The following is a 141886-nucleotide window of genomic DNA, read 5'->3' as shown; positions in this document are numbered from 1 at the left end:
ACCAACTAAGCCACCTGCCTTCTCTCTGCACCTGGCTCTGCTCCTTTTGGTTTCACAGAGTCCAGGCCAGCCCAGGGCTCTGGGATCAAAGAAATGTCGACCATGGAGAGGAGGGAACAATCACGGAACTCTGGAAGCAGATCCTCAGATGACTGTGAGAGCAAGGAGCAGGCTGGACCTGCCTGGGAAGATGCTTTCCAGCTGCCCAGGCCCAAAGGGAACACCACCAGGCACAGCTGTGGCCTCAGCTTCCCAGAGACAGAGGTGTGAAGCTCAGAGCTGGCTTGGCAACCTGACCAGCCATGGGATGCAACTTCAATGAGAGGGGCGGGATGCTGAGAGCCGAGAGTCAAGAGCATCTGTGGGCCACCAGCTGTCCAGGTTCGTGCTTCTATGGGGTGATGCAGAGGAGAGGACAGTATTACACCCTGGGACTCTGACAAGTCACCCTTCTTGGCAGCAGCTTTACTGAGGAGTATCTGGGGATGGGAGTAGATTCTCTGATGCCTACAGACCAGCATCAATAAAGTCAGCACCTCTTGTCAGCCCTTGAGTTTGCGGTAGAGAAGAGGGGTTCTGTCAGTTGTGAGGAGCAGTCTGTGTCATTGCAGAGGACCCCCATACCCGACGCAGTCCCCCTGTGAATTCTGGCTTCAGCTGTCCCCTAGAACCTGCCCTAAGCCCTATTTCATACAAGCTGTCTGGAACTTTCCAATCCTTATGTAATTAACTCTGTATATTTTGGGTTCATTATGGATGGCGACTCTCTCGAAGAGGCCCTGTCTTGTCCCTCCTGGCACCTTCTTTCTCTTTCCCTAAGCTTCAGCTGGGACACATTCTGAGCAGGAGGTGAACTCACATCTTTGTCCCACCTTGTCGCACTTGGGCGACCTTGGAAGACGCAGTGTAGGCTCTGGCAGCAGCTGGGTCACTCTACACCTTGAGGTACCCCTTTGAGTGGAACAGGGCAAAGCCCTGCCATACACCCTCATTCCCCACCTCTCTGCCAGGGACACCCCGAAGCCCAGCCTGGGGTTCCGACTACCCCTCCCTTAGCCATGAGCCAGCATCAGTCCTCTTCATGTCACGCTCAGATCACAGCCATGGGGCCACACCTTCCAGTCTTTCACTGAACAGCCTTGAACTTGCCGCCCACACACATCCATCCCAGAAGCTGGAAAAGGTGTCAATCTTGTTTATTAGTGAGCTCACAGTCAGGCTTTCAGCGGTGATGGCAAAGGAGAGAGAAGAGGGCAGGAGGGAGCTGCAGGAGGAATACTCCAGAGCTGAGAGGGACCAGCCTAGTAAAGCTGGACGAAAAGGCAGATGGACCCCTGCAGGCCACCTCCAGAATGGCAGCTCCTCTTTGTGCCACCTTTTGGGGGCCTTCTGAGGAGGGGCCAGGCCATTTGCATTCCTGGGGTGGGGCACAGCTTCAGGGAGGCTTCTACACCCGGTGACTGTGTTTCTCAAGCTGAGTTCAGGGACCGGGTGCAGAGCTTGCCAGGCTCCAGAGAGGAGTCTGGCTGGCTTCTCTCTCCAGACTTTAAAAGAAGGTCCTGTGGGGGAGAGGAAACAGGCAGAGTAGACAAACGTTATAAATGACCCTCTGTCCCCACCGTGACGGCACACAGCCCTGCCAGTCTTCAGGGGCCCCTCTCAGTTGGGCTCACACCAGACACAGCACCCAGGAAGCCAGTGAGAAGGCAGAAGGGCTATCAGGATGAGGTGGGATGGGAGCATCAGGAAGGACAGGAGTCACTTGGCAAGAGCAAGAGACAAATGGCCATCAAGAACATGGTAGGCCGGGGCCACTGTCTTGGCACATGAAACACGAGTGTGAGCATGAGCAATATTTTGAGAAAACTGCAACAGAAGCAGCTAACATGTCCATGCTTGCAGCTGCTCTGCCGTGGGCCTCAGATCACAATCAATTCCAGCGTCACAGCCAAAAAACACAGGACACAGATAGAGAAGCATACTCCAGAGTTTGTCTCCATGGTGGGCCAGAGAGGCTCCAGATAATGGTGGGAAGGAGATCAATGAGAATGTCCCAAAGTAGGGCTTGGGACATGACAGGGCACATCAAAGGAACCCACCAACCCTGGTTCTTTGGACCAGCTTAAAGAACCCGAATGGCCTGACTCTGTCTGAGCAGGGTACAGGGCTCCTGCAGGGGTTCTCATGGGAGAGAGAGGACCCTGCGGAGAGATTCAGTGGCCGCCAATCTTCTCCAGCCTAGTCTAATAGGTGGGAGGTACCACTATGCTTAGTGCTGCCTGCCACTCTGCTCCACTAGACTCTGAGTGTAACCCAAAGCAGGTCCCAAGGGCTGTGGGCACCAGCGCTCCCAAGTTCCAAGCCAGTGCCCCCAGCTGGGCCTTGTGCACCCCCTTAAGCTCTCGTGTCCCAGCCATTGGCAGCAGCCCCAAGGGAGACATTTCTGCAGGCTGTCTCCATCTCCCTTCAGATACCAGTCCAAAGAACCTGCCAGGATCATGGGCAACACATGGCATGCAGCATGGGCAGACAGAGCCCTGCAGCTGCCTGCCTAGTCACCGTGGGCTCCAGCCGCAGGAAGAACCCGTGTCTACACACGGCCTCATGGGCTTCAAGCTGCTCTGGGACCAGCTGGGGGCTTTCGGCTGCAGAAGAGGGAAGAGAAGAGCTACACATGCAGGGTGGAGCGGGAGACAAGAGGCTCAGTTACTGCAGGGCAAGGCTCTGCAGGGCCTCTCCTTGTACTGCTTTCTGCCTCTCCAGTCATGCCATGGCCCTGGGCTCCAACAGGAACTATAGATTCTTCAAGGCATGTGGAATGGAGGCTATGCTGGGCAGGACGGTGGGTCAATGAATGCAAGCCAACACTAGCTACTAAGGACCGGGACTCTGTTCCAGGGCATCTCTAGCCCAGGGTGTTCTAGGCCCCATGACTGCCAGCAGATGGGTGCACAGGGCAATCCCTTTCACTGGGTGAGTCTGGAGGAAGGTGGGCAGAATTCTGAAAGGGCAGGGAGTGCAAGGGCAGAAGGCCAGCACACACTTACAGCTCATCATCGTACTCCTTGGGGGGACAAACGGCAACCACAAGGTCTATCCAGTCCTGTGGAGAGAAACCATGTGACCACAGTGCACAAAGAGGGGTGGAGGGATGAAGGGGTGGGTGATGCATCTGTCTGGTGTTCCGTTCCACTCCTGGGCTTCATAGACCAGGGTCATTTAGGGCACAGTAAATGCTGGGGTTCCTTTCTGGAGGCCCATACCCTAGGAAAGCTCTTCCCCAGAATCAGGGCTACAAGACCCTCACTTGTCACCAAATTCCCATGTTAATCTCTGGACCAGGGCTAGGCAGTCACTTCAGAATCATATATGGACTCATAGAGGTGACCCCTCAAAGTCTGGGGTACATCCTAGGAAAGTGTACCACTATAACCCTGAGTCATAGCAAACACAGGCTCTTTGGGTCTCGGTCTCCGATCCTGACACTCGGTCCCCTCAATAGCATCATCACCATCGTTAGCTTGTTCATCACTGTCCTCCCTGGCCTTGGGCACGCCCACTGGCAAGTCCTGAAACAGCACTGCCCCTCCCCCCCACGCCAAAGTTCCTAAGATTGAACCCCGCGGCCTCCCTCCGGAGCACGAGCAGGGCACTGCTCCTCTGTCCTAGCACATCCCTTCAGATCACCACAGACGGTCATCATGTTACCCGCTGGTCTTCTCTTCTCCACATCCTTTCATGTGGGTCCCAGGCCCATCTGGTCAGCTTCCTCGGCACTGAACTTAATACCTCAGGCTCAGCTGCCTGCACACAGTGGCACACGTCGTGCACTGCACAGGGTGAGTGGGCACCATTTACACTGGTCTGTCGGCGGGCACCCCTCAGACTGTGCAGCACACCTCCTGGGAAACTTTATGTGGTAGTCCTGATCCGTGTAGCATATCTGCTGAGCACGGAACAGACCACCAGCCCTCTTCCATCTGCTCTCCGGTCTGGTCACTCTCTGCAGCTCCCCGCCCCGCCCCATTCCCTTGGTTCCTACTTAGCACACACTTAGAGATGACCTTGGAGGATTTTCTTTGGGGGGTAGGGAGGTTTAGATGGTCATGTCCAGTCTTCTGGACTCTGTGCCACTGTCTGTTGGGACTCAAGACTGAGTAAGAAGTGGCAATTCTCAGAGATGTAGCCTTTCAGGTCCAATCCACTGTCTAGACCTCGGGTACTGGCCCTGGACTGGGCCATTGCCATTGTAAGGCTAGGTTTCAGACAACAGGGGCTGGGCTAGGGAGGGAGGAGGGAAGGGGAGGGGCTCTTTCTTACCCCGCCCTGATTCCAGGCCTTCTGCAGGGCAGCCTCAGCCTCAGCCAGGGTGTAGTCCGTCACAATCTTGCCATTGATGGCCATGATTTCGTCCCCTTTCACAACACCACCTTCAGGAAGAGGCAGATTGGCACCTGGGCTACTTGTGACAGGTGCTTAATTCAGGACTTTGTGTGGTTCATTACTGTGAGACAGTGGGAGATTCCCCACCCTGGGCCCCGAAAGCTCTTGAAAGACAACGCAGACTCAGTTTCTCAAGGCCCCTCTCATGGGGGCTCTCTAGTCTCTGCAGAGCCCCTAGACGACAGTGGAGCCCTTGGCATCGTACTCTGCAGCAGGATGGGTCTGCATTTCTGGGGCAGTTCAGAGAGCCGGAGTAATCAAGGACAGATAAGCCCCTCAAATGCCCTCCATCAGAAACAAGTCCCTTAGAGTCCCTGCAGCTCAGTGTTTTTCACAGTGTGACCACAACCACTCACTTGCTGACAACCCCTCCCATCTCTTCCTGGCTCACTGCTCCCCTGTGAGCACATCTCGCAGCACTTAACACAAACAGGGACTCAACAGGGGCGCTAAAACAAAGACCGCCATTGACCATTGACGCTGCTACTGGGATCGCGTGACTTTTAGGAAGGCAAGAAGTATAGACTGAACAAGCTCCCCACTGCAAGACCTGTCAGAGTTTCAGATAGGAAAATCCGCACCATGGCTCTGTAAAGAAGCAGATTTACCACACCTCCCTTTTGGACAGAATTCTGGTTGACGTGCACAAAACTCTGGGCTACGTGGAAATCAGTCACTTGGGAGTGATGAAGTGTGGAGACCACAGGAATGTGGTGTGTGTCAGTCAGCGAGGTGGCAGCCATAGTTTGGACCTTGTGTTCCTGGGAATGTCCTGGGATGTCTAAACCTGCGTGCCACCAAACCTCAGACAGCAGATTTCCCTGTGCAGAGGGACTGTGAGGATAATGACTCTCCGTAAGGGCATGAGGGAACCAGGCAGTAGCACAGGTCTTCTTCCGTCCTTCCATGACAGACACAGGGGAGGAGAGGAAAGGGTGGCAACAGGAAGCTCTGAACAATTGTCTTGCTGAGCAGAAGTGAGATGAAGGCTCCTAGTGGGAAGGCTCTCTAAGGCCATCCTTAGCAGGGCTGGACAGCACCCAGGCTGCCAGGGTGCTTTCCTGGCTTCAGTAACTGCAGAAGCTCAGCTGCCAGCCAGCAAGGGCCTTTGATTCCAGACTCCTGTCTGTCTCAGGCTCTGGTCTTCTACCCCTCCACCCTAACCCCTCTAGCCATGGGAGGGTCTTGTTGTAGCATGAAGGGATCTGGTCCTAGGATTTCCTGTGCTAGCCTAGGACTGAAGGGGCATCTGGACTCTAGAAGTGTTTCTGGGGTACAGAAGCCCCTCCTGCTGTGACAGAAGCATCAGTAACAATGAGTCTGAGACACAGGGTTTCAAAGGCGAATAGGTGAGTGAGTTGATAGTTTGAAGCCTGGGTCATAAGCCAATGGTGGGTTCTGGGGTTTTGTTTATTTTCTGAAACAGAGTCTTATGTAGCCCAGGTTGGCCTCAAACTCACTATGTTGCCTTGAACTTTTGATCCACATGCTCCCAGCTCCCAAGTGCTGGGATTACAGGCATCTGCCACCAATCCTGATTTATACAGTGCTGGTGATGGAACTCAGGGCTCCACACACGCTAGGCAAACGCTACCTGCTGTGCTACATCCCCAGCCGAGCATGTTTTTGTTGAAAGGGAAGACTGTGGCTGGGGGGGGGGGGCGCTAAGCTGGGGAAGACCTCCCTAGAGGCACCACTTATACTGGGCACTAAACCAATGTTCAGCTGTCTACGTCTTTTTCTGGCTGGGAATCCTTGAAGAGGTGGCTTGATCTCAGCACGCCACAGTTTCTAAGTTGTAAAATTAAAATCACTATGGTGCATACCTACGGGCTGTGAATGGATTCAGTGCGTAAATGTCGTGGGATTCTTAGGCCCAGGTCTGTGGACCAAGTCCTGAAACTAATGCCTGATGTGTGTCTCATTCCACAGACCCCTCCTCGGCCAGGATGCTTCTCCTGCTCTCTGCATGCGTTTTTCTGTTCACAGGCTGCAGCACACAGCGCTGTAGGCTCCACTGCACCCCATACCCGAGTTCTCACAGCTTCCGCCCCACCGTCACTCCCCAGCAGTCCTTGGCTGATGATCCTGCTACTATAAAAAGCTGTGATTCTGAGCCCATTTCTGCCACTAGCCTTGGAGTCCCTAGAGGACCTGGGCATTCCCTCCTCAGGTCCTGGCACCATGGCACTCAGGCAGTGTCTGAGACTAGCTAGATGGTTTGCTGGATGGGCCTGACATTCTTGAATAAGGGTGAGATGTTTACTCTTCTGGGGCATCTGGTCTGGCCCCACACCATCCCTCAAATAGGCAAAGTTGGTCCATACTCACCATGTCGTTCAGCAGCTCCCCCTTCATAAACAGCAGAGACGACCACCTTCCCCACGGGGGAGTCCACGCCACCTTCCAGAGCCAAGTCTAAAGACCCCTCCTGGGTGGAAGAAAGCAGGTCTTAGGTGGCCACAGAGACAGCAGCCTATGGAGCACCAGGAAGTCTCCCGCAGGGTTACAGTGTGTAGGAGACATGGAAAATGCAGTTCAGAGGCCATGGCAGAACCATGGCAGAAAGCAGGACTGTCTTGAGTGTGTATCCCCACGAGGAATAGGGAGAGGACCAGAAGTCTGCTGAGTCACCTAGAAGCAGAATAAGTAGGGACCAAGATGGCAAGGGTAAAGAAGGTTGATGACCAGCCTCCATCCCGTGACCAGGTACCTTTTTGATGCGCAGAAGTCGGACGTCCTTCCCTGCAATCTGCTCTGGTGAGAACTAGAAGCAGAAAACCAGGGTGGGGACAGCTGTGAGCTTGCTGAAGGGTATGAGAACCCCTGGCCTTGATTGACAGCAAACACACACATGCGCGCGCACATACACTCGTGCCCCACTGTTCTAGGCTTACTAGGGTGACGGAAGAAAGAGCCTTGTGAACACACGGCTGGTGCCTGGCACAAAGCTAATGCTCACTCAGCAAGTGTAGCTGCCATGATAACTCCACACCACGCGTACACTTGCATTCATGCAACACATTCTTGTACATATATTACACACATGTATGTGCATATGTATACATATATGCACAGCACACACACCACGGTTCTCACTAAAAGGCTGTCTAAATGAAGCCTTTGCAGGAAAGGGCCTCTGGGGCACTATTGGGACTCTTTGTATGCCCCACAGTCCAGAATAAAGCTCCAGTTCCTCTCATTTGGGAGACTGTTTCCCCTGAGCTGGAGAGCTCCCTCTTACCATGGAGTAGGGGTCAAAGCCTTCTTCATATTTTCTGAAATCCTGGAAGCAAAAGAAGGGCTTTAGGATGGAAAGGAGGGGCCACGGAGGCACACTACTGGCAAACTCAGGCAAGGAAGAGGGCAAGGGGCAAGCGGGCCAGATTCCAGGCAGAAGTGAGTAGGGGATGGGGAGTGGCTGTGATCAGGTGGGGTAGAGGGAGGAGGCTGGCAGTGACAACAGAGAAAGCACCCCGCTTAGGGGCCAGCAGGAAGCTGCAGGAAGCTGCAGGAAGCATTTGGAAGAGCATGGCCCTGTCTCTGCTCTGGTCAATGGGTGGCCAATTGTGGCTTCAGGGACACCACTGGGATCTGGACATCTGAGCAGTTGGACCTTGCCTCACAGAAAGTCCCACTCTGGCCTTTGGGGCCCAGGCTGGCCTTCTCCGTCCACTGGAGGATGTGACCAGGCCATACGTGTGAAGCCATGCTTCTCTACCCAGCGCTCTGACCTCAGAGAGGTCGAGGAGGAGGCTGCTTGGCCTGGAGAACACGGCCACAAGTGCCTGGGAAGACAAGTGGCACTCTATAAGGGGAGAAGAGAGGCCGTGGTGAGATTGGGGGTGGGTGTCTGGAGGAAAGAGGCCTCCCTCCCCAAGGGAGATGAAAGGGATACACAGCTCAGGGGCCCTGGCTCAGTGGGGCTGCTGTGGTGAAATGGCCAGGAATCAGAAACAACATGCTGAGAAGTCAGAGCAAGTGGGCCAGGAGTCACAAACAGTAAGCCAAGGGAGGGCAATCACGGCCTCAGAAGCCCGGGTGCGATTCCTGAGTTAGGACCACAAAAAGCCACAGCCAGTCCCTACTGGAAAGGTGGGCACACAGTTTCCTAGGCTTCGCCAAGTCCCGTGAGCAGGCCAGAGATCCTGCCCCTCCCAGATTGCAGCTATGGAACTCTGGGTACAAGATGAGGGCCCAACTTCAGCAGATGGGTCCCTGTATGTCTGTCTGCACCCTTTTCCCCTGGCCTTTTATTTTCCAGGCTGAACCCCAATGAGTCATTGGATCTGTCTGGCCAGTCTCTGTACGTCAAACAACACACAGAACGAGGAATACAACACATCTAAGCTGTAGGAAGGTTACTAGGCAGAACTGGGACCCGCACCCTTGCCACCAAGAGAGACACCATCTATCCCTGGCTGTTCCTTCCGGAACGTTGGGCCATTCTGGCCACAGCCCCCATTGTGGGACTTTGAGCACTGTGCTTAGGTCTTGTGTGAATTCTGAGATTTACAAATATTACTGCTGGTTTGCCGTAAGAGAGCTACACCCTTGGTTCCGCAGATGGAGAAACCGAGGCCAGAGAGGTGACACTGATGCCTAAGGTCACAAGACAGAGGAGAAGGTCAAGGGTTTAACTGCTTGAAGCCTCTTGCCCCTGAGTTGCTGTCTTTGTCCTTTTGAGGGTTGTTTTGTCTCTAGCTGTGGGCCCTGCAGTGCCTACCGGGCAAGGGAGTAGATCACAATGTCCTGGTCTAAATCCAGGGTCTGACACCAGTAGGGACACTCCCTGTTCTGCTTCACGTCTGTGGCACAGGGAAGACAATAACGCTCCTCCATCCCCGGATGCTGTGAAGATCGAGTTAAAACGCTTGGTGAATTTAGAACTAGGGCTTGGCACGGCACGGCTCGCCTTCTAAGGTTTAGCTGTCTGCTGTCCATCACGGGTCCCCGGGCTGTCAGCAGTCGCCTACGGACACGCTGCCTGTGGCTCCTCCCCCACCACGTCTATGCTCTGCCTATCAAATAAGCTTCTGGGTGGGGGAGTAGAGAGACTGCTAGCCAGGTCACTTCTGATTTGAGACTATCAGTCCAGTCGGTGGTTCTAGATGGAAGTCCCAGGATGCAGGGTAGCTAAATGGCTATCCTGCCTGACCCAACTCAGATGCCAGTAAAGACTTCCAAGTCCTTGGGGACCGCAGACAAACTGAGGAGCCAAGCTGCCACCATCTCCTGTGGCTCGGTAAAACTGCGATCTGCTAGGAACAAGTGCAAGCTAAAGGAGCAAGGAGGATCCAGCTGGCCCTCTTCCACCCCTTCCTTTCTCCTAATCTTGGCCTCCAGGGTCCCCTTTGTCCCACTTCCTCTTTGGAGCACTAGGGAGTAAGGATGGTGTTCCTGCTGGTAGCCTTCTTTTGTCAGTGCTTAACTTTGAAAAGCCACGGGTCCCCTTTGCTGGGGGTGAGGGGTAAAGACAGTGCTGGCCTGAGGCTTCCCAGCAGGTGGTACTTGGGGGAACCTTGAAACTGCCAGGCACTGGCGTGGAGAAGGAGGAGTCAGGCTCAGTGAGACAGTGGGGGAGGACCAGACACACAGGACTACCATGGGTGTCATTTTACTTGTCTGAATGCTGTCTGATACACCACCATCCTCTTCAGCATCTCCTGCGGCTGCCAGGAATAAAAAAACAATTCCCCACAGCGTGTTAAAAATAGGTATCGTCTGCCCCCTGGTGCCAGGCCCCGGGGCTGCCAGCCTGAGGCTACCCTGCCGCCGCCCCCCCCCCCCACAGACTTAAGTTAGGGGAGCACGCCAGGCCTCCCGTGCAGCAGCTGCCAGGAAGTGGAGCAGACACCACCCATTATGAACCAGAGAAGACAAGTGGACTCAGCAGGCTGGCCCTGAGCATGACCTTTGCCCTCTGGGGGAGCCGACAAGACAGCTAAAGCTCAAAATTAGATCTGGAGTGCACCACGCTGGCATTTGGGTAGGGTTTCCTAGAAGGGAATAAGGTTCTGCCATGGCTGTGCCCCACTGTGGGAGGCCAGCCAGAGGTTGGATCCCTGTGGGGTGTCTGTGAACCCCAGCTCCCTTAGCTGTGGGGAATGGACCTGATCCTAGTGAAGACTGAGAAGCAAAATGGGGACAGCACGGAATCTGCTTTGGTCATTTTCCACACGGAGGGTGCCCCACACCTGGCCAGACCCAACACAATCTCTTGCTCTGGTAGTAAGGGTAAGATCACGGCTCTGGAGTTCCAGAGATGTGCCATGGACGAACATTACCTCACCGCACAGCTTCCTCGGCTGTGAACAAGGATGATGGCAGCCATCTTCCGAGGTCACACTGAGCTGGACACATGGCAGCCCCTCTTTGGTATTAACACCGTGATTTGTACTCACTATGGTTTGTGTGTATGTACACATATGTACACGTACACATGTGTGCACATGCATGTACACGTACGTGGGGGCCAAAGGACAACCTCAGGTGTCATTCTGCAGGTGCTGCCAACCTTATCTTTTGAGACAGGTCTCTCAGTGACCTGGAACCCACAAAGTGGGTTAGGCTGGCCCACCAGGAAGCAAGCCCCAACAAGCTGCCTGCCTCTGTCTCCTCTGTACTGGGATTATGTCACTATGCCCAACTTTGTAAAAAATGTGGGTCCTGGGGTTTGAACTCAGGTCCTTGTGCTCACACAGCAAACACTCCAGCCACTCAGCCATCCCCCAGACTCAGCACCGTCATCTGTAGGTCGAGCTTCAGCCTATGCAGTCAGTCAGATAACAGGAATTCTACTGGGTAGGTCTATGTGGATTCATCTTCTGACAATGTAAGATGATAAGATGACAGCTGATCTGACTTTGTGTCGTGTCCCACTTCCCCTCTGAAGGTGTGAGAACCCAAGGCACAGAATCCTGGCTTGCTGTTCTAGAAACACCCCAGAGGGGAACAAGGGCTTACCAGGACCTCGGATTTCACAGCTGGCCTGTAGATGAAGTTGGGTTCCTGGTGGACCATGACAGGTTTGGAGATGGTGGACACGCCAGGGCCTCTTGGAGGCTGTGGGCTTGGGCAAAATGTCTACAGGGGTTAGTTTAAGAGAAACCCATGTGATGTCTTGGTAAATGCGGCCAGGGATAGCCATGGTACTTCTACAGACATGCAAATCACTCCATGCAAAGAGCCAGCCCTATTCGGCTGCCCTGACAGAGGTCTGGGTAGGCTCTTTTCACAAACAGAACTCCACTGCCTCAGTGTGGCTGAGCCGCTCTGAGTGCCAGCCACTGTCTTTCAGAGCTCACATTTTCAAGTTCCCTCATGTTAGTCACCCAATGTCCCCTTCCTTAAAAGGCTCTCTCCTCTGGCAGTATTCATGTCCCTGTGGGGTGACATGAGGCGTCTGGGGTTCCCGGTGTGTAGGCAAAGTGTCTAGAAGCCTTGGGGTGAGGACAGATCCAAGACCAGACCATTCTGGAGCTGACAATACTTGTTCTAACCACATGATCACTCGGTAAAAATATCTCTTATCATGGCACAGCCCTGCCCCAAACACTTTGACGGGTCCCCAGAGAGTGCCAACACCTCACGGCCTGACTCCCAAAGCCTTCCTTTCCCAGGCTTCTCACACTGTCCAACTTCAGCCTCGAAGACATCAGGCTCTGCCACCTCTAAGCCTTTGTTCCGCTTTGCCAGGCCAGGTTGTAACTTGGAAATTGTTGCTCTTCCCCTTTCCCACACTTCCCCCCAGACACCTGTGGGTAGCCTCCCTTTACCCTGTTTCCTACTAGACTGACTGTCTTGGGCAGGGACTATGGCCGCCAGTCTAAGGGTGGGTCACAGTGCCTAGGAGAGAGTCTAGCCTATGGTAGGTACTTCACAAGTATGTGCTGGCTGAGTATATGAATAACTCGAAAGTATGGTGGGCATACCATGCGGTGCCTGATCGTACACACAGGGTTCTGAAACCTTCCTCAGGCAGAAGCTGCAATGCCAGGCACACACAGTGAGGCCTGCTAACTGCAGGATGACCATGCAAACATGCTGCTACCCACACACTGCAAACTTCTAAGGGGCACACAGGTGGAGGACTGGGTAGATGAGATGAAGGCCAGCGTGATGGCACAGCTTTGAGTAGAGGACAGCTCTGCATTTTCTGTCACTTGAGATATTTACAGTCCAGTCCTTTAAGGTTCATGGCTTGGGGACCTTAACCTACCCTTTGCTCTGAGCAGTGGAGAGCTAGACAGTGGAGTCTGTCTTGAATCTCATATGGTGTTTGCTGAGAGGATGTCCCATGTACGGTTTTGTTCTAAATCACTCCATTCTTAATACTTGGACTAGGAACGCCTAACAGCAATACTTATTGTCTCTTGAGTACCTGCCACTCTTTTAAGTATTAACTCAGAATGTGTTGTACAGGGTAGCGATGTTGCTCAGCTGGTAGAATGCTTTCTTGGCACGCACAAAGCCCTAGGATCGATTCCCCAGCAGGCAAGTGCCACATGCCTGGAAATCCAGCACTCGAGAGGCAGAAGCAGACATAATAGCTGTTTAAAGTCATCTTTGGCTACTTAATGGGTTCAAGGCCAGCCTGGGCAACATGAGACCCTGTTTATTTTTATGGTTATTTGTGGGAGTTTTTGTTTTGTTTTGGTGTCTCACTCTGTAGCCCAGGCTGTTCTGAAATTCATGTGTACTTCAGGTTGAGCTCAAATTCAGTGGTCCTCCTGTCTCAGTCTCTGAAGTGTTGAGATTATAGCTCTAGCCCATCATTCTGAGCCCCCCTTTCACGCATTAACTTGTCTGGTTCTCACAGTAACTGGGGCCACTTGCATTTCTGTTTTACAGACCAGAATGTCCAGGCTCACATATACGGAGTAACAGGTGCCCAAAGTCATTTAGCCAGGGAATGACAGAACACGATTCCAGACTACTAGGTCTGTCTCATTATGTCCCTCCTGCTATCATTATGTTTCTTGCTGCTCTGATGACCTTCCTCTGCCCCCTACTGTGCTGTATCCCTCAAGGCTCAGCTCCAAGCCCCAACAAGGCAGAGGTATCCACAGATGGAGACTTAGCTGTGCTAGCTTATAGATGAGCTCTGTATCTGTATTGTTCTCCCTTCAGGTGGCAAATTCCTGGAAAGCAGGTATGCCAGCCTCATGGGACCTTCTTCAGCTCTGTCCTTATCTGCTTCTTATATCAAGAGGTGCAAGGCATGAGCCCAGTGCCTCATCTCAGAGTCAGACTTGTTGAGGAAAGGCTACTGCCCCACTCTGTGGTCACTTCAGAGAAAGATGGGACCTTCTCGCCAGGCTAACACAGTCTCTTAAACCTGATGGCTGGTTTGGCTCTGCAGAGATGTTCCTGAAGCGAGGAAACGTCTCTCTCTCTCTGAGCTGCAGGAATCAAGTCCCCACCAGAGGTCCACCGGATTCCAGTCCCTCTTTGATCCTCCAGCCGGGAACTGTCAGCCACGTCAGGAACCTGGCATGGCATGGCCAACCTCCCTGCATGATTGGAGTTACTGAATCCACTCTCCCGTCAGAAACGAGTAGGAGGCTGATGACAGCTGTTGGTGGGGTGCTGCCGACCACCTCTACCACCTCACCCCCAGTGGACGGGAACCTCTTCAGCTGAGTCACAAGCCTGGCCATGAGCTACTAGGATCAAAGTCTCACATGGCCCTCAGGGACTGACTCTTCCAAAGAAGTCTTTGGCTAAAGATCAATCGATGGGAAATATGTCTTTCTGAAAATACTACCGCTTAGTCTCTCAACATCCAAGAAAAACATTTCTCATCTTTTAATAGTAAACTTGAGAATGTCTAAGAACCTCTCATCTTCAATATTTCTTGGGTGGTGGCCAGAAGTGTCTGCGTATTACATACCAAGTCAGTGTGGCTGGCTAGTGCTATGGAAAAGAGTGCTATAATGTCCCGTGATTACCCTGGATCGCCATCCTTTGATTTTCAGAACTAGGCACTCCCCCTAAGTTTCCCCCATGTCCCCTTTCTGCAGTTAAATCAGGGGTTCACTTCCCACTTAGGAGACTTTCTCAGTTACTTCAAAGACACAGTTGGCTATTCATTTCCACAACCAGAAAGGCCCACACTGCAGGTCACCAGCCTTCACTAGCTCAGGAGCTAAGAGGACAATGACACTGACCCAACCCATTGTTGATCATTTCACAGCAATTCACCATGTAAACACAGACTTCAAAACCAGCAAAAAGCACACCCATGCAGGACAGGACATCACACCTGGGAAGAGGCAGAGATGATGTTTCCTCCTGTCTCCACTCACTGGAGCGGTGGAGGGCAGAGGAAACAGCACCCGCACCCCACTTTGTTTGCAAGCACAACATGCAGAATAAATAAGGTGGTACCTTTGGGGTATGTGGGAAGGTCCGTTCAGGGGTAGGGGAGCTGGTGGGTTTCCCACTGTGGGTATTTGCCTCCCAGTCATCGGCTGGATGGCCTGGGTCCCCAGTGCGGAAGGGGTGGTTGCCCAGGGCCTCTTCAAGGGCTGAGGGCAGTGGGCGGGTAGGAGTGAGGTCTTGCGTGGGAATGGATGGAGGGGGAGGAATGGGAATCGGGGGCGGGGTGCGCTGCACCCAAGGTGAGGACGAGGCACTCATGTGGCCTGATGAAGGCAATACGGGAGGGGCGGGGACCTTGGAGGGTGGGCTGACGGTTGGAGGGTGGGGCATCACAGGCAATGCCGAGGGAGTCTTGGGGGGATAGTAGAACATGTCCAGGGGGATGTCATCCAGGTCAGTGGTGTGGAGGTGGAGCCCACCGGCGAAGCGTCTCAAGGGTGGGGCCAGAGGAGACACAGAAGGTGGGGGAGGTGGGGGCCCTGTGGTCATCTGGGGGTGGAGAAGTCCTGTCATTATCTATTCCACAACATGTCAACAATGTTCTTATCTGTTTCTTTTACTGCTGGAGCCCCAGCACTCAGATCAGAACCGTGGATGCTGCCACCCAGCTCCCCAGCCGAGGAGAGGCCCCAGGAGTGCCACCTGGGCACCATCAGACAGTTACCCTCTAGAGCAAGACACACTCGAACACTTAGGGGGAGCCTAAGTGCTCAAGCAGGTACTAGAACAGGGACAACGGACTCAGTGGGGACTGTCTCAGGGTAGAAGGGATTTGTGGGCACCCAGAAGATAAATTCATAAATACAGACATGTCTCCCCTCCCCAAGACGGGACATGATGAGAACTGTCAGGGCGGGGCTGTAGACAATGAGATGGATACTGGCGTGGCTGGCAGTGATGATGAGCAACAGCCATCTTGCTGCGCTCAGGGTGCTTTGTTCTAAAGTGGTCAGGGTGGTCCAGGTGCAAAGAAGATTCTGTTACCTCAGCAATCTCATTCTCGGAAGAGGAAATCTGCTGGAGGCGGGTCTGACAGAGCCTCTCCACCCAATACTGAGTCTTTTCCGATTCCTCAAGGTCTTCCCGCTCAGTCTCAGACACCTGGGACCCAGGACCCGTGTCCAAAGAAGAGGACAAAGGGCAAGCTGAGTCAGGTAGGCAGCAACACACAGAGGGGCGGCTCTAACCCTTCAGTACAGGCTGGCATGCCAGCATCTAGACAAAAAAATCCACTTGGGCCTGAGAACAGAGTAGAGGCTGTGATGTCAGGGTGACAGCAAACCCTGCAGGGGCTCATGCATTGCCTGACGGTGCTGGCTCCCAAGAGCCACAAAACTCTGAGGCTCTTGGAGTTCCATTGTGACCTCTTCGCCCCCAATATGGATTTAAGTTTACTCTTGCTTCCCTGCAGGGCTGCCCTGTCCTCAGAAATGCAAGTTCAATCTTATTCTTCATTTTGAAGCTAATCTATTCTTAGTGCCAGACCTAATACACTTCACATTTCCCAGGACTTCTCTGGTTTTATAATCTAATCAGCCTGGCATTGTGATTCATGGGAGCATTAAAGAGAAGCAGAAAGAATATTGCCTGCAGCCAGGAAGCTCAGGCCAACCACCTCACTCAAGACAGAAACCTCTCGTGCTGTAAGAGTACTATTGGTGCGGTTTGCCTTAGGAATATTCTCAGGTTCTAGACACAGAGACAGAGTTAGCAGCCTCAGATTCTAAGCCTGATTTTCTGGAGATAGTTTCAGACTTGAAATCTACATTAAATGTTGAACCCATATACCGAGCTTGGTGAGACTTGGTAGTGAGAGTGGACTGAATAACACAGGTGAGTGGAAGGTGAACCAGACTTTCAAAAGAGGCAGAGGGGTTAATCTCAGCCAGACTCTGAGCCTGAAGATCAACTATAAGGAGAAGAGGCCTTTTCATAGAGTTAACCTTGGAGGGATAAAGTAAAAGGGGCAGACTTATGTGTCAGTGACAAGCCTGAGACTCAGTCTGGGCAGGGAGGTTAGCCTCAGATCCAGACCCTAAGCCAGGAGACTAGCTTTAGTCTCAAACATACACCTAACATGCATCTAGAGCTGGCCTCAGATGGCCCTGGGTAGGTGGAGCTGTTGTAATCTCTGGACTGGGAAAGATGAGCCTGTCTTTACACTCTCTGTGGAGAAAGATCCTAACTGGCCCTTGGAAGTAGTGAGACAATACACACCCCCCTGCGACTGTGCACACACCTCCTGGGCCAGCCGGTTGATCTTCAGCTGCTTCTCCTTCTCCAGCATCTCTTCCTTCTCTTTGTAGAGCTTTTGCTCAAATTCCAGCTCCTTCTTATTCTTTCGCAAGTCCTGCAGGCTGTCATACTTGGCTTTCTTCTTCTCTTTTTCTTTCTGGGCAGATGGAGCGTTGTGTGTGTGATAAGGGTGACAAGGTGCTGTGGGCACTAGCGTAGGACAGCAAGCAGGGCATCCAGCTTGTAGACAAGACAAGGCAGACTGCCTCAGTGAGCCCCACTCCCAGGTCTGTCCTGTCACACTGGGCATTGGACCTCAGGTTGAGGTCAGGGAGGGCATTGCTACCCATTGTAGAGTGGGAGACATACTCCTCCATCAGCCAGAGCTGGCTTGTGTTCACTAACTAGCTGTGTGACCTTTTGGCTAAGTTCTGTAATCTCTGTGGGCCTGAACTCATCACATCTCTAAAAGAGGGAAAACAGCTGCCACACAGGCTTCTAGCCAGTGCCCATGAAATACCATCTATGAAAGGGCTTTGTAAATCTCAAAGGACTACTCAATGAAGGCATCGTATTTACTTCCCAGGACCTGAGCGCTTGCCTTCCCAGCATCAGAGGAGAAAGGTGACTCCTGTTCAGATGCTAGAGATGCATTCTGGGAGATTCTAGAAAATCTGAGCGAGCTAGTCAATCTGCTGTGCAAATGTCATCTGTCCTGGTCTGGATGTGGGGCCTTAAGCCAGGGACACTGGATTGAGTCTTGATCTGTAAGCTCTACACTGTATCACTAAGAGCGTCCAAAGCTGGGGTTCTCTCTAAACTGTGTCTTCAACTGAAAACTGCAGGATTTGGGGGTGCAGGGTCAGGAGGAAGCCACAAGCTCAGACAGGTCAAGTTGCTTGCCCAAAGTCAGGCATCTAAAAAGAGATGGAGCCAGGCTCGGGCCTGAGTCCTCCAGGTCCCAGTCTTCCACTGTGCTCAGATAATCTGGGGGGGGGGGGGGGGGGGAGATTGCTCCCATAACCCAGCAGAGAGCACAGAGCCAGCGCTCAGAAGAGGATGCAGAGAAAACCAGACAAAATCAGGGCAATTTCCAGAACAACTGTGCCTCTGTCTATCAGGGCTTCCTGTGTTTCTGCTCTGGATGTGCTCAGAGTTCAAGACCCAGAACGAGGGATTGCAACAGTGGAAGCGAACCTTTCATGTTAACTGATTTAGGGGTGTCTCTAGACATCTGAAGGGCTCATCTTGCCCCCACTAAAGACAACCCTATCACCACGAACAGCTGATATGCTTTGAAAATGCTTGCCTCTGGGATCTGCCTCCAGAGCAGTCCACAGCATCCAAAGAAGATGTTTCTCTTGGCTTCAATTCTGCTTGCTTCATGGCTACCCTGCTCATCAGGGCCCCAGCTCAGCTCGGAGATGAATTCCCACATCACATTGTAGGTCCAGACAGCAATCCTCAGCAGGAGCCAGAAATGGTCTCCTAAGTGGCAGCTAGCTAGAGTAAGGTCATGGTCTCCTCTGGGGCCACCATGATAGGAATGGCCATTCTATCAGTTAAGAAACAAAACCTACCGCGATTTCACAGCTAAAGTGGGCTCCTGAGAAGGGAAGTGACAGGAGACAGCTCCTGTCCCAATTTCAGTAAAAGCATCCACTATCAGATGTAGATGGATAAACTCCTCTGTCCCTATACAGGTAACTTAGGTGCCCACAATTCTGCCTTCCCTGCCAGGCTGGGAGCTCCTGCAAATTAGACCATGCATGATTTCCTGAAACAGTTCCTTGTGTAGTGTGTGTGTTTGTGTGTGTGTGTGTGTGCAGGAAGTGCACATGTTGCTGTAGGTTCTTGTGCAGAGAGCAGAGGATAGCCTTAGGTAGAGGGCATAGCCTTAGGTAGAGGGCATAGCCTTAGGTAGAGGTCCTTGGGAGCCTTCCACCTTTTGTCTAAGAAAGGCTCTATTGTTGGAATGGAATTTCCCAACAAAGGTCTGGGGATCTCCAATCTGACTGACTCTGCCCCCATCTGGTCATCTCTGAGATTACAGGCATGCTACCACAGCCAGGTTTTCCTATGGGTTCTGGGATCTGAACTCAGGTCCTTACACTTGGGAAGCAAGCACTTTACCTACTGAGCCATCTCCCCAGCCTCAAGTCACTCCAGCAGCTCTTGTGAAGGGTCCTGGACAAAACCGTAACTCCTCCAGGCCCTGCACAGACTGGGACCAATGAACTAGTGGCCTTGGACTGAGAGGACTCGTGGCCAGCGTAAGAGACCTGAATCTCTTCTTTCAGGTTTGACTACTGATACTCATGGCTGTGGATGCATTCCTTAGCTCCAGCTGCTGAGAAACAAACAATGTCTGGTGATTCTGGACCAAGGGAAGATGGGTTTCCAGAGCTGGTGTGAGGGCCATTCTTGTGTTGTGCCCTTAATTGTCAGTTACATTCATGGCAAACATCCATTTCCATTTATCTACCAACAACTGTTCTCTTTGGGAAACAGAAACCAATGAAACAGAAGCCAAAATACCAGCTGTTCTAGAACGACAATCATGGGGAATCTAGACCGACCCCTTTACTACGAGCAACTTCCAAGGAACATAATTCACATGTGCAGAACATTCCAGCTCACTGACATTTCCACAGCTATTAGTGTTTGGAGAACCCATGCCCTATCAGTTTGTTTTGATTATTTTTCCTGTAAAATGTAGGGGTATGTGTGTATATGTGTAGTGTCTGTATCTGTGTGCGCACACACATGTGTAATCTATATACATACGTGTATATGTATATTATACATGAGTATGTGCACACATATGTGTACTGTATCTGCCGTTCTCTCTTTAGCCACGTTCTAATAGAGACTATAAAGGGAAGAATCAGCAGGCTAACTCAATGAGACTCCCCCAGACATGCCCAGCCTCAAGCCTGCAGCGAGGATAGCGACAAACGTAGCCCAATACAAAAACATACTTACTTAAAATATGAGACTATTCTTCCAAGGCCTGTAGGTGAATTTTATAGATGACAGTACCATGTCACAATGTCAGAGAGGACAGTAGGACTTCAAGCCATGGATTTAGCCTGTGACATGGAGAGCACAATCCTAGGAGATCACACACTTTCTGAGACTATAACAGGGTGGGAAGGAGTCCTGCAGCAGCTGTAGCCTAAGCCTGTTCACTGCCGTGCAAAGCTGGTATCACAGGTAAGAACTCACACGTGTCAGGAATACTGCTGCTGTGTAACAGGCATGTGCTGCCCAGTGCCCCAAGCTCATGTGCTGCCATTGCTTTGTTTCTAAGGGACCTTGCTAGAGTAAGCTGAGCTGGTTGAGTGATGTCATATAGCTGAGTTCACTCAGATTGATGCCAGCAGCCTGATATCTAAATACCAAGCCATCTTGAATGTCTAATATACAGTACAGATATTAACTGTGGCATTTTCATAATCAAATGTTGATGAAATTTAGTAAGACAAAAGATGAGAGTTTTATGGGGCCTGGAGATAGTATAATAAGATTTAGATAGAAAATTAAAGGTCTCAGAGAATGGAAAGATACATAATCCTAGACCCAGGCAGAGATAGGTCTAGGGAATAGTTGGAAAATTAATGTGGCTGTTTTCCCAAACTCGGGTGCCAAATTTCACACAAGCTGCATCTGGCAGGGTCGTCATGAACTGCTTTATGCCACCCACCCTGGCATTTTTACTTTGCATAGCCCAGGCTTCTGGTCAAGGCTCTGGTCTTGCTTGGCATACCAAGTCTGAAGTTGCTTGCCCCCAGCTAATCCCATCAGAGCCACCCAGGGCTTAGACAAGTCTCATGCTAGGAATGCTTGCTCTCCCTTCCATGATATCTCTACCACAGCGCCCCTGCCAGATCTCAGACAGACAGGGTCAAAGAGTCTCCTTGCAAGTGAACGAGGAGAAGAAATGTTTGGGAAAGACCACAGCTCACATAAAACTCAGGAGAGCACGGCACCTTGCTCAGGCCTCTCCTACCTTCCGGATGGTTGGGAATTTGCCATCGTAACGGTAAAACCACCCAAAGGCTACAAGGACAGAGAAAAATGGTGAGACACAGCATCCATGAGCAACATTTGGGAGCTGGGCTCCCAAGGAACATGTGGCTTTCTGAAATCCAACAGCAAAATCTGCTCTCTGGCCCACTTTCCCTGACCCGACGAGGGATCTAGGCAAAGCAGGCTGAAGACCGCCTGAGCACTGCCCTGATGCCCAGACTCCAGGTCACCATGCCTGTCGAAAGACACGCTTTTCCAAATCACAGAACGGCTGCAAACACAAACCACGCGGAAAGAGAGAAAAGTACTCCCCAAGCAGATGCTAGGTTTCCACAGCTAAGAAATGGCTTCAAACAAGAGGCAGCTGAGCTTCTTCCTGGAACTGCTCCAGACAGAGCCCAACTGTCTCACAGCACAGCTTGCAGCCCCTCTTTAAACACCAGAGAAAGGCAATCATTTTAGAAGGTTCTGGAAGGGCAGTGTGTTAACAGCAAGCAGGAGATAAGTTTCCAGAAAGGAGATTCCCTGCCCAGATCAGATAAACAAGGCTTGGTCTCCTTGCCTAGGCAACACCACAGTGGGACAGTACCTCAGACCTGAGCCCTCAAGGCTAGTGCTGATAGCCCATGCTTGGCTCTCAGTGCTGGCCTGGGTATTGAGCTCAGGATTAGATCGGGCACACCAGCCCAGTGTCTAATGTGGGAGGGGTCTATGGAGTCTTGTGGGAAAGGCCAGAGAAGTGGGGATACTTGGGGAGGCAGTATTTAAGTATTTGAGCCAGTGGCTTGGCTGTCCTGCCAAGTGGCAGGTAAGTTTTTAGCCTAGCCATGAATCTTGTCCCTACAGTTTGGCACTCTGTGCACAGGCCAAGCAGAGGCCAGGCGCATCCTCACAGACCCCAGTGGTTCCCATCATGCCTGCTCTTTCGAGCTGGTGTCTCCACTATGTCTGAAGGAGGTGGGCAGAGCAAGCAGGGCAGCCAAGCCAGGGAGTGGAGCATGGGTGCCAACCTGCTGTCCCTGCTCCGTGATTCCATCCAGGTGGTCTGCAGGCTCCAGTTTGGCCTCCGCTCCCTGATCATCTACCCAAGGGATGAGAGGGACAAGCTGATGATCCAAGAGGATTCCCAAGAGGGGTGTGAAGGAGCCCAGGAGGCTGTGGAGCCAAGGGCAGCAGCAGGGCTCGAGAGCCTCCCGCTAGGCTCTGTGGCTGTGGCAGGTGCACACAGTGCTTTGAACCTCAGTAGTATGGACTCCTCTGTCTGTTAAATGGGTTCACAGGAGGGACCTCTGACCTGACATCAGCATGAGGATCATTTTGCAGCACACTGAGCTGAAAGCTGGAAGAAGCTGGCAGTATTGGAATATTATGTAGGACCAAGGAGAGGAGCTTTCCATGGGATACTGGATCTTACTTCTCTGCCCTTGTCTTAGGGCTCTGCCTCTCCTGGGGGTGATCTGAGCTATGTGGGCAGTAGATGAAGGCTGGGCCTCCCAAGGAAGCTGCATACACAGGCCGTATGTCGTTAGTACAATAGGAGTCTCAACATGGTGTGGAAACAACTATCCATTAGCCTGGATCCTGACCTCCCTGGAACCCCAGCAGGAGGTACTGTGTTTCATCATTTCCTAAGTCTCTGCTCTCAGGGGCTGTGCTCAGTTGCTCTGCTTTCAGCTCCACCTCCGAGTACCAGACAGAGGAACACTGGTGCTCAGGGAAGACACAAAAAACTACTTAGTTTAACAGAAAACCTCCACCAACTTTCAAAACACGGGTCTATAGTGTGGACAACAATTAAAGGGTATCCTGGAGGGAGAGGGGTCTCCCTTAGTGATGTCTCATTTAAGCCCATCATCTTCCAGCTAAGGGAAGGGGTCCTTGGTAAAGAACTCTTCTCTCTCACAATCTGCTCCTAAGCTAAGAAAGGGTCTTTTGGAGTCTCTGTGACAGTGTGTCCTAGCTCTGAGAGCTTGGCAGTGTTGGGCATGGCTGATAGGCCATGGGTAAGTGGCAGAGGCAGCTGTCCGGCTCCCACAGGAGCCAGGGTTGCAAGAACTGCCAATGCAGGCGTCCCAGGCTCTTCTCTGGTTGCTAAGCAGAGCCCACCCCTCACGGGCACAGAAACCTGAGTCAGGTCTAAGTGTTGACTAACTGGATCCAGAGCTGAAGGTGGTCAAAGAGGAGCTACTTAGATGAGTTTCTGCAGCCTTCCCTTACCTCTGCGGCCTCTATGGAGGAGGAAGGGGAGAAGCAGTCTGGAGTCTCTCAGAGGCCTGGTTGCATCTGTAGACCAGCCCTGAATGCAAGTTACAGCCATAAATGCTGGCAATTGACAAGATCTAGACCCCCCGCCAGGCAAAGCCCTGGGTGAGGGAGTTTCTAGATTGGGTTAACTGAGGTGGGAACACCAGCTCATGGGCTGGGGTACCAGGCTGAATAAAAAGAAACAAGTTAGCTGAGTACCAGCTCCTACACCTACTCGTGTATTGGTGTATCGGTGTGTGTTATGGGTGGTTGTGTGTGTGACGTGTGTGTGTGCATCGTGTGTATGTGTGATGTGTGGTGTGTGCAAGGTGTGGTATGTGTGTGCAGTATATGTGAGGTGTGTGTATGTGTGTGTGGTGTGTGTGGTTTGTGTGATCTCTGTGTGTGTGGTGTGTGTGTGAGGTATGTGTATGTGTGTGAGGTGTGTGTATGTGTGTGCAGTTTGTGTGATCTCTGTGTGTGTGTGATCTCTGTGTGTGTGGTGTGTGGGCGTTTCTTAGACTATGGACATGAAGTGATCAGCTACCTCATATGCCGGTTGCTCTGACTTCCCTGCCATGATGGACTGTATCTTCAAATTGTGAGCCTAAGCAAACCGCTCCTTCCTTAAATTGTTTTGGTCTCAGCAGCAAGAGAAGGATCAAACACGGGGCTAATGGCTGTAAGGTGAAGCCGGATGGCTGCAACCGCTTCCCCAGGGGGAGCCAGGACTCAGTCATCCATCTGAGCACGTGTACTGCCTCAGGATACTGTAGCCTGAGCAAGGGAAAACTCTTGTCCGTTTTACTCAGGAAACTCAATTTGGTTAGGAAGCATTAAATAAATACCTAGCCTGTGAAAGGCCTTTTATTTTTCATAATCCCTGAGAGGGTGTGCTCTCTGCGAAGCGGAGACCCAGTTTCTAGAAGGTACCACACTGGCTTGGATTACTTTCACAGAAGCAATTAAAATCGATTTCTCCCCTTCTGAAGCTCCTATTTCACTCACAAGGGCAAATTAGCTCCTGTCTAACATACGGATCATTCACTGAAAATTTATCTCAGGCCAGATCCTCAACAAATACGAACTACCTTGGAGGAGGGTGGTGAGTGTGCTTTGTCATCTTTGAAGATGACACCAGTGCCCCGCTGCCAAGAAGGGACGCCCCAGGGAAGAGTAAAATGGAAGAATCTCGACAGACACCCTACTCCACTGTTCTGGTGTTGGCAAGGGTGTAGAGCTCAGGTGGGATCTCAAATTGGCTGAGTTAACAACACCCCATGGCAATGAGGAACCTTGGTTCTCGGGTCCAGGGATACACCCACCTGGAGGTTCCCACAATCTGGGCCTTGTGCTCTTGTGAGCGCAGTAAGGTGAGGAGAACCTGTCTGTGTCAATCACAACTAGAAAGGGACAGTGGATGGGACTGAACATCCATCCAGGAACGAGGGACTTGTGATGGGCATGGCCCCACACTGCTTGGAGGCCCTCTCCTCCACTAGCTCCTGAGACATCCTGGAAGATGGGACTGAGAGCAGGGAACTGCGGAGCTTCTGATGGAGGCCTGGGCAGAAACCAGTGGAAGAACACACAACTGCTAAAGAGGAGATGGGAAGGGCAGGGAGAGCTTAGGCCCAATGTGGCACCCCCAGACTCCAGAGAGTACATGGAGGGGGGTCTCATGCTCCTCTCTCTGCCTCCATCCTCAGCGTGCTAATGGCAGGAGTGTGGGGTGATGGGGCAACCTTAGACCACCAGAGATCTACCCTTTCTTTCTCCGTGCTGGTTTCAACACAGTCCTAGTCAGACCCAGGCCAGAAGACAGCATGCCATTCAGCAAGCTCAGGGAGTCACCCTATAAGCCAGTCCATACCTGCCAAGCTCTCTGTACCCTCTACAGCATACCAAACATCTGCTGCATCTGTACCATGGGGTATGATGTGGGAGCTGGTGCATGAACCACACCCCGACAAGGAGGGTGAGCAGATTCCTCCTATGGAGGCTACAGCTGATGGTCCCGAACACTGCCTCTCCCTGAGTGAAATACAATGCAGATATCCCTGGAGTAGTCACCTGGGGAGGTGCTGATGAGGGTGGAAGGCCATAGTTCTGTCTAGCCCCCTTGGCACTACCCCATCCCAGACCGGTTGTACATACACTTGGGCTTGCGAAGGGGCGCCGGGTGCACCTCTGCAGTGATGGTTTTAGGCAGGATGAGCTGTTCCTTTGATCCCCAGTCTTCTTCCCACTGCTTCTTAAACTTCTCTTCCTCCTCCACGATCCTGAAATGAGACCGCCACCCCTGTGATCAGAGGCAGAACCTTCAGAGGCTCACTTGTGGCTACCAGAGGACCCTGACTGTCTTGGGAAGGGAGGCTGCACAGCTCTAGCCCAAGCTAGGATCAGCGCTGCAGAGGGAGGTCTAAGCTCAGCAATGCACTCTGGCTGGTCTCACTCCTGTGAACATATGGGGGACCAGTGCTGGGAGCAGGCCGAGCCCTGTTCTGTTATTCTGCCTTCTATGGAACGATAGCTTCAGGCTGTGCCTTGCCCCGAGTGACTCCATCATAAAGCAGCATCTGCCTCTGGTTTGAGTGAAAATGCCGAGGTGGGTGACTCTACAACGTGTTTGTACATGTACACACTACCATGTGTCCAGGTCCACCCATGATAGCTCACTCCCAAGTAAGCTGGGAACATACGGGTACATGGGTGTACGACAACTGTATCGGAAAAGCAAACCCTGAATCTTACCCAACACACTAGACTAGTGAAGGCCCCCAACCTGGACCCCATAAAGAGAAGGACACCTGACATTGTAATGGTGACAATCCCATTGGCTGGTCAGCTGACTATCCAGGGTATGTTAAATGACTGACACACACATCCGGGGACTGACAACAGGCAATTCCCACCTGTCCCTGATGCTTGTGCTCCTGGAACACCGTGTAGTATGTTATGTGGGTGTTATGACAGTAATTAAGACTGGAAAAAGAGAGGTAAATTGGAACTGTTTGGTGCATTTGAGTTGACGACGTCAATGCAGCTTGCGACTTTCTTGTGAGTCAATAAATTCTACTGTTGTGGAATGTCACAGGGGAGTCTGTGTTTCTGACTAGCTGAGCTCAGGACATGCAGCCACGGGCGCTCGCGATGGACCCCAATCCACTCACTCCTCCATCTCCTTCCGGTATCTCTCGTTCTCCTCAGCGGCCTTCTGGGCGATTTCCTTTCTCCTCCTAAAACAAAGAGAGGTTGGCCTGTGTGAGTGTACACCCAGAGTGGTTCTGCAAAGTCTACTCTGAGGGAATTTCATCTGTGCTGCTGGGCAGAGAGTCTGTGCCGTGGGAGCAGGTAGCAGGTCCACAGGCGTGTCGGCTCCCATCCAAAGATGAAGCAGGCACCATGCACCAGGCTGATTCCATGATAGAGGAGATGGAGTGGCACCCTCTTCCCTTTCCCAAACACTTAGTACCCGAAATGTATCAGAGTTGGCATTTTGGCAACGGTTTTGATTTGAGTTGCTTGTGCTATCGATTTTCTCAGCCCGCTATTTCAAACATGCAGAAGTGGGCTTATCACCACAGGTGGGTGTCGCTGTGGGCACTGCCAGACTCCTGACCTAGACTGTATGGATTAGCATCCCAGCCTGGCCACCTATGATTCTGGACATAGGTGGCTTTACCTCACTAAGCCTCAGCCTTCTTGCCTATCCAATGTGTTGACTCTATCTACCTGCCAGGGTTGCCATGGGAGCTAAACTAGGAACATAAACCAAGTCCAGAAATGAACAACACAACACACATGGTGCAAGCTGACTGTGGCCAGCAGGAGCCTCTGTATAGCACCGGTGCCTGAAAATCAGGGCTCATAGCAACAAGTCAGGGTGTCTAGGACCGGAACGGACACTAATCTGCCACTGAGGGCACAACCAAAAGAATGCAGCTGGCCCAGGACAAGCAGGCAGAAGTCAAGTGTTTGGTCTGGGTGTGAGCAGGTCCCCAGTAGGCCACTCACTGGCGCTCCATCTCCTGCTGCTCCTGGAGGATCTTGTTGGACTCCATTGCCAGCCGCTTCTGCATGAGGAGCTCCTGCCTTTGGAGCTCACGTTGCCGTGCCTCCTCCAGCCGTTCCCGGTCTGTCATGAACAGCTCCCGGCCCTGTTGGGGAGTGACTGTGAAAGCTCAGCCCCTGGGCAGAAGGGGCTGCCCCTGACACGGAGTTGGTCAGGAGTCATGGGGGGCCATTGCCTCCTTCCTAACTTACAGCTCCAGCTACAACGGAGATGGTCAGGCTGCGGCTACTCTTCAGGACATTCACGGCCTGTGGACACAGGGACAGTCAGGGACAGTCATTCAGCTGGGGCCTGACCGTCAGACTGGAGCAATGCAGGCTGGGAGCATTAGGGTCTCTCAGCCATCAATCACAGCACTGGCTGGACGAAGTGTATGAAGAGGAGATACAGCAGGTGGGGACCCCACATCTCACCTCCTTGTGGTCCATGTTGGAGAAGTCAATGCCATTGACTTCCACAATCTGGTCCCCTGTCTGGGCAAGAAACAGAAAAGGGTCGGTGTGTGTGCATGCATGCGATTTCTACATTCATCTGCAGAAATGTCTCCTGGCATGACACACATAAAGGCTGCTGGTCAAGCAGCCAAATTCTAGCTCTTTCCAGGGAACAGACCCGGTAGCCTGCTCTGATAGGAATCCGGGAGGGCCTCGAGCTCACCCTGGCACCCCCACCCCGGCCATGATGGTCTTCTTGACTATCAAACACCACACTACTATAAATTAGTATCTTTTGCTAAATAATGACATTTCCTTTACAACGTTTAGTTAATGGACAGAAGGCTCTGGACTTTCCAAACAGCAGAGGCTCTGCTGGTCCCTCATTATAATAACAGTCATGGTTGGCATTTATTGATCAACTTTGATTCCCTGACACAGATCTAGTCTAAATGTTAATTTAATCTGCACAACAACTCTAGAGGGAAGGTTCTAGCATCCTTATCTTGTGGTTAAGAGTGAAGGTTTGACTTCCAGCCCTATGTTGTAGGCACGCAGCCTTTGAAGAGCCAGTGTCTTGGCCTCCTCGGTGTGGGGGTAACATTAGTACCTGACCCTCAGAGTTGTTGTAGGGCTTAGAATGCAGAAAGTCAACTCCCACTATCCACATCTACAGACTTAGGACCAGCAGCTGCCAGAGCTGAAAAAGACGACAGCGGGGTCCAATACTCCTTCTCTGCAATGCCTTCCCCGCTGGAGACCACTAGGGAGTCATCAGCTGGTGCTGGCCAGGAAAAAGCTACGTGGGAAGGTACAACATCTGTTGGTGTGTGGCCCTGTCCCTCTCATCCCGGCACGTACCTCCAACCCCACCTCTGCAGACAGGGAGCCAGGCTTCACATGGCTGATGAAGATGCCAGGCTTCTGGATGGGGCCACTGGAGATGCTGTGGGAAACAGAGATGTGGGTGAGGCTCGTCCCCTGTAGCTCAGATCATTCTTAATGACGAGCCTGTGGCCCTCTGTCTACGTGGCCAGCATGCAGGATGTAGGCCGTCCATGAATGCAAGGCCTGAGTTCCTCTGGTGCTATCTCCCTTTCAGCCAAGGCAGGAGTCACAGAAAACTCACTGAGATTTCATCTCCTCAGCCCTTTACACAATATACCACACATGCTACCTTCGTTTGTCTTTCTAGAACTTTCCTGTTCATTCCTTATGGCGATAAGATTTTCACCAGATCCTGATTAAGCAAATTGCTCCAGAGTTATTAGTGCTTCTAACTTATAAACAGGATGGCACTTGTACTATTAATTCCTCTCCCAGGTCTGTGGCAGACATCACTAATCAATCACAACACTCTTTCCCAACCAGTCACACACAGACTCGGAACCTTCCACAGAAAGACACCACTGTCAATCAATGGGATGACACAGGTGGAAAACTTACTTGCCATTCCTGACTAAGGGGCAGCTTCACCAGCATCTTTACTGTGCAATATTGTAACCATCTGTGTGGTTATCTAGTTTCTATATTAATTAGACTACCGTCTCCCAGAAAGGAGGGACTTTTTTTTTTTTTTTGGTTTTTTTGAGACAGGGTTTCTCTGTGGTTTTGGAGCCTGTCCTGGAACTAGCTCTTGGAAAGGAGGGACTTTTAATTTTATTTTTATTTTTTAAGACAGGTCTTGCCTCACCTAGACTAATGTCAAACTCACTGTGTAGCTGAGGATACCCTTGGTTTAGAGTTTTCCTGCCTCCATTTTTCCAGAGCTAGATTTAGAGGTGTGCACTGCCATGCTCAGTGTTTACAGTGCTGAGGTTTGTAACAGGCCTTTCTACCTGTTTGACAAGCATCCTACCAGCTAAGCTACATCCTCACGCTCCAGGACAGACATTAAAAATCATCTGTGGAGCTGGGCATAATGGTGCGCTCCTTTAATTTCAACACTTAGGACGCAAATGCAGGCAGATCTACGTGAGTTCAAGGCCAGCCAGGCCTACACAATGAGACCCTGTCTCAAAAACAAAACAATTTCTGGGGCTGGAAAGATGGAGACTGCGGCTCTATCTCTGTGTTTCAAGTTCCTTATCATACCCAGTGCGCAAACCCCATTGCTGGTGAATAAGAATCCTCAGGAGCAGGAGTGAGAAAAGCGAGAGAAAGTGTTGGGGCTTCTGAGGTCTACTAGCTGTCACTGTGTCCTGGGCATGCCTGCTACCCACCTAAAAACTGCTGACAACTCAGGCATGCCCGCTACCCACCTGCAGCCCAGGCCCCGGGAGCCTACTAGACTGATGAACACCTTCTTCTCCTTGGTTGTCCGGTTGCTGGGAGAGCCTGAGCCACCTCGCACACCCTGAAGAAGGGACAGAGGCAGGTTACCGGGTCTACACGCATAAAAATAGCCTCCTAAACTTGAGACTTTGTGATTAAATCTCCAAATTCACAGAGACCAAATAGCCATCACATCCTTGGGATATGGGTCTGGAAGCCCGCTACACCATAAGGGTGTACAAGGTGCCCTAAGGGCCTATGTGAAGCCCAGACGATACATTCCCCAGAACCATCCCTCCTTCAGGGCCAGCTGCCCAACCTTCATCAAAGGTAGTCCTAGCCTCTTACCCCAGACTCCGACACAAACTGATCCACATACTGCCATTTGAGGGGTTCCTCAGGAGAGCTAAGGAGAAGGGGACACAGAATTTGAGCTAGAAAGCACATTTGAGGGGCCTGGGACATGTGAAGCTGCCACCAGCACCCCTCCCCACCCAGTCCAGGAGCAGTGCGAGTCAGGGCATGCGGGACTCACTCAGACGAGCCTGCTTACCTCTTCACAGGGATCAGGCCAATGTCTGTGGGAAACACAGCATGTTAGGGTCCGTGGAGTTGGGGCCGCAATCCCCACATCCCACCTGTAACAAAGCTCCCTTCTGGCCTCACTCACGTCTCACTTTGATGGACACGGTCTTCTTGGTGCGGATCAGGTTGATGACTTCTTCGTGGGTACAGGAGGAGATGGAGTAGCCATTGATCCGGACGATCTCGTCCCCTACCTTGGCACAAGAAATGGGACAAATATGGGGGAGAGTGTCAAACAGAGCAGAAGGCCCACTACCAGTTGCCCACAGACCCAGAAGGGGCTGACAACCAGCAAAAGCTTCTATCTGTGCTGCAGTACCAGGTCACAACCAAGCACCCCTCTGACAGCTGAGGGATCCAAGGCAGGAAACATTTTCAGTTCCCGGATGGGGAAACCAAGATCTGGGCTGGGAAAAGCAGGCAGTGGGCGGGTAGTGGAGCTGAGGCAGGAGTCAGACTCTGTCCCCTCCCTCATCTTGGTGCTTCTGTCACTGAGGTACCATCAGGTTCTGAGATCCAGCATCCCACATGGCCTTTGTCCCTTCCTGCCCTCAGAAGTGGGCTCTTGTCTCTGTCAATTACTAACACACACACTGTGAGCCAGAACAGGGACCTAGGACTCTTTCCCCAACTCTAATGCCAACGTGCAATCTCTTTTGTTCCCTCCAGTGCAGTTAAACAGACTGCTAAATCTTGATTCTGGGAGCAAGCAAAAGAACAGAATGAACTTAGGGCTCTGTGCTCTGTGGGTTCAAATCCTTCCTTCTTAATTCCTATTAGGTATATGACTTGAGCCAAATCTCTTGAATTCCCTGAAACATAGTTTCTCTCATATTTAAAACAGGCAACATGACAGAGCTGTTCAGAATTAAGCAAACATATGTGTAAGGTGTGTAAGGCTATCCAGTATTTGCCACCGCAGCTTCTTAATAAACGGTTGTTTTTGAGGAGGCCTGCCTGTGGAGCCAGCTTTAAGAGGCACACCATGATGAGACTGCCCCCTGCTGGCCATCACTGCTCCCTTCTCCTAGCACTTGGGCCTGAGCTCTTCAGTAAGAACTGAAAGATCCCTGGATATCAACATCTCATGAAAGAGAAGCCAGTGGGGTAGGGGTAGGCATCAGGGTGGTAGGGGTCAGGGGTGGTGATGATGTATTGCCCAAGACCATGAAGGCAGCAGCTGCCACACAGGAACAGAACCCGGGTGTCCTTCTGCAGGCTGAGGCTGTGGGCTTCACTGAAACCCCACGCAGGGTCCCCTGGAGACAAGCTGGCACATGTGGATAACTCAGGCTGGACTCTGAGGGAACGCGGTCTCCGGATGGGTTCGCAGACTGCGACACTCCTGTAGTCACCTCTTCTTACCACCTGGAAAGAGTCTGCCCCCTGTCTTGGGCCAACACCCATCTTCTAGGTATCCTGACAGGAGGGCTCACTAAAGAACTTCCTACATTTCTGGGGGCACTGAGCTCAGAGAAGACATTGGCAGACCTCCCTGCACCTACTTTCACAACCCTAAAGGGAGGCACTTGTGTTTCTGCTCTGCGTGGAACCTGCGAAAAGGCCTTTATGTCAGACCACAGTGGCACTATGAAGAAACAGAAGTTCAGGGAGGCGACGTGATTTACTCAAAGTTATCCAGTGAGCTAAGAGTCAAGTCTACCTGACAGACAACACATGTTGGAAAAGAAGGGCCTGTGACCAGCTCTCTGTGTCTTGCCTGCTCTGGGTTCCTGTCACCTGGTCAGAGCCCTGGAGTCCTTTGGGAAGGCAGGGATTCCCTGTCTATTTTATAGCAGGGACAGGAAAGGCATGGAAGATCATTTTCTGTATGAGCAAGCAGCCACTTGCATACTTTTGTGAGTAAAGGAAGTGGTTAAATATAAAATAGGTTTGTAAAAAATCTTAAGTATAGAGGAGGGGACAGGAGCAGCATGGCTGAAGTCGCAGGACGAGGTCCTTTAGAAGGTTCAAGCAATCCCCTGCATGGCACCCTTTTGCCCTCTAGAATCTTCTCTGTGTTGTCTTCTAGCATGAGAAACTTGACCCCTGATTCAGTCAGTGGATAAAAGCAGTTTTGTCCTAGGTCCTCTTGAGTTGAGTCCCCTGTGCTATTACTCCAGGAACTTGCCCAGGACCCTAGGCAGAAAGATTCCCACATGGCCCTTGGATAGGGTTGCAGGATCAACTTCCCTCTCCCCCTTCCTCTACATGGAACCCTGCAAAAGAGTCTTTGTATGTGACAACCTGAGGGACAGTGGGACAAAGAAGAGATGGGCCCAGCAGCCCCAGAAAGGGGGTTGGCATTTCATAAGCCCGAGAAGCAGGTGGGAAGCTGCGTGTCTGGGTTTCAGGAGAGTGCCCTGCTGCCCTCCTTCCTGGGGCTCTGCAGGGAAGCGCTTGTCCTCAGAGAGCTCACTCTGGAAAAAAGGGGGCCCAGCTGATGCCGAGAGGGGAGCTCATTATGTGCTCTCCCCTGGCTGTGTTTCTGGGCTGGAAAATGTGCCACAGAGGAAAGAACAATGAAGGGGCTGAAATTTCAGACGCCACAGAGAGCCCTGAGACAGGGATTGAGAACAAAGCCCGTCTGTCAGTTTACTGTCCCCACCCCCTCCTCCTTCGCGTTTCGCACTATTAGCCCTGGAGCCCCCTGGTGCCCATCTTTGTCCCCTGATGGGGATGTTGATAACAAAATCTCTGGAACTTTCTTTACCTGGATAGTCAAAAACAACTCTGATACCTGGAGGTCTGCCTGTCCCTGCTCAGACACAAAAGTTTGGGGACCACAGCAGAGAAACTTGGGGTGCTGACATGGCTCCAGGAGACCCAAGTTCAAAGCCTGGCTCTGCTGCTTACTGACCACTGAGCCTCTGCGAACCCTATAAAATGATTCATCTGATATGTGCTGACTCGCTGGAGGGGTTCACCTGTGGCCCCTTTACACTGCCTTAGCAGCTCAGAGCCCTGGCGTCTCAGGCAGCTGTGATCATGGTCTCATTTCACTCCTCTGTTTCATGAATAGCCTGAAGAGACAGATGACTTTACAGATGAAGAAAGCCAGGCTCAGGGTGGCGTCACTCCACTAAAGTCACATGACTTTAAGGGGAGACAAGGCCAGGATCTGAATGGGACGGTCCAAAAGCAGTATCTGTGTTCTTAAACATCACACAGCATTAGACTAAAAGGTGGCCTGTACCAAGGTGTAGGTGCCTGCTCTAACCCTGCTCCTCCTTCAGGAATCAGGGGAGTTGGGGAGGGGCTCCATGCCAGTGGCAAGAGGCAGTGATCAGGGTCCCAGCTTTACCTGAGAAAATGGGCATGGTGGGCATAGAGTTTCATGTGGAGTGTTTGCCCAGCATGTGTGAGGACACACACACAAAGAAACACACATACACATAGGGACACATATACAAACACACACAGGCACACACGTGCACACACACAGACACAGTTTTCCTGTGTCCTATGACTTTCACTCACTAAAATACCACTTGGAGGGGCTGGAGAGATGGCTCAGAGGTTAAGAGCATTGCCTGCTCTTCCAAAGGTCCTGAGTTCAATTCCCAGCAACCACATGGTGGCTCACAACCATCTGTAATGAGGTCTGGTGCCCTCTTCTGGCCTACAGACATACACACAGACAGAACATTGTATACATAATTAATAAATAAATATTAAAAAAAAATACCACTTGGACGGTTCCTTCCCCAAAGGCTTAGAAAAATGGGAGTCCACATTGTGCCACAGAGTAGATCAGGAGGAAATAAGGCACCCGAGACCCTGACCCAGTTCTGCTGACTCTGTTGACTCACCTGCAGCCCAACACTGTCTGCCTGCCCACCTTTGATGAGGTGAGAGATGAAGAGTCCACAGCCAAACTCCAGGCCTCCACGCACGCTGAGGCCGAGGCCTTCTGGGTGCAGACGGTCCAGACGTACCTCCTTCAGCTTCCTGTTACAGTGATGGGCATTGGTGATGACCCAGCTCAGGTCTTGTAGTCAGGACTGCACGGGGGGGGGGGACGACCCTCCCAGTTCCTGCCTCTGGCCTGGGGACACACCTGGAGCGTCGGGGTGTCAGCTGGTCATACTCCACCTGGTGCTTCAGTGGGATCAGGGGCCGGATGGCATCAAACAGGGGCAGACGGTTGGGTTCATTGATGACCAGCTTCAGGTCTCCCACAAGCACGGTCACATCCATGGTCCTTTGGACATGGCAGAGGGTGGGCAAGCGTCTGAGGCGTCCATCAGCATGGCTATGGCCTTTGTCCCACCCACTGCACATCTGGGCCCTAACAGAGCTTACAAACACACACTGAGAATCAAAGTGGGTGGGGGACCAGAGACAACAGACGAGGTGCTGGGGGACAGCTGGCTTTCTTGTTCTGTCCTAAAATTCATATTCTACTGAACCTACTTGGGTACAGCTACCCCACCAGATGGGAAGCATCCTGAGGACAGAGGGCAGTCTTTCTTGCTCACAGGACACCTCTGAGCCCTAGACCAGAGCCACGTCAGAAGTGTCCATGTGCACAGACACTGAAGCTGCGAGCACGTAACACACACACACGGGCTCCCAGGAGCACGGAACAGGTGCTGTCTCAGGTCTCCTGGGCTCGGCCATACACACTTACTGGTGGTACATCCGCAGCACATCATAGAGATAGTCCTTCTCTGCATCATTTTCAATGAGGAAATCCACCTGAAAGTCCAAAAAGCAGAATTATAGCTGCAGGTCCCATGAGCACCCAGCATACTCACAGTAGACCTGTGGAGGAGAGGCCACTGTCCAGAGTGCCCACGGCAGTTCCTGAGGCTAAGGATGGAAGAGGAGAAGAAAACCAGGGACGAAATTGCTTGACATGTCCGATCTGTATAGAGCAGCCTGGACTAACCCAGAAGCATCTTATCCCAAGGCAACACGACAGGCACACACACATGAGCACACAAGACCCCCATTCAACAAGGACACACTCCCACGTCACAGCTGCCACACTCACGGCAACGTCACCTGTGTCAGGAAGAAGCCCGGTCTCACCTGATGGTAGCTATAGTGGCGGATAAATGCTTTGAGGAAGGATTTAGGCCACTCACTTGGATAACACATCCTACCCGCCAGAAGCAGCCTACCACCAGATTCCTCGGTGCTGCCTATGTGGGGGCACTTTACCCTAGCCTGGCCTTGACTTCTGTTCACCAGTCAGCCTCCTGGCCTCTCCTTCTCCATTCAGGTGTCCCTCCAGGGGGAGGATTGGGTTACACCATCACAGCTTCTGCTGACGTCAATAGCTGGGCCTCCAAGGTCATGTTCAGGAGCTGTTTTATCAGCACCTCCATCCTTGGGAACCTGGGGGCCCAGGAGCCCCAAATTCTGTACTTCAGCAAAGTTCAGTGTAAATCTCCAAGGATTGCGTCCTGGTTTTCTCTTTAGCCCAAGATTAAGCAACAGGGTGAGGCAGGTGCTTGGGATGGGGGACATTAGGACCTCCTCTCCTTTTGTCTCCAGGACTAGTTAACATTGTGGTCCTGTCTTTGCCCATCATAGAAGCTGCTGCAAAAGCTGTGCTCTCCTGCCTGCCTGGAGCTTGGAGCAGGACCCTGATAACTATGACTTCTCTACAGGTACTTCAAGGACTTCGGAAGATCCGAGAGAGTCTGTCTGCCCCAGTGCAGAGAGGACCCGAGGCCCAGGATTTTGGATCTGAGCAGGAAATGGAGAGTCCCAGTTTCCACCTTTCCTCTCTATCTACATGAGCATTTGACTGAGGCAGGAGGAATCCAGAAGGCTGTGCTCCGGGCTGAGCTCCAAGGGCTCAAAGAGTGTGTGGCACTGACTCAAAGCTCCCCCAGCTGAATCCCACCTCCTTACTGCAGGGATCCCCACCATATAGGAGATGGGGAAGCGGCATCATAGACAGTACTGAATTCCCTAGGACCATAAAAGTCTTCATATGTAAGACCATGTCGCTTGATCGTACTTTCTTGATGCGTGTAAAATCAAAGCCAGGGGGTAAAGATGTACCCCAGTATTGGAGGGCTTGACAGTCACACACAAGGCTCTAGAGTTGATTGCCATCACAGGAAAATAAAAATGAAACCAAACCAAACCAAACCAATCAACCAAACAAAACACATCAAACCCCTTCTCTTGATTTAGCCAAGTCCTTGTCCTAACCTGTCACTCTTCCTGACTATGTGGGTCTCCTTTTAGCTTCATGTATAAGCCAGACCCCACTCCCTCCAGCCACAGGCCTAGGCATATTCTGCCCTCTGCTCTTCACCCTCATGACTGGCTTCTTTCCCACAGAGGTTGTCTCTCCCACCTACTAACCGACCTATCCCCACCTCCAGGAACTATTTCAATTCTGCTGAGACATTACTAGTCATAATATAATAAATTACTTATATTTGTAATTTTTGGAATTTGTCTACTAGAAAAAAATGAGGTCAGCTTCGGTCTGCATTCCTCATGATTAATGCAGATGAAGTACTCAATAAATGAGCTTTGAATGGATTCATTAGTCCCTGGACCTTGGTCTGCCCATTCTCTGCAGGAAGAAGAGCCATGAGGACAAAAGAGAAAGGGAAAGCACTCTTGCAGGGCTCCCAGGAGCTTCCATGGTGACATTTGTTCAATAGTGAGAGAGCCTTAATCTCACACTATTATACAGAGGAGATCACAGCGGTGACCCAAGCCACAGCTAACAAGCAGAGCTGGGATTTGAACCCAGGTCTGATGCCAAGCCCACACTCGTACTGTTCTGCCATGTCTAGTAGGGCTCAGGTCTTTTAGGGCGAAGAGTACCCAAGTTCCCTTCTAGCCCCAACATCCAGACCTTTGCCTTGGGAAGATGTCTAATTCTCATCTCTCTCCTTTCTACTGTTGTTTATCTTGATTGTTGTTAAGACAAGATCTCACTATATAGCCTAGTTGGCCTGAAATTTTTAGATGATTCTTTTATTATTATTAATTATTATTTTCATATGTAGATCGGAATAACCTCAAGCTCAGAAATCTGCCTGCCTGTGTTTTCCAAGTGCTGGGGTTAAAGGCATGCACCACCACACTTGACTCTCTTCACTGTTACGGAAGCTTTCAAGCAGGGTAGGGTGAAGCTCAGTGGTAAAGTGCTTGCCTGGCAGACATGAGACTCTAGGTTTAACACCTACATGCACCTCTTTCACACCCCTACCTCTTCACCTGTCCATAGGAGGAAGAAAATGGAATATTAAGTGACACTTTGAACCCCAGTGATTCTGCTCTTTAGGGGGAGCATAACAGCCCTGTCTGTTGAGTTGGAGATTCTAGCCTTTGGTCGGGACAGGAGGGGCAGACGTCTTGGGACTGAATTTCCCTTCTCTGGAGAGTCTTTGGAGAACTGCATCTGCTGTGTGTTTGGTTTAAGCAGCAGAGGATTGTCCTCATGGAGGACACAAAGTATGCAATAGTCGGGGGAGGAAACTAAAGAGGACTTGGCAATTTAGAGTGCAGGATTCTATTTTAAAAATGGTCTTTCTAGAAAACAACCTGTTCCTGGGGTCCCAGGCCCTGTGCAGCTGATGTGGGAGTCCCCTCTGTGTGCTGTGATTACCATCAATGAACAAAAAAAACTGCCTTGGCCTGTTGATAGGACAGAACTTAGGTAGGGAGGGAGGACTGGACTGGATGCTGGGAGAAAGAAGGGCAGAGTCAGAGAGATGCCATGGATCCGCTGCTAGAGATAGACATGCTGAAACTTTACCGGTAAGCCATTGCCACATGGTGATACACAGATTAATAGAGATGGGTTAATCTAAGATGTAAGAGTTAGCCAATAAGAAGTTAGAGCTAATGGGCCAAGCAGTGATTTAATCAATACAGTTTCTTTGTGGTTATTTCGGGACCAACAAGTGTTACTCCTCCATCAGACAGAGATTAGACACTGGCTGCTGCATTCAGAGCTCCTACTCACAAGCCATACCCTACTGGTCCAGTTCTGAGGCAGCCTGCAGGCCCAATACTGCCTCACCAGTGAGCTCACAACAACCCTATCCAGATTTATCCAGTTCTGCAGAGTCATCTCCATGTTCTGCGTAGGACTCAAGGCCGCAGCCAAACAAGCATTTCGGGGAACCCAACAAGCAATGGAATCTCCCAAGGTTCACCACCCCCCTCGGCTTTATTCTTCGTTTTTATTTTTTTGAGTCAGGGTTTCTCTGTTTAACAGTCCTGGCTGTCCTGGAATTCATTACGTAGCCAGGCTGGCCTGAAACTCACAGAGATCTTCCTGGCTCTGCCTTCTGAGTGCTGGGATCAAAGGCGTGCACCATCACCCAGCTACCCCAGCCTCTCTTATAATTTATAACTCAACCTTTCGGAATCACCCCTTATACCAAGGAGCTAGGAAGGCCGCTCTGTTTAGTGCAGACTGCTCCAGAGGTGGGGGTGGGAAGGTGAATGGCAGGGGGCTCCACAAATAGAGGGACCGTTCCCAGTCCAGAAATACCTCCAAGGACTTGAGGGAACAGTCCGGCTTTGCTCTCTGAAAACACTCTCACACCTCCTTGTTCTACAGACTTTCAAGGACACAAAAGAAAGAGAAAAGAAATATGGAAGTCTCTGGAATCTTGGCTGTGTGGTAAATACCACCATCACTCAAACTGCCCTTTAAAAATACGGCTTTTGTGCTGGAGAGATGGTTGCAGAGAACCAGGGTTCAATTCCCAGCACTTGCATCGTGGCTCACAACCACCTGTGACTGCAGTTCTAGGGGATCTGATGTCCTCTTCTGGCCTCCACAAGCACCAAGCACACATGTGACCAACAGATATACATTCAGTCAGAACAGCCATACGCACGCAAAAATAAATAAATAAAATAAATAGTATGGTTTTCAGGCAGGCAGTGGTGGTGCAAGCCCTTAATCCCAGCTCCTGGGAGGCAGAGGCAGGATGATCTCTGCTGAGTTCGAGGCAAGCCTAGTCTACAAAGCAAGTTCCAGGACAGCCATGGCGGTTACACAGAGAAATCCTGTCTCGAAAAACCAATGTGTGTGTGTGTGTGTGTGTGTGTGTGTGTGTGTGTGTATTAAATAACAAGAGCTGTATTTCTTGTTTTTTAATTAGATAGTACTGCCTGAGGAACACTCCTAAACACCACCAGTCCATAAGTGAGCTTTAGGAGGCCCTGCTCTGGGGCACTGTGTATAAATTTATGCACATAAAAAGTGCCCAGCACACAGCAGGTCTTAACACTTCGTTTCTTCCCTGCTCTGTCTGTGACCTGTTTCCCTGTGGTCCCCAGTGGACACGCCATGCCTATGCTGAATGAGGAATGAACTCTGCTTTCTCAGTTCTGGAACCTTCCTTCCCTCCTGCTGAGCCTTGGGTCATCATTTTGTATCTCCTTGGCACACAGGTCTGCAACCTCCCTGGATCTGTTTTCTCCTCACAGAAGAGCTGGTCCCAGACTCAGCAAGGCAGCTCTGCCTCCTCACGCGCTTGGGAACCCTGCTTTCCTGAAGGTGAAGGCTGAGTCTCCTCCCATGGAGAGTTTCCTGGAGATTCAGCCTAAAACCCCTCCCCAGTCCCTTCATCCTGGCCACACTCTGCTCACTGACTGCAAGCTTACCCTGCCAGCAACCCCAGGAGATAGATTTTATTAGCCCCATTCCACAGATGAGGAAATAGAGGCTGAGAGACAGAACTGAGACTCTAGACTAAGCCTTCTGGCTCTAAAATCCCATCTACCAGATGGTTTCCACTTCCTGTGTATCTCTTTGAGTGTTCTTGCCCAATATGCATTCATCGAGCACCTACTGTGTACAAGGTGCCAATCTTCCTTCACTAACTTTAGTAAGCTTTTCCTTTCCTAGGCTCCTACTTGCAATGGGGAGCAGAATCCTCAGTGGCACTCAGAGTACAGGAACTGTGAGGGGTCTCTACTACACCGTCATCCCCATGTCTACCCAGTACCAATGTTCTCCAGCTGATGTGCAGCCGGTACTGTGTTCTGAGCACCTCTCCCTCTCTGTGCTCAGGCCCTTTGCCTCCATGGGTGAAGTGCTCAGGATGGGAGAAAGGGAGTGAGAATCAACTAAATAATTCATGCTACACTCTGCTTGCTCCTTGAGCTGTGGGGATTAAACAGGCCGCGAGTTAAAGCACTTGGTGTGGCTTCCAACTGCAACGCCCTGCCTTTCCCTTCCTGTGCCCCGCCCAGCCTCCTCCCGGTACTGATCCTAGGGGCTTTGCAGGGCCCCCTGTGCCGCCCTCTGGTTGTGTTCCACTGGAGGAAGACACAGCAGGAGATCAGCAACTCGAGGAGAGAAGAAGCATGTCCTTGTTCCCTGATGGCTTCTTGTTGCCTGTCCAAGCTGCTCAGGTATACCTCCCCTTCCTCAAGGCCTGGGATAAGCTGCCCGTTTCCTGCTGCAGCTCTGGCTGCTGTGAGCTCAGCATTTCCAGGGATGGTCCATGGGCCCTGAACACTTGACTCCAGCATCCAGCATCACCTCTTCATGGCTGTGCTTCTCCTCAGATCCTATGCTCTCTTTGTCCCCACCTCTGGACAGCGTCTGCACCTCTCCCTGCCTCAGTTTCATTTTTGAGGGCAATTGCTTTCATCATTAATATAGTGAGTTAATACAGGAAGAGTCGAGGGCAGTTCCCAGAAAAACAGGCAGTCACGTGTGTTTAGTAAGTAAAGAGAAGATGACCGTTCCGCATCCTCAGCAACTGCCAGTGGTTTGTCCTCCATCAAGGGAGGTGGGGTGAAGGCCCAGCCTTCCTTACACACAATAATACTCCAGCTTTATCTGACCCTGTTTTATTATCTTTTGTTCTAATTTCATTTATGTTGATGTGATGAAAACATCCTAATAACCAAAAGCAACTTAGGTGGGGAAAGGGTTAATCTGGCCCACGATTCCAGGCTATCGTCCATCATAGCTGGGGGTCAAGGCTGGAATCCAAACCACATTCAAATCACATCCACAGTCAAAGGCAGAGAAATGTATCCCTGCTGCTAGCTTTCTTACATTCAGCTGGTGGCTTTGCTTTTACACTGTTCAGAAGTTCCTGCCTAGGGAATGGTGCCACCCACAACGGGCGTCCTCACAGACAAGCCCAGAGGCCAATCCAATCCACTCAGTTCCTCAAGTGAGTCTCTTTTCAGATGATTTCAAGTTGTGGCAGGTTGACATTTAAAATCAAAGAGAACATCTCCCATCTTAAAAAAAAAACAAAAACAGCACTTTATTGAAGTGTGTTTGGCCTGTGAAAAGCTGTTTAATGAATACAACTAGGTAGGTTGGGGTGAAAATACTCCTAAGAGACCTTCATCTTTTCCAGAGTCTCAGTCGGGCCTGGTGGGGCAGTACTATAGTCCCAGATACACAAGGGATTGAGGCCGGAGTGCTGCAAATTCAAGTCCTACCTGGGCTAGAGTGAGTTCAAAGTCAACCTAGGCAAGTCATTGGGGTCCTGTCTCAAAAGAAAAAGTACAAAGAGAGCCTGGCCTCCAGGTGTATGTCTATAGCCTTTGTACCCGGGAGGTGGGAAAAGGAGGATTAGAAGTTCAAGGAGGCCTGGCGGGAGGTGGTGGTGCAGGCCTTTAATCCCAGCACTTGAGAAGCAGAGGTAGCTAGAACTTTGTGACTTCAAGGCCAGCCAGTCTACAAAGCGAGCTCCAGGACAGCCAGGACTGTCACACAGAGAAACCCTGTCTCAACAACAACAACAACAACAACAACAACAACAACAACAAAACAAACAAACAAACAAACAAACAAAAGAAGTTCAAGGTCTGTCCTCCAATATACAGGGAGTTTTAGGCCAAGCTATCTAGGCTACTACATAAGAGCTTTTCTCAAAACAAACCAAAAGTAGTAGGGGGCTGGGAGTGTGGCGCGTGTAACCTCCAACTGCACCTCTAGCTGGTGGTATTCTGGGTCTTCTCCCCATCTTTACTCTTCTGGGTGACCACACCAGCCAACTTTAAATCTTACTCCTACCCACAAGAACTTTAGAACCCTCACCTCCAGCCTCGCACAGTCCTTTCCAACAGACATGGTTACAGGGTGCCTCAAATTTGTGACATCCCAAAGGAACTCAGGTTTGCTCTGTCCCCTCCACCCTGCTCCTCACAGTGTGTGGCCATGCCTCCCTCACTTCACACTTCCTACCTCAATCAACAGGCAGGGGTCAGAATCCTACTGAGTGAAGTCCTCTTTCCACCAGGAGAGCCACAGGGCCAATCATATTTAAATGTAAACCACTCTCAATTAGCCTGACCCATTGAACTCTGTCTATGACCTCCTCTGCCTGACCCCAGCACTCTCCACTCTGCAGATTCTCTCACAGTCCTGCCCGCTATGGCAGCACGCAGCAGCCAGCTTCCCTCTTCATACCGCCACCATTCCCTCAGCCACCATTCCCTCGGCCACCACTCCCTGAGCAACATACACCACATGGTGCCTCCCTCTTCTTCCAGGTTCAAATGTTACCTCTTTAGAGAGACGTTGGGTTGTACACAGCACACTACCTACTTCTTTCTGTCTGTCCCACCCCCCACCAGGGTTACTTTCCCCCCAACAGCCAGCACAGCACCCCATCATAAGATACTGTCAGTTTCCTTGGTAACTAACTGTCTTCCCCACCTGGGCATGCTCCTGATGAGGGCAGGGCTTTTTTCTGCTCTTCAGTGCTTAGACCTCAGCCTGGCATATATTAGGAGACGAGAGAGTGTTTATTGTGCACATGCATGCATGCATGCATGAATGAATGAATGAATGAATGCATAGCACACCCTAGAAGGCAGGGGCTCTTCTGGTCTCATTCATCCCACTCCTCCCTGGCTTGACTGGCCTCTGGTTGCCCAGCCTGGGGCAGGGTACACCCAAGCTGCTCATAAATGTGGTTGACAGAGAGGCAATAAACGTTGTCTGAGCAAATGAGTAACCAGGTCTCTGCCACTCGGGCACTGCTGGGAACAAAGAGGCGGCTGTGAAAAGCTGGTGCTCCACTGGCTCCACTCTGGAGAGACCTTAGTCCCCGGTGACCCTGGCCTAGCTCTTCCCAACCCAAGGCTGTCCCCTCCTGTGGCTGTAAGTGCTGTTGGTTCCTTTTGGACCAGAACCGTGGAAAGCTAGAGAAGCAACACTGGAGTGAACCTTTACAGTGATGCATGCAGACTTTGGCCAAGGACCCCAGCATCCGACACTCAAATTCCTCCCTAACCCTGTCTTATATAGGCACCATATACCCTCACAGCGAAGGAAACAGAAGCTCAGAGATTGAATGGCTTGCTCTAGGTCTCTATGTTAGTGAGTGGCAGGGGTGAGACTTGACCCTAGTCTTGGGATTTTCCAAAAGCCCAATTTACATAAGTCTCCTACACATACATAGGTCTCACTCAGCCATCATTGTAATGTTATTAGTTAAACAGTATGCCCAGTTCACAGGTTTGAGACCTGAGTCACAGAGGACAAGTAACTTAGGTCACCCTAGCGTCATCCATGACGATGCATTACCTTAAACACTGTGTCTACCAACTAAAGATTTCGATTGCAAACTTCTGTTTAGGAGTGAATTTGCCCTAGACACTCAGGAAGGGAGTGTCTAAAACAAGCAACAGGAACTGTGAATTCCACTCGGGTTGCCTGCGTCTCTACCAAATCTCCCCTCTCGGTTTCCAGATGACCCCATCCTAGCAGGAGAAAGCTGTGGCTGTGTCTGAGACAGCAGGGCACAAAGTCCAGCCCCTTGCTCACTAAGACGCCTGCCCTGCCTGGGACATGGGAGCATTAATAGGTAATAACTCAGAGGCGGAGCCTGGATGGAAAATGAAGAGGCTGAGGCCCTGTAGGACCAGGAAAGGAAGACTAGGGGTGTCTGTGGAGCCAAGCCAGGCATCAGAGACCCTGGGAGCGATTGTCTCAAAAGAGGTAAAGGGAAGGAAACTGCACTGAAGGAAAAGAAAAGCTGAAGTTACTCCTAGCCCAAGGCCAGGGAAGGGAAATTCAAGCTCAGACACGGGGCAGGAGCCTTTAAAGTGGGTTGCTGAACCCGACACTGAGCCAACATCAGCTGCAGTTGAGATGGCTCCCCACACGTCCCTGGGCTCACAACGCACTACTGAACACAAACGGATCCCTTGACGTCCACCAGCTCCCCGTTTCTGCTCAACTTTCAGTCACGGGGCAGGGGAGCAGGAATGCCCAAGGTGTCCACCCTTGCTGCCCCTACCAAACCTTGATCCCAATGCTCTGTGCCCAAGGCCTGTCTCCCACCCATACACCAAGCCACGTGAGGGAACAGACTAAGTCTGACACAAATTGGGGGCCCAGAGCATTCTTCAAGGGAATGGTTGACCTCTGCCGTTGGATCTAAGCTCTTGGCCTGTAACCTCTGTAGTCCCACAGTGGCCGGCTTCTGGGCTTCTGGGGTAAGGAAGGAGGGGGCACCTAGTCCTTGCTTCAGACACTCTACCCCTCAGACTGGGAAGGGGTTTGTTCAGCTCAGTGTCAAGCCCCAGTGTACGCAGCAGCTCCCTACTTCTTGGGCAGGGCCTGTGAGTAGCTGTTGACACTGGCTTTCGCAGCATCTGGGGCCTGGGAGGAGGTCCACCAATGGGTCCCTGCCTCTCGGTGGCCTTCTGTAGCCTCCACAGATCCTGCAGTCTGGGAAACACTTTAGGAAGTTCTTGGAGGATTTTAAAGAAGCAGTGTGGCCCCTCACTGGGACATACCCAGGGGAGCAGGATTCTGCTAGCAAGGATCTCTCAGAACAAAGCCAGGCTCTTCCCACCCTCAGCCCCTCCTTGATCCTTCCCCGGAAGCCTGGCTGGTTTAAAACTGTCCCTCCACCTGTAGAACTTTCCGGATGCTGGCAGGGGGCTCCCAGTTATTCTGGAGGTCAAATGGCAAGAACGGGCTCAGTTTCCCTTCTGGCCCAGACACTTACTGGGGTCCAACAGACTCCCCGGCTGAGGAAACCAATAAGGAAGGGACTTGCCCACTAGTTGGGTTCTCTGTCCAGTTCCCAGCCCCTAGAGGGTCAAAGGAGAACCAGCATTTTCTGGAGAGGGTCAGTTTATAAACCCTTATAGAAGGACTCCTAGTGTTTCCTCCTCATTTTGCTGGAGACACCCCACATCCACTTTCAGAAGCTTGCCCAGGGCCCTCAGACAAGGAAGAGGGTTCTTGTCCATCTCGCACCCACCCGACCCCACTTCACAGTTCCCAGCGCTCGCTCGGGGCACCTCTCTGCTCTGACCTTGTGTCGGAATTCCCGGGCCACCTTCCGGTCCATGGCTGATCCCGATCCAGTCGCCCCGCAGCTCAACTCGCTCTTTAGGGTGCCTGTCTGCGGCGCTTGGGTGGATCAGCCGGACCGAGGGCCAGCCTTCTTCGGGGCTGGGGCGGGTCCTGGGAGAAGCAGGGGTGGGACTGAGAGGAGAACGGGTAGCCTGGAGGCGGGGTCACCTGTCCTGGAGTTCTGCACCCAAGCTCTGAAAGGAAGAGGACTCGGCTTTGCGGATGTGCTAACAGTGGCTTGGTTAGTGAGGGTGGTGTTTCTTTGGAGTGGTTCCCCCACACGTGGTTAAGGCAGAAGACTGAGGAGAGGAGACGTCCGGCAGAGGGGGTAGGAGGTAGTTTGGAATTTCTTTTTCTTTTTTGAGAGTGTCTCATGTAACGCAGGCAGGCCTTGAACTCAATGTAGCCACGGATGTTGGCCCTGAAATCCTGATTCTCCTTGCCTCTACCTCCCAAGTGCTGGGATGACAAACCAACGTGTCCAGCTGAGGTTTGGAGCTTTCTGTGGCGGTGCTGTCACAGAGGTTCGGAGACTCTTCGTATAGGTGGGCTCACAGGTAGAAGCCATTGCCCCTCTACCCCCACTCTCACCCCAGCCCCTCCTCCCCGACTCCTTACGCATCTCACAGCTGGCTACGTTTCACCCAGGCCTCTTCCCAGTACAAAACTCCTGGGGGGGGGGGGGCGCTGCAGACTGGGTCTTACTGTGTTCCGTGGGGGCCTGCCACTGTGGAGGAATGCCCCCCGCCACTGACTCCCCTTCCCTCCCAGCTTCCTTAGTAGCTACTCTGTCCCCTACAAAACAGGAAGTAACATTCACTGGTGTGTCCTGGGGCCTGTGATCCTTGTGCCCGACTTTAACAGAGGAGGTGCCCCGCATGGCCCAGAGCAGGTAGGTACTTACAGCTGTAACTTCAGAGACATGAGAAGGCTCTTTAGATCCCTCTGCCATTTGTCAGGGTTTAGCAAGCAGACTGTTTTCATGGGGGCTAAATTACGGCCTAGAATAAGGTATAAATTATGCCTGGGAAAATAACTAGGAAATATGATCTGTATTCTCACCTTCTGATCTAATTTTATTCGGGTGTTGTGAAAAACACTCTGCCCAGAAGCAACATGGGAAAGGGAAAGGTTGTTCCATGTTCTGTTTCCAGGTCATATTGCATTGTTGAGAGAAGCAAAGGCAGGAACCTGAGTAGGCGCTTCACACAGAAACTCTGTACAAACGCTGCTCTGGCTCACTTGCTCCCAGGAGCATACTTAGCCAGCTTGCTTATAAACCAGTTGTCTAGGGATTGTGCTGCCCAAGGTGGGCTGAGCGGTCCTGCATCAGTTAATAACCAAGACAACCCCCATAGACCAGCCCACGGGCTAACCTGACCCGGGCGAGTCCTCAGTCAAGGCTTTCCTCTCAGAGGACTCTAGGTTGTATCAAGTTGACTGTTAATGGAAACTAAGATTCTTTGCTGTTTACTGGGTAAGTCAGAGAGATCTGGGAGGCATTTAGTGGTCCAGAGAAGACTACACAAGATATAGTCTTCTTTTGGTTTATGTCTTTGATTCTCTGCCTTTCTTTTTCTTTTCTTTATTTTTCTTATGAAAGTTTATGTGTATGTGTCTGTGTGTATGAGTGTTCTGCTTGCATATAAGTATGTATACTGTGTGTGTATATGTGTGCCTGGTGTCTTCGAATAATAAAGAGGGTTCCTGGAACTAGAGTTATGGACATTTGTATGCCATGTGGGTGCTGGGAACTGAACCCCAGTCCTGTGCAGGAGGAACAAGTACTCTTAACCACTGAGCCATTTCTCCAGCCTCTTCTGCGTTTCTTAAGTATGTCATGTGGATGTTGATTTTATATTTAGAACCCAGAACAAAGAATGTCCTTACCCAGAAGAACACAGCCACAGCTGCCTGTCCCTTCTTTCTGGTAACCATGGACATCTTTTTTTTTTTTCTTTTTCTTATCTGTATTTGCCTCTTAAATCAGAATGTGATTGGGCACTGTATTTCCACTCACAGGCCTTGCTGAGTTACAAAACCTAGGGAAGCTTAGGATTTTGTTCTTGGTACATTGGAAAACAAGCCACATGGGGAATTCCTGTTGTTTTAGCTTGGGTACTTACTTCTAAGACTAGTACATGCAGAACTATAGGGGATGAAACATTTTAAGATGAAACTTAAGCCATCTTAATTTTTTTTCTTTTAAACATGAAGCTATCTCAGAACAGTTCCAAGTGAAATTATTTGGTCTAATAAGGTCCACCCATATGTGCTTGTGACAACACAGCATGGGGATGTCACCAATCGGTTTGATACAACCACCTTTTTAACCCTTTTCTCCGAAATATCTTTCCTAATTTTGCAGAGGTTTTCAAATTTTGTCTTTTTTTTTTCCTGCTTCTTTTTCTCCTCTTCATCTTCTGGAAGCTCCAGTCCTTCTTTGGTAACTGACACCAAGGTCTTGCCTTCAAATTCCTTCAGCTGTTGCACACAATATTCACCAATGGGCTCAATCATATAGATTACTTCTAAGCCTTGCTTTTGGGGGCATTCCACAAAGGGCGAATTAGCAACTTGGTCCTTGGTCTCACCTGTAATAAAGTAGATGTGCTTCTGATTTTCCTTCATTCTGGTGCAATAATCTTTGAGAGAAACCATCTCATCTCCAGAAGCAGATGTATAGTATCACAACAGCTCTGAAAGCTTCTTCTGATTTTGAGAGTCTTCATTTTAAAAACTACTCTCTCCTTGATTTTTAGTGTGGCATTGAGTCCTGGTTCCCTTTGTACAGTTGCCTCTGTTCCGAGACCACCCTGCATTCTGCAGGACTCTCCTTGACTCTCAGCCAGTGTCTTCAAGGGGCCAGCGTACGCACCATATGTTTAGAGCGGCAAGTGTCACAGAATAGACTCTCAACAAATCTGCTAAATGAATGTCTTCATCCCAAATTATATCCCTACCCAGGGGTTTGTGAGGGGCCAGTTCTTCCTAGACACAAAATACCTCTTGTTCATAAAACCAAAGTTGCTGTCATCACTCTGGTCTTGACTTGGAGCCCCAGATGGAAGCCATCGTGGGGAGCTATGGAAGCCCAGACTTGGACTCTGCAAGCCCGAGCCCTGTCTCTACCACTGACTGCTGAGTTGCACATCCCAGGTCTCAGTGTAACCTTCTGTAAAAGGAGAGAGGTTAGGTAGTTCCGGACTGTACCGGAGTATCTGTTCTCCAGTGGAAGGGGCTTCTAGGCTTTAGGTGAGGGAATTGGAGTTGCAAGGGTTACCTCCTTGCTCCCCGGGAGTCTTCCCTGGGGAGAGGTAGTTACAAAGGCAGTGAAGGACAGGGGCTGGGCTGTAGCCTGGCTCTTAACTTATGGTAATGAGCTGGGCAGTCCTGCCTCTCCTGCCTGGGGAGGAGTCTGGTGCCTGGAAGGAGGGCCTCAGGGAGCTGCGGGGCAGAGAGCTGAGGGGCAGCCGCTGCTAGCGGAGGTGTGACCCACCTAGGAGCAGAGCCCTGCACCAGGCTCTCGGCCCCTGGCACCCTGATGGGAATCCCTGCTACCAGACTGTGGTTGCTTCTCTCTTGCTTCTGTCTGGTCAGGGTTGCGCCTGCTGTGGAGGTCATGCGGGAGCAGCGTCAGGGTGAGAAGAGGGTGTGAACTGGGGAGTCCATCCGGGGCTGGGGGGGATGTGTAGGGGACCAGGTCTGGGCAGCTTTGAGAGAGAGAGAGAGAGAGAGAGAGAGAGAGAGAGAGAGAGAGGTGGTGTGAGGAAAGGCAGACCTGTGAGAGGGGAGGCAGGTATTGAGACAGCCATGCCAGGAACCCAGATGGCTTTAAGTTAGTTGAAAAGAGACCCAGGGAGGAGAACTAGAGAGAACTGAGGTCCAAGGAGTAGAAGGAAAGAGGAAGACCTTCTCTGAAGAATCCTGGGAGCCAGAGAAAGAACTTGAGGAGGCTGGGTGTGGGGCACAGGCAGTGCTGGGTTGAAGGGGTTAGACTTCTCAGGCGGTAGGAAAACACGGAACACAGTGGGAGGCCCCAGCGAAGGGGCCTACCTGCAGTGGAGAACGCGTCTCTTCACAGCATTTACATGGAAAGCCGGTGTAGAGTTGCCACAGGAGCCTGCTCCTGAGCCCAGGTGAGTCTGGCTGTCCCCTGCCTCACCTGCTGTCACAGGGGCTTAGCATAGGGGGAGGGCTGTGCTGTGGGCAGGTGGAAGCAAGTCTGCTCCTAACTCCCCACCTATGGCAAGCTCACTTCTCATCTAGCCACAGCGACCAGGAGATGCCCCTTGCAGAAGATGTCACAACATTGATGGAAGGCCAGGTAAGGGGTGCCTGGGGGGAAAACCTTGTCACTGGGCAAGGGGCTTCTTTCTGAGCCCGAGGTAATCAAAGATCTTTCTTGGGTGTTTTCTGGAGAACAGAAAACACTCCTGGTGTCTTAAAGTGCAAAATCATGAAATCTGTCTGTTTCTGTTTCCCTAGTCTCTTAGGTCCCTAGTGGTTTTTTGTTGTTGTTTTGTTTTGTTTTTTAGATGTGGGCACAAGGCCCGTTTTCAGGAGGCAGCTGACTTCCCTTCCATCGCAGGGGATAGCAAGCAGCTGAGGGTTTAGGAGAGTGGCATTCTTTTCCCTGTCTGGCTCAAAATCCTATCCCAGCCCTACTCCATTCCCTGTGCAGTGCCCCAGGAAGGCAAAACTCTGAGAAGCAAGGCAAAAACTGAGCCACCTGCTGGGGGCTACAAGGAAAGACTGGTTAAGGAGCAAAAGCCAGAAAGTTGTCCTCTGACCTGCACGTTGTCACGTGTACACACACATGTACACGTACATGCACACGCATGCACAGACACACCCTCATAGACACACATGCACACACATACCACACAATCTGCTGGCTCCTGACCATCCCCTGGGACTCACCCTCCAGGGAGCCTCTGCTTTTGAAGGTCTGTTTTCTCCATTTGCCAAACTTTGGTGATCTATGGGTTGGATGACTCGGGCTCTCTTTCTAGTCCTGACTTACATTTCACTTCTTTCTTCTATCACCACAGACAATTTACACATAGCCCACTTATGGTAAAGTTCCCTCAGAAGGCTTCTCCCGCATCTCTGTCCAGCTCAGGGTATCCCTTGGGTCGGTGAGTTAGGGGGAATAATTCATACTATAAAAATTGCCCCTGCTCTCTGCCCTCAGGACCAGGTGCAGAGGCCTAGCATGGGCACAGGCAGCATGCCCCTGTCCAGTGCCTGTTTCTCTTCTCATTGGCCTGCTCTTCCAGGATTCTGGTTTCGGGATCTGAGTCCTTTACAAATTTGACTTGAAAAATAGAAGTCGGAAGGGCTTTCTTTTCATAGATAGGAAAGCTGACTTTCTGGGACCCCACAATGAGCAGGTAGAACCAAGTGTTATTGGGCCCCGGCCTGCACCTCTGCCCATGGGACTCTAGAAATTTGTGCATCTTCGCAGAGATAAAGGACTCCTACATCCAAACACCTCATTTGCAGTGGGTTGTGTGCTTCTCTGCCTGGCTTCCTGGTTAGGCAGCTTCACCCTTTTCCACTAAGAGGGGTCCTGCCCTAGAGTTTCTCTCGCGAGGATAAAATAGTACGACCAAAAGGTTCATTTTCATCTACAGCTCTCAGCCCATCACTGAGAGATGTCAAGCAGGAACTCAAGGCAGGACCAGAAGCAGAGGCCGTGGAGGAGTGCTTTTACTAGTTTGTTCCCCATGGCTTTCTCAGCCTGCTTTCTTATGCCATCAAGACCCCTTCCGCAGGGGTGGCACTGCTGCAGGAGCGGAGAACTCCTGAATCAATTATCAGTCCAGAAATCCCCCACAGAACTGCTCACAGGGAAATCTGATGGAGACATTTTCTCAATCGAGTCTTTCTTCCCAGATGACTCCAGCTAGGGTCAAGCTGACATAAAACTAACCAAAACAGGTCCTGAGCATCTAGCCGAGGTGTCGCAGGCAGATAGTTCCAGTTACTCCACAGAGCTGAAAGGATTGACGGTGGTTTCCCTATACAGTGACAGGATCTGAGGGTACCATTGTGGATGCTTTGGGATTTCTATTCAGAATGCCTGGTCTAAGAAAGTAGGGATGGGTCTCAGGCTAGTAGCCAAGCAAGCTTTTCTTTCTTTCTTTCTTTCTTCCTTCCTTCCTTCCTTCCTTCCCTCCTTCCTTCCTCTTTCTCTTTTTTTTCTTCTTTCATCCCTTCCTTCCTTTCTTCCTTTCTTTTATCCTTTTTGAGACAAAGCTTTACTTTGTAGCTATATCTGGCCTAGAACTTGCTGTGTAGACCAAGCTGGCCTTGAACTCATAAACATCCACCTCCTCTGCAGAACTCAGGTGTTCTCCAAAGGACTAGAGGTGTAACCAGGGGGCCATGAACAGGCTGAGGAAAAAGATATTGTTCTTTCAGACACCAAGTGAGGTTTAGTTTACTATCCATTATTGCCCCTGTGACCACAAGAGTTAGCAGTGCCAGTTACCAGTGGGGACCACAGGTGTTCCCTGGCGTCAGGAGATGGCATTTTGTTATCTGTTCTTAAAGATGTGCAGTTTTACCATAAAACATTTTCATATTTACATTAAAGTGTAATGTTTTCTTCTGTAATCTTGCATTTTCTATAGTTACATGATTTTATGCAAAACTGCGACCACAGGCCTCACTAGATTGTTAAAGGGGCTCATGACATAAGAATGAGCACAAAGCCCTGCTCGGTCCTGAAGATGAATTATTTGGACAGGATTTAAAGAATTCCCCAAGCCAGGGTGGTGGTGTGCACCCATAGTTCCAACACCTGGGAGTGGAGGCTGGAGGGCCAGGATTCCAAGTTATCTCTGGCTAAATATCGATCCAGGAAATAATTTTGGTGCTTTGTAGCTTTGGCTGTCTGCTGTTCAAAGCACGGGCTTAGAAGCTGCATCCGAGGGGGTGTGATGGCTGCGTTTACAAAGGTTATGATTAATTAGAAGCCGTCCAGAGACCATGGGAGGTAGGCAGCAACTGTTCCCCCATTCCCCGTGGTCTCTGAAGGCCCTGAGGATTGCTAGAAAGGTGGGACACCTGGTTCCTGGTGCTACATGGGAATCATGGGTCAAAGTAGGTTGAGAACATGGAAAACTGACAGAGAATTGGTTGAGAACTTCTCAGGCGGTGAGAAGCAGGTGGTTTCAACACCTGCTGTCTAGGAAGTAAGATTTAACCTGCCAAGGTGTGGGGCAGGGGTGGAGAGGGGGCTGCAGAGGCAAGCTTGGCTGGGTTCTAGGCTTCTGAACATTCCTTTTGCTCTGAGTCCTCTGCTGGAAGCTGGGTTTCATCTTGGGCATGTTTAGATGCTGAGAAAGAAGAATGGGACCCCAGTACTCCTGTGCTCAGAACTAATTGTTCTCTGTTCCTCAAAGGAGGCTGAAGCTCTAGACACAGTGGCCATGTCTTCATGGGAAAGGCGACTCCACCGGGCCAAGTGTGCGCCATCATGTAAGTTAAGTCTTCCTGAGGCCCATGCATGCAGGTACCACGTGGGAGCCCCTTTCCATGCTTGGAGTCTCTTCTTGTCTTGCCCAGCTTGGTCTGCAGGGCCTCTCTGTGTCCTGCTCACATCCCTGAGGCCTGGCTCCGCTCACAGTGTCTGTGAGATTGCTCTCTCTTTGATGGTCACCTCACACTCTGGTCTTACTCCCTACTTTCTGTGGGATGGTCCTTCAGTGTGCTACTTCCTGTGGTCTCTCTCCTCAGCTCTCCTGTATCTAAGGCCTTCTCACCCACCCCCTTATGTCTAGTCGCATGTCCTGTGTCTGTACTGCTCCCATCAGAGTCCCATGCTTGTGTCCTGTCTATAACTCCTTCCTCCCCACAGTCTCTCTCCTCCTAATCTGTGGTCCTTTTCTCTCCCATTTTTACATGCTCATCCCAATGCATACTTTGGCATCTTCTCCTCAAACAGTAAATGCACAAGGATCTCAAAGCGGTCTCTCCCTGACTCCCCTCCTCCTGCGAAGCCTTTATCATCTTGGTCTTGCTGTCTTGCCTGTTAGCCAGGAGCTTAACTTAGGGAACTGAAGTCCCAGGTCAAGTGGCGTCAGGGTCACTTTGTGCATACTGAAGGCTGAGGCTCTAAGACTGCACCTTGAATATCCGTCAGAAAGTGCACTGAGCTCTGGCCTACACAGCCCGTGTGACTCCTATCAGGCTGGCTGCCTGGGGCAGGGGCTTCTCTTCTCTGGTGCCTGCTGGGAGGGAGTGTGTGTCTTGGTTCTGCTGGTCTGGTACAGTGGGTAACGCCCCTGTGTCTCTCTTACAGACTTGTTCTCCTGCTTCAATGGCGGCGAGTGTGTTCACCCAGCTTTCTGTGACTGCAGACGCTTCAATGCCACCGGGCCTCGTTGCCAGTTGGGTAGGTCTGATCTCTCCAGCCCCAGGAGAAGCTGTAGGTCCAAGACCCAAGAGCAGTACTGTGGCCACCAGCCTCCAGCACGGTGCTCGTACAGATCTAGGCTCCATTTGCCATTTGCCTTGTCTCAGTGTATAACGCCGGCTCTGAGCGGGACAGCATCTGCCGGTCCTGGGGGCAGTACCATGTGGAGACGTTTGACGGGCTGTACTACTACCTCTCTGGAAAGGGCAGCTACTTGCTGGTGGGACACCATGAACCTGAGAGTCAGAGCTTTTCCATCCAGGTGAGGCCTCTTCTCGCTGTCTGCTTATCCATGCAGGCTCCACCAGGCCCTGGGAGCTGGGGAAGGCTGGGACCTTTCTTCTCCACTTTCCCCGGCTCCTGGGACTGTGCTAAGCCTCTGCTCACCTACTCACCCCTGGCTGCCTCTGGCTGCTTGTTTGTCAGTCAGGCATCCATGGTGCATACTGTACCTTTTTCTGAGTATGAAGTTTCACAGTGGGATGTTTTCAGGACAACAGCACAGATGTGGCCTTTGTTCTTAAGGAACTCCGCTTTAATAGGGAAACCGCCACAAATGATAAATGAGTTTGTTATTTCAAGTGCACTTGGCGCTGAAGTGTCCCGGACACCTGATCTGGACACTGTGAAGAATGGTGATGACAGGTTGCTTATAGGAAGTGACATTTATTGAGATAGAAAAGGAGACTCATTGGAGGTGGCCAAGAGAAGTGGGGATCGGAGTAGCAGAGGGCATTCTAGACAGGGATCTTCATGTTAAGAAAGAAATGGTGGCTCAGAGAGCTTGATGGGAATCTTGGGAGATCTTATGTACACTTCCTACCTCTAAGAGCCTTCCTGTGTCTCCTGACATCCCAAGCAGCAGAGGAGACACACTGGGTAAAAGCACCCACTCCACCCCTCACCCCCACAGGTTTCTTACAAAGACTTTTGTCTGGTGGATCACTTTTCCCACACGGAACGTCCCTGGGCCAGACCATGTCTTTTGGGCTTATTTCCTGAACCTAGATGAGCATCTGAATGCTGTATGAGAGTTGGCTTCTGGCAGACCTGATCGGCACTTCTGACGAGGGATAAGATTAGGGAGTGCTTATTGCTTGTTCAAGGTCATCCCTTCCTGGCTGGCTGTGAGCCTTCTGCCTTGGACATAGACTGAAGGCAGAATGTCCCGCATGTCTAGGTGCCATGACAATTATCACTTCCTACTTCTCCATCTATCATACCTCAGAGTAGTTTGTAATTGGAGCCTTTTCATAACATATATGCTGCAATTACATAGATGTCACATGAGTGAGTTATATAACCAAAGTAGTGAGTTACACCCTGCGTCTGAAAAGGAGAGAATGAAAAGACACACACACACATTAATATGAAGATGTTGAAGAACTTTGTTTTGTGTTTATATCAATACTTCTTTCTGCGAGTCATGGTCAGAAATGCTTGGTCTAGCTATAGTGGCACACACCTTAGCTCTCAGAACAGAGGAATGGAGGGACAGAGGCAGGTGGATCTCTAGAGTCTGAAGCTGGTTTGGTCCCTGGCTGGCCAGGGCTACATTGTAAGACGCTATTCGAACAAAACCAGCAATGCTTGAGAAACATTAACTTAGAACAGGGGTGGCTTTCATAATTCTCCTTGTCAGTAGAAGAGTCTTCAGGCTGGTCCACCATGTCTAAGGGTAATGGAGTGGAACGTTGGCTCCTGGGGAGTGTCTCCACACACACCAGGTCACCTTTGAAAAATCTTTTCCCCAAGCCCTAGAATCCTGTGCTGACCTCTGGATATATGGCCCTTAAAGCATGGGTTCTTGAATGGGGCCCGAGAAGATGCACATGCACTGAGCAGCACAGTAAGGTCTCTACGTGTGCAGGACAGAGCTAGTCTCTGCATGCCAGGAGTGTATGGAGTATAGAGCGTGTGCACCAACAGTGCCAGTGAGCATGTGTGTCTGGGTGTGTGCATCTATGGGAGGCAATGTGAATGCTTATCTTGCCTTTTGATTCAATGGACTTTGGAGATGCTCCAATGATCCAACCCATTCAGATCTAGGTTAGAATTCCATCTTCTCTTTTTCCTAGTCTTGTGTGCATGTGGCCTTCATCCCAAATCTCAGACAATCTTGAAATGCAGGCGGCTAGAGCTTTGCCCCTGTTGTAGTGTTGGAGGGGAGCAGTGGGAAGGGCCATGGAGGAAAAGTGTTCAGCACACAGGGGTCCCAAATCACCCCATATTGGTGGAGTGAAGCTCAGGCTGGCCTGTGGCAGTTGCTGCAGACTGCTCCCTGAATACCTGCCCCCCCATCAGGTACACAATGACCCACAATGTGGTTCTGCCCACTACACCTGCCTGAGGTCTGTCAGCCTCTTCCTTTCGGGTGAACATGAGATCCGCCTGGCCAAGGAGGTCACCCATGGAGGTGTAAGGTAACTATGTCTTTCCACCTCCCTGACGGGCAGAGGATATCTGTCCCTGTTGAGCTGAAGGGAAGTTGGGAACTAGGGACAGACATCATTTCCCACTCTAGGGCAGGGGTGCACACGTGGTCAGTGTGTGTCTAGCCTGGGGCACTGGCAAATGGATAAACACCTCCTGGTTCTCAGCAACTATCAGATGCAGTGGGTTTGCTGACAGATCTTTAGGAAAACAGGAAAGTTTCTAGAGAACTGAGAGTTTCCTACTGGAAATCTTTGTTGAGTTCACATACAGTTCCTCCAAACAGACACTTATACATACTTAGCCTTTTCTGAGGACAGAGGGCCATTTTGAATGAAAGGTATCATGCTGGACCATTGGGGATTCCTAGGGACCACGTGACCCCAAAGTGAGCCCCTGTCTGAATTGTCCTTGTTCTCTTCCTCAATGTTCTTTCCTTCTTTGCTGTCTGATGTCCTCGGTTGCTTCCCCAAACTCCCCCACCCGGGGCCCAGCACCTGCCCCGACCCTCTGGACCTAGAAGCCTAGTGCCAAGCTTCCTGGAGCAGAGAGTGAGCCTGTGGCCAGAGGGGTTTCTCCTGCAAATAAAGTGGTGTTCAGACCTACCCCTGGCTGGATGTCAGCTGGGCGGTAGCTTCCAGATTTCAGACATCCTGGCTGTGAAACTGGGGGGTGGGGCAGACACAGTAGGGCTCCTCTCTGTTCTTCCTCTCTCCCCTTCTCTTGCCACTCTTCCTGTTCTGGACCAACACAGTAAAATGAAAGCCTTCTTCTATGTTATCATCTCTCTCCCTCCCGTCTATGAACAAGGAGCTGGTGGGTTGATTCTCTCAAGATTTATCCCCGCCAACCACACTGTGATTTTGAAAGACCTATGAGAATGAAAGAACCCTGATGCACTTTGATGCACTCAGGAATTCTGGGAACGTGGAGGGTGGGGACCTAAAGAGCTCATATCACTCAGTAGGGGTGGCTGGTCTTGGGGTGAAGAACAGGGCCCGTGGGAGTTGTGTGGACACCCTGCAGCCCTGGGCTTTGCTCTCAGGCTCCAGCTGCCGCAGACGGTGGGGGGTGTGCAGCTGCAGCAGCTGGCTGGTTATGTCATCGCGCGGCATCCACTGGCCTTCACGCTGGCCTGGGATGGTACCTCAGCCGTGTACATCAAGATGAGCCCAGAGTTTCTGGGCTGGACACATGGGCTGTGTGGGAACAACAACGCTGACCCTCAGGATGACCTAGTGACCAGCTATGGTGAGTCCAAGGGAAGGTACCTTGTGGGATATTTTCTGGGGGTGGAGACTGGGTCAAGGTGGAAGCAGCTGCTCTGGTCAGACCTCCGATTCATGGCCATTCATGGTAGGGAAAACCCAGTGGGGGATAGGGCTTGCTTTTAAAGCTGTCGTGTTAGTCATGTTCTCCGCCATGTTCTGGGCCTCAGTCTCCTCAACTGTAAAGGGTTCGTGATAAGAATCCTGTCTGGGAGCCAGACGATGGTGGCGCACGCCTTTAATCCCAGCACTCGGGAGGCAGAGGCAGGCGGATCTCTGTGAGTTCGAGACCAGCCTGGTCTACAGAGCTAGTTCCAGGACAGACTCCAAAGCCACAGAGAAACCCTGTCTCGAAAAAAACCAAAAAAAAAAAAAAAAGAATCCCGTCTGGGGTTGTGTGTAGATCCACTGCACACTTTGCTAGGCGAGTTTGACCTCACAAGGTTTCCAGAGGAAGTGGAATCTGAGGGCCAGACTGAAGCTGAAGTCTCGGATGGACAGGTTGTGAGAGGAGCAGGTGAGGCTCAGGGCACAGCATGGTGTGCCCTTTTGAGTACCCGCCATGTGCTAAGGACTTTGTAGTTGTAGTTCCTGGCAACAGTCTCCCTGGGGATTAGGGCTATGCTCTGCACGTGGGGAAACTGAGGCTAAGATGGGCGTGGGTGCTTGTTCAAGCTTGCATACTGGCCCTTTTGACTAGACCACATTACCTCTGTTGAGTGTGGAGTAACTATGAGACAGTGCAGGTTTTAGGATATCCTCATCTTGTCCGATGAAACAGCTTTCCCGAGAGACTGTCTCAGCTGGGAATCCAGACAGGATGGGAGCACTGGAGGCTGGTCTCTGTCTCAGCTGGGAATCCAGACAGGATGGAGCACTGGAAGCTGGTCTCTGTCTCAGCTGGGAATCCAGACAGGATGGAGCACTGGAGGCTGGTCTCTGTCTCAGCTGGGAATCCAGACAGGATGGGAGCACTGGAGGCTGGTCTCTGTCTCAGCTGGGAATCCAGACAGGATGGGAGCACTGGAGGCTGGTCTCTGTCTCTCCTGCTGGGAATCCAGACAGGATGGGAGCACTGGAGGCTGGTCTCTGTCTCAGCTGGGAATCCAGACAGGATGGAGCACTGGAGGCTGGTCTCTGTCTCAGCTGGGAATCCAGACAGGATGGAGCGCTGGAAGCTGGTCTCTGTCTCTCTTGCTGGAAATCCAGACAGGATGGAGCACTGGAGGCTGGTCTCTGTCTCTCCTGCTGGGAATCCAGACAGGATGGAGCACTGGAAGCTGGTCTCTCCTGCTCACATCCTGCAGTCCAGCCACTTGCCCATTCATCAGAGCACCCATTTCCCTGCAGGGAAGCTGACTGACGATGTGGGGGAGTTTGTGCACAGCTGGCATGAGCAAGCCCCCAGCAGCCCTTCAGGACCTGTGACTTCTTCCTTTCCTCGACCACCATGCCTGCAGCAGAGCCCAGCATCCATGCAGGTCTGTGTCCTGGGGAAGACCCCCCCCCTGCCGCCACCCTCATTAGCAAGCTCTTGTTTGCAAGGGCCCAAGTACCCATTTCTCTCTGTCTTCCTGTTGCTTAAGTTGGGATTGATTCCCTGTGGGGATGGTGAAAGAGAGCCATGTTGTCAGCCCAGCCCAGCTCCTGCCTCTACCCCACCCAGGGTGTGTATGAGCAGTGTGAGGCACTGTTGAGACCTCCATTCGACGCCTGCCATCTCTACGTCAGCCCTCTGCCCTTCACAGCCAGCTGTACCAGTGACCTCTGCCAGTGAGTGGGCAGAGGGTAGGTGGTATTGGGTCTTGGGGAACACCTCCCAGTATTAGGATGAGGCCTCAGGGTGTGGGCCCCTGAGCCTAATAATTCTTGGCCATAACAAAGCAGCTTACCAAAGCTCTGAAATTCACATTTACCAAGATGGGATCCATTTAACTAAAACCCAGAGATGGGGCTCAGCTGGCTCAGGGACACACTGCAAGTTGGCAGCAACGCTGGGACTTGAATCTAGGATGCCTGCTTTGAGTCTGGGGTTTTGTGTAGCTGGATGCTTTCCTAGGTGCGGGTGCCCTGAAGTTCTGAATGTACCTATGGTAGCGGATTGCAACCTGTGGATCATGACCCCCTTGGGGGATTGAACAACCTGTACACAGGGATCACCTAAGACCATCAGAAAACACAGATACTTAACGTTATGATTCATAACAGTAGCAAAATTACAAAGTAGCAACAAAATAATTTTATGGTTGAGTGTCACCACACCACGAGGCACGTTGGACTATGGGATGGTATGAGGCTGGGCTGTCTCAAATTCACTCTCATTGTACAGATCAGGAGGCGATGATGCCACTTGGTGCCGAGCACTGATGGAATATGCCCGGGCATGTGCACAGGCTGGGCGCCCTCTGCAGGGCTGGAGGACCCAACTCCCACAATGCAGTAGGTGCAGGCTGGAGGTGGGAAGGGAAGGGTTCGGATGAGTCCCCATGAGGGCTGTGATGGGCAGCCACGGGCCTCAGCTCAATGCCCTGTCCTGTTGGCCCGCAGCCACAGCTGTCAGAGCCTTAAGCTCTGAGGTTCTGTCCTCGTGACACGCGGGAGATCTGAAGGCTGGGTCTGGGTCTGCAAAGTAAGATGAAGGTGGTTCTCAGAACACCTGGAGTCTCACCAGTCTCTGGGGCACCAAAAATAGTCTACCTGGAATTGGAGGAGCAGGGGCAGGAGCTTCCTCCCATTCCCATGCCAGGACCTGGTGAGGGTGGGTGCTGGCAAATACTCAGACCAGAGTTTTCTTCTGTCCCAAGCTGTACACTGCAAAGAGAAGGCCTTCGTCTACAACGAGTGCATCGCTTGCTGCCCAGCTTCCTGCCAGTCTCGCGCTTCGTGTGTGGACAGTGAGATCGCCTGTGTGGATGGCTGCTACTGCCCCAATGGTTCGCTGGGGGCAGGGCAGTGGGGGCTTGGCAGTGTCTTCCTGGCATGGATCAGTGGGAATCGGGGTCTTGGAGAGAGCCTGTTGTGGAATGAATGAGCAAACAACTAGACCAACAAGTGAATGACTGGAGGGCAGGGGCAGAGCTTCGTTTCTTGACCGTTTGATGGCAAGGATTTTGAGTTCATTTGGACTGAGTTTTTTCAGATGAAGACAAGCAATTCATTCATATGTGCATTTTTTGTTTAAGCATCCATCCATAGTTACTTTTTCCTGTGTTTGATGTCGTGTTTATGACGAATGAGTATCTTGGCTCAGTGGAAGGGTGAGATTAAAAACTGTGCAGCTGGGGCTGGAAATGCAGCTCAGTGGCAGAGTGCTTGTCTAGTATGACAAAGCCCCGGTTCCAGCCCAGCATTGCTTAAGTTGGGTGTGGCAGTGCTCGTAAGCTAGCACTTAGGAGGGGCAAACAGGAGGGTCAGGCAGTCTAGGTCAACCTCAGTGGAGTTCAAGGCCATCTCAATAGGCTTTGATTTTAAAGAACAGAGACTGCTTCCAGGTATGAGAAACTCCTCACTCCAGCCTAAGGTAGCACATGGTGAAGGCTGCCTCACAGGGTCAGAAGAGATCTGGGGATTGGTGGAATGTCGGGGGGGCGGGGGTTGGTAGTAAGAGACTGCTTGGCAGGACTCAAGAGGTGGTGAGAAATGCGGCTGTGTGTAGTTGAGGTGATGCCTGGAAAGACGTCTGCCCAGAAGGGGGTCCGTGTCCTGCCTGAGCCAGGATTTGGAGTGGGCCTGAAAGTGGGCACAGAGGAGAAAGAGCTGTGCCTATGGGTTCCTTACTGAGGCCCTGGGAAGCCACCCAGTGGCTGTGAACAGGGAAGGGGTGAGTGGGTCTTTGCTATCACTCTCTAGGGCTGATCTTTGAGGACACGGGCTGCATGTCACCAGCTGAGTGTCCCTGCGAGTTCCATGGGACCCTGCACCCACCTGGCTCTGTGGTGACAGAAGACTGCAATGCCTGGTCTGTGTTCACCGCCTGGAGGGAGGGGTCTGGGGGGACCAGGGCTTTCTGTTAGACTTCCCTGGGCTTGAGGAGCCCTAAAAAAGCAAGGGATCCTCACTCAGCCTCTTTGAGACCCAAGAGGATGTTATTAGATCCACAGGGAGCGGGGTACTCTGTACCACGCACTTCAGAAATGGGACGCTGTTTACTGAGGCCTGGGACGGCGTCTTGGCACTGAGGAGAGACAGGTCACTTTCATGATCTCTGTTTCAGTACATGCACCACAGGGAAGTGGGTGTGCAGCTCTTCCGTCTGCCCAGGTACATCTGACCCTTCCTTTGGACCCTGCCCTCTTCTACTCGTCTCATAGGTTTGGGACAGGGACACTCTGGGGTCGTGCCTAGTTGGGGGCGTTTGGTTCAACCAGCTAAAGCTGATTCCCTTCATTTCCTCTGTTGCTTTGCCTGCCTTAAGGGTTTCTTCTGGCCCATGCCCAAAGTGTTACTAGGTCCTGCACACCTCTTGCCTGAACTTAGAGGATTGCATTGAGCCTGGGTCCCTTGCCTAGGACCTGGTCTCTCCTCAGCAGGGCTGTCTCGAGCCTGCTCCTGAGCAGATTCTCAGAAAGAAGTTAGCCTAGCCTGTTCAATTCCAGAGGGCAGAGGGCAGATCCTGCCCAGGCTTGGATCCGCAAGGCCGAGACAGACACCAGTCAGGAAGAGGAACAGTTGTAGGCTGACAGCTTCCATGAGTAAGCTGTCCTTCTCCCTCAGCTGAATGCTCGGTGACTGGTGACATCCACTTCACGACCTTCGATGGACGCCGATATACATTCCCTGCCACATGTCAGTACATCCTAGCCAAGAGCCGCTCCTCGGGCACCTTCGCAGTGACATTGCAGAATGCCCCGTGTGGCCTGGTAAGGCTGGGTCTGTGTTCACATAAGACTCCCGCAGGTCTGGGAGCTTGGGGGAGGGCTCTGGGTCTTTCCATGACCCAGCTGTTTGCTGCCCCTGTTCTCTGGGACACAGAACTGGATCCAGAGACAGTTTGAGCTCAGGCCCTCTGCTGGCTGAGAGACCATTCCCCTTCTCGGGGCTCCATTTTAAAGCCCTCTCTAGAGTGGGTCTAACTCTACTTAATCTTCTGTGTGTCGTCGACTTTTACATATTTGTTTGATGAATTAACTCATCAAACACTGAAAACCTGTTGGGGTCCGAAGCTGTGCTGCGGTCTGAAATTGCTCTGTCTTCTGAGTCCAATAGCTTATCAGGCAGATGCACGAACTCAAGTCCTGCTGCCACAGGAACTGCGAGAGTGTGGGGTGGCAGGGTGAGGTCTAGGGTGTCTTCGTCTTTTACTTGGGCATTGAGTAAAAAGGCAAAGGGGACAGGAACCTGTGACCATGGCCACAGCAGGTCGGGGCAGGTGTGCATTTGTCTGTCTTGGTACTTACTGCATTGTTCCTGGGCTGACACTGCTGAGCCAACCCCCAGGTCCTGCTCTGGGCTATGCTTAAGCTCCTGTCTGCACAATAGAACCAGGGCTTCATGCCCAGCCAGGGTGCCCACTCCCACCTGGCGTGCTTGCTGTTCTTGCTCCAGCCCCCAGACCTTGAATGTGAGCAGATCCCAGCTCGGAGTAGTCTAGGGACACAGTCTGGGCACTGTGGATGAGGTGGAGGCTGGCTTTCTTCTTTTGTCCTTAGTGACCTCTTTCTTCTCCACTTTTGACTGTTCTGCATGCAGGAGACTGCTTGTCTTCCAAGGTGGGTCACTTCTGTGGCATCGTGAAGGTGGGAAGTAAGGGAGGACAGAAAGACACAGAGCAGTTCCCACTTCTCCCAGCCATGCTGCTCAGGAGTCTTAGAGCACTGAGGACTTTGAGGACCCAGGGTGCCTTGCCCAGCCCTCTCTCTGCCATGTCCCTGACAGGCAGCTGGCCAGCCTGGGCCCGTCCAGCTGGCCTCATTGCTAGACAGTGCTTCTCGATTGCGAGGTTTTTTTTTTCTTGCCTCCAGACAGGGTCCCTCCTCGTGGTTCTATTCGCCCGATGAACCCATGGGCTCCCTACTCTGAGCACAGCGAGGGCTACATAGAGGAAACACACCCAGCCCGCTTCCGGGTGATCACAGCTTTTAAGGCAGGCCACTTTGGTGCGATACAAGATGATCAGAGGTGTAAAGGCATAGCAGGAGAAATAGTCCTGAACGTTAGCAGAACTAAATACAGACGAGGAGGAAGACACCGAGAGCTGATCATACCAGAAAGGCGGCGGCCCTGGAATGGCCACAATGGAGTGTGCTCCGCACAGTCACGGAGGTGATGGTGGTACCCATGGCACATTTATCCAGTGCTCTGAACTTTGACTAATCCTTTTTTTTTATTGAGCTCTACATTTTTCTCTGCTCCCTTCCCTGCCTCTCCCCTACCCTTCAACCCTCCCACTAGGTCCCCATGCCCCCAATTAACTCAGGAGATCTTGTCTTTTGATGGGCTATCTTAGAGGCTTGGGGGATTTCATGACTAACTCTTTACCTGCCTTCAAGTTTGGATATTATCACAGTCATTACACCCACCTCATTATGCACTGGGGTGTTTACAGTCTTCGAGGGGTTTTAAAAGTCAGCTTTGTATTTTAGAATGGCTTTGGAATATTACAGTGTTCTTGTAAAGATACGACTCATCCCACACACTCTTTTCCCTTGTTAACATCTTGTTACCTAATGCATATTTGGTACTTTCTTTTTTTTTTCTGTGATGGAACACCATGGCCAATAGTAGCTTATGAAAGAATTATTTCGGCTTATAGTTCCAGAGGGAGAGTCCATAATGGTGGGGGGAGCATGACAGCCGGCAGCAGCGTGTGAGTCACGCCGCGTGGGTCACGTGTGGAACGTGCCAAGCAGCAGAGTGTAGGTTGCCCTCCAGAGAACGCTGAGCAGCAGCGTGCTGCTGCGTGCAGCCTCTGAGTGCCCGGCTGGAGCTGTGGACGGGGACAGTCAGTGCCCAACGAAGGACCACGTGACTGGTGAACTGGGAGCGCCCAGGAAGTCCGGAAAAGCGTGGACTGGTCCCACGACGGGGGCGCCAGAGGAAGTTGAACACAAAAAGGGAGTGGGAGGGGGAACGCGAGCCAAATAATCTCAAGCTGACTCTGAAGTGGTGTGTTCTAAGGTCTTTTTTTTATTAAGGGGGAACAGGAAAGGGGTCCAACCTCAAGGCATGGAGCGCTGGAAGGAGGGAGAGCTGGGCAGCCTGATGACTTTCTCTGGGTACCCAAAAGTCACTCCCCAGGCTGGTCCAGCCTCCCAAATGCCATTGGCTGAAAAAGCTTCCCCATCAGAGGCATATGACACTGGCCTTTAAATTTTTTCATTTTGAGACAGGGCTTGCACGTTGACTTAGGCTGGCCTCGGACTGTATCGCTGGCAAGACTTGAACTTGTTACCCTCCTGTGTTAGCTTCCTGAGTAGACTTGTCTTCCCACTTTGCCTTCCAGTGGGGTACAGGATATGACACATAGCAAAATTCCACGTAAGACCTGCAAAAGGATGAAATTAGAGCTCTCGGTTGCAGTCGTGTAAGGGAGCCATGGTTTCCAAGGCTGAACTGTCCGGAAACTGCCCCTGCTCTGTGTGGACAGCTGAGAGTCAACCACCTTCTTCATTATGCTCCTTCTCCACTTCTGCGGCCGACCTTGTCCGTTCTGGGCCTGATGCTCTCCCAGATGAGATTACTTTGTTTGGCAATTTTCACGCCCTTTGGGGCTCTACTTCTCACTCTGAGGAGCCTGCTGCTCAAGTTGAGCTGGGTCTCTGTCATGGAGGGTTCTGTTTGGGCCACCAGGACAGACAGAACCAACTGACATTGCCCGTTGGTCTTTCTTTTCCTTTAGAACCAGGATGGAGCCTGTGTCCAGTCAGTGTCAGTGATCCTGCACCAGGACCCCCGGAGACAGGTGACCCTGACCCAGTCAGGAGATGTCCTTCTGTTTGACCAGTACAAGATCACCCCGCCCTACTCAGATGGTATGGCTCAAGATGGTCCTGAGGGAGCTTGGGAGCTGGGAGGTGGTAGATCAGGCCCCTTCCCCAGCTCTTCTACCCAAGGGAATTGTTACGAGAACAACCCCTCCCAGGGATCAGGTTAGGGGACATTAGATTCAGGAAAGCAGACTCCTAAAATGTGCCTTTGCCCCCCACTCCAACATGCCAGTGCTCTAGCAGTGTCATGGTTCCTCCTGACATCAGCTCATGCGTGGGGCTGATTCCCATATCTACATCCTGTACTTAGTCTCCCCCCTGATTCTTTAATCCAACAATGAGTTGCAGGAAGCCCATAGGAAACATGTTTAACAGAAAAGACAAAACTACCAAGAAGTAAGATCCAGAACCAGAAGGAATTGGGAATGGAGAGAAGAAACAGAGAGGTGAAGAGAGAAGAGCCACTCTTGGGCATTGGGAAAAGCAGGGCTGAGTCAGGGATAAAAAAAAAAAAAAACAAAACAACAACACAGGAATGCAGGCCATCAAAGCTGTGAAGTCTAGGTGCATATGGAGTGGAAACTGGAAGCAGGGAGCTCAGGAATTCAAGGTCACCCTCGTGTCTGTGGTAAGTTCAAAGTAGCCTAGGTTACGTGAGACACCGAGTCAAAAAGCAAAAGATGTGTTGCTGTTGACTCTAATCCATCATGATTGTAGTATGGGCTTCCTGAAGACTGCCTTAAGCCGGGCGGTGGTGGCGCACACCTTTAATCCCAGCACTTGGGAGGCAGAGGCAGGCGGATCTCTGTGAGTTCGAGACCAGCCTAGTCTACAAGAGCTAGTTCCAGGACAGGCTCCAAAACCACAGAGAAACCCTGTCTCAAAAAACCAAAAAAAAAAAAAAAAAAAAAAAAAAAAAAAGACTGCCTTGCAAAAATGAGTCATTACAGAATTCTTCTTGTGTTAGAGCAAGAAATTGCGGGCCCCAGGGAGACCAGGTTGTTATTGGGACCCACTCTGTGACATTTCTCAGTAGTTCCTCCCAGGGTTTGGCAAGCCAGTCCCGAAGCACGGGGTTTCTGCAGGATGAAGCCAGGGTTGGGTGTGGACGTGGGAGTCGGCCGACAGGTGACAGAGAGGGCTGGGCTGTACTAAAAAGACTACTGACATCCTGTTTCCCATTTTGCTGGCAGATGCTTTTGAGATTCGGAGGCTGTCCTCCGTGTTCCTGAGGGTGAGGACCAACGTGGGCGTGCAGGTCCTCTATGACCGGGAAGGGTTGCGGCTCTACCTGCAAGTGGACCGGCGATGGGTGGAGGACACTGTGGGCCTCTGTGGCACCTTCAATGGCAACACGCAGGATGACTTCCTGTATGTGTCCCTGCCCCAGAACAGGACGACTTCCTGTATGTGTCCCTGCCCCAGAACAGGAAGGACAGGGAAACCCGTGGCCCCTTAGGGTCAGGTACCCTGAGGCACTGCCTGGCACACACACTTATTTATTCCTCCACATTTAAATTGAAGTATAATTCTTTAAAATGGTGGTCATAGTCTTCTCTATGTAGAAAAATCACTTGGGGAGTTTGCTTAAATACTGACTCGTGGGTCCCACTCTTTAAGAATCTCATATAAGATACTTAGGGCACGAGACCCTCCTTTTCCACAAGTAGGTCCCACAGCTGTAGCCTCTGAAGTAGGTGGGCTGTGCCCTGAGGAGTGCTGGCTTTGCTTAGTCTCACACTTGGCTGGTTTCACCAGTTGTGAACACCTTTAGGTGAAGATAAGCCCCACAAGCCAGGTATCCCTGCCTTTGGTCCCAGCAGGCCAGTGTACCCTCTTCCTATATGGTGTCCGAGTGCTTTTGAGTTTGTACAATGAAAGCCTCCCAGGATTGAGAAGAAGGCCATTTCCCTTGAGCTGATGACTGAGAGACTTTCCTGGGCGTGGCCACAGTTTAAGAGTTTGGGAGGAGACAGCAGTCGGGCCTTTCAAAGGAGGAAAGGCTTTGGAGGCTGGAGAATCTGACCAGTTCTCCAAGATACATGCAATGGCCGATCCAGAAAGAAACACGGGAGGCATTCTGTAGCCGGAAGAAGGGTTCGTCATCCCAGTGTGTCCGCACGTGCAAGTGAAGCCTCCCTGGTCAGTAGGGCTGGTGACTGGGCAGCTGGCCAGAGCGATGGAGGCAGACACTGGCTTAGTGTATGGGCTGCTCCACGCCCTCCCGGTGTGTGTGAGTCCTGCCTTGTGTCGTAAGATAACTCACAAGCTGGAGCAGTAATGCAGGCAAGGTGGCTGTCAGGCAGAACCGTGCCCTCACACAGACTACAGGTTCTTTCGCTGTAACACTCACTGGGTTTTAGTGATTGTCACCCCTGGCTGTATTGTGGAAGGATGCTTTATCTCAGCTTTCCCTCCCCCTGTCCCATACATGACCCGACTCATTTGCTACTTACCTCCCAGGGGGGACATGGAGAAAGTCAGAGATGGTTGAGGTCTGGTATTCTCATTGCTCTTTCTTACGTGAAGAGCTGGGGGGAGGTGCTGAAAGTCTAAGGCCATTGTGAGCCTTTTGGGTCTTGTTAAGTGTGATTACCTATGTGCACGTCTGATTATGGCTTTGGAGGACCTTGACCATTGGTGCATCAGCCATGCACTTGCATGCTGTGGGCGTGTGCAGACACATGCATGTTTCTGTGTGTTGATGAGTGCTCACCTGAGAGCGGCTCAGAGTACATGCTCACCCCTACCCCGTGCCCCTGTGTTTAGGTGTAAGTGGCTGCTTGTGTGGGTAGATACTTAGTGTATCCCTACACCCCAGTTGACCAGTGCACAACTGTAGCTTTGCCATTGCCACAGGTCTCCAGTGGGTGTGCCTGAGAGCACCCCACAATTGTTCGGCAATTCCTGGAAAACCCTGTCTGCCTGCTCCCCACTGGTCCCTGGCTCCCTGCTGGACCCCTGTGATGTGCATCTGCAGGCTGGTGAGGAATGGGCGGTGGGAGGCTTGGGGAGGGGAGCAGAAGCAGAATGGTTTGCAAGAGGTGAGGTGGCAACTTGATGGGCAGATTCATAGGGGTGGCAGAGGGGAGCCACAGGAGGGGACAGGAGGGAGGGGACAGCCAGGCAGATGGGAATCTTCCTCCTCTATCACCGGCACCTCAGTACTGACACACACCTCAAGACAAAGGCCACATCTTCAGAAGTGTCCCCCAGGCGCCTGTCCATACCCAGCCTCCTGCTTTCTCTTGTGCCCGCACTGCCCTGTAGTCTGCTCCAGCTGTCTGCTGTCTGCTCCAGCTGGCTTCCATGCTGTTCTGACACCCAGGTCTGCCCTCCTCCCAGGCCTCTGTACTCATGTGGCTTCGCCTGCCCCGCCACACTCTTACCTCAGGATGAGATTCACTTCAGCCCTTGTTACCTTCTTATCGAGGTCTTCCTGGCCACTTGAACTAAAATAGCAGTCGTCCTGTCCGCCCTCCTGACGCTGCCTAGCCTTCCCTAGTTTTCTCCTGCCTCGGGTTTATGCTCTACTGACTAGTGAAGTTGTTTACTGACTGTCTCTTCCAACCAGTCTGGCTACCTGAGGGTCTGGAATTTGGTCAGCGATGTTCACTTCTGTGTTTCCTTTACCAGATAGATCCCTGCCTGGCATGAGGTTGAATGAATATCTGTTCGTGGAGTAGGCATAGAAGCACACATATACATGCATACATGTGTGCACACACATAAATGAACATGTGTATGCACATGTGCGCGCGCACACACACACACACACACACACACGTCCATATACCCTGGGGGAGGGAGGCCGAGTCTTGGGGCAGTAGGCAGCCAGGACCTGCTCAGTGACCGTATCTTCGCATCCCAGCCTCCTACGCACTACAGTCCTGCAGCGTGCTCACAGGGGAGCTCTTTGCACCCTGCTCTGCGTATCTGAGCCCGATACCCTACTTCGAGCAGTGCCGCAGGGATGCCTGCCGCTGTGGGCAGCCCTGCCTGTGTGCCACGCTGGCCCACTATGCCCACCTGTGTCAGCGCCATGGGCTCCTGATTGACTTCCGTGCCCATCTGCCAGCCTGTGGTGAGTACCCCACCCCCATACATCCACAGAAGTCTAGGTTCCAGACACAGGTGTCCCTTACCCCCCTATCAGCACTAACACAATATCCTGTCTCCTCCAGCCTGACTTCCTTCCATAGTCCACTTCTCTTGCTGCCACCACGGTCTCTAGACTTGACCTCAGAACACCTTGCTCAGTGTTTCTTCTCCAGTCCATGCCCAGTCCGTGTCCAAGCCCTGTCAGTCTGGCTGAGTCCAATTTAACCCACTTCTCACCTCCTCTTCTGCCATCCCCGTAGGCAGAGCCACCTTCTCACTGCAGAAGAATGGGTTCTCTGAATTGGCTCTAAGGCTGGCTTGAGGTCCCATTAGTGTGTGACCCTCCACTGTTCTCTGGCTCTTAGTCCTTACTGCCCTGAGCCCCATAGAGCCTGGCTCCCTGTGAGCTTTTGCAAAGATAGAGAGAAAAATGAATCATGCCGTTAGCCAAGGGCTCTGAGTTCTACTCCAGCCCCGCGGGCAGCATGTTGTGCAGCCCTGCACAAAGCTCCTCCACTCGGAATCAGTGTCCCCAGAGGTGCTTGGACAGGGCCAGAGGTTCCCAACGCCGGTTGTGCATAGAGGCACAAGGATCTTTTAAAAAAATGCTCACACCTTGTCCATATCTGTGTCAGTGAGAACATCACTCTGGTGAGGGTTCCAGACATCTGCAGCGTTGAGAAACTCATGTTGAATGGCTTTGATGAGCAGCCTAGGGTGGGAATAGCTGATCTTGGCAGTTCAGTTCCAGTGGATTGTTGGCCTTGGTGCTGTGGGAGGTTCCCGGGGAGTGGGATGGTGACCCCATGAGGAGATGGCAGTGAAGGGTGTAAGCCTGTGCGTGTTCACATACCTGTGAGGAGTGTGTGTGTGTGTGTGTGTGTTGTCGGCTTTTCCAGGCTGAGCGTAATAGATGGTGTTTGACATTTTGGTACAATGAGAGGCATCTTTGACCCTGAACTGCTGTGTGACCAGGGTGGGGGCAAATATCTTACCCTCTGATTCTCAGTTTTTCTTGTCAAGATGCTAAGTCTACCCCATACAGTTGTGGGAAGAAGAAAGACCAAACGTAGCCTCTCTCCCACCAGCACTGTCCTGTGAGGCCACTAAGGAGTACAGCCCGTGTGTGGCTCCGTGTGCACAAACTTGCCAGGACCTGGCCAGCCCTGATGTCTGTGGGGCTAACAGTGGTGGGAACTTCAGCAGGAATGAGTGTGTGGAGGGTTGCACTTGCCCACCAGACACGTATCTGGACATACAAGCTGACCTCTGTGTCCCCAGGTGAGTGGCTAGCCTGGTGCCTGGGTGCACTGGGGAGTGAGACTAGGGTCTGCTCTGGACAGCTGGGCCGAGCTTCTCCTGCCCCTACTTCCCATCACCCTCTCCTGGGCCCTGTTGGCAGAGGTGAATCGCTGTTCTCAGGCTTCTCTCTCCTTCCTGTAAACCAGATTAAACCAGAGCACAGCACCTCGCTCTACTCAGCTCCCCTCTTCCATGAACATCTGTGTACTCTTATCATGTTCTGGAAATTTCTAGGCTCTGAGAATCCAATAGTGAACAGGATCTAGCTCCCCAAGTCCACAATGCCAGCTGGAAAGACAGACCCCCCCAAAAACAGGCACTTAGGGGTTGGGGTGGTTAAAAGAGCAGTAAAGCCACACGGAGGGAGGGCCAGGAGTCCTGGGTTGTCACACACAGGTGAGGTAGAAGTGGGGAGGTTCTTGGTGGAAACAGCATCGTAAGCGCCCTCCCCCAACCCGGTACAGGAAGGCAGGAGGAAGCCTGAGGTGAGAAACAGCCTGTATCCTTGCTGGAGGAAGCTAATGCAGTGGGGCTGGAGGCAGAGGGGGAAGAGTGGTTGATGGTGATTCCACAGGCTCCCAGGATGACTGACAAGGCTCCTGGAGTCTCGGCCTCAGTTTCTCTGTCTGTGGAGTGGTCTATTAATTGCTTGGAGGTTTTCTAGTAATGAGGGGAAGGAGTCACCCCCTTTCGGTGGCACAGAGGGCTCACTCAGACTTATCACACTGCAGAATGCTCCTTAGGTCTCAGCTGAGTGCCCACTAACCCTTAATAAAAAGCCTCTGTAAACTACATGAGAAAGACAAGGAGCAATTGGAGAGTACTGAGAAAGAATATTCTGGGGTCCCTTCCATGGGTACCCCCAAACCCTGGCATGTTCTGCTCTAAGACCAGCAGGGCTATGACACCACCCAGAACAATGACTGGGGCTGGGAGGTGGAGCTCTGAGCAGATCACCTCTCTGATCTTGGCTCTGAGTTAGATTATCTCCGGAAGGGACAGTGATTACATACGCTCATATGGCCCCCAACCTGGCACTGAGTCCTGCCTTTGACCTCAGCACCAGGGGGACTTCTGGTCCTCTGGAAGTGTGTCTCATGCCAGGAACTGCAGTCACCTCTCTCCACATCCTCACGCCTGACGCTTCCTGATGGTGGGCTCCTGCCCTGGCTGGCTCCATCCCTGCTCCTGAGCCTGCTCTATTCTCTCCTGATTTCTGTAGGAACCAATGTTCCTGCCACTTTCAAGGAGTGGACTATCCCCCTGGGGACAGCGATATCCCTTCCTTAGGGCACTGGTGAGCTTCCTGGGTATCGGTTGCATGAGAAGTGGCACCCACCCTTTCACTCTGTGTGGGGTGGTGGTGGGGACCAGGGATAGTAAGTAAGTAGCCCACAGGGCCAAGGGCAATAACATGTGCTAGGTGGGCCCTGAATGACTGGCAGGCCTGATATAATCCCCCCAACTTTCTGCAGCCACTGCAGAGATGGAGTCATGAGCTGTGACAGCCAAGTCCCAGGTAAGCAGGGACGAAAGGGGGAGCTTTGGGTGGGTGGGGACTCCAGTTGGTGGGAGGGGGCTGTGGAGAAAAGAGTGGAGAACTGGGGTACTGGTCGCTGGTCGGGAAGGGGCAGGCTACTCTAGCTTGGGTGTTGGTGTTTCTGCACTCTTGGCAAAGGTCCCACCCAGCTTAGAGAGTATCACCCTGAAGCTCCATCCTGGCCTCAAACCTCTGGAGAGCATGTGGGTCTCTGAGTCGCTGCTTGTCTTTGCTGGTTCTGGTCTGAGCTGCTGAGTATCTTCTGAGACTGGTTCTGCCCAAACCACTGGGCACGGGGTCCAGGACTGCCTGGACTTTGAACCTCTCCACAGCACAGAGACAGGACAGGGGTGGAGCAGTGGTGGGCAGCTGGGGTGCCTGGAGGTGGGCAAAGCATGAAGGTTGGAGCGTTCTCAGCAGAGGAGGCATTGAGGACAGGACAGGAGTTGGCACCGAGGGGAGCAACAGTGAACATTTGGCTGGTGGTTAAGAGCAGGCCCTTTGCAGCTGTGCAGCCCTGGGTGACATGCCTCACCTCTCTGAACCTCATCTCCTCTTTCACAGATAATCCGGAATTCTCCATCCTACTCTCACTTCCTGGAGGTTCCTGGGAGTGTCTTTACTTTGGTCCCTTCTGGCTTGGGACTTCTGCCTCTTAGAGATCTGGCTCTTGCTTTCTCTGCTCTGCTCCATCCTGCCCTTGAAACTTAACTGCCTTTTATTGGGTTTCCTAAAACAACCACTCGCACAAAGTGTGACTGTGCATGGCAGACTCCGCTGACAACGAGGATGAGGGGATTATGTTGGAGAAGCAAGAAGGAGGGAGTTGGCTCTCTTCAAAGTCCTCTAGCCACCCTTGTAGACTGCTTGGCTTCCATCTTTGGGTCCTTCTCCTGGTCCTTCTGGGGTCCTTCCTTTCAGTTCCCACTGCCTTAAGATATTATGGCTTTCATAATATTGCGTGAGAAGGCAGGTGGGGACACCTGCACAGCACTTGTAATGGACGAGTGTGCAGGGAGCGCGTGGCAGCCACCAGGACAGAGGTCCTGTTTAATAATGGGTTCTGCAGAGGGTGGCTGTTGCGCACTGGAGCAGCACCTAAATACCTGGTCCCTGTGATGTGGGAACCCACATTGTGCCCAGAAGCTGCCAACTCCTATAGTCACCCACACGGCACCACCCCCAGCCCAAGCCAAGGGTCTGCAGCGTCTACCGCTTTCCTTCTAGCGGCTGTCTGTCCAGCAGGCCAGGTCTTCGTGAACTGCAGCAACCTGCACCCAGACCCTGAGCTCAGTAGGGAGAGGACCTGTGAACAGCAGCTGTTGAACCTGAGCATGGCAGCACATGGGCCCTGCCTGTCGGGCTGTGCCTGTCCCCAGGGGTATGGATCTAAATCACTGCAAACTCTGTACAGTGACAGATCAAGGAAGACCTCACATAGCCTGGGAAGGAGAGGCAGTGTGGCTGTGGTGTCTGTGAGGAGCCCAGGATGGAGGAGGAAGTGTGGCTGTGGTGTCTGAGGAGCCCAGGATGGAGGCAGTGTGGCTGTGGTGTCTGAGGAGCCCAGGATGGAGGAGGCAGTGTGGCTGTGGTGTCTGAGGAGCCCAGGATGGAGGAGGAAGTATGGCTGTGGTGTCTGAGGAGTCCCGGATGGAGGAGGAAGTGTGGCTGTGGTGTCTGAGGAGCCCAGGATGGAGGATGTACAAGTAAACCCATGTCAGCTCTCAGCCTCCATCCCCGATCAGAGCCTTTGGGTAAAGAAAGGTGCCCCTGGAATAGCCAATGTCATTCTCTGGTGTGGGTCAAATTGAGCCCTGTGAACCACTCCATCCCATGACTTGGCAGCACAGGCTTGTTGCTTCAGTCTATGTTGAGATTAGTGACCAGTTGGGGAGCCTAGCACTGAGATTAGTGATCCCCTGGGGGACCAGGCTCTGGTCTGACAACCAAAGGGAATGAAATGAAGGTCAGAGCTTCTGGGTGGGCGAGCCATCCCATTGGAGCTTTACAGTGTGTAAGACTGTAAAGCTTCAGTCTCAAAGCAGGGAGGCTCGTACCCTTACTCCTCAGAAGAAAACAGACCAGGCCAGGGCGGTGAATAGGCTGCTGAAGGAGTCGGACTCAGACCAAGTCTCCTTCATTGGAAGCTCTGCTCCTCGTCCAGAGTGGCAGGGCTCACAGTGTGGAGTGTGGCCTGCTCCTTCCCTAGGATTCACTTGCCTGCACAGGACCCTTGCTTCACCTACAGCCATCTAGACCTCACCTGGAAGTGTGTCAGAAGGTCTCTCGGAATACCGTCCTTTGTGCCCAAGCCTGGCTCTGTCTGAGGTCAGGAATGGCTAGGTCTCTGCACTCAGGAGCAGATTCTTCCATGTCCAGAGTGTGACCACACAGAGATGCTGGGAAAGAGGCCTGGACTGGATCCTGGTTCAGGATTATTTGAGGGTATATAGAAGACTATGTGGGGAAGTCATCTATATTCCCACAGTGCTCACCAAAGGGAAATTATGACAAGGGAGACAGCTCTACCTTCCTGAAAAGTTCTCTTGATGGGCAAGGGCTCCCAAAGATGCTCTGTTTCCACCATAACCAGCCATCTCCAGAACTCACTACGCTCCCCAGTCTCCTTGTCTGTCCAAGTCCATCTAAGAATCTACAGTTGGGCATTGCCTCAAAGGACCCTGGGGACAGCATAGTGGGTGGCGATGTCAGTATCTGTCCTAGTTTGCTTCCTGTTGCTGTGAAAAAACACTCTGATCAAAAGCAACTTGGGAGAGGAAAGCCTTTATTTGACTGTACTTCCAGGTCATAGTCATCACTGAGAGACCCAGGTCACAGTCATCACTAAGAGACCCAGGTCACAGTCATCACTGAGAGACCCAGGTCACAGTCATCACTGAGAGACCCAGGTCACAGTCATCACTGAGACCCAGGTCACAGTCCATCAGTGAGAGACCCAGGTCACAGTCATCACTGAGAGACCCGGGTCACAGTCATCACTGAGACCCGGGTCACAGTCACTGAGAGACCCGGGTCACAGTCACTGAGAGACACAGGTCACAGTCACTGAGAGACACAGGTCACAGTCACTGAGAGACCCAGGTCACAGTCACTGAGAGACACAGGTCATAGTCCATCAGTGAGAGACCCAGGTCATAGTCACTGAGAGACCCAGGTCACAGTCATCACTGAGAGACCCAGGTCACTGTCATCACTGAGAGACCCAGGTCACAGTCATCACTGAGACCTAGGTCACTGTCATCACTGAGAGACCCAGGTCACAGTCATCACTGAGACCCAGGTCACAGTCCATCAGTGAGAGACCCAGGTCACAGTCATCACTGAGAGACCCAGGTCACTGTCATCACTGAGAGACCCAGGTCACAGTCATCACTGAGACCCAGGTCATAGTCCATCAGTGAGAGACCCAGGTCATTGTCATCACTGAGAGACACAGGTCACAGTCATCACTGAGAGACCCAGGTCACAGTCATCACTGAGAGACCCAGGTCACAGTCCTCACTGAGAGACCCAGGTCACAGTCATCACTGAGAGACACAGGTCACAGTCATCACTGAGAGACCCAGGTCACAGTCATCACTGAGAGACCCAGGTCATAGTTCATCACTGAGAGAAGTCAGGACAAGAACTCAGCGGGGACTGGAGCAGAAGTTATGGAGGAGTGCGGCTTACTGGCTTGCTCTCTGGCTCATGCAGAGCTAGCATTCTTATATGCCCAGGCCTACCTGCCTAGGGATGGCACTGCCCACAGTGGGCTGGGCCTTCCTAGATCATTGCAGATCTAGGAGTGCTCTTCTGATCACTTGCTTGCTGTGTCCCTCCAGCCTGCTCAGACACGGGGATGCATGCTTCCCCCCAGAGGAGTGTCCGTGTACCTGGAAGGGGAAGGAGTATTTCCCTGGGGACCAGGTATTATCTGCCTGCCACACTTGGTAAGTCTCCAGAACTGGCTTCATTTTTTTTTCTTTTGCTGGAAAAGATATGATTTTCCCTTCATCTTGTTCATATTCATGGTGACTATTGTACACACAAGTATATGTATGTAAAATAATACTGAGAATATTTGTGACTATTTGATGAATGATCAGACAGGTCTGTGAATATACATACTTGTATGTTTGCAAACATGAGAACATGTTTGCATATTTAGATGAACATATGTATGAATGGGTATGAACAAAGGCGTGTGAGTGAACATATATGGACATACATAAAAAGGCAAGTGCCATAGATCTAAATAAATTCGTTAATATAGAAGTTAGGAATTTACAAATGTATATTGCGTTTATATATATTTACATGCATATGCATCTGTTTAGCACATTTATGTACCAAGTAAGTGACTTGCATTAAATATATATATATTTGCATTTACTTGAATGGATAAGTTTGTGAACATGTGATTTGTGTTTGTCTATGAATGCAGAAATGCTCATATTCAGAATGAATGTGTATGTGGGTGTATTTTCACACTGTTCATTCAGGTAATGTTAGCACACATTTACAGAAGTGTGCACTGGGATTGGATTGGTTTTAGTGGAGACAGACTGGGCAGGAGCCTAGCAGAGACTCCCAGAGAGTCATCCAGCCAGCGGCAGCCGGCTCCTAGCTTCTGTCTTATGTGTGGTGGAAATGCTGCATTTTCAGCCCCAAGGAAGAGTATTCCATGCCCTCTGGTGTCAGTAGCATGGCTACAGTCAAGGCTGAGAAGCCAGATTGTTTTCATATGCACCAGGGTGTGTGTGTGTGTGTGTGTGTGTGTGTGTGTGTGTGTGACCACCAGGACCCGGGCTGTCTGACAGAGTAGACTGTCAGGGCCCAGAGCTGATATTGAATCTCACTGGCTTGAACTTGTCAGGGAGTGAAGTCTTCAGATCTTTTGATTCTGCATTTAAAATACACTTCAAATCTGATCGCCTCCTCATCTCCCGACCACTGTGGCTCTGCACTGAGCACCTGTCCCTCTTGTCTCTAACCCACTGCCATCGTCTCCCCGGTGGAACCATCCCCATCTCGGTCTTCCTGTCATTCCTAGGAAAAAGTCACACCCTCACTGGCGTTCTTGGACCTGCACCACTCAACTCTCCACTGCCCTGTGAACATCTCTACCCTCTTATCCTTGGGCTGTCCGCCTCCACTGTTACCACCTGAATGTTCTTCAAGATCATCATAGACCGCACCCTCTTCCCACAATGCTCTTCTTCCAAATGTTCTGGGCTCCCCGAAGTCTCTGCTCCCACGTCTCTGATAACCTTGATTAAAATGTGACACATTTCTAAACACACCCTGTTTCCCTCCCTCCCTGCCCCACCTCCTGCACTGCCCACCTGCTAAAACAGACAGGGTCCATCCTTCCTCTCTGGGAAAAAAGTTTCACTAAGCCAGTTTCCCTTCTTCTCTGTTCACCCATGTTTCTCAGACTCTTGGGAGAATGCCTGAGACGTGTCCATCATCACCCTGATAAATGGGGGCTGCTATGTTTGCTGAGTTCCTTCTTCAGGAGCGCTTCAGGGGCATTCCAGCATGGGATAAAGTGTGCTCTATGAGCCGTCTCTGTGTTTGTTTCAGTGTGTGCCAGCGGGGTTCGTTCCAGTGCACCCTGCACCCCTGTGCCTCCACCTGCACGGTGTATGGGGACCGACACTACCGTACATTTGACGGTCTTCCGTTTGACTTCGTAGGAGCATGCAAAGTACACCTGATCAAGGTGAGTTCCTGGGCGCGCTTACCCAGCTGCCTCCACAGGCACCCAGAATAGCCAGGGAGCAAGACCTGTCAGATGTGTGCATGATCTGAACACCAGGATGCTGCATAATTGGGTGGGTGGGGCGAGCGAAACCCTGAAGTGCAGCTTCCAGAAACTACTTCCACACACAGGTCAGGGTGCAGGAAACCACTCCACTCTGTATCGCAGCCTTGCCCACTAGTCCCAGTGGGTTTTTTTTTGTTTGTTTGTTTTTGTTCCTGTGGTAGAAAGAGCTCATGCCTTTCAAGTTTCAGTAGCAATGGTGCCTGGTGGTCTACAGATCATCTTTATGGATTCTCTCGCTTAATTTTTACAGCAGTGGACGGATTGTGTTAGTTGTCACCATGGTGACAGGTGTGACACCATGGGCCTGGGGAAGCTAGGGAACTTGCTCGAGGTATCACAGCTAGGCGGCCCAGAACCAGCAAATAGGACTAGAGAAGTGGTAGCCGGCAGGAGTCATGCGTCCATACAGAGGAAGAGTAACGGGGATATGGGCGGCTCAGTGAAGGCAAGCGTTCCCTAGAGGAAGACGGGTACCAGCGGGATGTGGGGCAGGGCCAGTATCCTGGGAACATTGATTTTCTTAGCCCATCACCTCATCGTCTGAGTATCGGCAATGACCACAATGACAGGCCAGACAAGCACTGTGTACTTAGTATTGATTGCTGTGGTCAGGGCTTGCATGTGCTGGGGGACACGGGACCTTTCACGGGGTCCTGTCTCTGGACAAGCACTGCGCTGGAGTCTTTCGTGTCATTTCAGGAACTCCGGCACTTGTGTCATTTCGTTTCAGGCTCTTATTTGTGGTCTATTTGTTTTGAGATGAAGGTCTTGCCATGTTGTCCAAGATGAATTCAGACCCTCAGGTTTGAGTGTCTCCACCTCGACCTCTTGAGCAGAGGGAATACAGACGGGAGCCGTAGGGAGTGACCATATCTCAAAACCAATAGAGTTGCACCGCAAACACACGCACACGAGCACACACACACACACACACACACGCGCGCGCGCGCACACACACGCACACTCTGTTTTGTTTACGTGAATGAGAATAAATAAGACTCCGCAGGTTTGTTTTTTTTTTCATTTTATAGCATGTGTCGGGTATTATCACACACTGTCAGTGTATGCTAGCTGGCTGGAACATTCTACACAGAGAGTATTGTGCCACACAGGGATAGGTGAGCTTTAACTGGTTGCAGTGCTTCAATGCCACAGCAAGCACGTGTGTGACTGTATCTCTTAGGTCCTAGGAGTGGAATTGCTGCCTACAAAGTGACGTGTGTTTAAAGCGCTGTTCAATATGGGCAAGCTTTCTGCACGTAATGCTCACGCTGTCTGTAAGCCGGCGTCCCTCTCCATCCCGGTCACATCCATTCACTCACTCATTCATCCATCAGACCCTTTGGGCATGGTCACATCTGCTAATCACGGCTCTAGGACGCTGTAAATGATTCTGAGCGCCGGAGAACTGAAGGAAGCTGCCCAAAGCCAAACTGGGGACGAGAAGTAGATTCGGGATGGGGAGAATCATCAGCCAGTAGAGTTCTCGTTTTCCAAGTAAAGGCCGCACAGAAGATCTGGGCTGCACTTGTAGTTCAAGTGCTGAGGAGGCAGAGACAGGCATACTCCCGGGGTCCCTGGCCCAGCCTAGCCTCCTTGGTGAATTCCAGGCCAGTGAGAGTTCTTGTTTTACTGTAAAGGTGGACAGAATCCAACAATGACACCCAGGGTTGTCACCCAGTCCCCAGATTGTCTGTGCATAGCTGCCTGTGTTGCCACCACCTCACACACAAGCACTTGCTACCTTCACTCCAACACCCACTAAAGAAATGTAGGGAAAGCCCCTCAGAGTCCACACCCCTTCTCCTCTGTGCTCTTCACCAGATGTGTCCCTCCCCCGGCTTTTCCTCCCCTCAGAGTACCTCAGAGCTCGGCTTCTCTGTGGTGGTGGAAGATGTGAACTGCTACAGCTCTGGCGTCATCTGCAGGAAGTCCATTTCCATCAGTGTGGGCAGCTCACTCGTCATCTTTGACGATGACTCTGGGGATCCTGTAAGGACCTGTCGTGGGGAAGGTGGTACAGACGGTGCACAGATTGGTGGTGAGGAGTCAGGAGAGGGTTGGGATCCATTGTGCCACTGAGGCAGAAGCTCTGGCTGGATTCTTTATAAAGGGAAGCAGAGGGCAGGATCGCCGTGAAAGGAGGGAGGCGTGTCGGTGAGGTGCTGGGGTTGGCAATGATTCGTGACTCCATCTGGTTGAGTTGGTGTTGAGGGACACTCAGGTTCAGGACTGACTTGTTCTGTCTCTCTAGAGTCCCGAGAGCTTCCTGGATGAGAAGCAGGCTGTCCACATCTGGAGAGCAGGCTTCTTCACACTGGTGCATTTCCCACGGGAGCACGTGACCCTCCTCTGGGATCAGAGAACCACCGTTCATGTCCAGGCTGGTCCTCAGTGGCAGGTAGTCATGAGACCTGAGCATCACACCTCTGCCATTGTCCAGGGCTGGGGAGACATCCCTCTCTGAGGGCTGAGAGGATCACAGCACTGTCCTGTCCACTGATGTCCTCATCTGTCATCTTTCTCTGACCTTGTCCCGTCTCTCTTTAAGCCATCCTCTCCACAGTTGCTTCTGGATCAACAGTCTTGGTTCTGCAGTTCAGCCTTGTTATCCTGGCAACTAACATGGTGCCCTCCCTCCTCTCAGGGTCAGTTGGTGGGCCTTTGTGGGAACTTTGACCTGAAAACCGTCAATGAGATGAGGACCCCAGAGAACCTAGAGTTAACGAACCCCCAGGAGTTTGGCAGCAGTTGGGCTGCGGTGGAGGTAAGGCCTTCCAGTTGCCCGGTACCCCTGACTCTCTTAGATGGGCCATGTGCATGCTGGATCCAAGCCAGGGGAGAAAACATTGGTGTGAGGCTCCTCCTGGGAAAGCCCTTTGCCTCTGACTGCCTAAGATTCTGTCCCTGCCCCACAAGGCAGGCAGCCCACCCTGACCTTGGTCAAACATGACTTAGTAATGTTTGGAGAATTGGAGTTGCTATCCTAGACAAGGTGGTCACCTAGTGAGGAAAGTGGGCTGTTGAACCGTGCCAGGCTTGTCTACCCTCCCCACCACCACCACCTCTGGCACTAGTTAGGGCACAGAGAAGAGACTCCCGTAGACTGAGACAACCCTCAGCAAATGCTTCGTGGAGAAGGTGAGACAGAGGGTGGAATTTGGCAGACAGGCTGTGTTTGGAGGGAGACCGTGAGCAGAAGCATAGGGACATCCTTGAGGGTTGCTGCCAAGCTGTGAGCTGTCGGGGACAGCAGTGGACTGAGAGCAGCAGACTCGGCTTCTTGTCTTGGCTTTTCTGGATGAACTGAATCTTCTGTTGGAGAGAGGGGGCTGTGCCAGGGGAGGGCCCATAGCAGTCCCAAAAGGCTGCCTGCAAAGTGTCACTGAGAAATACCTAAGGACTGTGGTTGATTGGTTATGTCTTCCTTGGGTGCAGCAATGGTGACATGACTGTTTCATATGTCACTTGTTTGCCCTGAGTGGACTTTGTTCTTTGCAGAAGGATAGACGGAGAGGGCAGGCAGAGCAGACGGGCATGGCACCCACATTTTAGAAAAGCTGGATGGGTGAAATGGGTGACTGGTTTTGTATTTGTGGACCACCTCCCCACCAGTCAATATTTCTGTATTGCTTATAACTAGGCATGCTGGGGAGGCAGTGCATAAAGCCTGGAGAAGTAGGGCCAGCTCTGGGGAAATCTGTGTTAACCACCCTTTGCTGTGCAATGGTAGTGTTCAGTCCACACCACTACACAAAGCACGTCTTACCTCAGTTCCTGGTGGTTGGGAATCAGAACATGAGGCTAGGTGTTCTTCTCTGTGTCCCACAGGCTGCAGACAAGGTGATGTCCAGGGCATGTGGGTGGCTGTGGGTCATGTCCACTCCTGGACCTGTAGGCCTGACAACTTTAGCTCTCAGTAGCTATTGGTCAGAGAACACCCTCAGCTCTTAGAGACCCCTCACTTCCTGTCATGTTGAGTTCCCATCATAGCTGTCTGCTTCCTCACAGCCAGTGAAGGACAGACTCCAGTGAAGTGGGCTCTGGGACCTCATCTGATGACTCTCAACCTGGTGTGTCCCCAGAACCTTTGGTATTCTGCTTGTTGGAAGCAGGTTGGAGCCTGCTCCTACTCTCCAGGGGAGGTGATTGAACAAGGATGTGGATGCCTACAGGGCAGTCTCAGGGCACTCAGAGAGTGCACTCCCTGTGTGCACAGGAACTGGAGGGATAGGACATCTCTCTGCTTGGTGCCATAGGTGTAGCTCTCCCTTTATCTTTCAGTGCCCAGATACTCCTGACCCCAGGGACACGTGTGCCTTGAATCCTCTCCGAGAACCGTTTGCCAGGAAGGAGTGTGGCATTCTTCTCAGTGAGGTGTTTGAGACGTGCCACCCCGTGGTAAGTGCCTCCCTGTGTTAAGTGGGTGCTCTTTGGCCCCTTCTACGTCCCTCCTACCTTCCAAGGACCCCTCCTTCTCAAAGACTCCTTTAAAGAGGGAGACCCATCTCTCTTCCACCATTCTCCTGCCTCTGCTCTGCTCAGATGGTCCTTCCCCAGGTCCCTGACACCTAGAGATAGCCAGCCAAGCCTCTGTGCTCTCTGCAAGCCCAGCGGGGCCTGGCTCTCCCTGCTCAAGAGGACATTCTGTTGCAGAGTGCACACTGAGCTGCTGCACCCCTGACTTTCCCCTGCTCTCCATGGAGATGACAGGTCGGGGCTCTGCTCTACAGGGCTCCTCTAGGTCTTCGGAGACCATTGCGGCCTAGCCTCTGTGTCTCCAGCCTGGCTGGGCAGGTCGCACATCCTGTCTGGGCTTTAGCAGTTCCCCAGTACCCTGAGTCCAACTTTCTGGGCTCAGGACAAGCTTCTCAGACTGCCTGTGCTTTCTGAGCTGCCTGCCCTGCCGCAGAGCCCTCATCCCATGCAGACAGCTCATCCTACCTGTGAGCATCTTCATGCTGTGCTGACATTCAGAATCCTCTGACCTTCCCTAGGTTGACGTCACTTGGTTTTACTCAAACTGCCTGACAGACACATGTGGCTGCAGCCGGGGTGGTGACTGTGAGTGCTTCTGTGCCAGCGTGTCTGCCTACGCCCATCAGTGCTGCCAGCACGGGGTGGTCATTGATTGGCGGACCCCCCGCCTCTGCCGTGAGTGTTCCAGACTACACCCCATGACTCTATATCCCTGTGTTGCAGTTGGTGAGCTTGTGGCAAAGAGAGGAGAGAGATGTGCGAGCCATGCTCAAGGTCTCTCGGGAGAATAGGGTAGCTGGAGCTCATCTTTGAAGATTTGGTCCTTAACCTCATTGCTAAAAGAGTCCCAAGCCCTGGGATCCAAGGCCAGGCTGGCTTTTGCATGCTGTGTGACTCCAAACAAACTGCCCAACTCCTCTGAGCCTCAGCTTTTATCCCCTGAAAAATGGGAATAGACAGGCCCTTACTGGCTTTCTGTAAGCTCAAACAAGATAATGAACATAAAAACCTTTGACCAGCTGAGCTGTGGAGAGAGGTCCTGTTTACTCAAAACAGTGTGGGCCTATGGATGCTGCTGATTGAGACCTCTGAGACAGAACTATTCCGAGCCCACACATGCACATGTGCACCCCCCACACGCACACACACTTATATACATACTGTAAATAGAAGTTTCTGTCCCACCCGGTCCTGCAGCTGTTTAGTCCCAAAGAAACACACAGAGGCGTATATTAATTATAAATAGTTTGGTCTATGCGCTCAGGCTTATTACTAACTAGCTCTTATAACTTAAATTAACCCATAATTCTTATATCTGTTTAGCCATATGGCTTGGTACCTTTTCTCAGTGAGACATTCTCATCTTGCTTCCCCATTATCTGGCTGGTGGCTGTATGTCTGCTTTTCTTCTTCCCAAAAGTCTCCTACTCTGGTTGCTCTGACCATACTTCTTGCCTGGTTACTGGCCAATCAGTGTTCTATTAAACCAATATGAGTGACAAATATTTGTAGTATACTAGGACATTATCTTACAGCATCTCCCCCTTTTTCATTTCAAAGTAAAATCTCTGAATCTAATCTCCTTTGTTTAGCTTTTTTCCCTGACTATTGTCCATAACTATTTGGAATAAACACACTAAACAAAGATAAGCATCAATAATCCATTCTTTGGGGAATGTGGCGTAGTTTTTTAAGCTACTTCTTGCTGTTTGGTAGTGCTGGTAATCTTTTCTTGCCAAAGAAAATTTAGGATTATGATCAAATACTGACTGGAGTATTCTGTGAGGCTTGATCATCTCAGCCAGCAGTCTTGAGGCTGCTCTGGATGCAGAACCCAGAGGAAACTGCAACAGAGGTGCCCTGAGATGTTGGATCATCTGAGACATCCACTTCCATTGGAGATTTCTCAGGGGGGTCTTCCTTGATCAAACCTTATTTTTCTTAACCCAGAATGAATCCACAGCCTCTCATTACCTGTGAAAACAAAAGCAAAACCTCTTCTCTAAAGTAATGTATCTTTTGACTTCAATTTTGAACTCAAGGCATTTTTCAAAATATATAGGCACTTATAATCAAATGTCTTTTAGCAGCTCGTGTTCCTTCCTCTGCAGTCAAACAATTCAAAGATAATACAAGAATATACATTATCCAGACTTTCTGTGTATTTTCCATCTTTATGTTGCTTTTTTTTTTACTCTATTTCTTTTATTTTTATTTTTAACTTTTGGTTTTTTGAGACAGGGTTTTTCTGTGTATCTTTGACTGTCCTGTATCTCACTCTGTAGACCAGGTTGTCCTTAAACTCACAGAGATCCGCTTGCCTCTGCCTCCCAAGTGCTGCAATTAAAGATGTGTGTCACCATGCCCAGCTACTCTATTTCTTTTTTTTTTGAAGGACTTTCTCTACAATTTTTCTTTTCTCTCCCAAGCCTAGGTGTCTTTTAAACACACTGTAAACCATTTAGAGGTTCCCCGCCCCCCGTTTGAATGTATCATCTTCTCACCATATGAGTCTTTTTTTTTTAAATTTACTTATTTATTAAGGATTTCTGCCTTGTCCCCACAACCGCTTCCCATTTCCCTCCCCCTCCCCCGATCAAGTCCCCCCCCTCATCTGCTCGAAGAGCAATCAGGGTTCCCTGACCATATGAGTCTTTAATCTGCTAAACAGTATGTCTAGAATTAAAGCTGCAACTTTGGTGGTTGGCTCCACCCCATTCCTTAGCTTTTTGAGAGTCTAGCATAATGACAGAAGTGCTGGTGGGAGCCATACTTATTGTCACAACTGTGGAGTTTCTAGGTCCATGCCACCACCAAGAAGCATACCACTGGCTGCTCATGAACACCATTTAAGTGTTTGGTAGCAGAGCCTCTTAAAAGAGCTGTGAGATTATTGTGGCTAAAGCTGAGTCAGGAAGCCTCTCTTAAAGGAGCCGTGACTCTTCTCACCACCAGTAAACAGAGCCTATTGGAGAAAAAAGATGGTTACCAAGAAGCTGCACTTGACTCTGTTCTTGTCTGTCTAAAATGCCCACCCTTTTTTAAAAGCCTTCTTGTCAAATGTTTGGGTGCCATTTGTTGACAGAAGTTTCTGCCCTGCCTGGTCCTGCATCTGTTTAGTCCCAAAGAAACACACAGAGGCTTATATTAATTATCAGTTGTTTGGCCTATTAGCTCAGGATTATTACTAACTAGCTCTTACAACTTAAACTAACCCATAATCCTTATCTATGTTTAGCCATGTGGCTTGATACCTTTTCTCAGTGAGGCATTCTCATCTTGCTTCCTCTGTGTCTGCCTTTTCTCTTACCAGAATTTTTATAGTCTGCTTGCCCCACTATACTTCCTGCCTGGCTATTGGCCAATCAGTGTTTTATTAAACTAATATGAATGGCAAATCTTTACAGTGTACAAGAACATTATCCTATCCATACATACTATTGTGAGTATAAATGTATAGCATAAAACATACAAAATAAGTAAAAGGTAAAATAAAATGCGTAGAAGATTAAATTAATTTCTTAAAATCTAAGGTCATTTCCTTTAGAATTCAATATTCCCCGGTCAGGTTTTCCTGACCTCGTGTTGGGGACAGTGATGAGTACCCAGATTCAACAAGGGAGGATAATCTGTTTCAGACCCCAGTTCCACCAACTGGGGCCTGGATGCATCCCCTCTCCACTGCACAGGAGCAAAACCAAGTCCTCACCTCACAGATGCTGGGAACAAGTGACACAAGCTTACAATGCTGGCTTGGTGCTGTGCAACACTGTTAACAGACACAGGGGTGCTGGCATATCCCCAGCCCCTAGAGCTCCAGGCTGGGGAACTCAGGGAGAAGACGGAGGCACACCGTCCCCTCTCTGGACTTCTTCCTTTTCCCCTGCCTGTTCCGCCACCCACAGATCCGTCAGCATAGGTGCTGGGTCCCTCTCCTTGCTTCTGTAACTGCCCTTCAGGAAGAACGGGACGCACATATTTATAGAGGACCGATCATAACTTGCTACATGCGTGTCGTCTCATGTAATAATCAGGACTAAGGTAAAGCAAATGAAGCACTTTTCCAAGGTTGTGACACTTACAGGGACCCCAGAAAACTCAGGGATCCAGCATAATAACATTTTAGTGTAGGATCTTTGAAAACTAAAACTCACTGCAAAAATGTTGCTGATGAACAAGTATCAAAGGTCGGTATTATCAGTTCCCCCTAGGTCCAGGGTCCACGGTGGCTCTGTGGGACCCTGTTACTGCTTATTTTAATGTTTTGATATTGTGTTTGTTATGAACTTTTTTGTCTTGATTTGGATATGTCATATTAAAATAGAATTAGCTAATGGCCTAAATAAAGCAGCAACCGTTTCTCCAGAGATTGATTAGGCTTTCAGTGAGTATCAGAATGCACAGAGGGACTGCATGGGCCCGACTGGGCTGTTTATGGGATGATGAGGCAAGGAGGGATTTTAAAGGCAAATGAGAAATATTACACAAGATATTTTATAATCAATAATCCTGGGCCAGTGAGATGGCTCCACAGGTAAAGGTGCTTGCTGCCAAGCCTGACAACCCAAGTTCATCCCCAGGACCCACGTGGCGCAACTTGGCACCCTCAAGGTGTTCTCTGACCTCCGCGGGCACGCCACGTCACCTGCATCCCCCCAATAAACAAGTAGCTTAAAGGAAAAGCCTTTGGCTAACACATTAAAATGAATGGTGTTAAGACCAACGGCAAGTCCTGCCAGTCCGAGGTTGGACAGGTGGGTGCACCTGGAATAAAGGCTGGGGTAAAGTCCCTACAAAAGTGTTTTGTACATCCGTGCGTAGCTGTTGGGCTGGGTGGCTAACAAGCCCCAGAGATCCATTTGCCTCTGCATCTCCAGCACTGGGCTGAACTTGATCCTCATGCTAGTAAGGCAGGCGCTTTACCAACTGAGTCACCTCCCCAAACCCCCTCATAATTTCACACTCCATGTCCTCAAATGAGGAAAACAAGTGCATGCCCATAGGCTCATGACAAGCCCGCTCCTCACTCTGTTTTTGTTTTTTTGTGACAGAGTATCTCTATGTAGTCCTGGCTGTTATATAGAATTCCCTCGAATTCACAGAGACCTGTCTGTCTCTGTCCCCCAAGTGCTGGGATTAAAGGTGTGTGCCACCACACCTGACTTCATCTCCTGATGCTTAATGTCCTTGCAAGAGGGCAAAATCAAATGTGTTTATTGTGGGTCTAGGGTGTGCTAGGAGCTGATGACACTCTTCATACCCTCCCTGTGTGTGAGGCAGACACTTCCTCAGCCTTTATCCCAGGGGCACCCAGATAGTTACAGTTTTGTTCTTGGTTGATTGATCTGGCAAGGTCTGCACAGCTCATCCCTTGTGTCTCTCGGTAAGAGAGACACCAGGGAACAGATGCAGATCATCCACTAGAGGGTGCAATGGGCCCGTGCTTTAGGGGCTCCTTACTGCCCAAAAGAACTTCAGTGGAGCCAGACACTACACAGAAGGTTGTGGAGAGCCTGGGATCCCGGAGGCCCTTCATCCCATTCTGTCCAAGGCTGAGAAACTTCTGTTTCATGGTTATAGTCCTTCTTTGGGGCTCTTCTGCAAAATATCCAATCAGATCGTCCACACTTTGGTTCTGTTTATTGTATTTGAGACAGGATCTCTAGTTCAGGCTTATTTCAAACTCCCTGTATAGCCAAGGATGATCTGATACTTCTGCCCTTCCCTCCCGAGTGCTGGGATTAGAGGTGCACACCACCACACCATATAATGCAATGCTAGAGAACCACTGGATCCAGGACCTTGTACATGCTAGGCAAGCTCTCTACTGACTGGGCTACGTCTTCAATCCTACACCTTCATATTCTGTTCTTGACCTTTGTGGTCACACAAAACATACTCTTCTATCTAACATTCATTCATTCATTCATTTGTTTGTTCATTTTTTCATTCATTCATTCATCGCATTGCTGAGTGCTACTCCAAGCCAGGCTTTGAGCCTTGTGTGATGTGTGAGGGAGGACCACTATATTTCTACCTCTTAAGACCTATAGATCTGCAGGTGGTGATAGCACATGCCTTTAATTCCAGTGCTCAGGAGGTAAAGGCAGGTGGATCTCTGAGTTCAAGGCCAGCCTGGTCTACAGAGCAAGTTCCAGTACAGCCAGGGCTATGCAGAGAAACCCTGTCTCAAAAACCAAAACAAGACAAATAAATAAAAAGACAGTTGGATCCAAGTTTATTCCTCAATCTTGGAGTTTTGGAAATAGGGCCAGATCTAGTCTTTGATGAGGGGGGAGCCTGGGTCCGGGTGCCCTGCTCATGGGAAATCTCTCTTCTTTCTTCCTTAGCGTATGACTGTGACTTCTTCAACAAAGGTAAGCCAAATTTCCTCCAAGGGGAGACTGACTGGGGCACCTCTAACTTAGTGCTGACTTCCTGAGGTGCTGCTGTCCCTGGAATAGCTGAGCTGTGGTGCTGATTTGGGACTGGAATAGCTGAGCTGTGGTGCAGATTTGGGACTGTGGTTGGGAGTCTGATGGTGCAGGGCTCAGGGAGGTCAGGACTTTGTCCACAGCTGTCCCTGCAGCTCCGTGTGAGGCCCAGGACAGAGCCTCATCAGGCCTTTCATCATTCAGGGCAGTTTCACCAGGTAGCAGAAGGCCACTGGTATCAGTGTGCCCACCCCATAGTGTTTCTAATTGATCCCAGTAAGCCCATCGAGTGTCACCAGGGTTCTCTAAAGACCTGACTTGTCAAAACCAAGTGCAGACTGCTTTCCCTGAGGAAGCTTGCTGGAAACCTAGATGGGATCTTCAAATCCAAATATGTACCCGCATCTAGATTATTAATGAAGATGAAAATACAAGTCATTGCTAGGGACCAGGGGAGATTAGTGTCCACTATTAGAACCATTTGATCTGTTTGATCAGAGGCTGAATGGGCTGTGGCGAGATGGCTGTCAGAATAGTTCTCAGCATCCAGCTTCATCCGCTTGGGCCTTCAGTGCCCATTTGACACCCGAGCCCCTGGTCTCCTCCCAGCCATACCTTGTAGGAGTTGGCCCATGTAGGTATGGGCACAGACTTCGGGCACATTTCGATGCTGATTTGGGTTTGAGAAGCATCTTCCCAGCCAGGCTATTAAATGGAATAAAAAAGTACTGTGGAGAAGGCTTATTTATTGTAGACATAGGGAAAAGCGAGTTAGAGGCAGAGACATCTGGGAGAGTCCAGAGTGAACAAGACCCTGAGCCAGGCCATGTGAGGAGAGGGAGGAGGGAGAAGAGGAGAACCAGGAGCCAAGAGCTCAGGAGGCAGAGGCCAGAAAGTGAAAGGATAAAAAAAGCACCAGCATACCCCAAATGGCTGGAGATACATAGGAAAGAGCAGCACGGGGCCGGGGGAGCCCAGCCTCTGGGCTGGAGAAGTTTAGGGTAGGGGATAGGGTATGCCAGCCAGCAGGACCCTGTAACAGCGGTTCTCAACGTTCCTATCAGTGCGACCCTGTAATACAGTTTCTCAGCTGGGTGGTGGTGGCGCACGCCTTTAATCCCAGCACTCGGGAGGCAGAGACAGGCAGATCTCTGTGAGTTCAAGGCCAGCCTGGTCTATAAGAGCTAGTTCTAGGATAGGCTACAAAGCTACAGAGAAACCCTGACTCAAAAAAACAAAGAAAAAGAAAAATACAGTTCCTCATGTTGTAGTGACCTCAACCATAAAATCATTTTTGTTGCCACTTCATAACTGTAATTTTGCTATTATGAATTGTAATGTAAACATCTGATATGTAGATAGACTTACGTGACCCCTGTGAAGGGTGACCCCCAGGGGGTCACAACAAACAAGTTGAGAACTGCTGCTATAACAGGTAGGAACTGAAGGATGCTGGGAGAACTTGGCAGCCAGCATCAGCTTTGATGTAGCAATAGGCATCCCAGTTAGCCATTTGTCCCAGGTTTAAGACCTCACAGCCATGGCCTAGGGAAAGAAAATGATAGATAAGACTCGGGATCCGTGACAAGGGTTAGATGGGTCAGGCTGCAACATGGCAGCTGAGAGAGATGGCCCTGCCTAACATGGCAGCTCAGAGAGATGCTCCTGCCTAGTGGTTGGTCCAAGGGCAGCTGATGGCCCGAAGGAATGACTCCGGAGAACTGCATTCCCTGGGGCAGAAAGGTCCCTGTGACATCAGGCAAGACATTTAAGCAGCAGTTCTGAGCAGTTCTCCCCCTCTGCAGCATTTTGGGTGTCAATAACTGGCAAAGGACAAGCTGCTTCTAGCGTCTCCACCCACCCACCCACTCACCCACTCACCCAATTCCTTGCTTAGCTTTATCTCCCAGCATTTTCTGTGGTCCAGGCCTCATGGGGTGCTGGGAAAGAGGACCTTTACAGAGGTGCAAGGGAACATCCCAGCACCACGTGTGTGCTCTGCACCCACATTTGTTGAAACTGGCCCCTGCTCTGCGTGTTCACACCGTAGAAACCAGTCCATGCGGCACACTTCTTTTGTCTGCTTCTTGAGCACTGGTTGCTGACCACTTCCCAGCACACTAGGCTGTCCGCTTTCTACTGAAGGACACAGATGGGAACCCCGATGCAGAGCCACACCACAGAGCTGGTAGAGCACGTAGGAGAGTGTGGCAGGAGAGGCTGCGGGGAGAACTTTCCTAAGGAGGTGACATTTGAGCTGGTCTCCAGGGACTGAGTAGGTGTCTTCAAGGCACAAAAGGAAGAGAATTTCTCTGAGAGAAGGGACAGCATGGTGGCGGTGAACTAGGACAGCCATGTGGCTCTTTCAATAAAGCAGGAAGGAGGCTCAGTGTGATGGGAGCCCTTGAGGGGTGGGGGACAAAGCACAGGCCCAGTTTGGAAGAGCCCTGAATTAAAGCTGTGTGCTTGAGAGTCTATCCTAGGGATGAGGTGAGCCACTGGGAGAGTGGCCAGGAAAGTGACCCAGACGCTATGGGACATACCAGAGGCAAGAAGATCATTTTTAAAGTTGTCGCAATTGTCTGTGGCATCCGTGTCCCCTCCACTGAGTGCCCTCCCAAGCCCAAATGGGACATGTGCATGAAAAGAACAGACACAAACTGAGCTCTAGGGTCCTGGCTGTCATCCCTCAGGACTCGGTGGGGGTCCCTGATGGAGCAACGTCTCTCATGATAATGGCTCATGCTTACGGGGTAACTGCCATGGGTTCCCTATGCAATGGCCTAATCACAGAGGGAGGGTCCCTCTTTTTCAGGGGCTGCTAGCCTGGGGTTCCTGACCCATCATACCTACTAAAGTTCCTGTGGTCACCAAGAGTCCCTTTCTAACCCCTTGCCTCTTCTGAACTTCTGATGGGTGGGACAGGTGGGTTGGGTGCTGGGGCTTGTGACAGGGGCTCTTCTCTCCAGCGCTAGGAAAGGGTCCCTACCAGCTGTCCAGTGTGGCGACTGGCGGCGCTCTTGTGGCCATGAAGGCAGTAGACAGTGACATAGCCCTTGTGAGGGCAGAGGATCTGGCGCCAGGAGACATTTCAAGCTTCCTGCTGACAGCTGCTCTATACAAGGCCAAGGCCCATGGTAAGGCCCACCCTCTGGCTCCAGTCCAGCCCTTTCAGGAAAGGTTATCCTGGAAAATGGGGGAGGAGGGGATGCTGAAGCCTGAAGCCACCCACAGGGCTCCAGCCCCATGGTCTGCTTTTAGTTCAGACTAGTTTCTTGACTTCTGTGAGCCCACACCGCCTAGGACAGGACCCACACAGAACTTTGTCCCCTGCTCTTGCTTCAGAGAATCCCAGAGGCAACAACTCTTTTTCATTTGTGTTCTTCTCTCATCATTTCTCCGGCCTCCCACTCTTTCCTTTCTCCCCTTCCCTCCCCTCCCTCCCTCTCTCCTCCATTCTTCTTGTCTCCCTCTCACTGAGCCTTGAGCACAGGGCAAGCACAGGAACCAGAAACATTGAGAGACTCAGTGCCTGCCCAGCAGGCGCTCCAGCCCCATGGCACGTTATAGCTAGGATAGTGCTTCAGAGTTCATTGTGGGTCTGCAATGGCGGAGCTAGCTTAGGGTGGGAGTCTGCAATGGCGGAGCTAGCTTAGTGCTTCAGAGTTCACTGTGGGGTCTGCAATGGCGGAGCTAGCTTAGTGCTTCGGAGTTCGCTGTGGGGTCTGCAATGGCGGAGCTAGCTTAGGGTGGGAGTCTGCAATGGCGGAGCTAGCCTAGTGCTTCAGAGTTCGCTGTGGGGTCTGCAATGGCGGAGCTAGCTTAGTGCTTCAGAGTTCACTGTGGGGTCTGCAATGGGGGAACTAGCTTAGTGCTTCAGAGTTCGCTGTGGGGTCTGCAATGGCGGAGCTAGCTTAGGGTGGGAGTCTGCAATGGCGGAGCTAGCTTAGTGCTTCAGAGTTCACTGTAGGGTCTGCAATGGTGGAGCTAGCTTAGTGCTTCAGAGTTCACTGTGGGGTCTGCAATGGCGGAGCTAGCTTAGTGCTTCAGAGTTCGCTGTGGGGTCTGCAATGGCGGAGCTAGCTTAGGGTGGGAGTCTGCAATGGCGGAGCTAGCCTAGTGCTTCAGAGTTCGCTGTGGGGTCTGCAATGGCGGAGCTAGCTTAGTGCTTCAGAGTTCGCTGTGGGGTCTGCAATGGGGGAACTACCTTAGGGTTGGAGTCTGCAATGGCGGAGCTAGCTTAGTGCTTTAGAGTTCACTGTGGGGTCTGCAATGGGGGAACTAGCTTAGGGTTGGAGTCTGCAATGGCGGAGCTAGCTTAGTGCTTTAGAGTTCACTGTGGGGTCTGCAATGGGGGAACTAGCTTAGGGTTGGAGTCTGCAATGGCGGAGCTAGCTTAGTGCTTTAGAGTTCACTGTGGGGTCTGCAATGGGGGAACTAGCTTAGGGTTGGAGTCTGCAATGGCGGAGCTAGCTTAGTGCTTCAGAGTTCGCTGTGGGGTCAGCAATGGGGGAGCTAGCTTAGGGTCTTGAGGGATGGGAAATTCATGGTGGCAGGAAGAAATGAAGAGTGTTGGACATTGTGAGGAAACTAAGCCTGCTGAATCACAGACCCAGTGGTCTCCACCTCAGTGGACTGTCGCCTGCAGAGGACTGCTCCTATCTGTGTGGTACCCGGCATTGCAGGCAATGAGACAGGCCTGGTTTTCCCGCGGAAAGGTGCTGCGGGACAATGGTCTGTACCCTGTCACTTGTATTTAAATAAACGCTGATTGGCCAGTAGCCAGACAGGAAGTATAGGCGAGGTGACAACCAGGCAGGAAGTAGAGGTGAGGCAATGAGAATTCTGGGAAAAGGGAAGTTTCAGTCTGCAGTCATCACACAGACACAGAGGAAGCAGACACAGAGCAAGCCAGATGTGGCTGCCTTGCTGAAAAAGGTACCAAGCCATGTGGCTAACACAGACAAGAATTATGGGCTAATATAAGTTATGAGTTAAGAAGAAGCCTGAGATACGAGGCAAATCAGTTTATAATTAATGTAGACCCCTGTGTGATTTCTTTGGGACTTAATGAGTGCAGGAACCAGGCAGCACAGAAACTTCAGTCAACACAGAGAGGAGAGGCAGGACAGGAGGGAGCAGTTGTGGGCTTCTGTAACCTCCCACCTTTATCCCGAGAGATGAGTGACCAGAGGGTGGTCAGTGGACAGGGAGGAAGGTCAAAGAAGCAGTGACAGGAGAATAGGGTCCAACTCATCCCCAGAAAGCTGTGGTCCCCAACCACTGGCCACGTGCTCGTGTGCTGCATCCCCACATCTGGCTCTGTCTGTACACTGACCTAACTCCCGTGGCTCTGCAGACCCTGACGCTGTGTCCCTGGAAGCAGCCGACAGACCCAACTTCTTCCTGCACACCCTAGCCAATGGGTCTGTAAGGATGGTGAAGTGGCGTGGAGATGAAGCCTTTCACCAGCAGGCCTCCTTCTCCCTGCACCGGGGGACATGGCAGGCTGGCCTGGTGGCTCTGGAGTCCCTGGCAAAGCCTGGCTCCTTCCTCCACTCATCAGGCCTTGAGCTGGCTCTGAGGCCATACGAGCATACAGAGGCATTTCGTGGTGGTGCACTGTTCCGCCTTCTGGGTAAGTGTCTGCCCCACCGTTGTTCTTAAGTCTGGGGTTTCTGCCTCACTCAGCTGCTTTTCCTGCGTGATCCCCTTTTCTTTTCCACATGTCCCCAAGGAACAGAATCCTCATCCTTTTGGAAAGGGGGGATGCCCCCTAGGGCTACCCCTGGAATGGGAGGTGGTCTAATGTCCATATTGGCAGATGATCAAACGGTGGCGGAGTGGACTGAGACCCAGCCAACTTCCTGGGTCTCACCTCCTGCTACAGGCCAATTGTGTAAAATTGCATGGCCTGTGTGGATGTGAGGAAGGGAGCCTAGTGGGGGCTCACGTGACGCCTGGTTCCAGTTTCCTGTATTAGAACACGCGCTGGCCCCAGAAGTTTAAAGTACACCCATGGGGACACCAGCTGAGATGTCAGCAGGCCCTCAGCATCATGAATGCCACCTCCTCTGCCTGGCTTCTGAGTCTTTCTCTGCCTGTGGTCACCTGTCCTCACTTCAGGCAGGGAAGGCATGGGCTGAGCTGGGGAAACGCCGGGCTCTGGTGTTCGGTCTCTCACTGTCTTTCTAGATGCCAAGCCCTTAGGGGCTGCCTACCCCATCTGCGAGTGGCACTATGACGCCTGTGCCAGTCCCTGCTTCCAAACATGCCGGGACCCACGGGCAGCCAGCTGCCAGGATGTGCCCAGGTGAGGCCAGGGGCAGTGGGCAGGAGTCAGTGCCTAGGAAACAATCTCAGCACACTGAGCCTATGTGTAGACATGCGTGTGAGGGTGTGTATAGGAGTGTGTACTAAGTTGAGCATAGGAATGTGTGTGTTGGGGAAATGTACTTTTATGTATGTCGTAATTATTTTTCTCACTGCCATGACCAAATACCTGGCAAGAATAGCTTAGTGATGAAGGGTTGATTTGGGACCACAGTTTAAGAAGGGATCAGCCATTGTTGTGGGGAGGCGCAACCATGAATCTATGGGGGCGGGGGTTCACATTCAAATCACAACAGTATGTGTGTGCCATATATAAATGTCATATACTCACATTGTATACGGGTGCATGATGTGGGTATAGCCGAACCTTGTGTTTTTATGTATTAAGTATGTATGGGCTGTACACAGCTATACTCACACACCTGTGTGAGCTGACTATATGCAGTCAAGTGTGAGTGACAATGTCATGGGGTGTGTAAGGCTGATATTTGTGGCTATCTACACAGAAGCATGTGTGTGTATACAATATGTATATAGCTTAGCTTTCTATAGCCTTGGAAAGAGCCCGTGAGCGGTGTGAGAATGGGCGTATGTGGGGAGCCTGAGAATATGACAGGTGGGCACATAGCCACACACTGTGCAGGTGTGATTCGCTGCTGCTCAGGACATGGTGCGATTGTACGCATGTGTGACTAGGTCACACACACACACACACACACGGTCAGGAAGTGAGAGTATGGACATGGTGCTATTGTACGCATGTGTGACTAGGTCTCTGTAGAGCACACAGGAGAGTGTGCATGATAGGCACACACACACACACATGCACGCACACACGCACACACACACACGCGTACACACACACGCCATAAAGGGATAAGAGGGAGGCCAGCAGCGCTGTGTTCCATCACTAGCCAGCTCCCTGCTCTTTCCTTAGGGTGGAAGGCTGTGTCCCTGTGTGCCCCACTCCTAAGGTCCTGGATGAAGTCACACAGAGATGTGTCTATTTGGAAGACTGTAAGCAGCCTGGTGTTCTCCTTTCTCCTCTTGACTCCAAGTCTCCAGGGTGTCTCTGGGGAATTCTGCTCAGGGTCCCAGATCCTTTGGCAGCAGAGTCAGGGCAAGGCTCTGAGAGGAAAGGGTTCAGAGCTGGCAAGGTTTTGTCTGGTCCCTGTTTCAGAGGAAGGAAAAGCGAGGGGTGGAGGTCTTGCTTGGGGGTCTTATGCTGAATGTACAGGATAGCCAGGCTTAAGCAGACAGAGTCCAGCCTTGCTGGCTTCTGTGGACAGAGGCCGTGGCTGTCTGGTATCAGAAGCCATGCTTGCCCGATGGCTTAGGGTTCCAGTCCTCTAGCCCCGTACCCCAGCCCTGCCCATGAGGATGGCTGGGGTTCTAGCCCCGTATCCCAGCCCCGCCCATGAGAGTGGCTGGGGCCATCACCCTCATGATGAGCCTCTTCTTTTGTCTGCTCCAGGTGTGGAGCCAGCCCTGCAGGGTCCTTCGGAGGGGCTTGGCAATGAGACCCTGGCACCTGGACAAGCGCTACCCACCCCCAGTGACAAGCAGCAGCTCCCCCAGAAGCCTTCCAGAGTCCCCACCCACGGGCCTGCCCTTGTCCCAGTAGCTCCACTGACGTCAGCCCCAAACCCACCAATGGGTGCTACTGAAGGGCCAGTGCAGCCTCTAGGTTCTGTCCACCACATGTCGCAGCCCCCACTGGGGCTTACAACATCTAACGTTCCTGCCCACCACACAGAGGCCCTAGCTGCCAGCCTCCTAGCCTCTTCTCACCTCCCAGGGTCCTCGTCCTCCCCGCTCAGTTCTCTGCAGACATTCACATCTGGCATTGTATCAGCTGTAACAGAGACAACCAAAGTGACTGTGACCTTTGCAGGGACTCCCAACACCACGGTCTCCTCCCAGTCACCCCCTGTCCCTCGCTTCCCACTCATGACCAAAGCTGTGACAGCCGCGAGTCATGACTCCTTTCCTGTTAGGACTACACCCCTGCAGCCCTCCCGACTCCCAAGCCCCTCTTCCAGACCTATGACTTCCCCTGGAGCAACTTCCAGGCCTCCCACATCCCTGGAATCCCGCCTGACAACTACAGTAACTAAGGTCACAGATAAGACAGGGATGTCCCCATCTGTCCAGGCCCGGAGCACTTCACCCAGCCACCCCCTGACTGTGGTGAGCACAACACAAATGGCTCCTGTCAGTCCTCTTGTCACTAAGGGCTTGGAGGTGGTGCCAGCTACAGAGCAGAAAGAACCTGGGCACAGCCAGCCCATAGGGCTGCCAGTGTCTCCGCACCCAAGCTCAGGCCCCGTTGACCTGCCTCATCCAGCCCAACACACCACCACAGCTTCCAGGCCCCCAGCTCTGTCACTGGGGACCCTGGCTACTGGCAGCCCATTCCCAGATGCTCATAGGCTGGGGACCACAGCCGTACTTTCTCTAGCGTCAACTCAGGGACATCAGCTTCTCTCTGGCCTGCCGCTCGACACCAGCCTGCCCTTGGCTAAAGTGGGCACATCTGTCCCAGAGGCCACACCAGGCCCCAAAGGTTCTATCACCACCCCTCCACCTCAGCATCAGGGCACCACTCTGGCCGTGACCACGACGGCGACAGCACCTGCTCACACACTCAGTCTGACAGTGCCTCTCATGTCCGCTGTGGAGGACCAGGCACATGTACCTAGCCCCATGGTACCCCAGACAACAGGTGTGGCTTCAGACTTAATTCTGGGAGCCACATTGGCAAGCTCTGGAGCCTCAGCTGTGACTCCTGGGGTGCCCTCCACAGTGTCTGTTGCCCCACGGAAGAGCACCACCCCTAAAGCAGTCATGCTGTCTAAGAGAGTGTCTCCACCCACCTTCATCTCTGCCTCTGCCCAGGGTGGGTTCACAGAACTCACAGCCATAATGGGCCATACTGTTACTTCCTTGGTGATGGAGACGGAGGGCCCCCAGGCTGGTACAGTGCCTCTGATGCCCACATCCTACTCCCTAAGCCGGGTATCAGCCAGGACGGTCTCCCGGGAGGGCTCACTGATTCTGCTGCCTCAGCTGGCAGAAGCCCACGGGACCCCAGCAGGGCTCCAGCCCCAAGAGGATCTAGGGCGCCAGGCTACCACAGAGCAGTCAGGACGCTCAGCTCCAGCCCAGAGCATAGCAGAGGGATCGGTGGAGGTCGAAGTGAACATTTCTGCCACCTGTGTGGTGAGTGCCTTGGCAGTGTTTGTGACTCCTTCCCCAAGACCTGGCCTTCTCCCTGCCACTAAGATGGACACCACCATATGGTCATAGGCTCTGCTTGTTGTCCATTCACCCTCTGCTGCAAGATGGTGGTGTCCCTGACCCTACTTAATCCCTATCTTAAGCTCCTGGTACTTCAAAAATTCAGGTCTCCTTGGTCCCCTGAAACCACAGCAGGGCCCCACCCTGCCTGTTTGGGTCCAGGGCCAGATTGGACGAGTTGGTGTGTTTTTGCAGCGTGTGGTAAGAATGTGATCTGGACCGTGAGAAAGAATAGATGCATGCACGCTTGCTACTCAGCTAGCTTTCTTTACACTTGCTCAGTCCAGGTCTCAAAACTAAGGAATAGTGCTGCCCACGGTCAAACTGGGCCTTCCCACATCAATTAAGACAATCTACCACAGGCATGTCCACAGTCTACCCTGATCCAGACAGCCCCTCACTGACAGACACGCCCACGGTCCAACCCAATCCAGACAACCTATCAGACACCCTGGGGTCCAACCCGATCCAGACAGCCCACCACAGACATGCCTACAGTCCAACCCGATCCAGACAGCCCACTACAGACATGCCCACGGTCCAACCGGATCCAGGCAACCCACTACAGATAGGACTACAGTCCAACCCAATCCAGACAACCCACCACAGACAGGATTACAGTCCAACCCGAACCAGACAACCCACTACAGATAGGACTACAGTCCAACCCGATCCAAACAACCTACCACAGACATGCCCACCGTCCAACCCTATCCGGACACGCCCACAGACCAGCATCCAGACAACCCCTCACTGACAGACACACCTACAGCCACCCTGATCCATCCCCTCCCTGAGACTCTCTTCCCAAGTGGCTCTCTTGTTTCAAGGTGATTGTTGGAACCTGCCATACCAGGGCATTGATTCCCTAGTCCTTACCTCGAGGTCACCTGCCCTGCTGGAATCTGACTTGTGCCAAAGGGGCTGAGGTAGGAAATACCAGAGCTCTGAGGGGCACTCATGCTGACACTGTGCTCTGTGCCACAGCCCATCGCCGAACAAGACTGCGTCCGGCACATTTGCCTAGAAGGCCAGCTAATACGTGTGAACCAGTCCCAGCACTGTCCTCAGGGTGCTGCACGCCCTCACTGTGGCGTGCTAGGCCTCGCTGTGCGGGTGGGTGGAGACCGCTGCTGCCCACTCTGGGAATGTGCCTGTGAGTTATGAGGCCTGCCCGAGCCTCTGTCTGCCTCTTTCCCAACTCCAGCATGCCTCCTCCATAATCTTTGTTCTGTAGGAAATCCCATCTCATTGCAACTCCTACCCTTGTCACCTCTGAACTCTGTGAGACACCTGATCCTAGGGACTCAACAATCCCCAGAATCTCTGACTCACCTGCCCATCTTCCTAGGTGGCCTTGAAGCCATCAGCTTGTCCTTCCCTGCCCCTGCTTCCAGGCCGATGCTCCATCTTCCCAGACCTGAGCTTTGTAACCTTCGATGGCAGCCATGTGGCCCTGTTCAAGGAGGCCATCTATGTCCTCAGTCAGAGCCCAGAGGAAATAATCTCCGTACATGTCCTGGATTGTAAGAGTGCCAACCTGGTAAATGCCCCTTGCTTTTCTCCCTGCCAGGACCTGAGAACTGAACTAGGCAGAGGGGAGACTGGTAGTAAGCTGGAGTTCAGTGAACACCCCAAGGCAGGGTAGGTCTAGGGGAGGCCATGGCAACATCCTTCCTTTTCTTTCTGCCTCCCAGGAGGTTCCTGGAGTGGAAGCAGATCTCTTAGCAGGCCAGGGGACTGAGACTAGCGGAGTAGAGTGTGCCACCTCTCGGCCCTTCCTGGAGTCTGCTCCTTTCCTAGTTCTCTAGCTGCCTTAGGGTTGACACTAAGTTGGGAGCGGCGAGGAACCCATCCTAATGATGGTGGTGACCTGGGGTCCTAGGTGCCAGCTGCATGGCCTTGGTGCTAAAATAACCCCCCTGAGCCACGTGGATAGAGGAAACACCGTACCTTCCTCTCTTTTTCCTTCCCTTCCTCCCTCTTTCCCTTCTTCTGTCCCTTCCATTTTTTCTTCCTCCCTCCCTCCCTTCCATCCTCCTTTCCTTCCTTTCTCTCTCCCTCCCTTCCTTTTTCTCTCCCTTTCTCTCTCCCTCCCTCCCTTCCTTCTTCCCTCCCTTCTTTCTTCTCTTCTTCCATCCCTTCCTTCCTCATTCCCTTCCTCTTCTCTTCTTCCCCCATTTCCCTCAACTGGGCTTGCATGAGGTCAGGTAGGATTCTGAGTACCATCTACCCAGGCCTGCAAGTCTGCCCACATTTCCTCAACCCACACAGTTGGAGAGGAACTCTGGGCAGGGCTCTGGGCTGATGAGCCTGGGCTTTCTGCAGGGACACCTGAACTGGCCCCCATTCTGTCTGGTGATACTGAATGTGACTCATTCGGCCCATCATGTCACCATCGACCGCTTCAACAGGAAGGTGAGTACATCAGAGGGGTGGCCTGCAGGAGTAAGAGCCTTGGGACTTGTCTGTAATGAGGGCCAGGGACTGGGAGACACCCTCTTTTAAGAAATGATGGCGCATGCCTGTAATCCCAGCACCAGGAGGCAACAGGGACGCTTGCTGCCTCTGTGTAGCCAGTCTGAGCTACATAGTAAGACTCTGCTCAAAAAATAAATGAAATAAAATAAAACAAAATAAGGTGCATTTGAAAGTTATTAAATATAGGATGCTTCATCAGTTTTAATGCCAGGGGAAGAAGGTAACTGGCTACATCAGACTGACAAGACCTTAAATAGTCGCTTGTCAAAAGAATTCTCTGTCCAGTTCATTTTCCTTTTATTGACCGGATGATTTGGTGTTTTGTGTTTATTTTTTGAGTTCTATAGATAGTCTCTGTATTAATGTCCCTCTTGGATGACTGGCAAGGTTCACCCCTGTTCTGCAGGCTGCATCTTCATCTGGCAACTGTTTTCTTCACTTTAATCTGATGAAACATCGTTTATCAGATTTGCTCTTACTTCCCTGCTGCTGGAGCCCTTTCAGAAAGGCTTTGCCTGTGTCAGGAAGCAGTTTTCCTAGACTCTCCTCCAGCAGTTTCAACTCCTCACATCTTGCCTCAAAGCTTTTGATCCCTGTTGAGCTTTGTGCAGGGAGCAGTAGCTCTAGTTATTGTCTTCCGCACGTGCATCTCCGGTTTCCCCCACACCGTCTGCTGAAGGGGCTGTCTCTCCTTCAATGCATGATTTAATCGCCTGTCAAAAATAAGGTGACTGTAGCTGTGTTTTCATTTCTGGGTCCTCTATTCTATTTTGTTGATCCCATCTATTTCTGTGTTTGTGCTGGGGTAGGTTTGTTTGCTTCTTGTTTTCGTCCGTCCTTTCCCTCCCTCCCTCTCTCCCTCCCTCCTTCCCTCCCTCCCTTCCTTCCCTTCTTTCTCCTATGGCTCTGAGTATAATTCGTAGTTGGATACTGTGGTACCTCCAGCATTGCTGTTATTCTCGGGATTGTTTGGGCCATACAGAGACTTTTGTGCTTGGATACTGTGGTAGCTCCAGGGTTGCTGTTATTCTCAGGATTGTTTGGGCCATACAGAGACGTTAGTGCTTCCATATGAATTTGAGGATTGTTTTTCTATTTCTGTAATGACAGAATTTTGATAAGAATTGTGTTGAATCTATAGATTATTTTTAGTAATATAGCCATTTTCACAATATTAATCCTGCAAATCTGTGAGCATGGATTCTATTTTTAATTTCTTTCTTTGATGCTAAAGTTTTTCATTGTAGATATAGTCATGTTCTTGGTTAAGTGTATTTCTGTTTTTCTTTGAGGCTGTTGAGGATGAGATTGCTTTCCTGCTATGTGGCTGAAATACTAGAACGTTCTGATGTAGTCTTTAGATAAGGGATAATGTGATTTGTGCTTCCCTTCTTATTTTGATTGCTTCTGTTTCATTCTTTAGCCTTGTTGCTCTGGAGAGAACCAAACTCTGAACTGAATAGGAGCCGAGGGAGCGGTCACCCTTGTCTGTCCCTGACTTTAGAAGGAATGTTTTTGGTTTTTCAACATTTAATACAGCATTACCTCTGGGCCTAGAGTCTAGTCGTTGTTATGTTGAGGTATATTCTTCCTGTCCCTAATTTCTTCTGGGCCTTGTCGCTAGAAGATGCTGGGCTTCATCAAAGGCCTTTTCTGCATCATTGAGATGATCTTGTGATTTCTACCCATGAGTCTCTTTACACACTGTATCACATTTATTAACTTGTGTATATTGAATCATCCTTGCTATCCTGAAATGAAACCAATTTGACCCTGGTATATGATGATATGTTTATTAATTTGAATTAGTTTGTATTGTAAGTATCTTTTTCAGGTTTTTTGTTTGTTTGTCTTTGTTTTTGTTTCGTTGTGAGGGGAATTGGTCTATAGTTTTGTTTTGGTTTTGGTCATATTCTTAACTAACTTGGTATTAGAGCAATATTGGCTTAGTAAGATGAGTTTGGTAGTATTCTTTCCCTCTCTGTTTTTGGGAATAGAGGAGAATTGGCATTCATTCTTTAAGGTTCTGCCAGAATTTAGACATGGATCTGTACAGTTCTGGGCTCGTCTTTCTTGGGAGACTTAAATGATTGCTTCAATCTCATTATTCCTTGTTTAGGCCTGTGGAACCCCCAGGGTCTGGGCTTCTGATATGTACGGTCACACTAATAACCTGGAGTTTAAACCTTTGGCAATACAATAGGAAGGCTCGAGGTATCAGAGAGTGGGGACCTTCCCAAAGTCAGTTTTCTGGCTCCTGAATGGAGCTTCTCCTTCCTGTAGCTCAGTAGTTCACATGTTGGGTAATCTGTGGAGTGATTAGTAAAACAGTCTATTTCTGAAGGGAGGATAGTAAATCATGATAAATAGTTTATAATCTTAATCTTTTCTGTCTTTTAGTTTTATAGCATAACACTTAGTTCTTACTCTACGTTACATACACCTTTAACCTTGTCAGTTTGTAATAAAAGTTATAGCCTGAGTGTTTGTGAGAACTGGGGTGTGCTGTTTAACAGATAATGATGGGGCCCCCAAATGATGCCCAAAGGCAAGTGCTGGGAATTCAAAGAGGCAGACATGGTTCCTGCCCTGAAGAAAACCACGATCTAATGGTGCCCTTAGCTAGGGAAGAGCTTCATTCCTTCTTGAAGGTCAGCGCAGAAGTGAGCTGATGCCAGGGAGGATGGCTAAGCCCCAAGGTGTAGAGAAAATCTCTCAGGAGAAACCATCTGAGCAGACCCAGTGGATAAGGAAGTGTTTCGAAGGGATGGGAATTTGTGTTTGTGCAGGAAGTGAGGTGCAGCCTGCTTTCCACTGTTACAGTTCTGGTTTTATTGGATTTTGCCCGTAAAATAGTTTCAGAATTCTCCCATGTTTTGTTGGACTAACCTTAGGTGCATGTGCTCCAAACAGCCTGGCACATAGAGGTGGCTAGTAAGTGTTTGTCAGAAGGACTGATGGACAGATGATAATGAAGAGATAGATGGATGGGTAGGTGGGCAGACAAATGAACGGATGGAGGTATAAATACATAAACAGGTGGATGGATGGATAAGTGGATGTATCAGTGGGTAGGTATGTGGGAATACAGACAGATATGTGAGCTGTTCTCTAACTCCTTACCCTGTAAGGTGACTGTGGACTCTCAGGCTGTGTGGCCACCAGTGAGCAGATACGGGTTCCAGATTGAGGATACAGGCCACATGTACATCATCCGGACACCCTCACACATCCAGATCCAGTGGCTCCACAGCTCAGGACTCATGATCCTGGAAGCCAGCAAAACTGGCAAGGCCCAGGGCCGTGGCCTGTGTGGTGAGGTGGGACCCATCTGGGGGAGAGTGGTCCCTGGTCCCTCTCTGGCACCAGGAAAGTTCCCTTGGATCAGGTTATGTTGGGACAGGGTGTCAGGCCAGAGATGGGGCCAACAGAATTGCTAGTGCAGAAAGGCCTGATGTCCATGTGTGGGGCCGAGGCTGTTAATAGGGCATAGTTCAGGGTTTGCCAATTGTCACTTCAGCCAGGTTTGTCTGTCAGCATCTCTGACGGCTTCCTAATGCCAGATAATCCTTCCTGTCTGCATGTGCTGGGGCCCTTTGCCAGACAGTTTCACTCTTGAAGATTATTCACTCCAGGTCACCCACACAACAGGCCTGGGAAGTGGCCCTCAGTGTTCTCGCTGAAGCAGAGACAAGCGGAGGCTCAGAAGTCAAGTGGCTGTCTGATGGCACATGGCAGAGTTGCTGTGACATGCACAGCTAGGGTTCCCGATCCACAGCAGGGCTGCAGACAGCCCTCTCTAAGAGCAAGTGCTAACTAGGAACACAGTGCAGGAGGACCCTGGGCGCAGGTGGCTGCTCCCTGCACAGACTCTTCATGGCAGGCTGCTGTGATTGTGACAGTGGGTGACACAAGCACTGTCTCTTTCCTTCCTTTAAGTGACAGCCCCTGGGAAGCAAAACAGATAAAGTTCTGTTCTATGGAGCTGACATTTTTACTGATAAGACATCTTTCCTTTCATCACCATTACCTCTTCCACCACCATCACCACTAACACCACAACCATAGCCACCACCATCACCACTAACACCACAACCATAGCCAAAACCATCACCACTAACACCACAACCATAGCCACCACCATCACCACCATCACCACTAACACCACAACCATAGCCACCACCATCACCACCATCACCACTAACACCACAACCATAGCCACCACCATCACCACTAACACCACAACCATAGCCACCACCATCACCACTAACACCACAACCATAGCCACCACCATCACCACTAACACCACAACCATAGCCACCACCATCACCACTAACACCACAACCATAGCCACCACCATCACCACTAACACCACAACCATAGCCACCACCATCACCACTAACACCACAACCATAGTCACCACCATCACCACTAACACCACAACCATAGCCACCACCATCACCACTAACACCACAACCATAGCCACCACCATCACCACTAACACCACAACCATAGCCACCACCATCACCACTAACACCACAACCATAGCCACCACCATCACCACCATCACCACTAACACCACAACCATAGCCACCACCATCACCACCATCACCACTAACACCACAACCATATCCACCACCATCACCACTAACACCACAACCATAGCCACCACCATCACCACTAACACCACAACCATAGCCACCACCATCACCACTAACACCACAACCATATCCACCACCATCACCACTAACACCACAACCATGGCCACCACCATCACCACCACTTTTTTTCTCTTCTTTTCTTCCATACTCCGTTCTTCTCTGGCAAAGATGGCAGGATCCAAGCAGGCCGTGTTTTCCCTGGGATACCTTTGGAATATCTCTTGGTGATTCCAAACCCAGACCAAAGTGTCACTATTAAGAAAATTAATAAAGTCAGTCTAGAGAGATGGCTCGGGGGTTAAGAGCACTGACTGCTCTTCCAGAGGACCCAGGTTCAATTTCCAGCCCCCCACGGAAGTTCAGAACTGTCTGTAACTCCAGCTCCAGGGGACCTGACACCCATGGCAAAATGTCAATGCACATAAAAATAAAAAAAAGAAAATTAATAAAATCAAAGAATTTAGCCTCAAGTAATGTTTTACTTATGTTTGCAGAAGCAGTAGTTGGAGATGTCAGAACAGAAATCAGATCATTCTCATGTCTATTCTGTCTGAACTATCCCTTGATACATACACTGGAGCCCCTGCTAGGCAACAGGGAGTGCTGAGATCAGTGAGAACTGGAAAAGAAGCCCTGTGGCACATTCCTGCAACGGTAGCTGTTGCCCTGACCTAGGAAGGTCGCAGATGGGAGGATGGGAGGCACCCGGGAGGAAGGGCATCTGAGAAAGCCTTGCAGGCAGGAAGAGTAGCACAAACAAAGCCACAGGCAAGAAAAGGCGCCTCTGAAGCCGAAAGCACCTGTGGAGGAGAGGGATTTCATGGAAAGTGGAGGAGTTGTAGCGGGTAAGCCACATTCTTGCCCTCATCTCAGGGCCCCACACACGGGAAGCATGTTTCCTGAGAACAGGACTTCCCACATGACTAGTGACAAGTCATGCTCCGGATTTCTTCCTTATTTAATGTTCAGAGTGAGTTCACAGAGCCTCACAGAAGGAAGACGGTAGGGTCTGTGGACCAGGTTGTAAGTGCCCTCCACCTTAACTCACACTCCATTAGCGGGGCGTGTCACAGTCACATCCTACTGCAAGAGAGTCTGGGAAAGTGGATTCCTGATTCCAGAGAGAGAAGGAAACAGCTGTAGGGGTCAGCTGGCAGCCTCTACTGGAGCAGGCTCTTAGGGGATGGCTTTTCATTCGGATGTGGCAGACACAGAAATTGGGAAGTAGAGCAAAGGATTCCCACTGCCTTTTACATAGATGGAACAATTGCTCACATTTTGCCTCTCTCTCTCTCTCTCTCTCTCTCTCTCTCTCTCTCCTCTCCTCTCCTCTTCTCTCTCTCTCTCTCTCTCTCTCTCTCCCTCCCTCCCTCCCCCCTCACACACACACAGTAATATGTACATGTAGTATATACACACATATATAGGCATGTATGCATATATCCCTGAACCATTTTAAAGTAAGTTCAAAACACGATGTCCTTCATCCCTAAACATTTTGGTGAGCACCTTCCTACACAGCAGGTGCCCTGGCTCCCTGTGCCTCACTTTCCTCACCTGTCACATGGCAGGTAGCAGGGACACCTTTCAGAACCATCTGAAGGTTGCTGAGTAGAGCCAACTGGGGAGACAGTGTTCTCTGTGCCTATTGGGACCATTGTGCCCCTTTCAGGTATCTGTGACGGAGATGCAGGCAATGACCTCACCCTGAAGGATGGCTCTGTGCTGGGTGAGGCAGAGGACCCTGCTCCTTTTCTGGACAGCTGGCAGGTGCCCAGCTCCTTGACCTCAGAGGGTCAGACCCGCTTCCGCCCAGACAGTTGTGCCACAGCTGACTGCTCGCCCTGCCTTCGCATGGTGTCCAACCGTACTTTCAGCGCCTGCCACCGCTTTGTAGGTGCCCGTGGAGTGCAGCATGGGGAGACTTGCTGGGCTGGGGAGGCCAGCAGCCACCTGCAGAGACACCCGTAGTCTTCTGGGCAGAGCGAGGCAGAGCTGGGCCTTGGGAAGTGGGGCACCAGGATGGGCAGCACTGTCTAATACATTGGTCCAGGTCTCCCCAGAGTCGTTCTGTGAGCTGTGGATCCGGGACACCAAGTATGTGCAGCAGCCCTGTGTGGCACTCACTGTGTACGTGGCTATGTGTCACAAGTTCCACGTGTGCATCGAGTGGCGGGGCTCCGACTACTGCCGTGAGTAGGGGTCGGGGCACCTTCTTCTCCAGTTCTCTTCCCAGAGCCTCTTGACACCGATGCTTCCCTAAGCTTAGTCACTACTTCATTCATTAATTGTATTAATGAGCTTATAAATATTTTACATGTGTATTTGAATTTTATGTTCTACACAACACATTTGATATTAGTTAATGAACTTTTGCTATATTTGTATAAATGAACAAGGAATATTTTATTTTAATTTATTGTTTTTAATTTGAGTCATTTCTCTGTACAATGGGGACAGCAATATTTGCTCCTTGGGTCAATAGGAGATAATGGGTCAGGTGTCCATTTCTCCACACCCACCTGTCACGTGATTGCTGTATGGTAGCTCCGTTTGCTTAGCTTCCGATCACCTCCTCATCTTTGGATCTCTTCCTCCCTGCTTCTTCCTCCCCTCCATCCTATTGGAGTCAGTAGAAGGTAGAGCATTTTGATTTCCAGAAAGGCTGGGACAGCTCCTGGGAGGGCATATCTACACATGACAGGTGAAAAGGAAAAGATACTTCATATATAGAGTAATATTTTTCAAACTGTGGATCTCGACACAGAGGGTGTGCAGCCAATTTGAGGAGAGCAACACTAGCATTTTTTTTAAAAAAATGCAATGAAATATGACATACAGGATATATCATGCATAGTAAAAAAGTTTTTTTCAGTTCAACAGTAATTTTCAATCCAGCTGGTCACGGGGGGAACTTGGGAAAGCACTGGGCTCCTTTGGAGGTTCACTTGGTGTGGAATGGGACTCTGCCCAGCAGACTGGTATGTACTGGATCATAACCACAGATCCACTATCTCTAGTCAAGACTGCTGGAAAACACTGATCTAAAGCCAGGGGTTGACAAACGTTTTCAAGGGGCCAGATAGCGAATACCGTGTCTTGTGAGCCGTATGGCCTCTTTTTGAAGGACCCTGCTCTACCCTTGCAGAGCAGAGACAGACAAAGGCCACACATAAACGGATGGACTAACACCTATCCATGATGGCTGACACCTGTAGTCCTGGTGCCTGAAAAGCTGAGCCAGGAGAATGAATTTTGCCTTAAGTAATGAAAACCTGACTCAACAATAACAAAACAAAAGCAAACCCAAAGCAACACCGACATTTACACAAATGAGTGGGCACATCTGTGCTCTAATAAAACTTTATTTGAAAAGCAGACACTTAGCAGCATTTAGGCTAGGAAGCGGTCCTTTGATGGTTCCTGATTAGAGGAAGGAGGTGCAGTGTTAAGGCATAGACTTAGGTACTCTGTGCTCCTCCTCACCCCTTCCAACTCTTGCTGCCCTCGTCAGGGATCCCTGACCGGGAACTCGACTAGGCCCGATGCCCATGTTACCCCTACAGCCTTCCTGTGCTCCAGTGACTCTACCTACCAGGCATGCGTAGCAGCGTGTGAACCCCCCGAAACATGCCAGGATGGGATACTAGGCCCACTGGACCCAGAGCAGTGCCAAGTTCTGGGTGAGGGCTGCGTGTGCCTGGAGGGTACCATTCTGCACCGGCGACATTCTGCACTCTGCATCCCCGAGGACAAGTGTGGTAGGTCCCTGCCCTCCCCAGATGTCCCCCCCCCCCCAGCCCAGTCTTTACACTAGGGCCTCCTTTGCTTCCTGAAGACCATGCTAAAAAAACACTTAGCATCCTTCCATTTCTGCTTTGGGGTGGTTCATGTTTGGATGAGAGGGATCATATCCTGAAACAGTCTGGTCCTTAGTCCCCTGTGCCCTGACATGCTCCCACTGCAGCCTGCACTGACAGCACAGGGGTGCCACGAGCCTTGGGGGAAACCTGGAACAGTTCCCTGAGTGGCTGCTGCCAGCAGCAGTGCCAGGCCCCAGACACCATCATAGCCATGGACGTGGACTGCCCTGGTCCCCGACCTGAGAGCTGTCCGCGCTTTGGAGAAGTGATCCTGTTACAGCCCACAGAGGACCCCTGCTGCTTGGGGAGTGTGTGCGGTGAGCCTGGCTCTCGACTTCCCTGGCTGTCAGCTTTAAGCTAGCAACATATTCTAGTTGTGCCTGCTGTATGACCGTGACAACTGGAAAACTGTCAGGGCAGGCTGGAAAATTAAAGCATCTTTTGGGGTGTTGATGGGGGAAGTAAGAACCAGGCTGGACGTTGGGCAGAGGTCTGGGATCAGCATCCTATTTAGCATCCCCCTGTAGACTAACTCCGTAATCACGGTCACAGGCTGCCCTGGTTCTCCCGTAATGTGAGGCTGCTCGGCTGCTCTTGGCACCCACCTTGGCGTGCGGGTGCTAACACTGGCACACAGAACACCTAGATGAGTGTGTATTGCTCTTCAGTCTCTGCAGCCATTTGAGAGTGGGGGTGGGGAGGGGCTGGAAGGGGTCCACGTGTGCAGGCACCCAGTGGCCCTGGTGAGCAGTGAGGACACTGGCCTCCAGGTAACAGGTTCTGTGTCCTGCTGCCTAGTGTGTAACCAGACTCTATGCGAGGGCCTCGCTCCCACCTGCCGCCCAGGCCACAGACTCATCACCCACTTCCAGGAGGACTCCTGCTGTCCCAGCTACAGCTGTGGTAAGTGGTGGGGACAGAAGAGTGGGTGGACCTGAGGAGCCTGGGCTGTGCTCTGAGTTCTGAGTCCACGATGGAGATGACAGAGGGCTAGGCAGGGCTGCTTTCGGAGCTCACATCCTCTTCTCTCCTCAGAATGTGACCCTGGTCTGTGCGAGGCTGAGCAGGTCCCTGCCTGTCGTGAGGACCAGATCTTGATCACGGGCCGCCTAGGGGACTCCTGCTGTACCTCCTACTTCTGCAGTGAGTGGCAGTGGGCCCCACATCAGCTCTTCCTCATTCCTACTTCTGTGGTGACCGAGAGGAAAAGCTGGGGCATTTGTATGAGGGGGTAGAGGGAAAAGGATGAAGCCACTACCCAGTAAGCCACGCAGGACAAAGAGAAAAATGGGTAGGTTACCGAGTGCGAGAAATCAGTGTGTTTTCAGGGATGGACTTTGGGTTGACATAGAAGAACACATAGGTTCTGATGCCAGGATACATGAGACCCCAAAATGCTGCTTTTGGCTGGCTAGATGCCCTGCTCCCTCACTGTAAGAGGAACTTCTATGACAGCGGTGGCCTTTCCATCTCCACAGGCTGTGGTGAGTGTCCAGATCCCATCCCCGAGTGTCAGGAAGGAGAGGCGCTCACTGTACACAGGAACACCACGGAGCTCTGCTGCCCTCTGTACCAGTGTGGTGAGTCCCACGTGTGGAGAGACGGTGGGCCTGTGAGAGATGCCTGCCCTGTGGGGGTGTGGGTACAAACAGGGGCTGGGAGGTACCCCATCTGACCAGCACTGCATCCTGAGCGGTCATAAAGTCTGAGGTGTCTGAGACTAATCTGTCACCTGTCTCTCCCACTCCTGCTGCATGCTCCCCAGTGTGTGAGAGCTTCCGCTGCCCACAGGTGCAGTGTGGCATGGGCACTTCCCTGGTGGAGGTCTGGAGCCCGGACCGCTGCTGCCCCTACAAGTCCTGTGGTAAGTTTCAGTCAGATATGGGCGGGGAAAGAGCCCCCACCACCATCAGCTTTGCTGAGATCAGCCTCCCTAAGCTGTGAGCAGGGCTCCTCTCCTCCTGCCCCACTCTGAGCATGCAGAGCCCGACAGTTTCTTCCCCGGGATCACAAATGGTTTCTCATTCAGAGTGTCATCCTTGCATTGCCCGATAGTCCGTAGAGACTCGGGTCTGCTGGGAAGAACAATAGGAACGTCATCAGTGATTAGTAGTGATCAGTGGTGAACTTTACACAATGCTTGAAAGGTACGTTAGCAAACCGGGAGAGCGTTCTGCTGCTGGCTTTCGGACCTCATGAGAATATGTGCTTCGTGAGGGCGGGATCATACTCAGCTTTATTCCTCATGCCTCAGGGCACGGAGCAAGCCAGCTGTCTAGGGAATCCCCTTGTTGTGTGAGCGAGAGACCCAGAAAGGACTTTCTCAGCTGCTCTGGCCTGAGACCCTTGCTCCTCAAATCTAAAGCTGGTGTGCCCCTTCCGGTAGTTCCAGGTGCCCCCGGCCACTGTGCACAGGGAGAGCGACCCGGCCAAGGCTGTGCTGACAGGACTCAGCTGCTGGAACCCACTTGTGGGAAACACAAGTGCAAGGAAGTTGCATCTTGTGGTGTTTGCACCTGGAGAGGTCCCACACGTAGGGGAGAGAAAGGGAAATGTACACGTGTTCTGTCTGCCAGCTTCACTTCCCTCCACACCCAGTCAGGAGTGGGACAGTCAGGACCTCCCGCCCACCTAAGCGGGAGTGCTCTGTCCCCGGCATGTGGGGGTGAGAAGAAGTGGCTGGTATTTCTCTGCCCACCTCCCTGGGTGGACCAGGCTTAGAGTTGTGCCTCAGGAGGGACTGGTCTGCAGTGCAGTGTCTGAACGTCCCTGGTGAGGTAGGTTATGGCCTCTTGTGTTTTTCAGAGTGTGACTGTGATACAATCCCTGTGCCCAGATGCCATCTGGTATGGAGACCCTGTCTCTCCCCACCCTTATTGGTCGGCTTCTCTTTTCCTTTCCTCTCTTCTCTTTCCCTTCTCCTGGAGACTCTACCAAACCTAATACAGAGTTGGTAGGAGGATGGTGGGGATGGTGAAGATGATGGAGGCGGTGATGATGTGGAGTTGGTGGAGGACGGTCGGGATGGTGAAGATGATGGAGGCGGTGATGATGTGGAGTTGGTGGAGGACGGTCGGGATGGTGAAGATGATGGAGGTGGTGATGATGTGGAGTTGGTAGGAGGATGGTTGGGATGGTGAAGATGATGGAGGCGGTGATGATGTGGAGGTGGTGAAGATGATGGAGGTGGTGATGATGTGGAGTTGGTAGGAGGATGGTCGGGATGGTGAAGATGATGGAGGTGGTGATGATGCTAATGTAGATAGATGGTTATAGTGGTAATGATGGTGGTTCTAGTGATAATCACAGTGCCAGCTGCTGAGGCCTTACTGTAGGCCTGAACCTTCCCAGGTCTTTAAAATGAATTATCTTATTGTTATGACAAGTTCAGGAGACTGAGCCTGCGATGATCTCAGTTACATGAACAAGGAAGCTGAAATTAAGGTCATGACATTGGCAAATCACAGCCAGGACTAGAATCATGTGGCCCTTTAGGCTTTAGGCTGCATGGCCGTCACAGTGTGTGTGTAAAGTGATGGTGGGCGGCTTCTGGATTATGGTCCCCCTGAGTGTGTTGTCCCAGGACATATTTTTTTTTGTGTCCCTCTCCCCATCCATTCTTCTTCCCTGAAACTGATAAAGAAACTAGGGCATGGGTAAGGTGTAAGCCAAGTGGGACTCTGAGGACGGGAAGCTGGACCGTGGGGAGAGAGACTGAGCTTCTGGGTGCCATCTTCATCTGCCCAGTGCAGGCCCAGTAGCAGGCCATTCCCAAGGGTGGGGTTGAGCTGCCCACTCTGAATGCTGACTTCCTCTGTCACCCACAGTGGGAAAAGTCCCAGCTGGATGAGGGGTTCATGCACAGTGAGGAGAACGTGTGTGGCTGTGCCAAGTATGAGTGTGGTAAGTGGGGATGGGTAGATACGGGAGGGCTAGGGTGGTGAACCTCGGGTGGGTCAGCTGGGAGGGCCAAGTGGGTGACTGGGCTCTTCAGGACAGTTCCTCTCCCTTGACCAGTGAAAGCCCCCGTGTGTCTGAGCCGTGAGTTGGGGGTGATGCAGCCAGGCCAGACGGTGGTAGAGCTCTCAGCAGATGGTGTGTGCCATACATCCAGATGCACAGATGTGCTGGACCCCCTCACCAGCTTCTACCAGATCAACATCACCTCTGTCCTTTGTGACATGCACTGCGAGGCGGTAGGGAAAATGTGGGGTGCACGTGGGGTACGCGTAGCCAGAAGGGCTGGGCTGGTGGGTCCTCATCAGCTCCAAAAATGGAATCTAGAGAGTAGGCATCAGAGTAGCCTCAAGAGACCCCGATGGAGAGGAGCCCAACTTGGGGTGGGGTAGCAACAACAGCAAAGGGACTAAGTTAAAGCCTGGCTTCTACCAAAGCCTAAATAAATACTGACTGAATGAAAAGGATTAGAATTATTCCCGCCTTTCAACTGGGAAAAGTGAGCCCTAGGGAAGTTGAGTTCTTAATCCAAAGCACAGCAGGGACTGAGATTCAAACTGAGGTCTGTCTGGAACCAAGCTGCCACCGTTGGTGACTACAGTGTTGCCTCTGCAGGGCACCTCCTTGTTCCCTGGGGCTGGTGGGAATGGGGTTTTGGGTAAACATGGAAGACCTGCCTGATCACGGGGAGGGAGGCCGTGGGTCTCCTTTTTGAGCTAGAGCCCTGGACTCTGTCAGAGACAAGAAGATATCAGATGCCAGGAGGACGGATGTGGGCATGAGGCTGAAATTGTTTTCTCTGCCCTGGCCTTCAGAACCAGGAGTATGACCACCCACAGGACCTGGCAGCCTGCTGTGGCTCCTGCAGGAATGTGTCCTGCCTCTTCACCTTCCCCAATGGCACCACTTCCCTCTTCTTGGTAAACAGCCCCTAAGCCCACCTGGGAATGAATGGGTCCTGGAAAGTGACACTAAGAGCAGGGTCCTCTCTGGGCCCCACCCTGGAGCTTGGTACTCACGAGGAACAGCAGAGCCGGGCCCTGAGCTGGGCATGTCCTCAGGCTGTGCTGTCCATTGGCCAGAAGTTCTCAGTGCCCATCCATATGCTTTCTAGCCTGGTGCTTCCTGGATTGCAGACTGTGCCCGCCATCACTGTGGCAGCACGCCCCTGGGTGCCGTACTTGTCCGCTCACCCATCAGCTGCCCCCCACTCAATGAAACTGAGTGTGCCAAGGTCAGTGTCTTCCCCTTCACACCAAGGTACCATGTTTTACTGGGGGCTGGAGCCTGGGTCAGAATCCTGTGTTCTGGAGCCTGCGTCAGCACTACATGCCAAACCTACATCTCTCCATGTTCATCTTTTTCAATCACACCCCCTATCTCCAAACATCATGTGACCACACACCAAGGCATGCAATCACATTATCAAGTGTTCCAGGACTCACCCCAGGCTGTTATCAGTCATACTCCATAGGGACATCAGTGCATTGAGCATGCCAGTGCCCACACCACACACTGACACGCCTGCAGATAGGCACACTCTTACAATACGTGTACCAAGCTTATACCTGCATGCGAAGTTTAGTCCTGTGGTAGGACGACATGTTTCCAGCCTGCTGTGGAGGGCTATGGGTGTAGACATACCTCAAAGAAGAGGGTCCCTGGAGGATTGGGGGTTCCAGTTGAACTAATAAGCTTCCGAAGATTGACAACAGACATTTGAAGATTGTTGACTCTTTAGGTCACAGACACACAGGACTGTGGGTCAGTAGGTACAGTGCTTGCTTAACAAGTCAGAATCTCTGGCTCAGTCTTTCCTACAGAGCCATGGGGTGCCGCGGGAGGAAGACTAACTTAGACTCTTTATATAGTATTTATTTAGCTGGGTTTTGAGACAAGATTTCATTTTGTATTCCTGCTAGCCTGGAACTCACTATATAGTCCAGGCTGGCCTAGAACTTGTAGATCTCCTCCTGGGATTATAGACCAGCTCTCTAACACTGGTTTTGCCTCTCACTGGAATCTTGGCTCCTGGCCTGGAACATGAATTTCCCACCTCCTCCTCCTCCTCCTCCTCCTCTTCTTCCTCTAGGTTGGTGGCTCTGTGGTACCATCCTTGGAAGGATGCTGTAGGACATGTAAGTGAGCATGGGGTGGAGACTGGGGTGCAGTGTGTGAGGGTGGGGGGCACATAGGTGGCCAAGAGGCTGTGTTACCAGCCTGGTATCTATGGTAGCTCTCAGGGCGAGTAGAAGAAGGAATGACCCACCAGTTGAAGGTCATGGCACTGACACAAACAGTTAGGTGGCCAGAAGTCACATGCTCATGAGATTTGTCCCAATACCAGGCCTCTGCTTCTTGCTGGAGATAAAAGACAATAGCCAGTCCAGTCAGGAAGCCATCTGCTTCCTTCTGTCCCTAATGAAGACTCTGTCCCCCTCATGGTTCTCTTATGTCGCCATGAACCCTAGTCTTTTTTTAAAATTTATTTATTTATTAAAGATTTCTGCCTCCTCCCCGCCACCGCCTCCCATTTCCCTTCCCCTCCTCCAATCAAGTCCCCCTCCCTCGTCAGCCCAAAGAGCAATCAGGGTTCCCTGCCCTGTGGGAAGTCCAAGGACCACCCACCTCCATCCAGGTCTAGTAAGGTGAGCATCCAAACTGCCTAGGCTCCCACTAAGCCAGTACGTGCAGTAGGATCAAAAACCCCTTGCCTTTGTTCTTGAGTTCTCAGTAGTCCTCATTGTCCGCTATGTTCAGCGAGTCCGGTTTTATCCCAGGCTTTTTCAGATCCAGGCCAGCTGGCCTTGGTGAGTTCCCCATAGAACATCCCCATTATCTCAGTGTGTGGGTGCACCCCTCGCAGTCCTGAGTTCCTTGCTCGTGTTCTCTCTCCTTCTGCTCCTGATTTGGACCTTGAGATTTCTGTCCGGTGCTCCAATGTGGGTCTCTGTCTCTGTCTCCTTTCATCGCCCTAGTCTTGAAGGTGCCTCCTTGTGGAGGCTTAGGCTTCCAGACCCCTGACTGGCAGAGGGAAACCTCTGTCTCACACTTTGATTCTGGAACCCTGGATGCTTGGAACCAGCGTCTTAACCACATACACTTGAATGGACCAACCAGTCTTGTGATCTTTGCTTACATACTTGACTTTCTAGAATGCTCAGACCCTGTGTCCCAAGGACCATAGACTTTCAGCCCCTTTATGTACACATCACTTACTACAGGGAAGATCTACTCCAGACCTCAACTGGCTGATCTATGACCCATACCTTCATGCTTCCTGAATGTTCTGTGTCCCCACATGTAGCCTGAGGCCTACACCCCTCTGCTCAGTTTCCTCAGCTTATTTTCCCATGGTCCCTATTAAACCTACTCCTCTTCCATGGGTTAGTGTCCACTGCTACTCAGTTACTTGTCTCAGAAGCACGTAGGATGGGAGGCAGGTAGACACATGGCTATCTTCAAGTGTCCCTTCTAGGTGGCTCTAAGCTCTGGGGGTAATGGAAGGGGAGATTCCCTGCATCTGGTGAAGGCCAGTTAGCCCACATGCTTGCTGGGCACTGAGCCATATCTCCTGAGTTTCCACAGCTCATCTGATATTCATCCATGTCTAAGGCCACCATTGCTTTCTCCTACTGGACACTCAGCCTTGCTCACTCCAGTACCCACAGGGCCATGGCTAGGGTAACCCTCAATTCTCCTTCTTCTCTGTTGAGTCTCAGAAGTTAAGAGAAGGGATTCTATTCAGTTGATTTCTTGTAGACTCAGTGGGCTTAAGGGCAAGTCCATCTGCCTCTAGCAGGTATCTAGTGAGTGCTACTGTGTGCCAGCCACTGACTCAGGAGCTGTGGCCATAGTGTAAAGACCTTTATGGATGCCACTTTCGAGGGTGGTGGAAGAATGGGTATAGTAGATTACAGGGTGGCAGCTTTGAGTTCTGCAGGGTCCAAGTCATAAAGAATCTGGAGGGGGTCATCAAACCAGAATCCACAACTGCCCATCTGTATTGAGGTCTGAAAGAGAATATTGGCATTGAGAACAGAACTCACCCTGCAGTGAAGGAGGCCCTGGAGATGTGGGCTCCAAAGCTTACAAGTTTAGGCTTCCATAGTACAATTACAGATGTGCCTCTGTAAACAAACAGATTGTGCCTGAGACAGAATAGGCCAAGGAGGCACCAGAGAGAGCTGAGGAAGGGAAGTGCAGTGGTGTGGGAGGTCCTTCTGTATGTGTGCTGCTTTTATTGGTTAATAAAGAAGCTGCTTGCAGCCAATGGCTTAAGCATATTTCTGGCTAGCTCTTATATCTTAAATTAACCCATTTCTATTCATCTATGTATCGCCATGTAGCTGTGGCTTACCATCAAGGTTCTGGCACGTCTGTCTCTGGTGGAGGCTACATGGCTTCTTCTTGAAATGAATGAGCAGCCTCCCCCACCAGTGCAGAAGAGAAGATCTAGGAGGGGTCTCACTGGGGTTTTTGTAGGGGGTATTGGAGAAAACTGCTCACGGAGGTGAGGTGAGATAAGGTCTCCTGAGTGGCCATCTGGGAGAGCTGTGATCCAGACAGAAGAAACTCTATACTGCTAGTTTCCATCCCTGACCCCCACTTGAGAGCTGTGGAACCCCCATGGGTCTTGCTGTGTGGAGCATCCTAGTTGGGCCTGAGGTTTCCACTCACGACAGAATCTTACTGTGAGATGCCCTCTCAGAGCAGAAACACTGGAACTCAGGCAGAGTGTGGCACTGTATCCAGGGGCTCTAGCAGGGTGACAAATAAGTGTGGCTGCCCTCATCTCGGATCTTATGGTGCAGAGCCCCGAGGCTCTGTCTGGCCGTTCATGTGTCTTCCTCTGTCTCACTTGCTCATGCCGCTGCCCTTCTTGGTGCCTCCTTTGTTCTAGGGCATTGGGTTGAAAGAGTTTCCCCTTGATGGAAAGGGACATTAATTTGTGGGTACCAGGCTGTCCCATCCTGATGCCAGTCTGGGGCATAACTGTTGTACCTACCCTGCCCTTACCAGGTAAGGAAGATGGGCGCTCCTGCAAAAAGGTGACCATCCGCATGACCATCCGCAAGAACGATTGCAGGAGTAACACGCCTGTGCGTGAGGGGATGGGTATCTCGGGGGTGGAGGGAATGGGGGATGGGTATCTCGGGGGTGGAGGGAATGGCGGATGGGTATCTCAGGGGGTGGAGGGAATGGGGGATGGGTATCTCAGGGGGCGGAGGGAATAGGGGATAGATATCTCAGGGGGTGGAAGGAATGGGGGATGGGCATCTCGGGGGAGGTGGCAGGAATGGGGAGGCAGATCTTTCCCAGACTGCCTTGCTGCCATGCTTATTTTCCAGGTGAACCTGGTGTCTTGTGATGGGAGGTGCCCTTCTGCCAGCATTTACAACCACAATATCAACACTTATGCCCGCTTCTGCAAGTGCTGCCGTGAGGTGGGACTGCAGCGTCGCTCTGTGCAGCTCTTCTGTGCCACCAATGCCACCTGGGTGCCCTACACAGTACAGGAGCCTACGGACTGTGCCTGCCAGTGGTCCTGAGGCCTGGGTGTCAGGGCTGTCTGGGCCACCCCTACCACTCTCATGTTCTCCTTCCTGCTGGCCTAGGTGACTAAGGGGAGAGAGCTTGTCTGTGCTCTGTGTGTGAGATGGTGAACAGCATCCACAAGGGACCAGAGTAGGCCCCACTTGTCAATCCTGGCTCCCTCTTTGGGAGGAGACCTGCTTGTGGGAAACTGCCATTTCTCAGGGCTTCTAGAACCCAAGCCTACATGACTTGAGGTCAGGATGGAGCTGCACACCCAGTAGTTGAAGGCCTAGTGTAACTGTGACTCTGGCCTGGGTTTTGGTGGAGGGACTGAGACTTTCCTGACACAGTGAAATCAAAATGGAACCAGTGCTGTCTTAAGACTCACATGTGGTGGCTTCATTTTTTTTTTCCTGGCTGTCCTAACAATGGGAGGAGCACAGTGGAAGGAAAAGGGATTCAGGTAACATTCAGGCTTCCCAAATCAAAGAGGATGAGCCTTGGAGAGCTATGAGGGTTTCTCAGAGGCTGTGGAGTAGTCTAGACTTCTGTAGCCTCAGAGGGTTCCCTGATGTTCTGGAATTTAGAGGAGCAGGTCCAGGCCTGTGCCTCTGTGTGTCACATGCTCACCCTCAAGCCAGCTTTGTAGATGTATGATAGATTGTCTCCTCAACAGGGCCCAGGTATCCATGACACCCTTCTAAGTAGCTCTAGGTTGTAGGTGGCTTCCAGCCTGAAGTTCTGTGCCTTTTCTCCAAGGGCATGTCAAGTGTGTCTGTGCTAGGGCCTACATATGTGTTTGCGGCTCAGCCAATTCCGGTCTCAGTGCTGTCTGGCACTTTGATGGAGAGTGTCTGTCTGTGAAAATGCGGCCTATGAGTGTGTAGCCCAAGTGGCCCTGAGTGTCTGTCAGAGTCTTGTCTCCAAACCAAAGTGCTCCCCCCAAAGCCAGGGCCAGAGCTCCTGTCCACATGCCACTCTGAAGATACCCTCCTCTTTGCACTGCTTTGTGCTACTGGGGTCTCAAAGGTCATGACCTGATGCTGTTCCGGTCCCAGTATTGCCCTGATGCCCCTATGGGGTAAAGACGCTGTGTCAGGATGGTCCCTACATCTGCTTTGCCTCTGTAACGCTTCTGTATTTTGTTCATGTATCAATAAACTCTGAGAAGTCTTGCAAGCATCTCTGGGGATGCCAGGCCTGCCTCGGATACAGGAGAGCATCAGCTATGAAGAAGACCATCTCTGAGGGCCCCAGGGGTCGGGTGGACTTCTACAGCTTGCCTGACTGTACCTCAGCTCCCACCCAGGAACCCACTACTGCCTGCCCTTGTCCCCAGCCTTCCGGCTCACACTCCCAGCTCCACTGTCGGATGACTCCTGGGAGGACCAACTACTCCAGGCTGAAACATGTCAGAAAAGGACAAACAGATCATGAATCCTGATCTGTACTGTGGGGCATGAGGGTGAGGACTCCATAACTGTGCCCCACACTGTGGAGTAGACAGCAAGGAATGAGGACAGAGACCACAGGTAGTGGTATCCAGTTAGCACCAAGAAACAAGACCACAGTGCAGACGTGAGCGTGCACAGAATTCAGAAAGCTGGTTGAGAAGCAAATCTTTTGAGATGTCACAATGCTTTTAAGCAACTAGTGTAGCTTGGTTGTGGCCCTCCAAAGAGATACGGCATGTCCCTGGAACCTGTGACGAGGTTGCCATCTTACATGACAAAAAGTCTTTCCAGGTGTGGCTGAGATGAGGCCATTAGTATGGATTACTCAAATGGGTCCTTAGAAAGGGGGCAGGAAGGCCAGAGTCAGAGAGGAGATAAAGACATGGAGGATGGAGTGAGCTTCTTCAAAGGAGGAGGAAGTGGGGACACCCAGGCGGCTTCTAGAAAGTGAATTCAAAGGTGGCTTCTAGGCTTCTTGGTCACTTCTCTATGGCTGTGATAAACACCATGGCTAAGGCAGCATATACAATACATACATACACGTATACATATGCGCACATTCCCACGTGTACACATAAACACACACACAATCACATACACACATGTACACATGCACACACATTCACACAAAGTGGTTTTTCCTTAGAGCCTCCAGGAAGAACACAAGCCTTCTGGCCTTACCAGGCTCAAACCAAGGGCAAAGAGGCCAGGACCCCAGAACTGTGAGAGCATATATTTGCATTGCTTTAAGGCCCTAAGCCTGTGATTTGATTTTTTTTTTTTTCTGTAGCAGCTCTAGTAGGAAAAAGCATCTAAAACAGGAACCCAACAAAGAAACCCAAGCCAGGGTGCAGGCAGTAACACAGTCCCAAGTTTGAGAGCAGATACCAATGGTAGGTTCCTACGTCCTGCCGTTCTCCTTACACACTGTCCTGAACAGAGGCATGTGGTCACAGCGAGCTATCAGCGGGGAACAATGAAATAAGCTGGAACAAGAGCCACACTAGAGACTGCTGTGCACTACTCTCATGTACTGACATTTTGGGCTTTCCAGCATATGTTACATGAAAAAGGCAAATTATGGGTAGGTTCCCCCAGAAACTACCTCCTTCATTGCCAGTATGTGGGACACACAGTCTCATGCCTTTGAAGGGTTTTCACAGCCGAGAATGACCCTACCTGGCTATTCTAGCCAAGTACCTCAATGGCAGCTTTGGTTCCCAGGACTTCAGTGGGCATGGTTGTGCACAAGATGAATGGATCAGACTAGAGCCAGGACTCCAGGGACATATGCAACAACACCCCCCCAATTCTTTCTCACTCAGCACGGGACATAAAACCAGACAAATCCAGAAGCCACATGTGCCACTGGTGGAGAAACAAGGCCACAACCAACCCACTCACTCAGAGGGTTGGTGGTCAAGCAGGGTGGCTGCCCAGCCTGCAAACCCCATGACGTCTTTTCAAACGCGAGGGGGCTTTGAGCTGCGGAGCCATCCCATTCTCCTTGGTGCAGGCTCAGGTTCCCAGCCATGATTTTCAGGGCTTAATCCTCTTCCTGTGGAAATCAATGAGGACATTGTGATGGAATGATTCACGTTCAAGGTCAGGCCGCAGCAAATTGGAGGCGACATGCTGATTTTAGTGCCCTCACGGAGGGGAGCCAATCCCGTGCACAGATTACTTAACCCTCTCCTCGCCATGCCTGTCACTCCTGTCAGCTCCAAGTCTAGGTCCCCAAGGATTTTGCACTCCCTATGTGGCCCATCTTTTGCATTTCCCCAAGGTCTTGAGGTTTTGGTCATTTGTGGAAGACAGATGACAAACTCAGGAATGGTTTCAAGTTGAAATAAAATGTTTAACTTTATCAGCCCATTTTGTCAACTGGTGATATGCTCTGCTCCAAGTTCCAGTCTTTCCGTGGTTGTCCACATGAAAAGATGGAGGAGATGGGAAACTAAATTCCTCTGTGTGTGTGTGTGTGTGTGTGTGTGTGTGTGTGTGCATGCACGTGCATGTGCAATGTCTTTTCTCTGATTTAAACATAATGGAAATTTATTTTCCCCTCCTGTATACAAAATAAAAAAAAATACCAAAAACAAACAAACAACCAAAAATCCTTTCAAAATAGGTGGGCCTGAAAAGCTACAACTTTGTGTCCGGGATCATCTAGAGACCCTGGTTCCTCTTTCCGGAACCATATGGCCCAGCCAACTCTCTCACAGTAGCTCTGCCCACTTCTGCCAGAGCTGGGCCTGAGAGCTCAGGGACCATGCTTCATAGGAGTGAGAGGATGCTGCAGTAAATGGTAAGAGGATTACTTCCTGCTGTTCTCACTACACAGTCCTGAACAAAGGCATATGGTCACAACTAACTGCAAGGGAAGCTGGGAGATGTAGTCCACCTGCGTGCCCAGGAAGAAGAAAACATGTCTGGTGGTGGATGGAGTCTTGGTAGGAAACAGAGACGGTGAAGAAGATGCTACTGAGAAGTTTGAGGACAAAGAAAAGACAGGTCTTGTGGTCATAGAAGGATTTATTCTTCGTGGAAAGCAGTGGATTGAAATGAAAGTTAAGATAGAGAGAAGTCCAGAGTCCCAGAGGATATGTGCTGGAGCAAGGAGGGATTATGATGGAGCCAAGTTCCTCTGGCTGGGTAGACATGGCCGTGGCTCTTTACTGATTTGTGTCTCCAACACAAAGATCACAGAGAAACGAGTCTGCCGGTAAGCTGGATGGTGAAAAGTCTGGACAGTAAGGAGTTAATAGAGGATGGGGTTAGCAGAACTGGAGAGCCAGGTGCCCCCCAACACACTGTGGCTGTGTCAGTTAATCCCCTGCAACAGGCAGGAGGCCTGCACAGCTGTCTCTTCCAAGCTGGAACTGCACCTTCCCCCAGCTGCCCCAGGCCCCTTGCCCAGGGATCTGGGCTACCAAGGGATTGGATGAAAGTGGGCAACACTGGACAGTCAGCATGGTGGGGGAACCAGCCCATCTCTAGTGCCCTTGGAAAGTCCATTTTCTAAAGCCCTCAAGGCTTGCTGCTCATCCCCCATTTGTCATCACACACACACACACACACACACACACACACACACACGCACCCCTCTGGCCAGAGGCTACCCTGAGCCAGCCAAACCTGTGTTCTAACGTTGTTCCTTCCTGAACGGTATCTATTCCTGCTTCTGTGCCTTGTCTCACCTGAATGGCTGGTTCCTTCTTTCCCTGCACAGCCCCAGTGCACAGACTCGCTCCCTTCGGCATCTATCACCCTACCTACCATCACACAGGCCTAGATTCTGTCTGTCTGGGGTTCATGCATGCTTGTCTCCATGCGCTGTGCAGGAGAGGGGCATGCAGGCTGACTCCTGCAGTCATTCCTTCATCCACCCACATCTTCACCATGCTAACGGGAATGTAAGAGTAAGAAGTGCACACAACCAGAGAGTAGGGGAACCAGGGCTGAGCCCACACTTGTTAAAACAGGCCCCATCTTCAGGCCTTCCTTCTCAGGAAAGAGCAAGGGAATGCTGGGGTCCCAGTAGCTGGTGGGTACGGCAGTGCTGGAGGTCCCTGCCTCTGGGAATCTGGAGGGAGCAGTGGAAAGAGAGCTCTGGGTCCTCTCTGGTCAGTTAGAAGTTACAGGACACTGACAGCCACCATCCTTCATGGTGAGGGGGAGCAACAGGTTCTGTGTCCTGGGTTGGCATGAGGGTCAAGTGAGATCATGGATGGGAAAAGGCCAGACAACTGCAGAGGCTTCGGAGCCAGGGATTCCATCCCAGCTGGGTCCAGGACAAGAGAGAAGCAGGAGCACAGGACCTGACCAGCCGTGACTCACCCCATCCTGCAGGTTTAGGACTCAGTGTTAGCTATGTGCCCCAGGCAACCATGTCATCCTGCCTCTGTTTCTCCTGGACAGAGGCACTGGTTACAGATGGTTAGAGATGACGAGGGAGCAGGAAGCACTAGAAGAGACTGGACTGTGGGATCAGAATGTGGCTTTGTTTGTCTGATTTATCCTGACCAAGACTTAGTTTCCTCATACTTCTGGCTTGTAGAAAACATTTAATGGGTTTAATGAATTGCTATGACTATGTGAGAAGTGAAAAGCTTGTCTCATACACACATGCACTTATATATATATATATATTTATATCATACAATATATTATATATATGTAATGTATATATGTATATATATTATATGTGTGTGGTCTCTGGTCTCTGTGTGCATGTGGAGGTCAGTGGACACCTTGGGAACTCTATTCTCTCTTATCACCATGTAGATTCCAAGCATTGAACTCAGGTCCTCAGCAACTTTACCTGCTGAGTCATCTTCCAGACTGTCTTCTTCTTTAAGCTCCACGTTTTCATGAATATCGTCTTCTTTAAGCTCCACATTTTCAGAAATGACCCTCTGGGAGAGAGCATGGCACACCCAAGGTCTCCCCACACTGAGCCACAGTGGAGAAAGAGCCCCCAGACCTGGTGTTAGCACATGCCTACACTGTGGAGAAAGAGCCCCCAGACCTGGTGTTAGCACACCTCCACAGTGGAGAAAGAGCCCCCAGACCTGGTGTTAGCACACACCTCCACTGTGGAGAAAGAGCCCCCAGACCTGGTGTTAGCACACACCTCCACAGTGGAGAAAGAGCCCCCAGACCTGGTGTTAGCACACACCTCCACTGTGGAGAAAGAGCCCCCAGACCTGGTGTTAGCACACACCTCCACAGTGGACAAAGAGCCCCCAGACCTGGTGTTAGCACACACCTCCACTGTGGAGAATGAGCCCCAGCCCTGGTGTTAGCACACACCTCCACAGTGGAGAAAGAACCCCCAGACCTGGTGTTAGCACACACCTCCACAGTGGAGAAAGAGCCCCCAGCCCTGGTGTTAGCACACCTCCACAGTGGAGAAAGAGCCCCCAGCCCTGGTGTTAGCACACCTCTACTGTGGAGTCTTCCACCCACCCAGCACATCCTCTCTGCTCTGGCCACAGCCTCTATTGCTGGTCAGCTATGGGGCTTCCGGGAACCTTTTTTCCTAAGACAGAGAGCTCTCCAGTAGGTCCCGCTCCACTGTTTTCTGCACAGGTAAATGTAAATGGATTACTATGTAAATGGATGAGTATTTTGCAGACCTAGCCATGGAAGTCAGCTCCTTGAGGGCCTCCCTAGAACATTTCTGAAGAGGATGGCATCAACTCCCAGGATGGAGTGGAGAGAAAAGAAAGCGAAGGAAGGGTTAAAAGCTCAGGGCTGGGGTGGGCAGCCTGCAGACAGCCCAGCTCAGCAATGGGAGGCCTGCACCATTCCATCCCTTTGCAGATCAGTTACACCCAGCTGTCTCCCTCCCTGCTGCCAGTGCCCCTTGGATTAGGCGGGAAAGGCTCCCCGGCCTGAGGCCTGCACACGGCCCATGGGGAACAGCGCCTGCAGCCCACGCCTCCACGACAGCTGCCGAGTGTCAGGCAAGAACATAGATCAGCCGGATCCTGGCAGTGGTGCCCCAAGCCCATTCCCCCCTCAACATGTGCAGGAGGGGCTGGCCTGAGGAGAGAGGGGGGTCTGTGAGGGATTTGAGAGGTACAGGAAAGGGATTGCTCCCAAAAATATCTCCTCTGCCCATATGTCATTGTACCTCAAATTCCACCACTAGACGTCTTGAAACTTTGCCTCACCCAAAGATAGCAACTAAAAAATAATGTCCCATAGAGCTGCTAGAATTCTGAGGCATTGTTGATAAACTACATGAGAATTTTATTCTATTTTACGAAGTATATAGGCATCTCTTTGTCTCGGTAGTTCTACTGAGGACATTAAATCAAAGAATCTGTTTTAAAGAAATAGCATACAGCATGGGAAAGGTGGCTATCACTACTAAGTTAAAAACCTAAAGTTAAAAATATTTTCAAAATGCAAAGCCAGGAAAAAAATGACCAAAAAAATTATAGAACTTGAAAATATCTGTACCTGTTTTGGAAAATGGGAAACAATTCCACTAAAGCCCAGAAATGAAAATGTTCTAGAATTTTCCAGAAAATTCCAGGGTAAAGTAAGCAGGAGGTATTGCAGCGTGGCAGTTCTGACTCTAGTTATTGATTTCTGACCCACTCGGAGCTTCAGGTGGCTCAACTGGAAAATTGGAATAATAGTAGTGATAGTCAGGGGTGGCAAGGGGATTAGAAGAAAACATTTGTGGCAAGCATCCCTGGGGTCCTACTGATAAGCGCAGGACCAGGAAAACCAGTGTCACTTCTGAGTGACCTGTTATATTGTGTCTCCTCTCCCACCTGCCAACATTGTTGCAAAGAATGTTCTTAGCACACTGATTCTGATTAAGCAATTCCGGAAGTTAGACATATGGCCATCGTTTATTTGAAAATACGGACACCTCTAAAATGGTGTCTTTGAGTGGGAAGGGTGGATGGATGCCCATCAGTCAATAGGAATCTATCCCAACTGACAGTTCCTGAGATCATGAAGATGTTATCGATGTACATATCGATGTATGTATGGAAGCTGATATATAACAGTATATAAACAGCATACAGACAAAAGCTTTTAAAATTAAAGCCATCTATGATCTCTGTTTCCACCACAAAGAACACCTGGTACCAGAACTGATAAATAACTAGAAAATTGGCCAAAATATGTGAAATATGGTTTCAGACTTTGGGAAAAAGACAATGAAAAGCTGGGGCTCCCAAAAGAAGGGAAACAAATCAAATAATTCTTACTAGACAGCTCCAATTTCTTCCCATACCACATTCTGGAATGAGGAACATCAAGGGACATTCAAGCAGAGATGAGACCAAGTTCAAGCAGACTTTAGTACCTGGAACCTGTATGGCAGAGTACCAGAGACAGGGAGCCAGGCAGAGAAAGAGTTCCCAAATTTGCACAGATTAAAGCAGTTGCTGAATAATGTCTTGTACTCCTGTAGCGCAGAGCCCTACACAGCTGGGCTAAGCAACACTAAGTGGTGAACTGAGCAGTTCCTCATACATGGGGCTATGAGGATTGATTTCACACCTAATCTGGAGCAGACCACAAAGTAAAGTGAAATTATCCCTAGAGTAAAGGGCTTAAACTAACCCAATTCAGCACTGAAACCAGGCCCAAATTCATTTCTGATAGGTAAGTAACTTAAGCACAAGCCACACTGGAATCTAAAAATTCTTTTAAGGAAAAATTTTAGATATTCAACTACATGACAATAATCATGTATAGACTACAGTAAGAAATTATTACACATATAAATCAGAATGTGATTCATAGAGCAAAGAGAAAAATCAGTCAATAGAAACAGGCCTGGAGAAGATGCCTTGAAGATGATGAAATAGAAACAGGCTGTATTTCCCCACTTATTTCTTCTTTAATGCTTTTCTTACGGTCTTTTAAAATGTGTGTGGAGAGTGTATGCCTGTGTGGATGTCTGTGCATTACCTGCGGACTGCCTGTAGAGGTCAGAAGAGGATGGCATCTCTTTGAAGTGGAGTTATAGATGGCTGCCAGCTGCCATGTGGGTTCTGGGAATTGAACCCAGGTCCTCTGGAAGCGACATCTCTCCAGACCTGTACCTCTACAAATTTAAAAGGAAACGTCGGATCCTTGGCTGCAAAAAGAGGTGAGAAGCATGGAAAGGCAGGGGAAACTGCAATAAACAGCAGCTATGAGAAACTAGATGGAATACAGGTGTATAGCATTCTAGATTCATGAGGAAAACAACAACCTTTAACCTAGAGCAAAAAACCAGAGCATCAGAAGGAGGGTGAGGAGCCCCTGACCTGCCAACTCTGAGTACAGAAACAAAAGATGAGAGAAATCCCTAGAAGCAAAAATAGGAAAAAAATGGGGAACAGACTCATAATCCACATGAAGCAGGAACTAGGAAATCCCCCAGTGCCTGCCATCCTCCAAATAATACCTGTTACATTGGGCCATGGAGGGACCAGATCCAAGAGAAACTACAGCCAAACTTCCCTGCTGGGAATTGTAAAAAAAAACAAAAAACAAAAAACAAAAAACAAACAAACAAACAAAAAAAAAACCTCCACAGAACTACAACTCTGAACCCCAAGGCATCCCCTCAAAACACTTAAGAGTATGAAACCAAGAGAGACACAGAACCATGCGAACCAATCAAAAGAGCAGACCGGGGTATCCAGATGCACCTGCTGGGTGGTTTCTGCAATTAGTAGCTCACTTCCTGTGACTGCCGCAATTGTCGCCAGACCTGAGCACGTAGGCTGAAGGTGTAGCTAGTGAATTCTACCCGTTAATCCTGGAAGGAATGATACCTCAGTCCCACTACAATCTAGTCCCACTTCAACACTAAAAATACTTCAGCGGAGACAATACAGGTGATAAAAAAATAAAGTCCAGCCACGCGATGGTGGTGCACACCTTTAATCCCAGCACTTGGGAGGCAGAGACAGGTGGATCTCTGTGAGTTCAAGGTCAGCCTGATTTACAGAGCGAATTCTAGGACAGACAGCATGGTTATTAAAAAAAAACAACCACAAACAAACAAAACAAAACAAACAAACAAAAAAAACCCTGTCTCCAAAAAAAACCCACAAAACAAATAAATAAATAAAGTCCAGCTAGTAGCCTAACTCCAGACGGGCAAGGTCCAGCACAGAAATACAGAAACAGGACAGGGCAGGGCCGTGTGACGCCGTTGAAAACCAACACTTTCACTGCAACAGATTCCAATGAGGGTGAATTAGATGAAAATCACAGACAAATAATTTTTCAAAATCATAAAAATGTTAAATGAAATCAAACATGATATAAACTCCTGATTGAGTTAAGATGATCACAAATAAACAACCATGGTGGCTTAAGTCAAAATGACTTCCATAGGCTCACGATGTCAATACGTGGTCACCAGGGAGTGGCACTATTTGAAAGGATTAGAAGGTGTGGCCCAGAGTACTTCCCCTCCTGTTCCCTGTGGATCAGATTGAAGAACGCTCAACTACCAGGTCCGTCTGCACACTGCCATGTCCCACCGTGAGGATGATGAACTAGACCTCGGAAGCCGTAAGAAAGCCCCAGTTAAATGCTTTCCTTTTAGAATGGCTGTGGTCATGGTGTCTCTTCACAGCAATAGAAGACTACCTATGACAGCAACCAAATGAAACAAACAAATCAGTACAAGGTATGGAAGAGGAATTCAATGAAAAGGGAACCACAGGGAAGATCAAACTGAAATTTTAGAAATGAAAACATAGTAAGTCAAATGAAAAACTCCACGGACCAGGCTGGACAGCTATCAGCAGCCATGAAAAAGCCATGTGCTTGTAATCCCCATGCTGAGGAGGCAGAGAAAGGAGAAGCCCGGGTTTCTGGCCAGCTAGTCTTGCTGAACTGGTGAGCTCCAGAACCTGTGAGAAACTCTGAAAAACAATTAAAGCAGTGAGAAAATGAGCAAGATATCCAATATCAGCTTCTAACCTCACCATGCATTTGCATGTGTGCCTATGTACAGGCACAAAGGGACCTAGACACGCACACCATACACACACCCATAAAACCAACATTTTCAATGCTTGGTGGAAAGCCTCACAAGAGAATAGATCAGAGGTAGATACAATATCAGGTATTGAAGACCAGGCAGATGGGTTAGAACATTCATATAATAACAAAGGTAAATAAAAATTACATATGAACACACAAGAATTTAATATATATTGAATATAATATATTTGATAAAATACAACATAAAATTCCTCAAATCTAGAGAGAGAGATGGCCATCGGGTACGAGAGTTATCTAGAATGTCAGGCCGTAAGACCAGAAGAAAACTTGCCTACATCACGTTGCCATCAAACATCCTCTATGCAGAAGGAGGTAGACTGGAGGCTCCAGGAGGGAAGTGCTGAGCAGTGGCCCAGGACTTCCTACTCACAGTGAGGTGGTAACCTGCATCTCAACAATATTGCCATCTTCTGAGCCATGAACACAGGACAATGCTTGATTAGCACAGGTTGCATTCCTTTCTTAGCCATGTTTTGCAGTTGTTAGTGTACAAGTCTTGCATGCTGTTTGCTAAATTTATCTCAAGTATTTATCCCATTCTGATGCTTTCTGCATTCTAAGTTGTGGCTGGGAACATAACTTAGTGATAAGAGTATTTACCAAGCATCCATGAGGTCCTACATTCAACCCCCAATAATTCAAAGTAAGGACATACATATATAATATGTTTTAACTTTTGTTTGCTTATTTATGAAGTATGATGTATAAATCACTTTTTTTGAGACAGGGTCTCACATTGTAGCCCTGGATGGAGCTCTCTCTGTAGACCAGGCTGACTTCAAATTCACAGAGCTCCTCCTGCCTCTGCCTCCCAAGTGCTAGGATTAAAAACATGTACCACCATCCCTGACAATAATGATTTTTACATATTGACATTTTATCAAGTCACCTTGTGGGATTTACACACTAGTCCCAAAGGTCATGTTCTCTTTTGTGTATCCCATGATCGCTAGGCAGAGCAGAAGACGTTGTACCAAGTGGAGAAACTACATTTCTAAAAGTGCTGTCTGTGGTCTTTCACATCTGTGCCTTGTCCGTCCGTCCCCGCCCCGCCCTGCCCCTTGATGTTGTCTAGACTCCTGTACAATGTCAGTCAGGAGTCGTTACAGAGAACAACTTAGATTTGTTCTCAAGCATAAGGAGAAAGAATTTGTTTTTTTATCACTCGGTGTGACTTTATCTGTGGGCTTTTCTTTAATGCCTTTTGTCCAGATGAAGAAGCTGTCTTTGATTTTTAGTTTGCTAGAAGATTTTTGTTTGTTTGTTTAAATAAAGATGAGTTGTTGGAGAGCTGATTCAGCTGTTACGAGCGCTTCCTGCTCTTCCAGAGAACCCAGGCTCCCAGGTTTACTTCCCAGCCCCCACATACCAGCATTAACTCTCTGTAACTCTAGTCTTAGGAGCATCTAATGTCCTCTTCTGGCCTCCTTGGGCACAAGGTATACATGTTGTAAATACATGTAAGTGCAAGTAAAACACCCACACATTAAATAAACAAGAATATGAGTTTATCAAAACTTCGTGTGCATATGGCTTTATTCTATTAATGTGATGAGCTACACCGATGCTATCTGATTACAAACCATCCTTTCCTTCCAGCCTAAACCCCACTATTCATTATGCATCATTATTGTACAATGCTGAATTCACATAGCCAACATTTGTTAAGAATGTCTAAAACTATTTTTATAAGGAATATGGATAACTATTTCCCCTCTGTCTTAGCTAGGATTTCCCTTTCTGTGAAGAGATACCATGACCATGGCAATTATTACAAAGGAAAACATTTAATTGTGGTGGTGGCTTGCAGTTTAGAGGTTTAGTCCATTATTGTCAAAGCAGGAAGTAAGGCAGCATGTAGGCACACATGGTGCTAGAACAGTAGCTGAGAGTCCTTGCATCTTGACTAGCAGGCAACAGGAAGTAGTCTGAGACATTGGGTGTGGCTTGAGCATATATGAGACCTCAAAGTCTGACTCCACAGTGACACATTTCCTCCAACAAGGCCATACCTTCTCCAACAAAACCATACCCCCTAATAGTGTCCTGTGGGGCCATTTTCTTTCAAATCACCACACCCTGTGACATCTTTGCCCTGTTTAAGCTCTTGTGGTGGTCTGAATAGGAATGGCCCCATAGATTCATGTGTTAAAATGCTTGGCCCATAGGGAGTGGCAGTATTAGGAGGTGTGGCCTTGTTGGAGGAAGTGTGTCACTGTAGAGGTGGACTTTGAGGTCTTGTATTCTTTTTTTTTTTTCTTAAAAAAGAAAACAAGCCATCTTTTTTCATTATACATACCAATCCAAATTCCCATTCTCTTCCTCCCCCTATTCCCTCCAGTGACCACCCCCACCTCACTCCCATCCTCTCCTTAGAGAGGGTAAGGCTCATTGCTCTGGGTAATGTTCAAGGCACTCCCTATTATATCTAGGCTGAGCAAAGATATCCATCCAAAGAGAACAGGTTCCCAAAAAAGTCAGTACAAGCAGTAGGGGTAAATCCTGGTGCCTCTTCCCGTGGTTCCTCAGTCTGCCCCAGCCATGCAACTGTCAACCACATCCAAAGGCTCTAGTTTGGACCATGCTTGTTTCTTCCCTGTCCAACTGGAGTAGGTGAGCTCCCATTAGCTCAGGCAGACTGCTTCAGTGGGTGAACCCATAGTGGTCTTGGAGGTCTCATATTCTTAAGCTGCTCCAAGGATGCCACACAGTCTTCTGCTATTGCTAACAGATCAAGATCTAGAACCCTCAGCTACTTCTCCAGCACCATGTCTGCCAGCATGCCACCATGTCCCACCATGATGATAATGGACTACACCTCCGAAACTGTAAGCCAGCCACAATTAAATGTTTGTTACAAGAGCTGCTGTGCTCATGGTGTATCTTCACAGCAATAGAAACTAAGACACTGCTCTTTCAGAGAACTGGAGTTCAGTTCCTAGCACTCATGCTCAGTAGCTCACAAATATCTGTAACTTCAGCTCCGCAGGGGATCTGATGCCCTCCTCTGGCCTCCATGGCACCTGTATGCATGGGTACATGCACACATAGAAAGAAAGAAAGAAAGAAAGAAAGAAAGAAAGGAAAGACTTTCTAAAAATAGACATTTGTACCATTCTCTCAAAGACTTGGGAAAATTGCAGAAGAGGAGACAGAAAGAATGTTAAGAGCTCTGAAATAGGGACAATGGTAGCAAAATGCCATCATCTGGGCACCATCTAGCCATTAGACCCACTTACAGCAGTCTACGCTGGGTCTGCACAGGAATGGGCCCATCAGCGGTCAGGTGTGGATGGAGGAGAAGCTCATGTGACTCTGCTCCTCGCTGTTGAGTATTTGCTGATGATAGTTTCGGGGAGAGGGGGTTATTGCCTCAGTGGGTACCACTGGTGATTCCACAAGCTCCAGTGGGTAGTTGCGTTCCAGTGGTCACACAGGTGGTCCTGGTTAAAATAAATGGGTCGTGTAATGAAACCAAATATCATGATTCTAGGGAAAGTAGTGGTAAGGTTAATAACCAGAATGCATTCTGTATTACTTTTAAAAGCAAAATTAGGATACATAAATAAATCAATAAGTTAATGTCTAAGAAAGTATATACCCTTTTCATCAAATACCTGTAAGACTTGTATAGAATTGGAATTCTTTTGTCCATTTTTTAAAACTAGATTCTGTGTTGCCATAGACTTGCTCACGGTTTCATTTTGTCTCCACTTTTGATTTTTGTCCTTGTAGAATCAAAGATTCATTCTGCTATCAAACTTATTCTGCCTTCAGACTGTTTTTTAATGCTTCTTGTTCATTTTGCTGGCAATGGAATATGTCAGCTTTTGTTCGTCTAAGAGTTCTTCATTGTAAAGGTCTGTGTTCTCTTTCTCTCCGCACATTAGTGTTATTTCTCCACTATCCTCTAACGTGCATAACTTTTGTTGAGAACTCTGTTGTTTGTCTCAATTTGTTCTTAATGTGCCCCTTTGCTCCAATTCCCTTCAAAGATTATTTTTTGATGTTCAGCAGTTTGAATGAAGTAGGTTTAGTTATGAAGTCTTTTTAGAATTGTTTGGGTTGGTTATTTGGCACTTCTCTTGCTTGTAGGTCTCTGAGTTTCCTGGATCTGAGATCTGGCATCTTTTATTATCTTTGGAAAATACTCTGTCGTTGTGTTTTCATGCATCTCCTGCCTGCTCTCTCTCTCCTCTTCCTGGGAGTCCAACTGCACACTGTTTTAACTTGTGGAAAGCTTCCTTTCGCTCCATGTTCCCATTCCTTCCTCTCCTTGAGCTTCAGCCTGGTAAACTTACCCCTGATTCACCATCATCTCGTTGGTTCTGTCTTTACATGTGTCCTGTCTACTCTCTGGGTCCCTACAGTGCTCTCTGCCTGTAACCATTGCCACTGTCTCTCATTCCCACATTTCTGTCGCTTGTTTTCTTACAGCTTCCAGCTGTTTGCTGACAGCTCTTACTTGTTCATACACACTGTCCATCTTTTCCATAAAGGTCTTTAACTTCTATATTCAAAACCTTTTAAAATAAATGTACTGTTTTGGATTATTTATGAATTCTCCTGGGTACAGACCACTTCCAAATCACAATGACTTAGCAAATAGGTGTTTTAAATTTTATTTCTTATTGAAAATAAAGTCATTTTCATACAATGTATCTTATCACTGTTTCCCATCTTTCATCTCCTCCCAGATCTACCCCACTCTTCCAACTCTGGGCATCTCTCTCTCTTCAGAAAACAGGCAGGCAAATAAAAGGGACAAACAAGGACAAAACAAAGGGAAAACGAACAAACAAAATAGGAAAAGAGAAAGAAGAGCAGGGGAAACACACAAAGGCAGGCACACACACACACACACACAAATCACAAAACCATTAACCGTAATATAGAAGGGAAAGACAAGAAAGTTAAAAAGAAAATGTCCAAACAAAATAATATGAAACAAGAAAATCTCCAAAAATATGTCACTGCATTCATTTTCTGGTGGCACTGGGCATGGGCCTGCCCTTAAGTGTGGCTTGCATACCCAGTGATGTGAAGAAAGCTTTGTGAGACTATTTATAAAACTTACTTGGAGCCTTGTTGTTTAGATAAGAACTCTCTGAACTGTGACAGACTGAGCCAAGACAGAGACTACAAGGTCTGGCTGTCACTGTCCTGGCACCCCTTGGAAACCTGGCACAGCCATCCCTCTGTATAAGGAAAGCAGGTCCAGTTTGTACACAGGTCAAAGGTCCTTGTAGGAGACAAGCTCCGCCCATTCCCTATCTCCTTCCAGCTGAGGCAAGCAGTCTCAGCCTCTCTCCCGATCCTCCCTCCTCTCCCTGTCTTTGTCTCTCTCTGTGTCTCTCCCTCTCCGCCTTCCTTCTCTGTGTCTCTGTCTCTCTGTCTCTGTATCTCTCCCTTTCCTCCCTCCCCCTCCCCTCCAATACTCTCTTCTCAATAAACTCCACACTCAAGTTGTCTCTGCATGGTGTATTCTGTCACCCGCCAGGATCGTCACTTGTGCCATTTTACGATGCTGGCAATAGGACATTTTAACCAAATTAATAATAAAAGTATCTTTGCATGTGGTATAGAGTAAAAGTAATTTGTTATTTTGGTGGTGGAAGCAGAATGTGGAAGACTGGGAAGCAGAAGAGGAGGGGGTGTAGTAAGTAGAATCATGACTTACCGGGCCATGAATGAGTAAATCCATGTCAGCAGGTCATGAATGAATGGGAGCCTGAGTCAGCAGGTCATGAATGAATGGGAGCCTGAGTCAGCAGGTCATGAATGAATGGGAGCATGAGTCAGCGGGTCATGAATGAATGGGAGCATGAGTCAGCAGGTCATGAATGAATGGGAGCATGAGTCAGCGGGTCATGAATGAATGGGAGCATGAGTCAGCGGGCCACGAATGAGCAGCAACATGAGTCAGCAGAAGCCGAGAATCAGCAGGAACCCTAGTAAACAGAAGGCAGGAATTGTTACATATGGAAAGAGAAACAGACCCGAGAGTGTGCGGTAACTACCTGGCACAGAACAAGCCACAGTATTTTGTACTGAACGAGACGATTTGAGATTATACTGGATTGAGAATGACTTTTTAATTTCTGAATGGCTTTCAAGATCTACGAATCTTTCCAAACTATTACTTCTCGATTTTCACAGTCTTTTGTGGCTCTTCCTTGACAATAGATTCTAGTGTTTGCTTTTCCCCAGGCCAAGCAACCTTCCCTCCATAATTTCATGCAGGTCATGGGCTTCAGAGAAAGCTGAACTCATCTCCAGCTTCAGGGATAAATATAATTCGTCTAAGCTGGGAGCATGCTAACTTTTTCTTAGAGAGCTAAGTAGTAATTCTTTTAGGCTTTGGGTGGATATTTATAACCATTAAAATGTAGCTATTTAAAATGTAAAACTAGTCTTAGCTTGTGGCCTTAAATAGTCAAGTGACTGCCTGGATCTTATCAGTGGACTGTGGCTTGCCGATCCTCAACACACACACAGGTTTCCCAATGAGTACTATTTGTTCAGGAGGCAGGCATGTGACCAGAAGCTGTCCCACTTCTCTCACTATTATCCCCTCTTATTAAATTGGAGAAGGAAAAAAAATATATCACATTTTTCTACAGGAGGCCATCTTATATTGAAGTCAATGAGCTAACGAAATAGAGGAAGGGAAAGCTAAGATCCTTGATACCAAGCAAGGTTGAGGGGCTGAGTCAAGCAGTTCAAAGCCTGCTTTATCTCTGCATTTGTTATGAATTAATAAAGGTGCCATATGGCTTGATCTGTTTTGAGCTAGGTGTTTTGTGTAGCTAATACTTATGTACTCATGCAATGTCTTCCATTACTGAACACATCTCTTTTTTCATGCAAATAGGCAGGCTAATGTAGTCAGGAACCCAGTTAAGACCACATTTGTCTTTGTCCTGGGCCATGTAATAGCTCCTCATCCCTTAATCCTCTCACAAATAGGTCCTTAACTTTGGCTCTAACCCATCCTTCATCTTCGATCCATGGAGCCTAGATCTGTCATGAGATATCTTCATGATATCCCTGACCTCCATTGACTATGGAGCCAACTTAAGCCCTTGGGTTAGGATCTTTGCCTGTTGTAAAGCCTTAAGTGAGTACTTCCCATGAGATCCTAGCTGCCATGTTCTCATCCTGACCTCATCACTCTCGGTGGCATCACTCTCCTCTCTAGGAACTAATGCTCCTCTGGATGCAATAACTGTATTGGACGAGATATCTCAAGGTGTCTGCCCTCTCTGACATCCAGGGTTCCTCGGCACTAGAAAATATCAAACTCCACCTATGGAGGTCAACCCCACACTTCATTTGTACTTAAGATAGCCATTTAATGTTTGTTGCTGTTAGTCTGTGTGATGAATGTGGGAAAGCAAAGATAGATGTTCCCAAAGCCCCTGGATCATGGGCTCAGAAATCACTGGATTGAGATATATCAGTGGGGTTTGCCTAAGCTAACTCCTGATGGGCCAAGAGACCTGGTTCTAGTCTGTAGAGACACCAGGAGAATGGATGAAGTATTGGGTAATGGCTTCCTAGGACGTGAGGTTAGGGACAGGTATGTGTAGGAGGTGAAAAGGAAAAGATGAGAGGTCCTGGCTGGGATGGGGAGGGAAATCTGCTCACAGAAGAGATCTCTGCTTTTTCCCTGTTCCTTGGAAGCCCTTCTGGTCATTCCCTTCTCCTTATTCTCCCTACCAGCTACGTTGGCATCCTCTCCTTTCCTTCCTTGAGCTTTTCTCCAATTTCAAAGCTTTGTCTATCCCCAGATGTATTGGAAAAATTACAATACTTTCGAGTTCTTTGGGGGAAGGAGCTATAAAGGAAGGGCTGGTGGAAGAGAGAAAAGAGTGGAAGCTGAGCCAAGCTCATCCAAGGTTATGTTAGCAAAGCTCTGCTGGTCTGATAGGTCCTAGGTGATGGGCAACTTGCAGGGGCTCCTGGCAGATCTTGATGGTCCACACCCTGCCTCTTAGGCCTCCTCATCTTGGAAAAGATGCAGCTCTTACCTCCATGCACACTCTCACCTCAGAAAACTCTGGGCTGGCCCAGGCTGCTTCCAGATCAGGCAGGAGCCAGAGATCTCCAGAGAGGCTCATTTGGCTGCCTGCACACATGAGTGTGAACACACCCACAAACAGTCCCACACAGGAAGGGAAGAGAGCAGACACATTAGTCCGAGGCAAATCTGTAGAGGAGAAGGGTCCTAGTTGAGGATTAGGGAAAGAGACTCCTGACCTTCACTCTAGCTCATTCCCTTCCCCAGCCTCCCTCCATGCTCCAACACTGCGCATGTGCATGCATTCTCTTCCCAGCTAGGCTCCTGAAGCATCAGTCTTTGTTCAGTGCTCTCTCCTCTTCTGCACTCCTGCCTTCTGGATTCTGTTCTCTTCACCATGAGAGATGCCCTCTTCTGACCACTTTGTTGTCATATGTAAGACATGTCACCTCCTGGATTTCAGCAGGGAGAGACAGCAACTGCTCCCACGCCTCTTCTCACCAGAAGCAGCACTTTTTCCAGGCTCCCCTGACCAGTTCTTCTCTGCCTCCTTTATTGGTATCTCTTCTTTGTCTGCCTTTTCTTCCCCTTCTGTAACTGTGGGGACCCCTCTTATTGTTCTCCTTATTTCCTTCTCTCAAGAAATATTTTTCCAAAGGCTTTTAAAGATGTATTCTCATTTTTATGTATGTGTGTACACGTGTGTGCAGATGCCCATGGAGGCCAGAAGAGGGTCTTCTACCCCCTGAAGCTGTTTGTGAGCCACCATGTGGATGTTGAGAACAGAGCTGCAGCACTCTGAAGGAGCAGCAAGTTCTCCTAACTGCTGCCATCTCTCATGCCCCCAAAGCTCCTAAAATACCATTTAGAGGCTAACGAGGCTTCCAGCAATGTCACCAGCCTCCATCTCGTTCTGAGCCTCTGGTTTATCCACCCATCTGCCCCCTGTTATCTCCTCCTTAGCTCTTACATGTTAACACAACCCTCTCTACGGTCAACAATCTCCCTGGAAGCGGTGGTGGGAATGAGACCGGCCCTCATAGGCTCATATATTTTCATGCCTAGCTCCCAGTTTGGGAAGGATTAGGAGATGTGTCCTTGTTAGTGGAGGGGTGTTGCTGGAGGTGGGTTTGAGGTCTTAAAATTCCATTTCAGGCCCAGTATCTTTCTCCTCTCCTCTTCTCTCTTCCCTTTTCTCTCTCTCTTCCCCCCACCCCCATTGCCTGCAGGTCAGGATTTAAGGTTTGGAGTCACGGCTCCAGTACCACACCTGTCTGCCTTCCACCATGATGGTCATGGGCTCACCCTCTGAAACTGCAAGCAAGCCCCCAATTAAACACTTGCAAGAGTTGCCTTGGTCATGGTGTCTCTTCACAGTAAATAGAGAAGTAACTGACTCGCTGGCTTTCTCAGCTCAGTAAATGATATCCCTCCCTATTTATGTACCTGCCACCCAGCAATCTGAGACTTTTTCGAGTACCCACAGCTTCTCAGTTATCAAAAGCTTTTCACTATGGTTTCTAAATTCGTAAATTGCTCTTGAGCCCTGCTTCTTTCTATCCTGAATTGCCTCAGGCCCTGAACCTCTTGCTTTCTCTCCTGGAAAACTTAAGCAACTCTTGCCTGATCCGCCTTCATCCTTGTGTTCACCCATTCATTTTCAAAAGCACTACCTTATCATCAGTTTGTTGCTGTCTCCAACCCACCCCACCATCATGAAATGCAGCCAGCGCCACCTAACCTAGCATTTGAGGCTGCTTGATTTTGACCCATTTGTCCTGATTGTTGTCCTGATTCTTCATCATTTTGGTCTTTATTCCACTGCCACAGATGCTACACTCCACTTCATTTACTCCACAACATACTCCACACACCCTCCAGCCCACCCTACGCACCCTAAAATACAGTCACATGGTATAGCTGGCTCCATGCCTTTGTTCCTGATGCCTGAAATTACTTTCTAGTTTCTCATCTGGAAGTTCTGGAGATGCTACTTCCTCTAGAAAGTCTCCATCTAGTCCCTCGGAAAAAATGAATTTCTCTTTTCTGTGTGTTTCCACTAATCTTTTCTTCTGCTCCCAGTGCAGTGCTTGCATTGGCCTCTACTTCACTGCTCTGGTTCCACTTTCTTGGAACTCCTTAAGGGCAGGAAGAATGGTACCCAGTTCATCCTCTAAGTGTTAGGAGCCAATTTCCTCCTAAAATCATTGCAGGAACCATCACCCTGGGGAGTCTGCAGAGAACCCCACACCCTTAATTGTGTTAGGAATAGTTCTATTGACAGAGCCTACCCCACACCCAAATTGGCTCTTAATGAGAGCTATCTGTTAGCGGAACCCACCCCACATTCCAAACTATCTAGGGATCTAGGTGTGTCAACTCGCGACTTCCTGGCCTACAGTGACCTGACCGAAGACAACCTCCTGCCTACGTGACCAACTCGGACCATGTGACCAACGTGAACCACGCGGCAAGAGCCCAGGCCCCTGTGCCCACCCCCCAACTCCTTACCCTATATAAAGCTGTACCCCATCTCTAATAAACGAGGCTTTGACAAGAATTCTCGCTTAGCCTCATTCCTCTTTCCTAGCCCATGTCTTCCAGGTAGTGCCTCTCCGTGACCCTGGAATAACTGACTGCCGGGTGGGTTACAACACTGAGTAGCCCACCCCCAGGCAATCAACATCTAAGAGCCATCCACTCCTCACCTCATTACATTTGATTGACGTCTACATGATCCTATGTTAAGAGCAGTGGCTGCCTTCTGGACCAAGTCACCATTTACTTTATTCTTCTTTGCAGACTCTGGGTTCCTGAGGACTAGGCTAACTGGCCTCAAGTAGAGTGCAATGCAAAACAATTGTTTCCCAGCTGTAACAAGCAGTGGTGTTGTTGATATCAAAGCTATCTCTTAATTTAAAATTCTTACCTGGGATAAGTGAGAAAAAAAACCAGCAATCAGACTGTATGCCCTCTTCTGG

General features: G+C 50.5%; 2 protein-coding genes across 3 annotated transcripts; one reads left to right on the top strand and one right to left on the bottom strand.

The window, feature by feature from the left end:
* Positions 1–1188: 1188 nt before the first annotated feature.
* Ush1c (USH1 protein network component harmonin) lies at positions 1189–46095 on the bottom strand. Of its 2 annotated transcripts, XM_041634663.1 has the most exons (27): positions 45963–46095; positions 35342–35409; positions 34769–34912; positions 34521–34659; positions 30794–30902; positions 30677–30701; positions 30472–30529; positions 30111–30205; positions 28711–28795; positions 27829–27888; positions 27607–27663; positions 27358–27500; positions 26514–26579; positions 25498–25622; positions 21077–21126; positions 17069–17221; positions 15814–15930; positions 14836–15318; positions 11410–11529; positions 10065–10115; positions 7688–7729; positions 7157–7210; positions 6775–6874; positions 4321–4430; positions 3048–3103; positions 2560–2668; positions 1189–1559 (listed from the first exon to the last, which is right to left on the bottom strand). In XM_041634663.1, the coding sequence occupies exons 1-27, from the start codon at positions 45996–45998 to the stop codon at positions 1470–1472; spliced, it is 2745 nt and encodes a 914-aa protein (XP_041490597.1). In that variant the 5' UTR covers positions 45999–46095; the 3' UTR covers positions 1189–1469. The 2 variants fall into 2 exon arrangements, with proteins under 2 accessions (XP_041490597.1, XP_041490675.1); XM_041634741.1 differs by lacking the exons at positions 2560–2668; positions 10065–10115; positions 11410–11529; ... (2 more) ...; positions 17069–17221; positions 21077–21126 and adding an exon at positions 22107–22177.
* A 3452-nt stretch (positions 46096–49547) lies between these two features.
* On the top strand, positions 49548–119998 carry Otog (otogelin). The gene is made up of 56 exons (XM_041634325.1): positions 49548–49644; positions 50088–50142; positions 50273–50330; positions 53419–53494; positions 54318–54410; positions 54539–54693; positions 56736–56854; positions 57910–58115; positions 59483–59613; positions 59799–59905; positions 60462–60571; positions 60937–61065; positions 61982–62090; positions 62346–62392; positions 62846–62991; positions 65970–66102; positions 67251–67428; positions 68917–69041; positions 69929–70141; positions 71247–71439; positions 72683–72757; positions 72936–72979; positions 74228–74381; positions 76846–76953; positions 78590–78728; positions 80691–80825; positions 81088–81234; positions 81481–81600; positions 83118–83234; positions 83831–83987; positions 89663–89689; positions 92716–92883; positions 95106–95384; positions 95942–96059; positions 97017–97096; positions 97554–99301; positions 100367–100535; positions 100777–100922; positions 101708–101797; positions 104992–105175; positions 108194–108414; positions 108575–108713; positions 110088–110282; positions 110489–110701; positions 111183–111287; positions 111420–111527; positions 111863–111964; positions 112150–112248; positions 113190–113230; positions 114212–114287; positions 114402–114580; positions 115157–115261; positions 115456–115575; positions 116434–116479; positions 119364–119443; positions 119693–119998. Exons 1-56 carry the CDS (start codon positions 49548–49550, stop codon positions 119891–119893), a joined length of 8715 nt encoding a protein of 2904 aa, XP_041490259.1. The 3' UTR covers positions 119894–119998.
* Positions 119999–141886: the final 21888 nt, after the last annotated feature.

The sequence above is a fragment of the Microtus oregoni genome, unplaced genomic scaffold (genome assembly GCF_018167655.1).
Source record: "Microtus oregoni isolate MIOR12 unplaced genomic scaffold, Mior012 000000F_ref0000247, whole genome shotgun sequence".
In the NCBI taxonomy this organism is placed as follows: domain Eukaryota; kingdom Metazoa; phylum Chordata; class Mammalia; order Rodentia; family Cricetidae; genus Microtus; species Microtus oregoni.
This window is presented reverse-complemented; position numbering and strand designations above follow the sequence as displayed.

Coding starts and splice junctions, on each gene's coding strand:
- Ush1c (XM_041634663.1), bottom strand. CDS start 45,998: ATGGACCGGAAGGTGGCCCGGGAATTCCGACACAAG. Junction 15,319..15,813: donor CCGAGAATGAGATTGCTGAG/GTAACAGAATCT, acceptor CTCCACCCCCAG/ATGACCACAGGGCCCCCACC. Junction 7,211..7,687: donor GCTTTGACCCCTACTCCATG/GTAAGAGGGAGC, acceptor TTCTGCTTCTAG/TTCTCACCAGAGCAGATTGC.
- Otog (XM_041634325.1), top strand. CDS start 49,548: ATGGGAATCCCTGCTACCAGACTGTGGTTGCTTCTCTCTTGCTTCTGT. Junction 59,614..59,798: donor AGAGCCCAGCATCCATGCAG/GTCTGTGTCCTG, acceptor TACCCCACCCAG/GGTGTGTATGAGCAGTGTGA. Junction 111,288..111,419: donor CTGTCCCAGCTACAGCTGTG/GTAAGTGGTGGG, acceptor TTCTCTCCTCAG/AATGTGACCCTGGTCTGTGC.